A 144179-nucleotide genomic window follows, 5' to 3' on the forward strand; every position below is an offset into this window, starting at 1 on the left:
CTACATACGATGGCAACAGACTCCAGAGATGAAAATGAAAGAAATACTACTAAAGTTTCGGGTGTATGTGTTAGAACTGAGAATGAACTCAAGCTGTTGCCCTACCTACATTCAAGCTCAAAAATCCTTGGGTTGTGAGCATATAACCTTGGGCTGAAAGAAATTACCTTAGAAAGATGGGCAGTAAGAAAGCAGGTGTGGGCAGCCAGCTTCCTTAAGTTCCATTAAATAGCAAAGTCTGTTTAATGACACCGTTCATTACATGGAAGGAGTGGGAAATATGTCTGATGGGCAAATACAAATATTTTTGCAAGGCCAGTTTCCCTCTGGACAAGAAGGAGACACTGCATCATTTTCTGCACACTGAGCCCAAGCACAGCACTGCAGTGGCATCTGAATTCACACCTTACTTTCCTTCTTGCCACTCTGAATACCTCTACCTCTGAGATGCTTTTACACAGCTGATCCAACACTGCACCGAAAGACACTTCACAGGAGATCACTGCATGAGTCAGGACAAACCAGGCACAAATAATTCTGGGTTTTTTTGCAGAAGTTAGAATTTCAGTCAAATGAACACAAGCAATGGCAAACTGTAAAAAACAATGAGAGTAATGTATGTAAAACTTTGACAATGCAGAGTTCTACTGGTGCAGCAGAACCGAACCTATGCAATACACTACTTATGTACACACAGAGAGTATCAAACATGATGTATACATACACTCAGTAGACGGGGCCCAACACGTTTCAGCATATGACCAGATATAATTTCAGTTAATGTACAAATGTAACAAACAAGCCATTCACGTTAAAGCTTCCCACGATGGGCATTTGCTGGGGCTGGTTTTGATGTTACAAGACTGAGCTGAAACAGCTCGGTGTTTGTTTCCTTGTTTGGTTTGTTGAGAAGCTTCAGTGCCTCTGTACTGCAGACTTCGCTTTGAAGTTTGTCAGATAAGCCAATTTGTGATGTTCCTGAGAAAACCCATGCAAACTTGGTCTAGATATTCGCAGCTGGAAAAAAAATCCACCTCATTTGCTGAATTAGAGAGTTGTTGCATCCTCACAAACTTTGCAAATTACATTCACAGTGATTAAGTTCCAGGCCACAAAGAGAAGGGTCAAGTAGGGCATTTTCTGCACTTCCAGCCCTGCCAGTGGGCTAGCATTGGTCACCACACCTCCACGTAGTAAGACTGCCTCTCATGTTTCAGTGACCACCAGCTGGCACCAGGCAGTAAGAATATTGACAGGACAGGGGACAGTATGAAAACAGAGTCCTTCTGGCATATTTTTGTGTGCAACATCAGTATATATTATACATGCACATATATGCGTTCATATACAGTAAATAGTCCAAGAAATACATCACATCAGTTCTTTGACACAGCACTGATATCTCTCTTACTCATCTGAACTGGAACTTGCTCGCAGAAATGCTGTGGAGAGCTGATGTGACTCTTAGGTTTGACTCTCTCGACTCTGTCTTTGATGAGCTCAAAATGCTGAATTCAAATATTAACTTAGTGTGGATTCCAATCAAGTCATCATTCAGGCACTTGTACCTCTGAAACTTAGTAGTTACAGCAGATTAACCCATACAGACTTGAAAGAGTGAATACCTTCCTGTCAATCTCAAATAGTGGAGCAGTTACGCTTCTCTCAGCAAATCAGAGAATCGCTTTGATCTACTGTCCTCTCAAGAAGAGTTCTGTGTCCATCCATGCTGTCATGGATGTCTCTTGTCCAGCTGCCAGCTGCGCCCACAGGGCTTCCTGCCACAGGGGTGTCTGTGCTCACCAAGCTTCCCGTCCGAGACCGGTAAGGAGGAAGATCTGGCTGATTAGGAGACTCAGAACAGTAAGGTGGTGGAGGCAGGTCAAACCAAGGTGGTCTGCTGTAAGATACACAACACAGTAAGAGGTTACTGAAAACAGCTGTACAGGAGAAAGTATGTAGTTTTCCAAGTATGAAAATAACAAACACTGTTTCTTAGCTTTTCCATGACACCTATCAGATCATCTGAAACAGACATCCCTACATGACTGAGGTTGTTGCAAAGCATCCATGGCACAACTGGGCACCAAGGTTTCTGGTCAAGATGCAACATCACTAGTAACACTCTGCTTAACAATCTACACTCCGGTTTTCATGGGTGTGCACTTCCAACATATCTCAGCTTACCCTCAAAGAGGAGGTGAACACAACAAAGCACTAAGGAAACCTCCTTAAGTGACTGAGATTAATGGCTTACAGTCTACTAATAAAGAACTCAATTCTCCATGTAACAAATCACCATTGCTGCCATGATATCACATGCAGAGTAACTGCTATGTAGGCATAGAGGAAGGTGGTTTTGACAGTAAACAAGTAGAGGAACTGAAGGGTTTAGCAGATTGCTAACAGATTCTGGATGCAATTAGCTCTGAAATTGCTGATGGTTTGTATCAGCTCAGGTGAGAAGCGATTACAATGTGGACATCTGCTCATTTACTTCTCCCTACTAAATTAAATATTGTTCTGAATGTCAACATTCAGACAAGAGAGCTGCTGCCAAATCCAGCAGAAATTAGGAAGGTAAATACTTACACTATTGTTCTTAGATCCCAGGGTTTGTACTTAAAAATACTGACAGGGTGACAGTGGACTATCTGGATCATTAGAGTCGTTCCATGCCCTTTTTATGTACAGAAGTTAGTCTAGGAGTTTTGTTTGCAAAGACTTTACAACAGCAGTTATAACAAAGGTTAATTGTCTACAAATAAAGCCAGTGTCATAATTACAAAAACATCATACCCTGAACAACACCCACCCACCAAACTTCAAAGCACTTTCAATTATTTGAAATGAGAACAACACTTTGCATTTCAGAGCCCTGTTCTGTTCTTCTATGCAGAGCAGCGGGACTATACAGATTCTTTTCATAAGAATTGAAGACCTCTTACATTTATATTCTGATCACATATGACCAGAGTAATTTTTTAAAATAAATAATATTTTCTAAAACCTAGCTGGTTTTTTTGGCAAAACTCCAAATTCAGTTTTCATGTTTAGATTCCAGACTAGCACAGGCTATCATCATCTTTATATTCTCCTACCGTCCTCAAAATCTCTACTACCAATGACACATGTTAAGAGAGCATGACTTCAGTTTGTCTTAAGTTGCTTTAGTAACAGTAAGGGGACCTGAGGACCAAAAATTTTTCATACATAAGAGGAACTCACATCTGGCCCTACGCATGTGATACAACTGTAACACTGTCTAAAGCAGCAAGAAGGATAAAGGGTGAGCAGAAGAACAGATTAACAGACCTGCAACCAGCAGCACGAAACCTTGGCAAGCACAGAATTAGCTCCTGTACCTACCTTTGGTCAAGCACAGCCTCTGAATAGGATGGTGGAGAGTCCAGTTCCACTGGCCTGTGGTAGGACTGGTTGGACATGTACTGGATCCCATTGTTGACGTTGTAGGTGACGCTGCAGTGGTGTGGGTGATCGAGGACCACCAACCGCGACAGCAGAACAGGGTGCTGCAATCGGTGCACCGGCAGGGTCATGAGATTGTTGCGCTTCCGTTGGTGATGCAGGACTAGGGCAAGAAAGGCCACCACAAGTACGAAAATGACAGAGCTACCAATGATAGCGTAGGTAATGCTAGGGTAGTAAAGCAGCTGATTTTCTGAGGTCACGTAATCTTGGCCACTGCCTGCCTCTGCAAGACAAAAGGAAAAGGAAGCCTGAGATATGTTTCAGTACAGAACGGCTCTTAACCTCTGCTGCGTTTTCTGTTAACACACTGTGTGACAAGAGCAAATGTTCCTTTTTTCTTTGGGTTGTGGAAAGTTAGCTTATGTCCATAGGCATGCAAGTCAGAGATTGGCTGATTACCACTCAAGCCCATCCACACACAGAATAAGTGACAGCAGATAAACTACTAGGGAGAGACAAACTGAGAAAGAGGAAAATACACACCATAGGAGGAAGCATGTGCACTCTTATGGGACAATCTCCCCCCCATCCCTACCTATAGGTCACAAAGTTTTGCTTCCAGAGGTGAGACACCCAGTTCTGAGGCATAAGCATGATACCTCAGTAGTAGGTGGCAGAGCCGTGCACTAGAATCAGAGATGTGAAAGGCCTTACCCTTACTTTTAAGGATAACTTGCAGTGCAGTCCGTTTCCTAAATGCCATGTTCCCGGATCTAACAGCCCAAAGTAAGTGGGAGCAGGGGTGGTGGTGGTGAATATATTTAACTGCTCACTAAAGGGTGATTATTTGGATGTTTGTGATGACAAGACCTCCTGCTAGGAAAAAAATTAAAAAGTAGAAAGGCTGCTGCAATAGCAAAACCAGCAATGAAACCCTAGCAGGTGGGACACCAGCAAGAGATGTGAAAGTCTAAAGTTGGGGGGTTTTTTATTTAGCAAAATTTCTATTTCTGTGCAGGCTGTAACTCCTTATGGCCTAAAAAGAAAAATTCTGATAAAGGATAGTCATCTACCTCAAGAAAATCGAGGAGTTGAATAAAAAGCTGAAACAAACGCAACCCCTTGACCTCTAAAATCCACACAATTACATAAGGACTATCCATCCAAATTCTTCATTTCCTACTGCAGAAGGCTTGGACAGTAAATCTTAACATACAATCTTCCTATCTTCCACTTATCAACTAAAATGGCTTTTTGGTCCTGCTATTTACTCAAAAACTGCCACTCTTAAATATTCTGTTTTACTGACGATGCCACTGAAACCACAGAGCTATGCAGGCCAGCTGCAAGCCACACAGTTTTCTTGATGCTTTCCATCACACCTCAGCAAGGCTCCTTACTGATTTTATTTTGCCATACAACTGTGCTGGAGAGAACGCAGAAATCATTTTTACCAGTCAACACTGGGTCTCTGCTCACTCAAAGTGAGCAAAGTCTGCATGAAGAACGTAAATCAAAGCAGAAGGGAGGAAAGGGATTTGCATGCATTAGTAATTGTAATTACAGCTCATCACACATTGCTGTGGCTTCTTTAATACACTCCCTAAATTCACCAGCTGAGAAATGAATTCGTGTCGCATATCACAGACAAGGGCCTGAATAGGGAACGTAGTGACAAGCAGATCATCAACAAGTTTATTTGTGAGGAGTGATCTACAGATCAATACCACTACCTGCAATTCCTCAGTGCAAGGAAGGTAAATATGACATCCCACTAAAACTCCTATTCAACCTGGTTGACTGGTTACAGCACATTGGCATAAGAATGAGAGCAGGATGCCTTTGCAGGCCTGATGAGACCTAATTAGTTACCGGGGGATCATTGGGCAGCAGCACAGTCCCTTCTCTTTATAATCTCCATCTTATTAAAAGGGAAGAAAAATGAAAGAAGTGAATTACACAACAGCTTCTTTTCAAGACTTTTATCCATCTGTTTAGGATAGCATCTCCTAGGTCCTGCAGGAAAAGCTTCCATAAATCCAAACAGATCAACCAGAATGCTGAAGAAAAAATATTTTGTCAAAAGTCAGATGGGATCTGATGAATAGCTTTAGGAAAGCCTGAAACAAAGTATCTATTTTATCTGGTTTATGATCCTTTTCACACAACCACCACCCACAGATCTTGCAGAGATTTTAAGGTAAATTTGCAGTTAACATGCTAGTTTAGAGCTTTGGTATTACTGTGGCTAATGAAACGTCATTAGCAACTCAACCAGTAACTCTCTTTTCCTTTTCAGGCTTTTAGATCTGCTGCTTTTGTTCCCATTTAGCTCACTGTATCTCTGAGAACAAGAGCAATCTAAGGGCATGCTTACACTGGGGACTACTGGTCTCTAGGGATAGAATCATCAAGCTCGGAAAAGGCCTTCAAGATCATCAAATCCAGCCGTTAGCCCTACACCACCAAAGCACTAAACCATGGCCCAAAGCACTTCATCTACTTTTAAACACCCCCACAGCGACTCCACCACCTCTTGGGTCAGCCCGTTCCAATGCTTCACCACTCTCTCAATGAAGAGATTTTTCCTACTATCTGATCTGGTGCCACTTGAGACTATTACCTCCTGTACTATCGCTAGTCACTAGGGAGAAGAATCTCTGAGCCAGAAGCCATGAAGGCGCTGCTGTTGGCAGTGCTATCTGTGCAGCTTTTGAACCAGCCAACACAGCAGTATTGCTTTTGGGATTACAATTAGTATCCACATCGCCTCAACTAGTTCCAGCTTGCCTGTCTCTAATACAGAGCTGCACAGAGGACATAAATCCTGTAAAGAGGAAAGAATCTGCTCTATCTCTCAAGTGTTGTTTCTTGTGCCCTGGGCAATGCAAAAACAGTCTCTCCCTCCCCCCATGTAAAGAATCCAGCTCCCTAAGCACGCAGAGCCTTTATATCTTTACAAGAAAAGACAGAGAGAGCACCATACCTCCCAGATGGAGTTCTGCCTAGGAAGATTCAGCTATCATTGAAACAAAGCCTTCTTCCACCAGCACAACCACCTTATTCTCACAGCTGCGTTTTCCAGGCCAAGATGACACGACTCTCAGCAAAACACACAAGTGAAATCCAGTGGTATTCAACCTCTGCCGTATTGTTGTTTAAACCAAGAAAGACCAACATGCATCTAACTTCCCTTTTCTAGCAAAGTGATTCCGAACCAGCGAAAGATGGAAGTGACATTACCTGCTCATATCAGCACAGCTTGGCTTGTAGCCCTTGAGAGGACACTTCCCATTTAAGGAGAAGAAATGAACTGCTCTTAACCATCTTCCAAACAATGTTCCAGCAAGAAAGCTGCTCTACAGCACAGCTAAAAGTAGCAGAACTATGAGACAGTTTTGTATAAACCAGACTTTTTACATCATTTTTTACTATATATTTGTCCATGTTGAAACAAGTTACTTCTTGGTAACTGCTGGGTAACGTTCTGTTTTTTCTGGGAGCCAGGTGTGGAAGGGAAAGATGGGCACAAGCAGGTTAAAAAACTTCTGCCTGCTCTGCTACTAAATGTAAATTCACAAAATAGGTGAGATGGGTAAACTGATTTAGCTTAAATTCATAGAGTATTTATTCTTTTGTGTCCCGACCCTTAAGAAGATTTGTTTTCTAATCACAACACGTATAAACAGTTTATCAATGCCACTTCTATTACTGCATTAAACCTTATTACCTGGGAAATGCTGAATTTGCAAATTAGACATTTTTGGAGTATAAAAAGCTTTGTGAATAATTGAGGAAAAGACTGATAAAGGAAACATTAAGGGGTTATACTCAGAGAGCAACTGCATTAAGTCTGCCAGACAAAGGGATGAGGGACTATTATCTTTCACAATCCCGTGCTCAAACCTGGCTTTTCACAGTTCATCAGAGAAAAAGCTTTTGAAATACATAATCTGAGCAGACATCTGTAGCCTTAATGAGCACAAGTCACAAAGACACTACTGTAACAACACATTTAAATTCCAACTGGTTAAAGAGCAGAGCTGCAGCCTGGAAGGTTAAAGACAACAAAAATCAAATACAGACAGGCAGAGCTTCTGCACATTATGATTCTATGATTATTTACTTTTTATGCTAGGAGTTCCTAGGGCATCCAGATAAGTCTCCAAAAGCTCTCAAATTCCCCACGCTTGATGATTTTATGTCCCACTAAAACAAGTCTTATGTACATTTTGTGCACTGAACTTTCTGTGTATTCTTTACTCCAGTGCTGTGCTTGCTAGCCCAGTTATCTTTATTCCCTACTGCCCTTCTCCAGGCTACAAACATGATCTTTCCCTGACAGCACAGCACCTTGACTTCGTTACCATTTGCTCCCTTCCCCAAACAGCTTCATACTTCCCTTAGACATTTAAGACAAGGATTTGTTTTCAACTGCATTCAAAGGAGCATTCCTGCCCTGTTCTGGCTTTGTCTATTTCAGGCACAGGACAGATTTGTTAATAGGCTTGTTACACATACTGAACAGACCTTATCATGGGAACTGGCCAAAGTAATACAGTATGATACAATGTGATTACATCTTTGCTTACCAGGTACTTGGTAAGTGGATAAGATTTCTGGGAAAGCAGCAGGATGAAACCCCAAGCTCCTTCCAGGTACGTCTACAACAGTGATGGCCTCGTATACAGACAAGACCGATCTGTACAGATGTCCTGGCTTAAAATGCCACCAGGTTATTCTGTGTTTCACCCCATGCTAATCACAAGTGTCACTAATACCCATGGACCAGAACTACTAGCAGCCAGCAGAGCCCTCGAGCTAAGAAGCTGGAGCAGAGGGCGGCTCTATGGCAACAAAGCTGATGAAGGGTTTGGAGCACAAGTCCTGTGAGGAGCGGCTGAGGGAACTGGGGCTTTTTAGCCATAAGAAAAGAAGGCTGAGGGGAGACCTTATTGGTCTCTACAAGTACCTGCAAGGAGGGTGTAGAGAAGTGGGGGTCAGTCTCATCTCTCAGATAACATGAGATAGGACTAGAAGAAATGGTTTCAAATTGCACCAGGGGAGATTTAGGTTAGATATCGGGAAGAATCTCTTTACTGAAAGGTTAGTCAAGTATGGGAACAGGCTGCCCAGGGAAGTGGTGGAGTCACCATCCCTGGAGGTATTTTAAAAGGCATACAGATGTTGTGCTTGAGGACATGGTCTAGAAGTGGACTAGGCAGGGTTAGGCTGTGTGGTTGGAGTCAATCACTCAAGAGATTCTAGAATTCTATGATTCTATTCCAAGCTCCAGAAGTTGCCTGTCAGGTTATTTTCTCCACCTCTGCCTGACTCCTTGCCCTGCTATCCCACCTAAAAAACCCTAAATAATCATGTTCTCAAGCTCTCAGGACATTCTTCCAAGCTCTTCTGCACTGACAAGGACTACATTTTCCTCAAAATCATGTTTCAAATATTAATCATCAGTCTGGGTGCTTTGTCTTCCTATTTTTTTCAGATGACTGAAGAGATTGTTTAAACAGACAGAGTAGAGTAGGACATCTTGATATAGACAACTTCTTATCCATCCATATATTTTTACTTAATCATTATTGGTATTAATGTAGCACTGTGATGCTCTACTAATAGAATTTCTCTGCACAATGTACTGTACAGGCTCCGAGCAAGAGAATGGCTACTGATCCAAAGAAGTTAAAGCTAAGCATAAGTCTTGGAACATTATATATTTATAAGTCTATACAACTAGCCAGGAAGACACAGATAAACCTCAATACATTATTAGTCAGCAGAATTAGTAGTGGTCTCAGCACATCTCATTCAGAGTATCAGAATGAGTGTTATGTGTGCCTTCCTCCCCAGACATAAATCCCTCATCCTGACCACGTTTACATGAGCAGTGCTTTCAAATCTCTGCAGCTGCTGAAAGAGCAGCTGAGTCATCAGACTGAAGATCAAGAGCCTCACCTCTCACATGCCCTCTTTTTTATCTCCTGCGGGGAAGGATAAATATTCAGTGCACTTCAGACATTGTAGTTTAAATGTAAAAAAAGTGAAAAAGCCAAAAAAAAAAAAAAGCAAGCAGCAAACTGAGCAAATAAGTAGACAACTAAGAAATACTTAGCAGTAGCCATGGCAACCAAAGTTCTAAAATTAACTTGGCAGCAATGTAAAAACCTGCAAAGCCAAAATCTGCCATCAAGCACAGAAACAAAAGGTCCAGGCTTGGCAGCTGGATGAAAGCCAGGGAGGAAATTAAAGTGTTACTGAAACGCAATTCAGGAGCATTCTGACACTGATCTAAACAGCACTTCTTGGACACATGATAGACCAAAAGGCTAGTGGTATAATGTGATTAATTCACAGACACTACAGAAACTATGCCCAAAAGCAGGGGTAGAACATAAACAGGATGAACTTTCTCCTAATAAAGTCCTCCTCTCTAAATTGAGGGTTCAGTTACTTCCGTCTGTCTCCTCTTTCTCCTTTGAAAATGGAAGGTCACCATCAAGGAGCCTGCCAGGAAGTTAGTTACTACACACATAGCATTTTATGACAGGAAGATGCCTGTCAGCAAGAACGTGATGCACCACAAGTTCTAGGGCCTTCTACTACTATCGTCCTCCTCCCAGTCACCACATTAAACCTGTTCTGCAGAACAAAGATCTCAAATATCAGCAAGAATAAAAAGCTCTTTATTGGATAAAGCAAGAACATGCTTCAAAGAAAGAAAAAATATTGTTTTCATTGCATAAAATTGCTCTTGGTGCTCTTGTCAAGGCCTGTGACAATTATCAGTGTCCCAGGCTCTAGCTCCCGTGCAAGTACTGTGCGTAAATTGGAGGTAACAGCCATTGATGTTGTACCACAGCCTGCTCCTTCCCCCTCATCTCCCAAGAGATATTCCAGTCTCACCTTGTTCAAATCACAAACAATACTCCCCAACTGCAGGAAAAGTCTGGATTTTGTGTCTCCGGTTGCCGTGTAGTCCACTGTGTGCAATTAATGAGCAGCACTGTGCACTCTCTAAAGTTAAAACTTCCAAGGTAGTGGAAAAGTTAAGAGAAACATGAAATTCAACCATGAAGACCCAAGCAGAATTCAGCTTTACCTTCACTTCCTTAATTGTCATAAAATGTTATGAGAAGTCTAGAGTAACTAACTAACGGTATAACAGGTATATGTGCTACCAAACACCCTTGGGAAGACTAGCCAATTTGCATGTCAGCCCACCATCCTGTCTTCTGCAATGGTTAATTGGAATAACAGAGATCTGAGGTAGGCAAGATCCTGAACATTGTATCAGCTCCCTGCTAGCACAGAAGCATGCTCCATTGATCTACCTTGATTGATTTTGAAAGGTCTTAAGCAGTGTCAAGTCTAAAGTATGAAGAAAAAATGATTTGTCAAAGTCCACAGGTGGCTTTGCCTTTGCTATTCCAGTCTGACCCTGAGAGTTTACAATCCTAGTTTCCATGACATGCTCTGCTTGGAATCATTTTAATATCTTGGAGGAAAAAAAAAACACCCAACTCCAAACAAGAAGTAAACTAATTAAAATGAAAATCAGTGAATGAAGTGCTTGTGGTTTCATCATCTATCAACTATGAAACTACATACCACCACTCTGCAAAACCAATTTATCTTGGCTGATCTACATGCCTGCAAAAATGCATGTTATTTCAATAGAATCTCTGGAAAAAGCGGACCATGGGATGCTGGACAGGACGGACAGATGAACTGCATTTATTCTGGAGGCTGATGGGAAGAGACACATACTGTTTAGCTAGAATGTGCACATTAACTTCTCCCTAAATTCTGCCTTAGTGGTACAGACAAATGGCACAAAAAGCATAACAAGGCTTGAAAAGATGTGGTGGAGGGTTTACATAGCCTGCAGAGTCAGCTATACTTTGCAAAGGATACTGCTTAAGTGTGATTTTGATACGCTGTAAAGTAAAGTTTTAATCAGCTTTTAAATTCTGTTTAATCATTCAAGGAGTGTATTTTAATGGCTCTGCTTTTTGAAAAAGAGTCATCACAAATTCCACACCCTGCACTTTATATGTATTGATATTATTATTATTCCTTTTTTTTTTCCCTAGAGTTGTGAAGAGGAAGAGACATTTTAAGATACACAGTCCACACAGCTTCACTTGTTCAAAACAATATCCTAATATCCCAATGATTTCGAAACTATTAGCAGGTTGTGATCTTGAGTAAAAAAAGAATCAATCCAGAAAGCAGAGACCTAATCCCTTCACACCTACCCAATGCTCCTTCACTGACTGCTTCCAGGATGCAACAGAGGAAACAGGTGACAAATCCATCCTAGCAAGCACATCCTAGCAGCACTGGAGGCTGCCCTGTCCGCCTCTAGGAAGCAAAGGAAGACTGGAGAGGACAGCAAGACCACAGCGACTGAGAGGACTTGGATAGATTCAAACCAAGATGGAGCTCAGTGCTTGGTTCCATTGGAGAAAGCACCTGTGTGAAGTTCCATCATGAGATGTTGTGCTTCTTAATGTTATCCTGACTTTGCATTGCAATTGTTTGACATACAAACTAATGTTTCTGTCTGGCTACCAGTTCTGTAAACTCAGTGCAAACTAAAAGTCTTGCCAAACAGTAGCCTAAGTTACACCTTCAGGAAAGTCAAAGCAAACATCATACTCGCTTGAAAATCAAACTCTAAATCTTTAATACTGTAAAAAAAAAAATAAAGCATTAACCAAAGCAGCAAAGATGGCAACAAGTGGTTGTGAACGTAGCTACTGCACAGCCCTGTTTGGCCTTCCTGATCATGAGACACAGGGTATCTAATGCTGGAGAAAGGGTGGACAAATTAAAACAAAACCAAACCCCAAAACCCCAACAGTCAAGCAAGCAAAGGGAAGGGAAAAAAATAAATAAAAAAGACAACTCAAGCAGAAAGGAAAAACAGGGGAAAAAGCTGCACTTGAAAGCTGATGTCCCGTTTGTGTACACTGACGAGCATCTAGAAGGCATTAACACCAGGAAAAATATAAACCTGTGCTTTTCCTCCTCTGGTAAAAAAAAATAACCTCACTTGATCAGAAAATGAGACACTGAAAACAGGGAGTGGGAGGAAACCACTGAAATGCTGTGGCTGCCTGTGGTTCATTACCAAATGGAAAGGTTTTCAGGAAGCCCCAAAGGGCTCCGCTCGGAATCCGATACTATTCAGTAACTCCAGGAATGAGAGAGACAATAGTTTTCTTTTTCAGCTTGCTCTTAGGCAACAAAAGCATCCTGCTAGACAAGATTAAAATTAAAAATGACCAGAAAATAGCAGAGATGGTCAGGATCAGGTGTAGTCAGGTGTCAGCACAGAACAGGCTGTTAACTGGCAGTGAAAAACACAAGCCCAGTAGTACCTGTCCCTAGCAACGTGTCTGCTCAGGACACCACACATGAATCAGAGCATGGTGAAGAACATGAATTAGCAGATGTCCATAAGACACTACCTACTAAGAAAGGTTGTAAGAATCGGGTTGTTTAGGCTGAAGAAAACATTGCAAGGAAGCTTTTAATATTTTCAAATAGTTAAGTTTGAAATGAAAGAGAATCAAAACAATTCCTGCTCTAACAATATAAAATCAGTACTTAAAATCCTGCAGGGAAGTATACCAAACAACTAACATGAGAGATCACAGCTGTATTTCATACATCTAATTGATTAGAGCTGCTGCTTTTGAGTGACTGGTAGTAGCACCACATGGCTCTGCGCCTTTAGGATTCATGTTACCCTTCCTGCTCTGAAGGCTTTATCATAGGGACTATCATCTCTTCATGTCCTCATGAGAGTTTCCCAATTTTTTTTTGCAAAATATCAAAACTCCATCAAAATTTAAGTAAGTATTAGCCAGGTTAAATCTGAACCACTTACCCCCAAATCAATGCAACAACTTACTATCAACTTCCTATGCCATGTGTGAGGCTCTGGTATTAGATGCAGCTTGCCCAAGTGGGAAGGATAATGAAGCACTAAAATATATTGCCTCGAGCTAACAGTGGTCTGGATGCATCTTGGAGGTACCCTGAGGCCTCTGATAGTCCTGACTGTACATGCTGGCTTTGGGTTACTTCTCCAAGCGAGCTGAAAAACCTGCATCAGTTTCACCAAGCCTTTCTTCAGATGAACAGAAAAACACCCACCCCAAAACCATCCTCTAACAATGAGGATAGATTTCTTTTTCAAAGAATTTTATCTCAATCATTGCATGATCCCATCCTACTGCCAAGTTCAGTAGAAGTTCATACTTCACTGACAAATCTGTAGATTTTACAAGCCTTCAAAGCTAATCTTGCATTCATAAAGAAAGGAGCAGCTCATCTCCTCCTCTAATGTGTAAAGGAAACTTGGATAGCTTTCCTCTTTAGACAGACCCAGCATAAGATTTCAGACAGTAAATCAAGATATTACAGTACCTGGGCCTTTATCCAGAACCTTTTTGAAATATGCATTATAAAAATTTTGGTCTCACTTCAGCAAGTTTTCATATAAATAAATTAAGCAAAAAATATCTTTAATTACAGAACAAGGAAAATTGCTGCACTTGATGAAAGGTTGTTTATTCAGCACTGACAAATGCAGCCTAATGAACGTGAGTGCCAGATCGTTTTCTTGCTGAAGAGGTAGGCTTGCTTTTTGTTTCCACAGAGACTGTGGAAACACTTTCCCTTTGACTCTGGCTGAGTGACTGAACTGTGCAATTCTTTCTATGAAAAGCATGTATACAAGAAAAAAAATTAAAATTTGTAGTAAGATGCAAGAATCATAATTATTAATTGCTATGTCAAGATAATTACTGTATGCAAGGACAAATAAAGAGATTTTTTTGTAGCATACTTACAGTTCACATTCTGCACAGAATGACTGGAGGCAAATAATGATTAGTACAGCTAAGAATAGTTTAAAAGGCACTGAATTAGCTAATGTGTCACATCAAAATGAGCTTTTATTGACAGAATCTTGCTCTAATGCATACCAGTGGTAAAGAAGGTTAATAGAAAACTGGCTTATCACTAGCAAAGGATAACACATTGTTGCATGATTCTACAAAACCTCAATGAAACCACATTTGAACGCTGGCCTCCTATTTTGGCCAGCTTATTTGAAGATTGACAGAATAAGGTTGATGAGAGTACAGCATGAGAAACAAAGATGATAAATGGAGAAACGGGGCTTAACTATCAAGAGAGACAAAAAAGTAGGATTTATTTAGTCTTGTGAAAGTATGTGATTGAAATATTTGTAATAAGTATGGGTAATAAAAATTAAGCTCAGTGACTCATTTTTAGATTGGTAGGCCAATCAGAACTAAAGGGGACAAGGGTAAAAGGGAGCAGATGCAGGACAAATGTAATGATACACTTCACAGAAAGAAGACTGGAGAAGACTCCAGGGAGATCTTTCAGTGACCTTCCAGTACCTGAAGGGAGCCTACAAGCTGGGGAGGGACTTCTTAGAAGGGCATGGAGTGACAGGACAAGGGGAAATGGTTATATACAGGAAGGAGGTAGGTTTAGATTTAGATATTAGGAAGAAATTCTACACTATTAGGGTGGTGAGGCACTGGAACAGGTTGCCTAGGGAAGTGGTGGATGCCTCCTACTTGAAAGTGTTCAAGGCCAGGTTGGGTGGGGCCTTGAGCAGCCTGGTGTAGTGAGAAGTGTCCCTGCCCATGGCAGGGGGTTGGAACGTTATGATCTTTAAGGTCCTTTCCAGCCCTGATCATTCTATGATTCTAAGATAAAACAAATGAAGTGATGTTTTGTGACGATACTTAAACAAAAGCTGGGTGACCATACAGAATATGTGCTGTGGAATAACCGTACCATGTGGGAAAATCTTCTAGGGAGCATCTTTTGTAATAGCTGAGACATGTTTCCACATACACACACAAAGGCAGAAATTTTTAAAAACATTGTTAAAACAAAAGAAGGTTAAGAGTTTACCTAATTTCAAACAGGAAGAAAAAACCCCATTTACTAGTACTCCTTTATAGTACAGATGCACGTAACTATACTATTTCTTTTACAGTACTCTTATCATAGAACGCTTTGGGTCGGAAGACATCTCAAAGATGACCTAGTTCCAACCCCCTGCCATGGGCAGGGACACCCTCCAGTAGCCCAGGTTGCCCAAAGCCCCATCCAGCCTGGCCTTGTACTCTTCCAGGGATGGGGCTTTCACTGCCTCTCTGAGCAACCTGTGCCAGGGCCTCACTGCCCTCACAGTAAAGAATTTCTTCCTGCTATCTAATCTAAACCTCCCCTCTTTCAGTTTGAAGCCATTCCCCCTTGTCCTCTCACTACACTTCCTGGTGAACAGTCCCACTCCCACTTTCCTGTAGGCTGTAATTGGTCTCCCTGGAGCCTTCTCATCTCCCGGCTGAACAAGCCCAACTCTCTCAGCCTGTCTTCATAGGAGAGGTGCTCCAGATCCCGACCATCTTCATGGTCCTCGTCTGGATTCACTTCAACAGCTCTGGGTCTGCCCTGTACTGGGGACCCCAGAGCTGGACACAGTACTCCAAGTGGGGTCTCACAAGAGATCCTGAAAAGTAATTTTCACTCTCTCTGGGGTGTAACTAACCAGGCTTGGGAGTGTTACAGCAGTTTTGAAGGGATGAAAACAAAGAACAGCCTCCATAACTAAGCCAGCTAAAAGTTTAATTAAATAGAATTGCTTGCTGTGCTTACCTTCCCCAAACAACCTCATGCATATTCATTATTGTAATTACAGCAGTAAAAAAACTCCACAACTAATTATGCCACGCTTCTCATCTTCTATATGCCTGGAAATTTTTACATAATTACTACTGAAATTAATTGCAAGTTAGTTAATTTTGCACTTTGTCCTTTCAAGCTTAATTGAAAATTAAAATTTTTCAAACCAAGTCATTCTTGTAAGTGTGGTGCTTGTACCTCAGATGGTGCCGTACACCAAAATGTTCTTTTAATTGCTTTTAGTAACGTAGCATAGAGTACTAGCACAGAGAACCACTGTAAATTTTATCATTTAAAATAAAAGAGTGTTGCCCTAATACATATTTACTATGTGCTTGTTAGTTGTATATTCTTCAAAGAACATTCAACCTGCCTGCTGCCACTTGGCATCTCAGGCAGCACATTAGCATGTTGTCCCCTGAGACACAGGGTACTCCATCAGTGCCACAGTTAGCTTAGATCAAGCTCAAACCTGGAATTTTCTCTGACTGTAGTTCAAACGTGGTAGCTGATCTTTCAAGGGTGACTAATGATTTCAGATGTCCAGTTCTACAATGAATTTTGAAAAAAGTAACAAACATTTATTCTCTTGAGAGGTGGGGAAAGAGGAAGAATCAAACAGGAAAGCCAAATTTTAACTTGGCCTAGAAAAATAATTGCTTGAAAAATGTTGTCTTAGCCCAGATAAATAATTGCCCAGGAGTACATGCTGCGCACAGCAAACTTTTAAATCAACAAGTCAGTCTTTCCAGTCTATAAGCAAGCATTTAACAGGGTCTCCTCATTGGCTAAGGCAGTCTACTTCAATTGTACACATGATGTTTTATTGATTTGGGATACGCCTTTTATGAAAGATGATGCAAAAGATTGCTTTCTACTAAAAGGCATCCAAACACTACACTGTGACAGCAGACACAAGATGCAGAAGCCCAGGATGGGGGACCCAGCAATTTCCAGAATGCAACTGGTATTTGAACAGGACCAGTATTTTGTCTTGGGAAATCAAAGAATATTTCAGAGCCCCACACCAAAAAGTCCCACATAAATCAATCAGCTATTGAGGTTATTTTAATTTAAACCCACGTCCATAGTACCTTATAATATTTTGGCCCATTAAAATAATTCATTGATGTTTAAACCAAAACAAGAATAAAGTCAAATCATCTGTATTTCACGCGCCTTTTCTAGCTTAACTCAGAAGCTTCAATCTTGCTGGGTTCAATGAGACAAGTTTTTTCATCTGTCAAGAAATCTTGCAAATGTCTAATCAGCCACCAGATTTTCTGGATCAGAGAAGTTTGCAAACAGAACACTTGTTCCTTACTCCTCCACAGTGTCTATAGAGCCACTTTCCTAACTCAATGGGTAAATTTTCTCTTGTAATATTTCAAGGCTTCACCACAAGAACCAGAGAGAGCGAGCTGCAACACCAGAAGGCAGACAGTTGAGAGTCAGACTCCTTCAGGAAGCAATTTTCTTTGCTGGCTTTTACTTAGCAACCACCACGTGAGCAAGACATCACTATACAGACTGAATGAACTCAGTTTATCAATTCTTCAAAAATTCCTGCTGCTCTATGAGAGAAAAAGAACTATCCACAATAAGTTTGTCCCAAAGACACACAGTGCAGACTATCCTGCCAGGAAAGGAAACATTATGGCTAACTGTTCTTCCAGTTGTTTAGAGTGAAGACTGGTGTCCTCAAAAAGCGAAAGGCTGAAAAGGAACCCCTCAGGTATAGTACAACATCAAAGAACAAGAGTTTCAAGAAGACTAGTAAGAGCAACTACATCTGAAATATGTGCAGAATGTTTAAAAATCTTGTTGCAATGAAAATCAGACCCCAGAAACTTAACCCCATCACCTGCACTGGAAGCTGCTTACAAGACCATGAGACAACAGTGCTAAAGGCTTGAGCAATACAGAGCTGTACAACAGGGCACAGGGTTAAAGCTCTCTTGGACCATGTCTACAGATAGAAAGGGACATTCACCAAGTCAGGAGATCTACATCATGATCACCAGAGTAACTATCATTGGGAAGGTAAAAATTAATAGCCAAGAGGAATTCCTCATTTCAGAATCTCTGAGTGAAGAGGCAGCAGTCAGTTCCCAGGGTAGATGGGAAGTAATTAAAAAGGTAATTAAAAAGAAAAAGCATTGAAAGTCAAGAGCCCAAGAATGTCAAAAAAGCACTTTCAGCAAGTGTTGTAAAGATCTAGGATTAGTGATCCCTTACCAGTAAAGCAAATGAATACACTATTTGTTCTGCCTCAGTAGTCTAAGAGCTGTTGAACCTGTGAGCCACACGTGTATTATTAACGACGAACAAACTAGACTGGGACACTGTCAGAGAGAAATGATTTCTGGTTTACAGATAATCTGTAATTCAATGGGGAAAAAATACCTACTTGTTTACCATGTCCAATTTAAAAAGTGAAGCAAAATGTAAATTTATTTGCATACTTTCACAAACTGACTACAGTTAAATACTTCTAATTACACAAAATTGCAGAGCTCTTTGTAAACAAGTCTAAAATTTTAATGAAATTTAACAAAAGATTTTTTTTTATTCCACTAATGGCTAGGAACAGTATTACAGAGATAACACAAAAATACATGAATGGTTATGTGTGAAATTCTGCATCTTTCATCTGAGAGAAGTATTTTCTGCTCTTATGTAAAATTTGGAAATTTTCCGCTAAGAACATTCCAGGTGAGTGCATATTTCCTACAGATTTCTCCACATATACATACATATTATACTTAGAAACATTTTCAAAATCTATAAAGGAAAGAGAAAGGATAAAAGAGAAAAATCACATTATGTCAGTGTTGCAAATGGTTACTGTCATTTGTCTCAACTACCCCACCATAATATTTCTGCTTTAATTAAATATTAAATCGGTCAAGTAGGCATGCAGATTTAATTACTGCTGTGGTTTAAAATGAGCCTGTTTCCCCTTGAAATCAGTGAAGGTTAACAGAATGACTTCAGTCTAATGGAAAATCCTCAGTCTGCCAAGATGCTGGACATAGGAATTCATCCCTTATGGCACAGCATAAACAGCATTCTCAGTAACGCAGTGCTCAAAGAAGTACTGGTTTAACAAGTTTAACCCAAACACACCTGAAGTCTGTGGCAGCTGAACATTGATGAAAAGAAAAGAATTGGACCGTTATAGGGAAATGGCCTACTCAGTCTTAACTTTGTCAGCTCAGTAAGAGTGGACTTGATGTCAGAAGTCCCTAAACACCTTCAGGTTTGATTGGTATTCTTCTCCTCTGACTCATCACTCAGGCACCTTGGTACAGGAGTAAGGGTTCAGGTCACTTCAAGTGAAATGGTCAGAGCTCTCAGAGGCAGTACAGGAAAGGGGAAAGGAAGGAAGAACCCTAGGAAACACTTCTGAGGCAGAACTGAGAGTGGAGGTGGCTAAGTGACAGAAGAGCCCTTTAGGCCACACAGCATTGGTACAAAGTGTTTCCCATCAAACACTGAGAATGAGGGTTGTCACCTTGTGCAGAGACTCTGCAAAGCTTCCTCTCCACATCAAGAGTTTGGAAGAGACCAAGAATGATGACATGCTTGATACCCAACACAATGACATTAAGTTCTGTTCCCTCCTGAGGTATGCCCTAAAGGGACTTCTAGGCTAGTTGTCAACAATCTGAAACCCACCTCACCGATTTCCAGTCCTCCATGAAGGAAAAACCCGTGTACTTCTTCATTCTGTTTCTGCACTAAGATTTTGGACCGATAATCTCAAAAGGCTACAGGTCAGATTCTGGTTCTGGGCAAACCCCAAGTAATGAAAGCAATTACTTGCTTAATGATAATTGAGTAGCTGAACACAGGCCAAAACTGTTTAGTAGGAAGTAACTGCAGGCATTCGGATTTATTAAAAAAACATAAGTATTCAGTGAAAAGCAACTGGCAGCTGAGAAGATACTTAGTAATACAGTCTTCTTGCATTTAAAAATTGCAGATGTTCCAAAGTATCTTTATAACCCTAGTCTAATACTCTGTCTAGACAAAGAACTCATAGAATGTATAACACATGACACTTTGCACATCCTCTGTGGGGATTAACCAATAAATCAGGTTTGCAGACTCAGAGAAATTTTGAAAGTGACTTGCTAAATTTCAGTAAAGGAAAGGTTTTCTGCCCTTGGGAATAAAACCATGTTGCTTTAAGGATGAGTGGCAAGGGACCATACCCAGGAAAATAATTAAACTAGTATTAAGTAATAGAATATGTAGAGATGAAGGGGAAAACAACAATTTCTGTGCTGCACACCCTCTTGTCAATGCTGCATCTTACACAGAGACTCCAAACTTGACACTCATTGTGTAGAACAAATACTATGCATGTCCTTACCTTACCTGGTCAAGGCAGGCCAAATCTGTGTTATTTCCCCAGTTACTGAATCTACAAGGCTGTAGGCTGTGGCTTAGCAATTACAGAGTTCACTTGGGAAGCAGGAAATGGCACTTCTGATCTCTTCTCCGAGGACTTACACTTTTCTATACTGTACAATATATAAATACACAAGCCATATTTAAGGAGGAGAATGGAATACAGAGCTGCCTCCTCTAGTGCCATTTTTGAAACATCCTTCGTCTCTTCACCTTAATACAGCCCAAGGACTCTCAAATTCTCCCCTACAATGGGGAAAAAAACCCAAACCCAAACATAAGTGTTTCCACCCGAATAGCCTTTAGCTGTATAGTTTAAATGTTCTCTCTAAAGGCATTTTTGTTTTACTCACCTTGGGATGAGGGCAGCAACATGCTCCATACTCTTGGACAGGCTTTTAACTGTTATAATGGATGAAAGGGAAAAGCAGCTTATCCTGGATCTTTCTGAGTTAAGTGAAATGCTGCATTTCTGGTGGAATTTAATCCTCTTTATGCAGGTGAGTCCTCCACTTTTGGAATCTTTGGTAAAAGAACTCCTGCTTCAGTATCCCAAATCAGATAAAGGGGTGAAACCAAAGCCAAACTGCTTTGCCCTTCCCAAATGGAAACAGAGACAGAACACTTCAACTCCATTAAACTAGGTCTATTTTTTTGACCAACTACTTTCCACACCTCAATGGCATATATCTTTCAAACATGCATCTTTCTCATTCTTATTTCTCACTTCATTTGGAACTACACCATTATCATCGGTGTAGTTCCAAATTAGGGGGGGAACAATTAGCATCAAAATATCTTTCTGACTTTGTTTTTAGCATAGTTTCTTTGGTGAAACTCTAAACATAATTATTCACTTGCTTACTTGTTGCTTGCTGTTTCACTGCTAACTGGATGTAAAGCATTTCATTTAATGCACTGCACATCCTTGTTTGATGATCATTTATACTGCACTGTGTTTTTAGTAAAGTCTTCAGTGAAATAAAAAAAAAAAAAAAGACATTGCATTACTTTTTTAAATAAGGGAAGTTTCCCTTAATCTGAAGCCCAACAGCCCAACTTCATCTGCCCTGTTTATTTATACTTGATGAATGTCGGTCAAGACTGGATTAATTTTCACGTTTAATTGCTCTGGTCAAACAGTTAACCCACTTCGCTAATTTAACAAAACAAACAAACAACTTTCTCCCCTTCTAGTTAATACATAGTGTTTTCCCATCAACAAAAAAATACTCTTCTGTGGGATACCTAGACTTGTGTGTCCAGGTTTACCGTTCTGCCTTGGGGTTATACTGTGCATCTTAAATCATACAGCATTTAAGCTAAAATAATATTAAGTTTGTATTCCTGTTGGTGTCTAAAAAGCTAACCATATGTGCTACTTGCAGCAAACTGTAAGCCCAGAGGGAGGCATTTTAATTAATATAGTTCCTTCAAAGAAACCCAAATGCAATTCCCTCTCATCTGTCAGCCAGCTGTACTGCAACCTGAATGCAAGGAACACAGAACAATAAAGTAAGCCTATGAGAAAATCAGACAGAATTGGGACTTGAGAAAGAACAGTAAGAATATAAGCCAATTACACCAATATTAGGCAGGAAGATTTGAGTTTTGTAGCATCTACTTCTTAATAAATATAAATTTTTCACCACCTGTTCTGGTTTCAGGTTTAACTTTCTGAACAGAGACTAGCAGACAGTTTTGAAATGCTCTTCCCCAAGGAGAGCTCTTCAATTGTACTACATAGTACTCTAGGTCATGAGAGCTTGCAAATGCAGGCATGGATGAAAACCATGGTAGCAAATATGGGAAAGAACAAAGAAAGGAGTTTGCACAGCAGAATCAGCCATGAGCCCCTGAAGACATACCCACACCGATCACAGGCCCTAATCTGGTATTGATTTTAATCTCATTTACACCAGATCAATTACTACAATACCAGATGATTTACTACCCATTTAAGATAGAATATGTTATACTTAGATCAGTTCCTTACATTTTGACAATCCTCACATTGATTCCCCTAGGGCAACTAGGCTTGGAGAATTCATCTCAGCAACATCCACAGAGCAATTTAAACTACTTAGGCATTCCTTTCTTTTTTTTCTTTTTTTTTCTTTTTTTCTTTTTTCCTAAACAACAAAAAAAATCTCAAGACTGGTTGACAAGTTCTCACAACAAATACTGACACATGGATCAGTACTTGGTAACAGTTTTATTCTTCAGTATTAGCACTGAACTTCAAGCACTTGCCAAAGCTTGAAATAACAGGGACATTTCATTGTTTGGATGTATGCAAATGTAAGTTTATTAACATACTATGCTGTTGAAATAAGACAGCCTTCATATGAATGTGATACCAATCTTGTAGACTACAGATCAGCTAATACTTTCCAGTCGGGACATGAGGATGAGAACAGATATCCGTTGGCAAAAATTAATTTAGATAATGGAAGGGAAACAGTCTCTTCCCCTCCTACTGTGATCAAGTGATCCAAGAACTATCAACTGAATATTTAAGGCAAGGTATATGTGTGTGTGTGTGTATATATATATATGTATGGTTGAGTTTAGCTTACCATGCCAGTAGCAATGCATTACCAAGCATGTCTTCACACACACAAAACTGCATAGATCCATTTTCCTTCAGCTCCAGGCTCCATTTTGCCATGCCCAATACGTGTTTTTATCTTAAAATGATCAATATTTAATTTCAGAAAAAAAAAAAAAAAAAGAAAAAAATTCAACCAGTTATTCTCTATACTGTGTATAAAATTCACCTGGTCCAGGAGAGAAGTGATTGCTAGGGGGGTACCATCAAGATCCTTCCTCTTAGCACATTTTCCCTCAAAGAACAGGGACTGCTAGTGTGAGGGCTGCTTCTAATTCGGTTAAAAGAAAATGAAAATAAGTGGGTAATGACATGCACCACAGATCTACTTAAAAAGAAAACAATGCAAGATCTGGCATTTGTGAATTTTTAAATTATTCCCCCTCCTTCCCCTGCCACTGTTTCTGCCTCCCCCCACCCCTCTACAGGCACGAAACAAATCTAATCCATGCAAGTCCCAAAATCTTCTCTTGGTACAAAACTTTTCAACAATATACTATTTTTTTTTTGACCAAAAGGGCAGTTCCAAGACCACACAACCTAGAGGAACTCAGGATGCCATCTACCAGCACCCAACAAGGTAAGTGAAAAAATGCTGTTACTGCCAGCATCAGATCTTCTCCTTGGAGCTGATTACTGCATTGCCCCTTTTTTTTTTTTGCTTAGCTTAGTATCACAGAGCTACATACTACCTACCTCTGTGGCAAATCATAATCATTTCAAAGTGTGTCCACTGTGAGGAAATGCAGTAACAGATAACGGCTTTATTTTTCATTGACTACTATAAATTTTAACAATTGTTCCAGCCTCTATTCTTTTCACTTGGCCTCTTCCATTTGAAAAATCATACTCTTTAAGGCAGTGTTGTTTTCACCTCACACAATGGGAATGACTGTTGATGACCCCAATTTGCTGGATTTTCAGCTTGACTGGTGTCTTCGTTGAACTGATGATTTAAAGTGGTACAGACTGTATTTCCACCACATTTTTACATGAAAAAAATATTGATACCTTTTAAATTTGGTTATTTTGAAGACTGTTTCACTTCGTTATCTCAGGAAACTGAACAGAAGCAGCTTAATGGGTAGCACTGAATACAGACTTCACATCAGTGAACTGCATACCCCACATAATATTTTACAGTATGTGTTTTTCAATTAATTCTTTTCAGTATGTACAGAAACATATAAAATCAGAACTGTCATCAGAAGAGAATTTAAAATTTTTAATTTTATTTATTTATTTAGAACTATCCCTTCAGACTTTAACAACTTTTGGAAATGCCAAAATGAAACAGTGTCTTCTTACATACAGATTAGAAACAATTATTAAACAAGAGCTGTGCTTCGTTGAGTTGAGGTAGGAGGGACAGCTTTAGATCCTCACACAATCAAGAAACAATGAGCCTCTTATCCCTAGTACCTCCACCATGCCCCAAACTCAAAGAGGCTTGTACATTGTAACTTCAGGGGAACAGAATTTGGCATGGACACAAACCATGGGAACATGATCATTATGAAGATGCTAACAAAGAAATTACTTTACAAGCACAAATCCTCTGTAGAACACCAGATGCTTCTTCCTGCTGTTAATTAGTAACAGTGAAAATCCTCCCTTACCCCTATAATAAAACAAAAGCCATTTTACCAAATGAAAAAAACTCAGTGCCTTCTCTGCATGATGCCTCATGTTTAATTCATGTTTTGGCCTTCATCACTCATTTACAGCTAAAAATTCTATCTATCTTTATCACTAACTTTCAAGAAGAGCTGCCCTGAATGAGTGTAAGTTTAGCTCACTCTTAACTAACTGCATTATTTAACAGGTATGTTTCTCTGACTGATGAGTTACGGATTTGATTAATAAAGGCAGTCTTTCAAAGAATTGAAATCTGTCTAATACACACCAAGCTTAATGAAAAAGAACAACCCCACAGATTCACAAAGACTTAAATGGAAGCAGAGGATAACATACTGAGGCTCATTAGAAATATAAGCCAAGTCGCAGAAAAAGCCACCCAAGCCCTTTGTCTTCTCAAGAGAGACAAATGGATAAATTTGTCATCCATGTGAGCAAAAAAAACCCAACCCCAAAACAAATGACAACTGATAAAATTCCTTTCATCATTATTTACTTGCACAGCAGAAGAGTGACTCAGTCATCGGTGGCATGACTTCCTTCAGGCCACAACATCTACTGTCAGCCTCTCCACTGGACTTCAGCACTGTCCATACAGGGACTATTAAAGGGTGAGCAGGTTCTGCTGATCACTCCCTAACTCTCCAGTTGACAAATCAGGATAGTGAAGCTTCCAGTGAACATCTGCTCACCTGTGGGGCTTCAATACCCTTCCTAGATTAGGTGCACTGTCGAGCCGCTGAAGTTCCAGAGCCACAGACTGTAACCTGAAATCAAAAATACCTGAGCCACATTATGCAAAGTGCTAGTTTAGGATATGAAACTTATTAAAAACAAGTAAGTTACTGTGTGACAGGCATGATCTGTCCTCCTTCAGCTGACCTAAACTCAGTGTTGTGACTGTCAACAAAAACATTGGTCAAGCCCACACCACTGGTGAATACAACAACCCCCAGAATTAATGATTCGCAGTCTCAGACCAATCCTATACCCTGGCACAAGGCAGTTTGAAGGGTGACAGTATTGATCATCCATGCCTTATCCATGGGCATACAGTTTAATTCTTTGGGGCTGAAAAACAGGGTTTGTTTCTATGGCTGGATTAGATTTTCTTATTTTTACAGCTATTAGCGGCTACTTTTAGAAATTCTACTGTAGTTCAGAAGCAGTATTATCCCCTTCCATCAGGGAGCAAAAGAAACAGAAGGTACAGAAATAATCAGAGTCACAGGGTTTAATGGACAGTTATCTCAAAGTATGCAAAGAATTGATAGTGCCAAAGAAAGCAGACACAACAAGGGAAACATTAACCTGATGTGATGCCAAAAAACCCAAACAAACAAAAAAAAGGCTGAAAGTATTTGACAGTACATTCTCTGGATCATTAACAATGTCTAAAAAAATCCTTGGTCAGCAGGTTTCCTTGACACAAGCAATCCATTCATAAAGGCAAGTCAGCCTCCCACTAAATCCTGATCAATAAAAAAAAAATCTGTGATACAGAAAGACGTCCTGTTCTCCATTTCAGCAGCCACTGCTTCCAACAACTGACCACTGGAGCAGGGGGACCAACAGATAAAGTACCTGCCAGTTATGGAGGTGCACGACACGGAAGTGCAGATGACTGGAATTTGAAAGACCAGCACTCAAGCTGCGTGCCACAGCGCATCTCAAGGGCTCCATTTGCATAGCTGGTCTAAAAACTCAGGTAAAATACGTTTTTTCTTTTGAAAAAAGTTTCTACGTGGCATGCAAGAATCAATCACATGACTACATGTTCATAGACAGACAGAATGCTCTGAATGCATCTAATTACATTAATGGGAACCAGAAGGGAAAAAATATTATCCTCTGGAGTGACAGAGGCGATGACAAGTTACTCTGATAGGAAATCAAACTTGTTATTCCAGAGCTTTCTATATGCAGCTCAGAGAAAAATTATCTTCCCTTTGCTATAATAATTTTGAACACAAACCAAACTCAGCATTTACATGATACCGTTAAACAGAAACTACAAATAGAACGAGCATAATCCTGGCACGGCACAAACATATGAAAAGGTTGATAATTGCATGAGGGTGACTATAACACAGCAGAACAGCTCTGCTGCAACACAACCTAGAGCTGACTCCTTTATCTACACTAGGAGAGCACAGAAGCTGTTGAAACTGACACAAACTTACTCAGTAACAGCTCAAGACATTTCACTTTTCTCTGACAGAGGCCATGTGGTGGTTGTCATAGCAAATTATACACAATTCTGACATTCAGCTATGAAGTTTCTAATTTTAAAGGTTCGTCTTGAGAAAGATCTAGCTGAAATTTTATACATGAAAGTGTCTGAAATGGCCCATATTCAAGTCATAAAAATATGATGAAACAATCACATCCACGGCTCTGGGGCACAACAAGAACTGTTCCAAACATTTTTTCTGCTTTCCAAGCAAAGTCTGTATTGGACCAAGAGGAAAAAAAAAAGTTTAAAACTCTCAGTGGTGAGCTGCAACTACATCAATCAGATCATGAAAAATGAAACTGTATCACCAGCAATGATTCTCTGGATCTGCTGATGCTTGGAATGCACAGTCATGCCCATTGCAGAAGGTGGAAGGCATTACCACCAACCAAACACTCTAGCTGTAGCTAGCAAGTCTCCCCTGAGAGTAAGATGACAGTTGGTAAGATGCCTGTGAGAATTTGCTTCTTGAGAATTAAGCAGTATCTTCATCAGTATCTGGTCACAAAGACTACGACAAGAAAATGCAACTCATTTACCTTATTGGTGTGAGGATAAAGGAGGGTGAAGTATTAGTAAAAGTATTCACTGTACCATTGGACTACCAGGGTAGTGTTCATGCCAGACTGTGCTGTAAAGACACTGCAGAGCTTCTATTAAATAATCACCAAGTTACTGCTTTTCACCCTAAGCTTAAAGCCACATGAAAGTGACATATTTCCATATTAAAAAAAAAAAGTCTAGACTCACCTCTAGAAACACACATTGCTTACTGAATATTCTGCAACAATCGAACTCAAAGTTGAGCGGTGCTAAGCAGCTCTATTCTCCATGTTCTTGATAAACTTATCTATTCAACAGGGGAACCTCACCTCTATCCTCAGAAGTGTTTTTTTTTTTCTTTTTTCCAAAAAGAACAAGATTGGTAAAAGAGCACATCAACCATTGCAAGCTTTAAAGTCAGAATTCATGGACTAATACTTGCAACCTTTTAAGCTTAAAGACACAATAACTAATGCACTTTTAGGTATGATCTTCAATCATCTCCTGTTCAATCCCCTTCCCCACCAAGAAAAGCTAGAAGGAATTCATGTTCACCGGAGGGGACAAGTTTGTGTACATTATTTCAAAACAAATTTGACAGCATTCACAAAAGGTAATTTTGGCACCATGTACTGTGCATGGCAGCTTCACAGAAGTCAGTTCTGTCCGTGCAAATAAACCCTCCCATGCCCATCACCTGTCCTTCTTACAGCAAAACGAAACGCAGAGTGTAATTTGAACCAAGACTATTGCTGCTGAAGATGCCCATTGTACAGCCCTACCCCGTGCTGGTTAATGCTTATCTAAACAATGTATGTGATTGTCAGGACGTAGAGGCGTAACTGAAACACTGTCAGTCTGACCAACAAACCTTGAAGAACCGCTGAACACTGCCCAAGGAGTTAAAAACCAGGGAAAAGGTTATTCCAATGGGGGAGATCCTATGGACTACCCACCATAATTACACCATTGACTCAAAAGAAAGAATGAAGGTATTTCAACCAATCATATAATCATAAATAATACATACAGAATAGAAACATGAATATGTTAAGTGCCTAAATATGTATTGGTTTGAAGCTTTGGTGTGCTGTCTTGGGACAGACACCCATATCTGCAGTACTATGGAGTGAAATACCTCTGCCCTGTGCGTGTACTGGTGTGTTGCACACTAGGTAAATGAACCCCCAGATCTGGGACATCTCCACCAGCTCCTGCCTGTACACAACTACCACCCACAATACAGATTTTATGGAGGCTTCTCTTCTACTTTTTTGGTAGGTGAACTACCTGACATGATAAGTCCCAAAGCTGCCCTCCAGCCAGGACAGCTTCAGGAGTTGGGGTGCTCCATGGGATCTTCTCCTTTCCCTCATGCTGGTTAAGACATGTAATCAACAACAAATCTATCAGGCCTCCAGAAGCAACAGGAATATGGTTTTGTCAAATACCACCACTCCAAACACACATCCTGTGTTGTGCTAGACAGAATTGGTGATCCAATATATTTTATTTTTATTTTAACAAGATAGCCAGAAGCACTTGTTCTTACAGCATATTCCTCTCTACAGATTTTCAACAGAGGCACAGCTTCACACAACACACATCTTTTCCTTAGGAAAACCAGTAATTACACAGCAGTAATCCACCAAGTCTCAGCAAGACGCAGACAATGCAATGTGGGCCACTGTCTCATCTGGCAACCAGTGTCAAACAGTCAGATTTGTTTGTTTTATACTGTCAAGATGTTTTAGAGTCTTAAAGATTAATTATAAATCAAAGCAACATGACTCTCTTTCAACAGAACAGATAGCTCTGCCTAGGTTTTGCAGGATGGGTCCCATGCAGTACCCTAGACAGACACTTAATCTCACAGCAACTGCTCAAGTTAAAAAAAACCACATTTACATAATGAGATTGTGAGATTAACTCCTGGAAACCAAGAATTTCAAAGTTAACAGTCAGCTCTTTGTCAAGGCAAATGATATGCATACTTGTGTGTATGTGAGTGGGCAACAATCATCTGCAAAATGAAAAAACTGCATTAGCATTAAATTTTGAATTTTCTCTGTCTTGCTTGGGTTGCAGATTTAATTGCTTTTTAATACAGGCTTCTTGTCCATTTTCTAAAAAGGGAAAAAAAATAAAGGATTGTGAAAAACGAGACATATCCACAGAACTTTATTGCTTTAGCCAAATAATTATTTTTAAGCTGTTTTCATGTTTTGAAAGCTTTGTCTCAAGTAATTAAACACCGCTTTAAGAAAGCTGTTGATGATATTTATGAATGCAATTGCTACAGCAATTTATTCTCAAGCTATTAGGTCACTGGGTCTCGTGAGTCAAATACAGGATTAGGGTGAATGAGTTTCCCAGGATGCCTGTGACAGTGTAAAGAGGGGAAGAAAGGGAGGAAGAAAAGCTATTGCAAACAGCAGAAATTCAGCAAATCAAATGACCCCTTTTATCAGGAACACCACCACACCAGAGTGCTAGAAGATTATGCAAAATTCAAGGCTTCATCTCAGAACAAAAATCACAAAGTCCCAACTGAAATACAGTCCTGTATTTCAAGTTTCAATACCTGATCTGCAGTTTACTTGGCATTTTTTCCACAGGACTCAAATTACAATTTGCCTTAGCCTGTGCCCCACTGCCCTCAATGCAATTCCTCTGGAAAGGTACCTAAAACCAGAACAACCACCACCACATCTCTAAGCGTTCACAAAGAACAAAGCAGTTTCTCTGTGTAAGCTCTTAGGACTCCCACTGTGCCTTCTAGACTTCTCTGAACTTGTCTCCTCTAAGTAAGATCTGCAATTCATTCGTTTTTTACTAGTTTCCAAGGCAGAACTGGAGGTAAGATGCACCTAGCAACACAGACTGAACAACCTGAGCTCTGGAAGCCTACATGAAGCATTTTTAAAATGTATATTTATATGAAATGTGGCAGAAAGATGTAGTGATAGGCTGTATGAACTCTGTAGAGTGGGAAGTTTACTCTGTCCTGAGGAACACTAAGAACTCCTGTGGTGACAGCTCTCCTGCAATGAACCAAACCCACACTTCCTTTAAAGCACACTTGGGCAAAGCAGAGGTGGCACTGTAATTTATGATAGTAAATGCTTCTAAGTAACAGGCAGGAGTTTCATCCTTGTGAGGAATGCTCGTAACAGTACGTAACCAGAGCTAAGCACATCAAACACAAAAAGGTAGCAGTTTTCTCCAGGGCTGACAGAACATCTGGCTAAGATGCAGCATAAAATCAAGAGCAAAAAGACAGGTTGACACTCTCTTCTGAAAATTCATCCACTTGCACCTTGCAGGCATCCCTCACTCACACCTGCCTATCACAGAACAGCCCCTCCCTCCTCCCCTTAGACTGCACAGTGGTAAATGGCCACATCTCCCACGTACGTGGACTTCTCCACTTTTCCCACTATTGCTTCTCCACCAGCAGAACAAACAGTGTTTTACCTGCAGGCCATTGACCAACAGAGGTGGAAAACTGCCACAGGGAAGGGTGCCCCAGCCAGGGGACTGGTACAGCTACCAGTGAGTGAGCACAAGATGAGGATCATTTGAGAGGATGGGGCCAGACTCTTCTCAGTGGTGCCCAGGGACAGGACAAGGGGCTATGGGCACAAAATGTAACACAAGAAGTTCTGTCTGAACATGAGGAAAACCTTCTTTACTGTGAGGGTATCCAAGCACTGGCACAGGCTGCCCAGAGAGGTTGTAGCGTCTCCTTCTCTGAAGACATTCAAAACCCACCTGGACACCTGTGCTAGGTGATCCTGCTTTAGCAGGGGGGTTGGACTAGATGATCTCCAGAGGTCCCTTCCAATACCGACTATCTGTGATGCCATGGAGGAATGAACAGTAGAGTGAAAATAACTCTTAACAGGCAGCAGCAAGAAATGGAAGTTTAAAGAGATACTGGGGTGGGAGAAGAAGAAAAGAAGGGGACTCTCACAGATGTCACTATTTCTGCCAAAATAGATCTCCTTGTCACCTCGCTGAACTTCCTCTGACAGATTCTGATGCTACACACTGAGAGATGCAGATGTTTCTGCCTGATGTTCTGGCAGATTCTTCTAGCAATGGATTTTAATGAACAGAAACATGCCAGATGAACAGAAGATGAAGCAAAGCAGTGCAGAGAACTGAGGGATGAAGGGCACTGGCACAGCACCCCCAGTTGAGCTCTGATGGGACTTGTGCTGCTGTGCTTCTTCAAGCCACGTAAAGGGTGACACATGCAGTCCATCAACCTGCTCCAAGCCAGTAAAGCATATGTGCCTTCCTTCAAGCCTTCTTCACTCCCTCTTCCTGCAAAGGCTTGGCAATGGGGCATCACCACTTCTCAACACCTTCAAACCTGGCTTGTGGGTCTATCTGCAAAACCTCATCTCATCTGATGAGATGTCCTGAAACAAAAAAGATGTCAGCGGGCAGCTTACAGAGCTCTGGAGAATGTGACAGGCTGCTTGCACAGAGGAGCACTGCTTTGAAGTCTCACCATGGAAAACATCTTTAAAATATATTAAAGCACAAAACCTTTTCCAAGCTAATTAAGATACTTAACATTGTTCTTAAGCAGGATAAATACTTCGGAGCTGCACATAAATTGCTCTGCAAAAGGAGCTGCCAGAGAAAGCTCTGAAGAACAAGGTCATTCAAGCTGTATTACCCCATTTCTCTACCCTCATGCTAATAAATTTACATTAGTTACAGCCAGGTTTGAAATGAAAACCAACAAGTCAATAAGCAGATAGATTTAAGTACATGGTAAGCTATGAGAGGTCCTGTTTCAAAGCAGTAAAAAAAATACACAACAGCTACTTTCCTCTTTCTACTGTCCCAAGGAACGTCTCCTCCTAACCAGGTCTGTTTTATGAACTTCTCACACAATACTTGGCAAGTTAAACATGTTTCTGCTTCCTGATATAATTTTCATGCAGCTTGAAAAGGGCCTAAGAAAACAGATGCTGTCAAGCACTTGCTGTGGCTGCAGCAGAGCTGCCTTTCACCCACAGCATCCAGGCATCGGACCCAGTTTCTCCCCTGCTGATGGGCCAGGCTGGGGACAAGGGCCTAGACCCTGCTCCTCAGGGCATCTCCACACTGGCCTCCAGGAACCAGATGCTGCCCAAGAGACAAGCAAAACCCTCAAGCTTTTCCCCCCAGGCTCATAAGAAACACTTTCAGCCTGAAACTTTAAATGTAAACTATCTAGGGCAGGAGGAGTGTTTAGAAATTGAGACCCAGCAAAAAGAGAAATAGGTAATAAATTCAGCTGGACTGATGTGATTTACCAGTCACTGATTCAGTGAGAAACAACCTCATTCCCTTCCAACCATGGAGAGAAAAACCAGTCTCAAGAAAAATGAAAGAGAATCCTTATATGATTGTTGTTTTGAGTTCCAGAGATCCAAAAAAAGCTCAAACAATATAATAAAGTCATAACACCTGTACTCCTTTGAAATGAAGTACCTCTGCACACATGACTTGAGGTGGGGAGGGAGGAACCTGCAACAGATAAAATGCAGAGGACAGAAAGAGATCAGGGCAGGCTGAACCACACACAGACTGTTGACAGAAGGTCAGTATTTAAGAATGAAGCCACAGAGCAGCAGTTTAGTAAGTTCCTAATGACAGAACGGGTCCAAATTCAGCTTGATGTAAACACTGGTAAAGTACAAAGTCAGAAGACAAGCTCAGCACTATACAATCCTACATCAGGACAAGCAGAATCTTCTTGCAAGAGAAGAATCTTCTTGCAAGGCTCAGCAACTGCTCCACGAGATCTTTATTAAAAATGCAGACAGGATGGAGTGTTCGCTAACTGCAGGATGGACATTCACTGTATGGCTCACAGAAGGAGAAGCAGCAGCAGTCCAGTGCAGGCCAGAGCTCTCCAATGTCAACATCAGCTTTCACCCCCGAGAGCTGAAATACACACACTCCCCTGTTTGGGAAATCGAAGAACTACAAAGGCTTTCCTGCATGCAAAACAGAAAGGAAAGTTAAAACTCACAATAAGTGACCTGCACTGCAGGCTTGTAGAGGCCTAGAAACCACACAGGGAATTTAACACTTGGAGAGTTTTACTTGATTTTAGAGCAGAACTGAAGTTTGAACAGGAAAACCTGTTGTAATAACTGCAGGTTCAATAATTGCTCAGGAATGGTAACAAAATCCTCATGACCCGAGCCCTTGAAACCCACTGTACAAAGTACAACTGAGCAGTGCTGCACTGGACAAACCGAGTTGTCAAGCAATGGAGATAATCTTTTCAGCCTCAAGATCACAAAGTCTGTGTGATCATAGAAAATCCTGAGTTGGATGGGGCCCATAAGGATCATCAAGTCCAACTGTTTCCACACAGGGTCAGCCAAGTCTGAGCATGTGACTGATGGCACTGTCTCCAGATGCTCCTTGAACTCAGTCAAGCTCTGTGCTGTGACCACTTCCCTGGGGAGCCTGTTCCAGTGTCCGACCATCCTCTCAGCAAAGAGCCTCTTCCTAAGATCCAGCCTAAACCTCCCGTCACAGCTTCATGCCGTTCCCTCAGGTTCTATCACTGGTCACCAAAGAGAGATCAGTGCCTGCCCCTTCAGTCCCTCTCGTCAGGAAGCCATAGATGGCAATAAAGTCTCCCCTCAGCCTCCTTTTCCCCAGGCTTAACAACCCAAGAGACTTCAGCCTCTCCTCATAAACCTGTGATACATGCATAAGTTGGTGCTCTTGCATGCAGAGAAAAGTTTGCTTGCATTGTCTTCTTTGGTATTTCAATATTTATCTCATTTTAAAAAAAACCTGACTTTCTATAAAAAGGATGATCTTTTAAAATATGCCTAAGAGCACAGAATTTACTAAAAGTTGACTTTATTTATGTATCTGAACAGACACTTTTGGAAAAAAGTCTACTATCATAGTTCATGGCTTTCTTGGGACATAGCTGTAGTATACCAAAGCAAGACACACTCCTTTCTCAATGTGAAGGGGGCAGAGGTGTGCAGCACCCTCTTCATTTCCCTGTCACTCTCACTACTTCGCGTAGAAGAAAGGTATGGGAAAGAGAGAAAAAGGTAAAAGCTAGAGAAGCCCCTTCTAACTACTGGGAGAAGAGACAGCATATGTTGTGAATGCAATTCCAGAGGCAGCTGCTGTAAGAGTAGCTTAACAATTTCAGAGAGTCAGCCCTGTGGCACCTGGAAAAGAAGGTATTGAAAAGTCTATTTCCCACTCCACCCCATCAGTCAGCTCCCACAACTTAAAAACTTGGGGAAGAGCACTGCAGAGAACTCCACCCTGTTGCAAATGACAAAAACTTGTGGTTGAAAAAGCTCAAAAACCCCAGGGGGAGAATTCTTCTCTGAAGCACCATTCACAGATCTTGCAGCAGAGAGGAATGCTTCGAGACAACTGCTGATGGCAGCCTGCCCTCAACAAGGATGCAAAGCCTTCCTTTCCACCCACCAACCCTCCAATTTGAGCGGGCACACCAATTTGTGCTCTGCACACCAACTGCTGCAATGCGGCATTCGCTGCCCTGTGCTGTGCATGGCAGGGGGTGGACCAAATGGTTTCTCCCAGCTTAGAGTCCAGAAGTAGACTATTAACCCAGTTCCTGTGGAAACTTCATCCTCCAGCAGATGTTTAATGCAGTAACTTCTTTCAAGACACCCCCTCCCTTCCACTGAGAGGGCTTGGTTCTGGTGTCCCACGGGGACATGCTGCAGCCAACACACACACCTCATGTCAAAAGCATCAGGAGATTACTCCCACCTAAGCAAACCACAGGCAGGGTACTGCTAGCAGTGCCAGAGAAACTCACAACATAAACTGTAAATGAAGGCCATAAAACAAAGCCAGTACAAATCATGTGGTAAAATAGGTGGAAATACCAGCTCTAACAAGCTTTAGCACAACCCAAGCAGAAATTGACTCCTTTTCTCACCTGACTCTGACTTGCAAAAAGCATTAAACTTGTAATATTAAATCTCTAGTGAAATTGTAATCAAGAAACACACATTTCCTATGAATACTGCCAATTGGTAATGTATTGGAGAGGAGAGGTGTGCTCCATCTCAGACAACTGGATGGAATAGAAAGGAAGGCGCACCCAGTCTTCTCAAGATGTATGATGTCTCCTGCATGTGGGTTTTAGAGGGGTTTTGTTTGTGTGTGCTTTAAGACCACTGGACCACGTCCTGCCCCTCCAGGATAGCACTAAAATATGAGAACAATGATTGATGTGGAAAGATTTGCCTGAATAGGGCAACACAAAACTTGTAAGCTTTTTAAGTGGAGGTAGTGGAATGAAATCTGAATATGGCTTAAGGTATAGTTCCTCTTGTCTGATACCTCTAGAAAAGCCAAAACCAAACATGTGAATAAAGAACACGATACAAAAACTGAAGAAAGAAACCAGAAAGCAAATGAACAACAGGAACAAGTGAGGAAAAGCCCCTGATGGATTACAGCAAAGGCACCAATTAAAAAAACCAAACCAAACAGAAACCCCAACAAAAATAGAAATCAGGTGAAAGCACAAATTAGATTTAATTTATTTACAAACAAAAACTTAATAAATTGCTTGAAGAATTTTTCCAACAAATGAAAGTAGAAAATATGGTGAGGGTGAAACACTGAAGGTAAGAGCACAGGAACAGGTTCAGTGTACTTTCTCTGCTCTGTATTTACACTAGGCTTTCTGGAAAGACTGATCACATTACTGATAGGAAAGGCACAGACCAGAAGCATTCCTGTACCTTCCTGGGAAATTAATTACTCAAAGGTTAACTCATTTCACAGCATTTTTCCATGTTGCTTGGTTTCTACCTGAGATGGGCCATACAGCTTGCTAAGGCATTGCTCTGTGATCTCTCTCCAATACGCAACCTCGCAATACTCCTGCATGTTTCTTCAGGCACCTCCAGCTTGCGCTCCTTCACATATGGAATCTTGAATTACACCCAGCTTGGCCAGGGAAGGTACTCTCTGGATATTTTCTTGCAATTATTAGTCATGAGTAGAATCTGATCTCACATGTCTGCCAGCTAATCATCCACTCTGGGATTTATATATCAAGAGGTGGTGGAAAAGGCAGTCTGGAAAACAAGGGAGAGACCGACAGTGGCTTCAGCAAACAGTGATTCAATCATATTTGTTTGCGAGCTCAATGGAAAGAGCAAGAATTTGGGTGCTGGAATGTAAACCTTGGCAGCTGATTCATCACAAAGCTGATTATGTGTGCATAAGAGCAGAAGGTTACCACTGTCTCAGTCTTAATAATACAATCTGGCTCCCACACAATAGCAAATGACAAGACTGGCCAAGCAACCCTTTCATAAAACAAAATTTAGAAGAAAAAAAAAATTAAGTAGCAACATAGTTTAAGCCCTTATGTATTATCTCCATCCCCTAGTTGCAAGCCAGGCTCTGCTCTCTGTCACAATGTCTCAAAAAAACCAAACACCAAAACCCCACAAAAAAATCAGCCTGGAATTTGTTAGCTTTTGAACAGAACATACTGTCTTCTCATCCACTTTCTCCTGGTTAATGACAGTCATCCACTTAATGAACAAGGATATAACTTCCCCCATAGCACTGCTTTCCTGAAGTCACATGCTTATTGTTTTCTGCTTCTGGAGTGTGAAAAAAGAAAATTAAATTTGACAGCAAGTTAGTTACTTACCGTAAGGACATTCTTTCCCATGCAATATTCTTACAGCTATGAGTTCTTACAAACACCTTGCAGAGCTCCCATTTCATTGCACATAATAATACTTCTTCCTCAAGCCAAGTCAAAACCACCTCCTTGCAAACCAGTCAGAAGGCTCCAGCCACCACAGCATTCAAAGTTAACTGAAGCAATAGTTCAAGGTTTCATTCAGAAAACACTCAGCTCCAGAACTTGCTCTACAGGAGGACAGTTGTAAGTTTTCTCTGTAGAGGGTAAATCACGAGTACCACTTGCCACGGGAAAATTTGTCTCAAAAAAGTGAAACAGCATTTTCCTGGATAGCTAGCACTAAATGAGGTTGGTGTTTACAAGCTCTTCAGTATGTAGGAGGCAAAGAGAAATGACAGTCTAAGAATAAGCGACTGAACAAATGGAACGAGCCAGCTTTTAATTCCCACAGGTTTTACTGCAACACATTTAGTGTAACACATTTCCCAACCTCTTAACAAAAACACCAGATTCTCAAAATTACTTCCACTTAACAACTAGTTGGTAATCACTGCATTTACTGTGGTGTAATAATGCCATTAGAATAAATGAAAGCTTGAATCTTCTACTTTGATGCCTCAGAGGATGTGATGCAGCACCAATGCCCAGACCCCACAGTGACTGGTTGGTGTACTTCAAGTAGGAGATAATATTCAGAAATTATTCATGATATTTTCTTCAGACTACTTAATAAACACTCATAAAGCCTTTAAAGTTCTGAATTTGCATATTCTTCATCTGTACAACAGAGATCAGGCATATGACAGACATTAGCCAAAAACGCCCATGCTCACCACACCAACAGCTGGAAGCATCAGGCAGCTTTAGCTGCTGCCACCTCTGTGGCTCAGGACACATGGATCGGCACCCCCGTTGTCCCCACCTTCAGCCACAGTAGTGGAAACGCTACTTAACGGACAGGGCACAGGTATGAACCAGACTTCTGCATCCAAGGCTTCCCACTAACCAGTTTGTTACCTCCCTTAACAGCCAATACCTGCTTCAACATCTGATAGTTGGATATTTTATGGCACTTTATGTCCCTGTAACCTCCATACTCCGCCCCCTGCTTCTCCAGGTTTTACTGTTTGCATAGACTCTATACTACAAATAAACTGAAAATTAATTATTCAGCTTCTAATTCCCATTGCATGTTGATGTTTATATAATTGAAAACCATATAATTGTTTTATGTTTTTAATGTCCCTCATAAATATGGATATTTAACACAATCCTTTACAGCAAATTAGCACAGAATATCTGGTAATGTGAGATGAGAGCATGAGTTAGTTTGGCAGGCTTGGGGAACAGCCTGCTGTCTCTCACCACTTCATGATTTTCAGCAGGCAGAAGAAAATCTTCAGTGGTGCTCAGCTTTCTGGGGAAGCTTGATCAGACCATGGGATACAAGTTTTAATGCAAGAGCAAGCAAAAAAGGAAAGCTAGAATTCAAAAGCCTCATCCTTCATATATTTGCAGGTACTGAAGTGCTTGGCTGAGGATGAATCTCAGCTTAATCTAAAGCCTGGCAAGAAATTTTCTTTTTTTGTGGTAATCCATTTACTTACCAAGTTTCATTTGCTTGTTTTAGACTAGGCAGTATGAAATACTTTTCTGTGGAACCCTGGCTGGCAACTTGTTCCTGTTAAAAATAACACTGAAACAATTTACGGTCCACAATGAGCACAGCACACTGGCATAGGAACTTAAGCGTGACCTGCAATAAAGAAACAAATGCCATTTGCTTCAGCTGCAGAGTTAATGCTCCCACTGACCTGGGTTGGGAACATTTGGAAGGAGCCGGCACCGAGACACACTGAGGTCTGGCAAACACTATTTGAGGTTAGTACCAGCTCGGCTGTGAGGTATCCCCCAAATTCAGTTTTCCATACTCTTATTTTTCCTATAAGATGATATAATATCAGATTTTCTGTAAGGCAGAGTAAAATTGTAGCCATGCCATCACAGTGAAACCACTTAGAGAGAAAACCCAAATAAAATTTAAAACCCCCCACCCACGCAAAACCCCAAACCAACCAAACAACAAAATTATTCTAAGCAAGGATTTCTCAAAATAACACACAAACTGCCCAGACCTATCGAGGTCCCACACACATAGGGTTGCCTACATTTCTGAGGACAGTTCTGCATTTCTAGCTGCTCTCCTTCCAACGAGTCAAGTGCATTGCACCAGCACACTTTCTAGCCAGACGCACATCTGGCTGACCTGGAGTTGCTGCAGATGTCAGTAAAACTTTTCAACAGACCTTGGTAACCCTGCTCCAGGGGACTGCCTACACTGACAAGATGCTGCTTTAGGTCAATTACATAATTGATTATGTATTAAACTGCTAGAACATCTGAACAGAGACACTTTTACACCTGTTTGTGCTGGCTTTGCTTGTGGCTTTACATTTGAGTAAGAACACACGTACAAACTTTGACAGAGTTTTCATGTCTCAAATTCTTCCCAGATACCACTGAAGTTGTGAAAAGATGCAGATTTTAACCATGTGCAAAACTAGTTTCAGCTGGGGACAGAGTTGCAGCCTGACATTTTAGGAGTCACATCTTCCAAGTTTACTGCTGACAGCTGCAAGGGGAGAAAACACCCTCTTCAGCCCTTAACCCAGGAAACCTTTGCTGTGGCTCCTCCCTGACAAGCATTTTTTATGACAACTACACTTTTGCAACCAAAAAAACCCCAAAAAACCCAGGTTGTCCCAGTACTGAAATTGTCCTAACAAAAATTTAAGTTTTATTTTGAATACAAATGCTATAATCCTTTTCTACAATTACTGTAGAAAAAGCACTTGGTCACTTTACCTGGAATTGATTTTGTTTTACAGCAAGTCAAAGATTAACCCCGGGACTTACTTAGATTCCCTCTACTGACAACAGAAAGACAAGGGGCTGGTACCTGCAGTCCAGCAGCAACTACATGACATTGACATCTATGAAAAGTTAATGTGATTCAGCAGCCAGGACACGGCATCACTGGCAAATACATATAGTATATTTCAAAAACCTACATGCTGTTAAAATCTTGTGGAAAACGTACTTGAAAGTAATTATTTTTTTACTAATGAGAGCTCAAGAGAGAATTTAATCAGCTTCAAGAACAATGGGGAAGAAGAATGTCCTTTATTTTAAACTTGTCTTCTTTTTTATCACCTGGTTTTGAGGTTTTGAAGCACAGGCGAAGAAACTGCGTATTTATGTCATCACCTTTTTCTGGAGCTGTTAATTAGGCATAAATGCCACTAAGTGAAGGTAAAAATATCTGGACGCAACTGTCAAAGGCTCGTATTTCACTTCTGCACAGGTCAGGAAGAAAAACCCCATGCCATGGACAGTCCCCATTCCCAGCTCCACTCATCAGCCACTGGCTGGAAGGAAAGTAGCTGCTAAATGGTTACTACCTGCACATGCTGGTTTTGTAACCAGCATGAGAACTGTACAGTCAGCCCCAAATCTTCCCCCCAAAATATAGATCATGGGATTAAGTCAAGAGTCCCATAAGGCACTCCTATAAAAATGGCAATTCCATCATGGGAGTAAGCTGTGCCTTGAGGGAGGGTGACTATCAGCACCCTGAAGTATGCCTGTCTACAGAACAGGCATAATACGCGCTGGAGACGCAGTCACTTCTTCCCATCCTTGCTGTCTTCAAGGAATTTCTTTCACAGCAAGGTCATTGCTGCCAGAGAGTCTTTTTTTTCCTTCCTTTTTTTTTCCCCTGCTAGAGCTGTTGACAAACATGGTGAGCCCCCAGTGATACAACACCTTCTCTAAGATTTGAGCTCCATAATGAAAATTGGTTTTTATACTAGCCAAGTCATCATCTGTGGGTAACTGCTTTGAGCTTCAAGCTATCAGAAGTGGGTGAACAGGAGACCAGGTGAAGAGCATTGACACCCTCCAGATACACAAACACCCTTTGAAGTTTGTTGTCCACCTGAAGAGCTGAAGCCATTGCTTGTCTATTGCCACCTTACAGCTGCTTGTCTGGTATCCCAACATTTTGGCAGCATGTCTATTATTACTCTGCCAAAGCAGTAGACCAACGTGCCTGCAGAAGCAACGTGCTGATCTGTGAAACAGTGCTTCCTCAGGTACATGCACCTGCTCTGCAACAAAACCCCGGCATCTTCACAAGCTGAGGGAGCTGTGAGATGCAGCAACTCAAATCCACGCATAGCAGCTGCATTGACCTCACTCTGAGGTCTCCACATCTATTTTATATCACTTTAATTGCAAAGCCTCCACACACAGTGCAGTAAGAATTCCTTTCTCAGTCCCATTCAGGAATTACCATGCTCCTGGAATGAGTCTGGGACCATCTACAATAACACATCTGCTGTTATCTGCTGTTCAAAGTTATCAATAATTCATTTTACAGACAGACTGGCCTGGGAGGCAGCATGCTGTTAAAATAAGTGCACAGATGAGCTCATCGGTCATGAAATACCAGTACCAAGAAATAGAAACATCTGCCTACTGTGGCTCACCTTACCCTTTAGTCTCCATGCAGGTAGATTGATTTTTTGGACAAGATCCCTCTCAATCAATCTTATGAGGAGAGAAAACGGGGAAGAGGAAGAAGGCTGGGCTCAATCAGGGGATGAAGGAACAGAGGAAAGAAGGAATTCACAGCTGACAAAAACATTTCCATATACTATGTGTTATGGAACAGGGATATTGGAGAGCTAATTTCACTCAGGCAAAGCCTTCATTTAATAAAACGTTCAGTGGCATTTTATTTGTATCCTTAAAATTCTGCTTCAATTTAGTCTGCCTCCAAGTATTAAATTCCTGCTGAAGACTGAATCTGGGCTAAGCTGATGCACAATAATTGCAAGTTGAGCATCAGTTTGCAGACTGAGTCAATAATGAGTCAGAGAGAGACTCAATAAAAGGAAATGTATGCAGCCAGGATCAGACTACAAAGCTTTGGGACGTGTAAGTGATACCACAGCATTTGGGAATTTCAAAATTTCCATGTGCAACGTGCAAAGGGCTGGTTCAAGCTCCATACGGAGTCGGATGTTCTGGGAGCTATTTGTGTTTCATAAATTAGGTTTTGTGGTATTCACTGAAATTTAGAGTATGTCTGTTCCACTTGTCTGGCAGTTCTCAAACCCACTTTGCTTTGCAATCTAATTGTGTAAACACCACCAACGGACCATAGCAATCTACATAAATTATCAGCACAGAATTTATATGATCACTTAAAAATTAATTTTATTAAGTCAACCTTTTGAACTACTTTCCACTTGTTTGACACAGGGTCAAATTTTTCATTTTTAATATGCTGCCAATTTTTACACAAGCAATTTATACATGATACAGAAGAAAGAACAGCTACTTTGACAACTTCTTCTAAGTCTGTATATGCTTCTCAAGCTGTTTCAGAATATTGTGATAAATAAAAATCCTAACAGAAATTCAAAGAAAAAAATATGCTAAAAAAAAGTATCCACATGTGCAACAGTGGGCATTATCAAATACACTGCAGAAACACGGGGCAGGAATCAACTTCAGGACATTTGCAAAACATTTGGTTTGGAACTTGACCACAACAGTACTGTTTACTAACAACTGCAGAGCTGGAATTGTAGGAACATTACTGAAGCCAAGAAGCTCTCTCTACAGCACCAGAATGAATATAGACTCACACCAATAAAATACCCTTTCCTAGGCAACAGGATTAAAGCTAATAAAGGTATTTAGCAAACTTAGAAGGAAAGAAAAGAAGTGACCCGGAAGGGAGATTGAATTAAAATATCCAGTACGCTTTTGCTGGTGTTAAAGCTTTCTAGACTAAAAGTACAAAATGGAAGGGAAACTAAAGGAAGAGGTAGTGTGAAGATACACTTAGATAAAAAGCAATTATTAACATGGTTGTTTGAAGATACTAAAGAGAAGGAATTCCCTTCCAGTTGAGTGGATGGCTGTCACAGAGCAGCAAATCTCCCCAGCAACAGGCGGCCCAAGGAGTACACCTAGAGTAGCTGCCGTGAATGATGAGTACTGACAGCTCAGTTGAGGCATAGGGAGAGTTCTTAAAGTAATGAGAGGAAAAAAAAAAATGTATGAGGTATGATGAACTTTCTTGGATTAAAACCTATTAAATATAGACCTGGAGCAGAAATTTCCAATAGCTGCAAGCGTTAAAACTAGAGTAACACCCTAAAAAAAACCAATTTATACATATGACTCATGGATAATCCAAGAAATTATATCCTCCATCCAAACTCAACACTCAGGCACATTCTTTGATGAATACACTGCATTCTAGACTAAGGGAAATGTCTGGCCATACTCCTGCAATGCTGGACATGACCAAAATATAGCTAGGGTAGGATTACACAAACAGCTCTGAAGTTTACCATGGCATCTACAAGAACTACAAATGATTACTGTCAGCAATTAGAGCAGAATTATTTGACTTGCTTCTAAGTTAGTACAGTTAAGGTTTTTAAACTGACACTTCCCCCATGACATACAAACCTTTGTAAGATATGCACCACTCAGTTACAAGTGGTAAGGAGAAAGGAGGCAGGAACTTGTTCTCAAAAGTTTGACCCCGTTCCCATTTTCACAGCTAAATCCTGGGGCCTCTACCTCCCTCCCCTCAAATGAACCCACACACACCCTATGACGGAAATTAATCTTTATAAACCACGGCTTCAGGCACATGACAAAATGCAGCGTGGTAGCAAAGCTATTATTCATCAAGGATGGCACGTTTTGAAGTGTCCCATGTCAAAGCTGGGTTAGTATGTTTTTCAGCAAGGGGTCACATTCCTGCTTTCCTAGCCTGCAGAGTGACCCCTCTGACTGAAAAGATCTTTATGCAGGGAGGAGTATCTGACATAAACCGAACCCATATCCTACTGGAGCTTTCCCAAAATGACAGCAGGGTGAAGGAGGCCTTTGAAGTTCATGGAGGAGTAGGAAGAGGTGTTAATTTTAAAAAAAGCTTGTCAGTATACCCAGGAGCAGAAGGAGAGCAAAGTACCAATTAATATTTCACACTTCTATTCCACATGTTGTCATAGTATCTCAAAACAGTTTGCAAACATTGATTAAACCTCCCAACATTCCCCTGAAGCAGACGAGCACAGCTAAAGCTCTACTTCTACCAGGCAGGATGTCACTCTGGGAGCATTTCATTTAGCCTATCTATGCCCCCTCTTCCCTGACTGTTAAATGGTGATAATGACACTATCATACAGCAGTTCAGAGGCTTAGCAGTTGCTAAATCAACGCATTTTTAGATAGAAAAATAGCACACAAGGGCAATCTTGTATGTCAAACTACATTCAATTACACTGAACTAAAGCCACCACTTTGAACATAACATAGCTAGCGGGAAGAAAACCTTCTATTTTGATTTTATAATACCCTATGGATTTGCTTTGCTTTGTCCCTAAGAACTAGAACTGAAGCGCTCTGGGTAAAGACCAGGATTCTTGGGTACTGTGTTAACATGAAACTCATTGTAATTACAGTAATTGGATCTGCTGTGAAAGAACTGTGAGAAATGAAAGACTGTCCACAGTAGCCTCTAATTCTCAATTAACACAAAGTAGTTTGTGTATTTGGAAGCCAGGACAGACATACCCATAGCTGCAAGCTCCTGAGGGAATCATCATTTACATTCAGATGGGAAGTTAAGCACATTATACTGTTTAATCCTCACTTTGAAAGACAGGTACATGAGCGTTGCCCACTTACAGACAGCGAAATGGCAATTCAGGAAGGCTCTGAGCTGCCAAAGGGCACAGGCAATCACATATACTCCCAAAACCAGAACTTACTTCAGGAACTTCTCATTCCCAACCCTGTACTTGGATGTTTTGGGGTTTGTTTGGAGATTTTTGGGTGCTTTTATTTTTTGGTGGTGTTGGTTTTGGGTTTTATTTTTAAAATTACTATTAAAAAGCCCAAATCCTTCACTGCTCTGGTCCTAATGAGAAAAAGAGAGTTCCTTCTTCCTTGTTTGGGGCTCTTTCATGCATAGAATCAGAGAGAATTACTTTACTTAACCCTCTTACTAATCTGACATTTCCAGAAGGGCCAAAGATAAAGACAAAAGTAACCATGGAATACAGCTCTTTTCTTCTCCTGAGCCTGACAGACACTTCCAAAAGCAGATTGTCATGACAACAAACAACCTGGAGGCAATCCAGCCAATTAATCTGCAGAGGAAGCAGTCATCCCAACCTTGGAAAAGACAACTGCTGCTTTAAGCATCAAAAGCCAAAAAAACTCCAAACCCAACAAGAAACCTTGCCACACACATTAATCTTATTAGGCTGCCTTAGGCCTGTAGTAAAAAACAATTCAGCCTTCAGCAGAGGGGCAGCAGCACTGCTGCAGCAGCAATACACACGTGCTAGTGCCTCACTAGTTCCTCCTCACGCAGACAGAGGGTAGGGGAAACAAGGACACCCCCCCCACCCCCTTCTCCAAAGCACTGATCTGAGCAGACCTCTGTTCCCAGGCCGAAATGTCACCCAACAAGCAAGTTGCCAAGATTACCCCTTTCAGCCCTCACATGGAGCCAAAGGAAACAATGCACAGGTTATGCAGAGGAATGGCACAGAAGAGATTGTCACATACCACTGTTATATAGCCTGTTTAGTTGGCACTGCTGGAGTGTTTTCCCTCTTTCCCTGTGAGCTATTGAGAACACATATCATCATGTTAAGCTCAGAATTATTTTCTCTTCTGCAAGAGACTAAATCATCAGTGCAGCTAGATGCCAAAGTAATTCTTCAACTTCCCTGATTTCTTCTTCCTTCACACCCTCCTTTCTGTCTCTTCATCTGTTCTGCTTTCTATAGGACCAACCACATCACTCATATCTCCCCTGCAAATATCCAGCAGCTCCCATTTTTTGCCTACTCTGATCTCTCAGTAGTTACTCAGACATGAAATTTGTTAGCAGCTGGTACCCAAACACATTATTTGTTAACCAAAGTTCATTCATATGTACTTCACATTTTATAAAATATTATGGTACTGAGTTACAGAAGACAAGGTTGGGGAGCACTGGATGTAGACTTACAGTACAGCATAAGTAAAAGGAAAAAATATCACAGGCTGTGTTTGGAGATTCTCACAACCCTCAATATACAACAATTTTCAAACCATTTTCTTCCCTATCCTTATATTTTTCTCTAAACACAGGAAACAAGGAGGGGTAGGAATAAATTCTTTCACTGTAGAGTTGTCATCAGCGAAACATTCCTTAGAGAAAGCAACTGAGCAAGAAGGATCTAAAGCTTTAAGCTACACAGATTTACTCACGTCTGGTAAATAGACCACTGAACTACTCTGAAGTTTTATTATCGATCCCTCTGGGTCCAATTCGTCTGTCACAGAAGTCATTAAATGGATTCCCAGCAACTTCAGTGAGCCCTGGATCACAGATCATCTGCACTTCCTCCAAAAGTGCGTTTTTACTCATCAGGAAAAGAGACCACTCTTCTGAGTGCTGAAAATGAAGTGTATGCACACACACTGTACACATTTCACTCTGCCTGTAGAGTTGGGAAACCACAGCTCCAGCCAACACAGAGCAACCCAACAGAATTGTCTCCTCTGTTCTGCAGCCTGTGCTGCATTAGTTGCAGTTGGTGTAATACCGCGGAACAGAATACAACCCCTCTGCCTACCTTGAGGGCTTTCGCAGCTTTCTTCATCACTGTTGTCTTGACAGTTATTTTGACTGTCACACACAAAACTTTTATCAATGCAGAGACCATTTTTACAGTGGAATCGGGCAGTAGAGCAAAGCAAGGGATTTGCTGCTGCAAAAGAGAAAGTGAGATCTTTCGTTAGAAATCCCTTACCCAGGCAGTGAAACAGCCATTAAGCAACCACAACAGGTCAATTCACTGAATATGTGGGAGTAACTTGGCAAGCAAACCAACCTTGTCTCTCTAAACAGAGAGCGCTGAAATTTCTAATTCACACAGGATTCATTACAATTAGCAGAGATTTAGTCCACTCCCAGTTGAGATAAGCCTTCTGTTCCCTTTCATGACAGCCCCTAGCATGATCACTGTCCCGTGCTCAGCATTTGCTCACACTGAAGACATATGGAGGGTAGGACTGCCTACCATGACCACTGACTTGCTTCCCATTACAACAAACTCAGTTCAACTAAAGTTTCATATTATAAGCCAACAACCCTGGTTGAGAAATGCCAGGCAGCAGTTTATCTACCTCTGCTTCTCCTGCCTTTTTCCACCCTCCCCATTCTCCTCACAATTTTGAACTGATACAATGCAATGCTGACATTTCTCAGCTTCTCAGTAGTTTTAAGGGGTTGAATATGTGCATTACAGCAGCTCCCAGAAAATCTTTTCACATAATGCTCTGTGTGCAACACTGGGCCAAAACAGAATAGTATTTAAGGAGATTCTTTTTGGTGGAGCAGCCTCCTCACCCCACTGCAAACCTCCCAAGTATACTGTAAGATGCTCCGTCCAGTTTCATTTAAAACTTCAAGCATTGCAGTTTTCAGTACTTTTAGCAGGTTCAGAGCTTCAATGCACCTCACTGCCAATGAAGTTTCCTTGATACTCATCTTATTTTTTTCTAATTTCAGTAGTCTGCTCTTAGCTACAAGCCCAGTATACATAACTAGACAAACCCTCCTTGAAAACTGTTTGCACCATTCACATACAGCATATATAGCCATATCTCCCAACATAGTAATAGCTTAGCTGACATATGCATAATTTAGAAGTCTTTAACATCTCCTTCAAATCACCCTCTCTGTCCCTTAATCATTTTTGTCACTCTTCTCTGAACTCCTGTCAGATTTTGGTAACAAGGCAACTGAAACAGAACACAGCTTTTCAATTGAAAACCTTAAAAAAAGCTGCTTAGATGCCTTGTCTGCTTCAAAGTGTTTCTCTGCCATAATAACAAAGGGGATTACAGTTCCCAAATACTTACTGGCTTCTTATTTTTTATTCTTGAGGGCTGCTTTTTAAAAAAATCTTTAAAAAACCCATAAAACTTTAAAACCTGCCACGCCTATAACCTGCAGTACATATAATAAACAATCCAGTCCTGGTTTTGGCTGGTATAAGTTAATTTTTTTCCTCATAGCTGGTCCAGTGCTGTGTTTTGGATTTAGTATGAAAATAATGTTGATAACACACTAATGTCTAATTGTTGGTTAAGTGTATACAATGCTGAACACATTTCAGCGTCCCAGGTCCTGCTAGTGAGGAGACACCAGCCTTCCCCAGGAGGTGTCCAAGGAGCTGGAGGGGGCACAGCCAGGATGGCTGAGCCCAGCTAGCCAAAGCTCTGTATCATGTAATGTTATGCTCCATATATAAACTGGGGATGACTTTGCCAGGGAGGGCTGTGGTTTGGGAACAAGGTGGGCATCAGTCAGCAGGTGGTGTGGGGAGCAACTGTGCTGAGCATCACTTGTTTTGTATATTCTTGCATTATTATTATTAAACCACAACAACTCCACCAGCTCCTTAAAAGCACCTTTAACAAACATGGTAAATCTTTGGTCTGAAATTGCTTCACACTTGCATAGCATATTGATTTTCCAGGTTACTTTAAGGGCCTACAGTGTTGTTCCTCTATATAAGCAAAACAGTGACCAGATACTTGGATATGCAGAAAATACCAAGTGTGTGCTTAAATAGCATGGAGAGACAGGGGAATTAGCTGGATGTTATCAGCAGCAGGAAGGTCCCATTGGAGCTACATACTGGAAGCTCATGAGAAATTACGTCATTCATAACTAGCTCCAGGAGCTGGTGTGTTTTCAGCTGAGACCTGCCACTTGTCACTCTACGGCCTCAACTTCTTTCTAGTTCACTTATAAAAGCATAACCCAAAGTCTTTCCCTAGCTTCACTTGCTCTGCAGAGGTGCTGTCTGTATCACAGTCCTCCCCGGCCCAAACCAGTTGCTTTAGCCCACAACAGATGGGACCTCAAGAGACATTCATGCTGGGTAAAGGGCACAACAACAAAGGCAAATCCTCCCAGAAACAAACAGTGATGGATCACTCTAAAGAACACCCTTTTTATTATCTTGAAAACTAGTGTCTGTTGTCCTCCTCCTGACCTTTAGAAGTCATTAAGAGGTAAAACTCAGTGCTCCAACAAGACAATGAGCAAGTATATGCTCCAAGCTTCCGCCTACAGACCCCATGCTTTTACCAGCTCCTGATGATAGCAACAGAGCTGTGGGATCGAATGTAACTTTCCCTTATGCTCTGATAGACCCCTGCTAGACCTACAGATGCAAACAGATCTGTGCAGCCACACACAGGGTGTTTAGTTCAAGTCAAGTAGTACTTCAGATAGTCTCTCTGCTGCAAGGTCCCTGCAAAATGCTGAGCAGCCGCTCAAGCGTGTGCACTGGCAGGCTTATCTAACTTTGAGAACATCCTTCTCCTTCCCAGAACCTGTTTCAGTAAACATCCTTTTATTTGCATTTTTGTTGTTTGAGAACACGTATAAACAATGAAATCTACATGTGCTGATGAACAAACATGTCATATTCTTTAATCACAAAAAAAAGCTAAACAATTTGGAGTCACAATTAATATTTGCCCAATTTTATTTACATTTAAGTACAGAGAACCTGTCCAAAGCAAACATGCAGTTTAAGTCTCCTTTCAACGCTGAAAAGGGGCTTGAAGTATCACAGAGGCATTATATACAAACCAAGACTGAGTTGGACCTTAAAAAACCCCCCACAACAACCAACCCAGAAAGCCCAGTAAAGGAAAAGAGAGATTAGCATTTAAAAAGTGAGAACACAAGGATCGTCTGTGTTGTAAACGGGTGGGAGCTATTTGACTCAGAAACTAAAGGCTAACGAATGCTTCCTTTCTAACAAGTATTAATTAGTTGAAAGAAAAAGAAGTGCCCTCACTTGCAAGCAGGCTCACACTTACTGCAGTTTTCCTCATCGCTGCCGTCGGGACAGTCCTCAAAGCCGTTGCACCGGAAGCGACCGATGATGCAGTGGATCCCGCTAGCACAGGGGAAGAACGTGGCACCGCATTTGGACTTGGCTTTGGCTGGGAGAGGAGACAAACAGAAGAGTGTAAAGGTGAAGGAAACAATTTACAAAAGTTAGAGCTGATACTTTTGTAGCAGTACAGGTTTAGGTACCCTAGGCAGCACTGGTGGTACTAATGACCATGGCTTCCAAGCGCCCTGTTGCCTGCTTTCCACTGCCATACTACTTCGATTTCACTTGCTTGGGCTGACTTTTTCCCAGTTTGTACAATTATCAGAATGACTGAAACTTAAAACAAGTCAAATGGCCTTTCCAAACAAATTTAAATTTCTCAATGCTTTGGAGTTACAAGCTTGTAAATTGGACAACCAGGTACTTCTACCTATCCCTTAAAGACCCAAGTGAATTTGACCAACTTAGAAACACTGAAGAAAAAATATTAAAATAGAGGACATACTTCACAAGAAACTCAAGAGCAACTATCTCCTCTTTGCATGGAAGCCTATTGTAAATGTCATTGCCCCCAGCAAAATTCCAGCAGTCAGACACCTAGACAGGTCCTCATGTGACAAATGACTCTTGGAAGCAAAAGTCAAGTTGGACTGGTTGTCCAACCACAGCTACCCAACCCGTAGCTGTACACCATGCTGAGTCCACAGATACTAAATAGCAGCAAATGTCTACATTTTGTGTACCACCAAGTTTCTCTTGCTTGCTCAGAGAAGCCAAACAGTGACGACCCCAAGGGACAGAGGTAATGAATGTGGCAGCAAGTTCACAGAATTTGGGATCTGGAAGCAAACTTGGGCAAACACAAGTGTACAAAGAGTAAGGCAACATCTGGAGGAGAGGAGGACTACAGACATGTCAAGCAAGTTAGCATCTTTATGAGAACAACACAAGAACTTCATTAAAGTATTTTTCAGGCTGTAAACATCAAACTCAAAAAGCAAATGCTATAACTAGTACTCCCTTTATTAAGTACATTTTATGTAAAATTGGGTGCAAAAAGAACATGAATTATATGAATTGCATCTCTTGCTATACTTCTCTCCATCATCCATTATACAGCTCTTCAGGATGTAAACTACATTTATGTCATAGTACCAGCACAGTTATTTCATATAATACTAAATATTAGCTACAGCATCAAAATGTGTTAAACAAATGATTACAGAATCTCATTATGATCTCAAGTGCTTCACATTTTTTACTTCACTGCACAGCAGCTCTTCACGGTAAGTACAGAACACTGCCTTAAGCTAGACTGATGCAGATGCTCCCACCACGATGCTCAAGGCAAACACCAGTTAAGTCTTGTGGTATCACCAGCTTAGATCAAAGCAATTCCCAAAGTAAAAAAAAAATAATTCAACGAGATGTGTGGTTAGACTTTTTTCTCTCCCTTTTGCTTTTTCAAATTAGCACATGCCATGATGGAGCACATCACAGGATGCTGAACTCTTCAGAAAACCAATCACTGCAGGAAAAGCACGCTGGTAACTGCAAGAAGGTGTGTACAGCGCGATGTGAACATGCGCATGCACAGACCACTGATGGGAGGACACCAGAAAAAGAGGCCAGCTCCATAACCTGTGGGGTCTTTAGATATTTCCTACTCCTACACCAAACGTACAAGATGCATTTACAACTCTCAGGTTTTGAGATGTGACAGATCTGCAGATCAGAGTGACAGTCAGTCTTTTTATGTAGCCATATGGCATATCAATACTCCAAGCTGTGCAGTTTTATAAAGTCAGGACAAGGTCAGGGACAACTGAAGTACAGACAAAAAACCCCTATACTTCAATAGGGACAAACAGCTTCGGTATTAATTTGGAAGGAATCTTCCAGGGTTAAAAAACTAAGTGCAGTTGTAGCAAAGCCTTCTTCCATTGCTTAGCAGAATGCATATAAACTGTCTTAAACCACAGCTGCAGTAACTCTCACTTGATTTAACATTGTCAAAAAGCAACGTCCTGCAGTTCCTACATGCTTTTCTTTATTTACACCAGTAGTTTTCAGTTAGGAAGATAAAGTATAAGGCAGGATGTATCACCAAAATCCCATATTCAACTACCACTCTTTCTGAAGAATAACCAAGGTCTGCCTGGGGGGAGCCATTACTTTTTGGAAAAACCTGGAAAACAGGTGATAAATTACCCTGAAGTAGCTGCCGACCACCCGCAATGGAAAACCCTCAACCAAGACATCCAAGACCCCTGCAATTCTTCACACAATTTCAAAGGGAAACCCTGTGTTACATGTTGAGGCACAGTGATGTCAGCTTAAGTAACTCAGTGACCACAAGGTATGATGCAGTACCACAGCCCAGACTTTAAACAAAAGCAGCAAAACAAACACCTCAGGAGCAAATTCCTAGACCATCACCAAAGCAAGAAGGCTGAAGTAACGTTTTACCAATATTCTATGTGCTAACCAGCAAGCCAAGCTGCTGCTTGGGAGCACGTGGTAATCACACACATCTGCAAAGAGGCGCCCAATGCTTCACGTTATGGTTTTTGCTGTTTCTCTCCCCAAAAGCTAACATATTTTCAAAATTGTGCAGTGCATTTACATTCCCCAGACCAAATGATTGCCTCTGGAAAACTTCCTTTTTTGAGATGTATTTTGAGCCAGAACAGTTCCTAAGAGAGAATAGGGAGAAGAAATAAGGAAAGGAGAACTCAACTGTGATTTTGTCCCTGTTGACATTTACTGGATCTCAGTTCTTCAAGCAGGTTTACTTCAGCCTGGGGTCTGGATACAGAGGCTATCAACTTTCTGGCAAATCCATATTTAGATATGTCCTTTGCCATCTCTGAAAATCCTGCCAAATTAAGGCTCCAAGGTGATTTACTTTAAGATTTCTAATATGGACCATCTACTATAGCGTTACTCTTCCAGACAGACTTCAAACTGAGAATTATGCAAACCTGAGCGTCTCGTCTTCTGAAGAGCAGATTTCATGTGCCAGCACCTTCCTGACCAGAACTACAAGCTGTGGTGAATGCTGTAGGAACTCCATTTCAGGTATGACACACATTACAGCAACCTCACCTGTCCTGGTCACCACAGTAAGAAGGCCTCAAGCACACCTGCTGCAGTACCTTGAGCTAGCTCAGTAAAATCATAAGCAGTATTTAAAGTTTGACAACATCAGGAAGAAACAAAATATGCTGGAACAACATTTTCTTTCCACACCTTTTTCTACATCCACACCTCTTCCTGTGTCCACACCTTGGGTGCTGTGTTCAGTGTTGGGCCCCTAACTACAAGAAGGACATTTAAGTGCTGGAGCATGTCCAGACAAGGGCAACGAAGCTAGTAAAGGGTCTGGAGCACAGGTATTCTGAGGAGCGGTTGAGGGAGCTGGGGGTGTTTAGCCTGGAGAAGAAGAGGCTGAGGGAGAAGACCTTAGCACTTTGCACAACTACCTGAAAGGAGGTTGTAGTGATGTGCGAGTTGGTCACTTCTCCTAAGTAACTAGCAATAGGACAAGAGGAAATGGTCTCAAGTTGCCTTAGGAAAGGTGTACATTGGATATTCGAAAAATTTATTCACTGAAAGGATAGTCAGGCATTGGAACAGCCTGCCCAGAGAGTTGGTGAAGTCACCATCCCTGGGAAGTATCCAAACAGCATGTAGATATGGCACTCCAGGACATGGTTTAGTTGGCATGGTGGTATTGGACTGACAGTTGGACTTGATGATCGATCTCAGAGGTCTTTTCCAATGTTAAAGATTCTATGATTCTGTGATATCCTCCTCCCCTAGAAACAGCAGCCAGAGATGAGAAAATTGTTTTAGAATAACTGTTTATCATAACAGCACTTACTAGTAGTCCCAGACCAAAACCAAACAACAAACTAAACATCTTCAAATTACCTCTAAGTTTCCCTTTTACGTAGTCTACTTTTTGTTGTTGGCTTTTCTGTAAGCTTGAAGGAAGGAAAAAACAACAAACCCAAATGTAAATTCTCCGTATTTCCAACAGGCACGATATATACACAAACCAATTGCAATCCAAACTTACATTTATATGTGATAAAATAGGATTTCGAATGCTATAGTGATTCAGTAGTCTCACAGCTAGTGGTTTACTAGACACAAATCTCACACAACGGAACTCATTTTTTCAAGTTCTAATTCAAGACACAAAATGCATTTCTCATACACTGTGCATAAATGCAGGAAAACTGAGAAACCAGTAATGGCATAGTCCAAGCCATGCCCCTGACTTGGAAGAACTCAACTAGGAAATTTCTGCTTTATTTTTAATTTGACATCCTCCTTGTTCTCTGGCACAGTTTTCCCAAGGTTTTCAAGCAAGTTCTTGCTCATGGAGCTCCTATGCAAAGTATAACCATTTCTGTCTGAGCAGAAACACACTTTCCCATTCTGCAATGATCTCTGGAGATCCCTTAATTTGAAAAGTACATCTATTTCCTGCAGGTCTTCAGCACCCTCACAAGTAACATACATATATGGATCACGACTGCCTATAACAGATTCTAGGTACATGCTGCACTTTACACAGTACTCCTGCAATTTCTACTCTCATTACATGGCTTACAAAAAAGGTTTCTTCTCCTTTGCTCATCATTGTGTCTTCTGATGCACAGATAGCAAGTTTTCAGGCAGATCTGTATGTGAAAATCTTTATGTTTATTTAACAGTAGCTACCTGTTCGGCTCCTTCAGTGACTGGAGCCTTGACAAGCTTTCAAGGACAGCATTATCTTTGCAAACTATATCCTCCTGTTACACTTGGCAGAAACAGGCTCAGGGTAATAAAAAATTACCAGGATATCAGGAAATGACAAGTGAAAAAGGACACAGATGTGTGGCTCTCATGATCTAGAGGAAGGGAAAGGTTTTTTTCTTTTTCCAAAGAACTGGCAAGTCTTCCTAAGCCCAGGTCTCCAAATCCTGAGAAACTGAGACCACACATCGGAGGGGAAGGGGTAAGGACTGACACTTGAAATACAGCAAGAAATTGAACTGTAACTTACAAAACTGTGTCTAAAGAAAGGCTACTCAAATAGCAGATCCAGCCTGGATGCAATTGCAGAAATACAGCAAATACAAAATCCACCACTGGTGGCAGGGAACTGATGGCTGCTGCATAAGCTTGCCAACCATTACTCTCAAGTGGGTTTGCTTAAGTTCAAGAAAACTATTTTGGCAGTTGTACGTGTGAGTGTGTGAAGTCACTCCTTATGCTATGCAGAAATCAATCCTCCCACCCCCTTCCTTCAAGGCTCTAAAAAAATTTGTATCTTCCCATCAGGACTGGTTGTATATTCCACCAAAGAAGTAACAGTTTGCAGGCATGGCTTTACAGCATTAACAGATGAAAAACTGCTATCTTGAGGGTAGCTAGTGTGAAACAGCACTATTTTTCAAGAAGTGTAATCAATTTCACAGAATCACAGAATCACAGAATCTTAGGGGTTGGAAGGGACCTCAAGAGATCATTGGGTCCAACCCCCCTGCCAAAGCAGGCTCCCTATCTCACATTACACAGATAGGCATCCAGACGAGACTTGAATATCTCCAGAGAAGGAGACTCCACCACCTCCCTGGGCAGCCTATTCCACTGCTCCGTCACCCTCACTGTGAAAAAGTTCTTCCGCATGTTGGTGCAGAACTTCCTATGCTCCAGCTTACAGCCATTGCCCCTAGTCCTGTCCCCACAGACCACTGAAAACGGGCTGGCCAATTCCCCCTGCATCCCAAGTCTAAGATATTTATAAACACTAATTAGGTCCCCCCTAAGCCTTCTTTTCTCCAGGCTGAACAGACCCAGCTTATTTCTCAGCACAGATGAACAACAGCAGGGAAGAAAAAAGGCAGATTTGGCATATAACATGTAAAACCTTGTACTGTAATGTATATAGATACACCCTTGTATAAAAGCAGTTCTGACACTCTTGACTCGGCTACAAGGACTTAAAACAGAACTAAAAGGTTACAATAGATCCCCTATGCACAGGTCATTTTTCTTTCCACAGATAGAGCACCAAAGACATTAAATGTCTTCCCTAATTACCAGTGAGAGCAGTTGTGGTCTACAGATTTGACAAATACAGCCAGGACAAGATGGCATGGCCCAACTTCTTGGGGGGGGAAAAAACCAACCTGTCATATGAAACTAAGTAGATACTAAACTACTGTTTAGATACCACAGTAAAATTTTAGAGTTGTGCCCCACTATGACACAATGCTTCAAGAGAGGACATTATACATTTATAACAGGTTAAATTTATCTTACAGAAGTCAGTGCACAGTCCTGCTAACAAAACTTCAGGGAAGAAACTTTCTGACAGAGTCCTTACCCTTGAGCCAGCTAGCTAGTCCACACCTCCAGCATGTCACACCTCGTCACTGCTTACTCTGTCCAACAGAATCAAGGAGAGCACACAACAGGCACCTCTTGCATGATGCTGCCTCTAGGACAGGCACATTTCCTTCTTTTAACTCTACAAGCATTTCTATTTTGAAACGTTTCTCAGTTATTTTGCAATGTGGAGTGAGGGAAACAGGGTGTGGCAGCCTGGCAGCAGGCATTTTGTGACAACCTGCAGCTAGAAGTTAACTGCACTGTATTTAAGCATCAGCATCTCTGAATGCCAGTAGTTGCCTTAGAACCCCCCAGGTAGCAATCAGGCAAAATAACTTTATGCTGCTCCACACCCACATACCTCAATCCAACAACAGATGATGATTTATTCAGCTAATCAAAACTTGATTACTTGCATGCAACAACAGGTTTTACCTTCTATTCACAAAGAAAAGAAGGTTCAATTTTACTACACTACGTAACACAAGCAGTATGGCACCAGGATATGATCCCTTTCACGCCAAGAACTGATGTAAGTACTGACCCAGTTAATACAGTTATTTTGGCTTAGTTAATTGCTGTTTGGACCCTACAGTACTTTTTATCTAGTTGCAGGTGGGAAAGCCAGCACTACCTGCAGTCATTCAGCTGCTTCAGCACAGAGGGCAAAGGCATCCTTTGTTGGCTCACAGAGCTCCTACACAACCATCTTGCAGAACATCACGGCCATGTTTCACTCTTTCTCCTTGCTTTTTCCAATCTAGAAAGAAACCTAGCACCAGAGTACTATTCCCAGGATAAAATCCACCCAACATTCTACTACACCAGAAGTTCTCCAATTCCAGACAAAACAACTATTTAACTTACTGAGTTTTGATGCAAAACAGAGTCAACTTTAAAGCATTCTCCACACCTACAAAAAGCCCTTGGGTCACTCTTATCTTTGCTCCCTGTTTAAACACTCAGGTTAAAGGGTTGCTAAAAACCACTAATGTAAACTCAGAGAAAATAAGCTGGAAATCAGCTTTCTTAAAAAAAAAATGCTGCCTTTAAAAGTAGTGAAGTTAGGCCCATAGGAAACATCAGAGACTGCCTCCAGCATAGTAACCTATGCCTCACTTACGTGGGCAATATTTACACTATAGTTTACAGTAAGAGAGAAAGGTCAGTGCTGAAGTAAAAAAAGCCTGCTGCAGCTATGAAGAGTAAACTGCTTCCTTTGAAAAGGGGAAAAAAGAGAAAGTTGGACTGCTATGGGTCAGTGGCCTTTACTTCTTGTCAGACAGAAAGCCCTTAAAGTAATCTTCCAGAGGCTAGAAGTCTGTACATTTCAGTCCTTCAAAATCATTACAAAGCAGGAGAGGTGACAGAAGAAAGCACAAACAAAAAGCTTGTTTTTCAGATGTTCATTAAAGCAATTTCTCACTAAAAGAAGTGTTTAGATTTTAGCTACTCTTCATTAAACAACTTGAACAATAATATCATAGGAAAGTACAAACTCTAAATCAGCTGTTATACCATACAAGTTAAGCACAACTTCAGAGTTACTCAGGATGCATACAGGCAGGACAGAATGCTGCCCTTGCAGGGATAACCCTCCTCAGAGAACAACAGTGTTCCTGATGGGCTACGATCCCTCAACGCCATCCTGGGCTGTAGCTACCTGATCATTTTATTTCAACTGTGCCACTGACTCCATCCAACTGTTAAAGTTGTCTTAATTCCAAGTTCTAAATTGGGCTATTTACTGACCCCCATCTAGAGAAGACCATCAACAGGATTAAACAATTAGCACCACAAACCTTCTTGATCCCGCTTGCATAAAAAGCGATCACATGTAAGTAGTTATAGCACCAGTTCTTATGTGTAAAGTTCTGTAGTGAAGCTTCAAATGAAACATGATCACTTAATTATAAATCTTATCATAACTACTAAGCAGTTGGTCCCTTAATCATGGGCGAAAACAAGAGCTAATTCCAGTTTCACATATTCCAAGTTTGAGAACGATCTGAGTTACTGTCAAAAATCAGCAGCTGGCTTACAGCATCTTCCCAATTAACGTAGACACTCATTTCATGCACTATTTAATATTCAGCTTTGCTTAAGATTTCTGATGTTTGTCTACTGCAACTAGTATTCTGGGTCAACCAGGAGACAGCAGGAAGCAGTGAGAAAAAAACAGGGGCCATTAGTGATTATGAGTTGTGAACAGAAGTCCAGAGGTCTTCCAATAGGTATGTATGTACAACTACAACACACACAACTATTTTTATAGAGGAATTCCTATCTTTCTGCTATATTTTCTAGTTAGTTTCATTAGCCTTTTTCTAAAGAACACATTTTTACACAAATTATTATCAGATTATAAATAAGAAGAATGGGACCACTAAAGGTTCTTTTTGTACAGTTCTGTAAGATTGTGTGTTTGCACAACACACAGAAACCTGGGATCCTAGAACACAACAATCTTTAACATAAATACAAAAGACCTACTTTGACCACAACTTCTTATTGCCATGGTCCTTCCAGAGTGCTAGCTCTGGTTAAATGTTTCTCTTTTCCTCAGTCCTGGCCCTTTTCTCCTTCCATATATTAACACCACCCCATGCCATAATTAGTCAAAAAAAAAAAAAGCCTACTTTAGATTTCCTTACAGACTTGTGGTTTCTCTGTAGACATTTAAAATGCACTAGATGGAGATGTAGTGTAAGGTAGGGCATCACAAAGGTAGACTATTAGCCCTGTTTATAGGGAAAGCTAAATTCCCCAATCAATCATACTCATACAATAAATAAACTACAAGCCTCACACTTGTACCATTTCACACAGATTTTAGAAGGAATACATAGTTTAAAGTATCCAAGTTGTTGTAATTATACTAGTTATTTCAACATATTGCTTTCATATTTATCTCTGTGCTTTTATCTTGTTCCTTGGGCCTCTACTATCCTCCTTCATTCTCCTGGGGTTTCAGAGCACATTAAATCAGTCTTTGACAGCTAGCTCCCAGCTCAGTTATGTGTATCAACCATCCAGCTGTCTTTGGGCACATCCATTTGCAGCAGAAGCTTATCACCATCTCCAGAACTACACACAATGACTAAAGTTCACAGCCACCTAAGCTTCTGATGAGTGCCATGAGCCATGTCACAGCCACTTCAAACCTCCCCAAGGAGTGAATATGGATTTGAAGAGTACAAGGTCAGCTCTAATACTTTTGAATTATAGTAGAATAATCATACAAAAAAAATATCCTCTAATGTAACAAAGTGATTTACTTGTTTTTTTAAAAGACAGGATGCTGAAACACTTAGCTGCAAGTATTCATTACTTGCTTATTTATCTTTTCCAAATCCTGGTGAGCTTTGATACAATACATACTTCACAGCTATTTAGCTCCCACTACTCTAAGCTCTTAGCTAACAAGAAAGAAGCCAAACATCAGAAACCAGCACTGGAAACTTCTCAAAGCTGAAGTACAACAGATAAAATTACTTCACCTTTACACATGATGGGACAGTCCAAAAAAAAATCTGAACATGTGTACAGAAAATATCACCCTGCCCCTCACCTTCTACAGCATTAGCCTTAGTTAAGACCAGGCTTTAACTGATGCTTTAAGGATAATTTTTTTGGCCAACAATATATTAAATAACTCAGAGTCAGTAGTCTTTACAGATGGATAGGATTAGTCCTACCAGGGTCTTGGCCCACTACTGTAATTCCAGGTCTCAGATGGTCCAGACAATCCCTAGAGTTTACTGATGTTACTTCTGAACTGGGCAGACATTTCTTATTAACAAAACGCTGCATCTCATTCTTCAGTTCACTGAGCTCTGCTTACTGAGCCTAAAGCCTAGCATTTAAAAGGAGAGTGGCCAGAGTTATTTTGTGCCCTTTGTTCCTGTACAGGAAAGCCATTCATTAGTCTGACTCTGCTGAGTGGCTAAACCCAAGCAAAATATCTTCAGATGTAATAATTGTACTATCACAATAAGCAGTCATTAAATAGTTTACAGAGTCCACAGAACTCATTATGTGCATGAGACTTTTTCTCTATGTCTTTTAAAGTGGCTACTAGAATTTAGCAGTATGGAAGTCATGAATCTGATGAATTCACAGCAAAGCATAAGGAAAGGAGAGGACAAACACCCAAACCCAGACTGTCACCAGAATTATCTGGACTGGTAGTAATAACCATTTGTGAGGAAATTTTGTATTGTGCCTCCATTTTAATTTTGGGACTTAAAAAGGGAAGAGTATGGGTGTGCTTTACTATAAATCTTTACATATGCCTTACTGTAACTCCAGTTTCTGATCATCTTGTTGGGCAGATCCTAAGCACGCTCCTGATAGAGTGAAAACTCCATGGAAATTTTTATTCATTTATTTTTTAAAGCAGTAAACAGCAACAAATCTAAAGGCCTTCTGCTGAAATCTACCCCACATCAAAGAGTGCAGGACAAGGCAGTCTGACAGTCCCCATCTGAGGCTTCCACGCACATGGTTTGTTTGAAGCTGGTGCAGTCCCCAAGTCGATCCTCCTCCTTCCTACTGCAGCTGCACCAAGCAATCTAGGAGTTCTTGAGCCCAAGAGCTTCTCCAATGACAGCAATTTCCTCAGCTTTGAAACTTTGGTTTCAGTGGGTTTTTTGCTTTTTAAAATTATTTCCACCCCTCTGATGCTGTGAAGCTTTTAATACATCCAGTTACTCAAAAACTACTTCTTTTGTAGAAACTGGATATAATTAAGTCAGTCAAAATGTATCTGAAGTAACAGTCTGAATACAAAAATCTAACCAACGTGCTTTTGTTCTTTAAGAGATTAAGTTTCCCAACTGAAAGGTTTAGAGTACAGGAAAAGAGTCTTCACATAATGTAGGAAACTCAGACTGCTAATTGCAGAGTGTGGGTTTCATTTAGCATTCTGGTGAATAGACTCTTTATATTACTCATCCACAACTGTGTGTAGTTGTTTATTACGAATACTTATCCGCAGACTCTCCATTTCTGAACATATAGAGAGCAGTAAAACCGGTTTGCAAGTGAACACAAGAGGGAGCAGTAAACATTTGTCTAGTAGTCAGTTTTTAAACTTGAGATGGAATAATAAGGTATAGGAAACCTTGGGGAAACTTAAAAATTATCATCATCATGGGCTGTGTTTTCAAAATAAAATATACTACTAATCCAGTCGAATTCCCCACCAGTGCAGGGCGGATGAAAAGTAAGAGGAAGTGTGCAGATAAAAACACTTTGAATTTCCCACCCCCTCACTCCACCTCCTGGTGACACCAGAAGATTTTTTAAATCTTCTCAGGCTACAAAGCATTTATAGAAAACACTGTGTTCATTTCGATAGATTTCATGGAACTGATAGTATACCAAACACAGAAAAGATAGACCAGAATGGAATATGAAAAAATAGAGTATTTTTATTGTATATAAACACACAGTCCAAACTCTACAGGGTAAAACCAAGAACATGGTTAAGAGATAGAAAAAAGATTAAATCAAGAGCTAAGATGCCAACACATCAGCAAAGAACAATTACAGCACTCTCAAATATTATTCTGCTAACCTACCAAAACCAACAGAAGCATGGTCCCAGCCATAAAGACACAGATAGAAAACACTCCGAACTATGCTTTATTAAAACTCCCCCAAACACTTTAAGGAATTTGACATGAAAAGAAAATTTAAGTTTCCTCAGACCTCATCTTTGTACTACTGCATGTAGCCTACCAGATCTAGAAGTTCCTAGAGTACCTGTCATCAGGACCCTGGCTTCAGTATGGGTCCCAACGGCTTTAGTTCCCTAATAAAGAAACAGAAAGGCTCCCACCCGATCTGCTGGATGCCTGGATTAAATTGGTTTCTCAAGTACGAGTCACAGCCTTCAAGGCTATGAGAGTTAGCCTGTTGGTGCAGGACTCCAGAAAAGCTTCACTCACCAGACCATGCAGAGTGCAACCCACAACTGCAGTGTCCCTGCAAACACATGTGTCTCAGGCAGGAGACAAGGCTAGCCTTTAACACAGGACTGCTTGGCAGGTGGCTTCAGTACCTGCCTGGGGAATGCTAGTTAAAATTGATCATTTTCATGCAGCACTTCATTTAATGATGATGTTCTCCCCCATGGAGAAGACTTGCACATAAAGACTGTCTGAAGGACAATCTGAGCAAAGCCTGATGAAGACGGATTGCTGCTGACAAAATGAGCTTTTTACTACTGCAGTTCCAGATGTTCCTACAGAGACCAGCTCTCACTAGCCCTCACAGAGGTGTATTGGCAGCACATTCTTACGATCACAGATGATGGCCTGTTGTTCAGACATAGAACGCATTGGGTTGGAAGGGATCTTTAAAGGTCATCTAGTCCACTCCTCCTGCAGTAAGTGGGGACATCTTTAACTAGTTCATGTTGCTCAGAGCTTCATCAAGCCTGACCTTGAATGTGTCCAGGGATGCTCTACATGCTTCCATTGCACAGCCTTTAGCACTGACTCTAAAACCTGTTTTACCTTTGAGTGAGCAACTGTGGCAACTGGAAACAGAAATATGTCAGAACCAGAAGTTTCTAACACAAGAACACATCACCCCAAGGCTATTCTTGTGTAGGATTTTTTTTCTAGCCCACAGCCTACATTCTTTAGCCCTTGGACTAACACAGCTAGTCACTGTATTCACCGTGTGCCACTATTTGCTCACAGCTGAACACTAACTTGGCATGTAAGAAACAGCTCTTGGAAGAGCTACGAATAAAAATCTGGACTGCTGGGTATTTGGTATGACCCTAATTCTGGCGGCTGTCATGCCAGGCACTTAGCAGGGATGATGTGCCATGCTCTGAGTCTGCACCATCTGCTGCTCCTTAGCTGACAAAGGCAGCAACATGCCATCCCTCCACTAGCTGCTGCTCATTAGCTGACAAAAGCTGTTTTCAGTGTTCACATTGTTCTTTCTGTAATAATCTAATACAAAGACGTACAAAGAGCAAAGAAAAGACGAAACAAAGATGACAGAATAAATTATAAGCTTAACTAAGAACATTAGTACAGTCTTAAATCTCAAGGAGAGAATCCTTCCATCAGTGGGATGCAGGTCTGAGTCCCAAAGGAATACATCAGAAGGTATAAAGGTCAGCACTAAAGATGATCCATTTACCTCAAAATGCAAGCATACGTTTCTCAGTTCTTTCCATTCAGGGTCTTTGTTCTGTGCTATTTTGGATCTTCCCTATCTGATAATGGAGAACAGAGCAGCTGACAGTGGGCATCTCCCACCTCACCCAGTGCAAGCACTAACCCTAGGTATGTGTGTGTGCGGGTATGTGTACATGCATATGTCTGGTATACAACCAGAGCAGCATTTCAGAGCTACACAATCAACACCTCTGAACTCCACAGGAAAGTCCTGTTGATAAAGAATCTGCATTTGTCAAAAGGAGCCTCAGTTTCCATTATAAATCATCTACACAGCTAAAAAGTAGTAGTTAAAAGCCCACTAACATTGAAAGAAACCTGCATGGCACAGCAGACTACACAGGCTGATGAGCAACTCAACAGACAAGAACCAGCAGAGCCAGGGAGTGAAGCACACAAGGGTTCTGCATTTTGGGATGTGCACTGATGATGGCAGATTACTCAAACTATATGAAACTGAAAACGCTCACAAAACATTTATGTTGCTATGGTCAATTAAATCTTTTTCAAGCTCAATTAGTGGCTTGGAGGAAAAGCCAAAGAGATACTTCACTTCAAGGAAAAACAGTTCTTGTTTATGATAAAGAGAAGTCACTGTCTCAGCTTATTCCCTCCTCCTTAACACTCCTCCCCAGATAAAGTTTTTCTGACATCACGTCACGACAGCAAAAGGCAAGAGTACAAGAAATGTTCTGTGCATTGAACAGGATACAGGTAGTATTCCTTCCCAGTTTAACACTGGAAGTGCTAGGCTTTAACATGGGAAGTGTTAAACTGATCGCAAGTGTTAAATGGATCACAGCCAGGAAGCAAGAAAAAGCCCATAAGCAAAGTGACTGGTTAACAGAGATGGTCCTGCAAAACAGGGAACAGAAAAGGGGCAAAAGGAAGAGAGGGAAAGATAAAACAGGAATTGACAAGGTGCAGGTAATTCTGGTTTACATATTATTTCCTCCTCACACCCAGATCAGCACTTTTCACTTGCTGGCCACAGAAAATAAGAAACAGACCATGAGGTTTAAATTTTCCTGTTCGAACGGGGACAAATATGAGGAGATGCTACAGCAACAGAATTGATAAAATATTCCTTGACATCCACGCTCAACCATGAGGCAATCCAAAAGAGAAAGACTGTTGCCCATAATCACACACACGTGCATGAAACACCCAAATCCAGCATACTTGTCTTTACAGAAATACCACTTGGCAGTAACAAGTTAATCCTGCAACCAAACTCCTATTCACACACAAGAACTTTAAAACAAGGTTAAATTTTTTTCGATGTGAACTAGTTAGCCTATGAGGAATCACAGACAAAGCAGCTTAAAGCGTGGCTGAGAGTAGTAACACACTGGGAACTCAGCCATCTCACGCTGCTAATGCAACTCCTACAGCTTTGTCTTCATTATCAATAGCTCAGCTAACGCAAAGCAGCATCACAGCAGAAAACAAAGGATTTTGCTGCAGGTAGGGTCCTATTCTGACAGGGGAACAGGAACAAAGCTCAGTGTAAAATTATTTTAAAAATAGAAAAATTTATACCTATATTTATACACACGTGCTCCAACCCTTGTGATGCTAGCATAGCACCTTAAATACGGCTGTCCTCCCGGGAGTTGCCTGACAAAAGTAACAGAACACACTCTGGCACAATGACAAAACCAGACATGATGCACACACACTTTGAATGTCAACTGTTGTTACTTTCTAGATGCTGTTTCTGCAGTCAAAAACAATTCCTGGGCTTCTGTGGTCCCTCCGCACTCACTGAAGCCTGGGATTCAGTGTTAATTGTGCTGCACATCTTTCACAATTGTTTGGTTCTGTTTCTATGTCATCACTGGAAACTGATCGGGTACCAGGAAAAAAATAAATTCCCAGTGGGCATTCCCAAAACCCTGGAACAGGTGCCCAGTGGGGCTGTGGACTCTCCATCCTTGTACCTATGCAAAACTTGACCTGAGCAACCCCGATAAAAGTTAGTCCTGCTCTGAACAGGCAGCTGGACCAAACGACCTCTGCAATCCTTTCCAGCCTCAATTTAGGAGCCTATTTTTACAGATTGACACAAGCTGTAGACAAAAGAAGAGATTTTTCTTCTTCTTTGCCCTGCTCAGACAAGATTCTAGGGCTGACTTTCAATGCCTTAACTCTGCCTCAAACACCAGATCTGGATTGTATAAACCCATCCAAATTTTGATTACTTTCTGATGTAATCTGAGGGTACACCATAAGAATGGGACCGTTTTCAAATTTCATCAAAAAAGCAAACCAAACTTTTTTAGCTACACACACTGTATGTATATATCCACACATATTAAGTGACTGAATTGTCCCTCTGAAGATATCAGCAAGGCCAGGTGCTTAGCAGGATTCAAATGGGGATGTTTCATGCATTAGAAGGATCATCCATCCTTGAGACCATAAACCAACCCCGTGAATTCAGACATAAGCCAACAACTAATAATGCAAATTCCTTCCAGCCTTCTTACTAATGCTGTAATTTTCCCTCCCAGTGCCTCCTCTCACAACCCATGTCTTTGCCATGGTGCACTGACTGTAGCTACACAGAGTGGTGGTTTATTAGACATGCTTCTTGGGGCAGCACGCACAGAGTTTAAAACTGCCTACTAGAATGGAGAGGATGGGGATGCAGAGCAGGCAGCCTGAAGCTCTCTGGATGGATTACAGAACCTTGTTTGCATGAATATTAATTTTTGTTTGGATATTGAAATGAGCACTATCTCCATTCTGCTTTGGCTTATCTGACCTGTTAACAGCAGGCCAGCACTGGATATGAAACCCTTGCTCTCCCTGTTGCCTCTTTTCCATGCTAATTTTACATTTATGAATGTCTAATTATCTCCATTAATTTGTGCAGGATCAAAAGGATGGATGCTCATCCAGAAAACTGTGAACCAATCAAGTGGGATGGAAACATTTAAATAAAAAACCCAGAAGACAATTGTGTAGAATCATAAATTCATAGGTGCAACATAGCCTAGATTAGTGACACTTGAGTCTGCAGTCACAAGAACAACTTTTATGACCTGTCGCACTGCAGCTATGGACATTTTATTGTCAGTTACTATTTTCATTACTGCCTTCAATTCAGTAGATCCAACTGATTTTTGGTAAGTAAAATTTAGAACAGAGAGTCAGTGTTTTGTCCTGTTACTGATTCATAGTTAAATACCCAGCCCAGTCTTCATTAATGTTAATGAAAATCTTCATTAAGATTTTCTAACTGTAATAAGTGAAACAAAATTCATGGAAGGCAGATGATGACAAAAGTCTTAGGGATGGAGAACATCCTGATTATATACTATACAGAAGTGGCATCATTCAGCTTGTTTGAGGAGTAGAAACAGCACACCAAGAGTCATGTCAGCAGCATATTCATGAACCAGGTAACGAGGAACCTGAGAATCATACAGCTGTTGTCATGAAGAACATCTCACTGAAAGGTACAGGTTGAACTTCAGATGTTTTTTATTTTTGCCAAAGCTCCCACTAATATAAATTCTGGCAGGGTTTAAACAGACATGCATGATAACAACCAAACCTTAGAACAGGTCCATACTTTCCTAAAATGTTACAATCCAAGTAAGAGAAAAAATAAATTAACTGATCTTCAATGTTGCAACACAATCCTGATGCTTTAAAATGACTACAAAGTATCAGATGTTTTATAAAGATACTTTTAATGCCTTGGAAAGTGAGAGGAGCTCACCACCTTAGAGCAGTTATTTCGCATGTAGATTTCCACAGCAGAATTATTAAAGCCCCCTTATTTTAATAAGGGATGGATAGCTGGTGTTAAAAAAGCAGCATTGAGTGAAATGCAGAAGAGCATTTTTGCAAAACATGCTATTTCTCATCAGGTAATTTGGAAGAAGCTATACTTTCTTCCTTTGACTCTGTAAGTGAAGCTAATGATGTCTTCAAGTGTCCTGGGAAAGGTAAGCTTCTTATAATCCAGTTAAAGTTTAATGAAAACCTCCATAAAGTATATATGTAAAGGAGTAACATTTGTTAGATGAAAAGCAGTAACTTACTTCTCAGAAATGTCTCAGTCCTCTAGAAGCACGTGAAATTTGAGGGCTTTTTCACTCCCAACTGGATTTTATACTATTATGCTGTAGCATAATCTTGATGTCTGGGTAAAATGTGTGGGCTTGAAAGTTTCATACTAACTAATGGCTGAATAACATTAACTAAAACCTAACTAATGCTAAGAAAAAGATGCAAATCACAGAGGAAAACCAGATCAGACTTTTTTTAGCTCTCTAGAACTGCAGTTTCTGTAGGGAGGATTAAAGCAGGTAAACATCATTAGCCAATTCATGAGGTCTATTTTCTACGAAGTCAGTACAAAGTTTCAAAGGGTTAAGAATTGCATTTTGACAGGTGAGAACAAAAATAACCGGATACAACCAACAATTTTAAAATAAAAGGAACTAGGCTTGATGGTAGCGAAGGTCAATTTACAGCATGAGGCCAGTGTGCTGAAGCAGAATACACAGCATCCTTAAAACACAAAAAAAAAAAAAAAAAAAAACCAAGAAAAATGAATCACAGGGCATTGGTCTTCCACTGGAAGCATCTTAAGTCGTCTGTCTCAATTTATCCATCCGTGAGTAAGGGTTTAGGTACCTGCTACAAAGTGCTGTATTAAAACTGGACAATCATTAGAACCATGAAGATCTGAAATAATAAGAAAGGCTGTACATTTTTTTCTAACAATAGCTAAATTAAAAAACTGGCAGTAGCTTTCTTACCTAACAAATACTATAGAACACACCAGGAACACCACCTAGCCACCAAGCTTTGTGATACTAAGCATGTTAAGGTCATAGCAATGGTCACTTACGGCATTCCTTCTCGTCGCTGTCATCAAAGCAGTCTGGCAGCCCATCGCACTGCCAGGCCCCTGGGATACAGCGCCCGTTACTGCACATGAAGTTTCCAGGAATGTTGCATTCATTTGTGAAGTTATTCCCAGGCAGCAGTTGGCTCTCTGCAGCAAACAAAAGAGACACAAGTTCACCGGGGATTTTTAAAACAGGCTGCAGCAGCAGTCACTGAGCAAGCTGCTTATCAGTGGCTGAATGAGTGTGAAACAAATGGATCTTGACCCTGGTTGTTTTGTTATTATCCTATCAATATCTTGAGTATGGTACTGGGCAGCACTGTTTTTTTTAAATTAACATTTTACCTGTTCTCCATTTACACTTCCCATTTTACCAACTTCTTTCTTGCTATTTAATTTCTAGGAACATACATGCAGCATTCTAAGTATTCTCAGGTCAAAGCGAAGTTGGTCAAAAAAACCCCCTCTCTACTTCACAGTGTTGGTCTAAACATAAGTAAATACAGATGAGGCTACAAGACCTCAGCTCCATACTCCCATGCTTCTGTCAGATCACTACTTAGCTTGCAGGATATTTTGTCTGTGCTGTTGTTACTCAGGGGCTGAGAACTAGGTAACACGCTAATTCATACAAAGTTTTCAATTAAGTTTTAAACACACTGCTGCTGATCAAAGTTAGACTTGAGCTTCCAAGTATTCATGTAGTCTCCTGGTATATATGTGTCCACAGGCTAGTAAGGCAGTTGGCACATTAAAAGTCTGCAAAGTGGAGAGGTTTTAGTAGCAGGATACTGGAAATCAAGAGAACAGTGCAAGAGGGAAACCTAGAGATTTGCCTTCAAGGTTTAAAACTACAGTCATTCATTTTAATCTACTGCATTTCCCACTTTGTGCACTGTTTTTGGAACACAAATATCACAGAAACACCAACTTCAGTGAAGGAAGATAATGACACACAATGGTTTTAATAAGCAACAAAACTACATGTCATGTCAGTCTGGGAGAAAGCTGCAAAACAAGGCAGAGGATGAGAGAAAGAACATCCTTCTTCATCTTCTTCTGTCACATACCAGAATAGTTCCAGGCAACATGCACTTGACCAGCCACAAATCAGAAATACAAACCTTCCCACATAAGGATGGAGGTATCACTAAAATATGCTCCCACCTGCCACCTATCTTCATGGTTCAAAACCAGGAAGAACAATTTAAGATGATATGCTGCTTAATTTCCCTATCATTTACCCAGTTTGAGGACCAATGCATGATTTTTTGAACTCTGGGAGAGTGTCAGACCTACAGCCCACTTCCTCCATTGCCTATCCTACACCAGCCTGTTTCAAAGGACACATGATAGGAATGTTTCAGGGAGATGTTTATGCTTATGTCTGCCCCAAACAATGTATTTCCTCTCAAGTGTTATCTCTTGAAAATGGCTGACTCTCCTGGAAATGTTTTAAGAATCTGCCAGCACAGAGCTGATACCTTAATGGGAATTTGCCCTTAAGACAAGGTAATTCAGGAAAAGGTAGAATAAGGTCATCTAGGGCAGATGGGACAATCTCAGCCACTGGCCACACAGCCAGCACCAGCTGTAATTCTCCTGCTGTAGCACCTTAAAGAAAGAGACAGTCAGCAAAAAGCAATCCCAGGCTATGCAGCTGGCAATCTGATGTCTTTTGCTTTTAGCACTTTAATTCCCTGCATCACTGCTCTTCTGATCAAGAATGAATGGGTTTGCTCTCGACACTGCAGTGGGAAAAGGTTACAACCTAGAGCTCAACTCCAGCCTACTCCAGCACCACCATCACTACTTCCAGTAGCTTTCTGGGAAACACAGTACCCAACTGAAAGGCTGATTCTCTGTATCAGCAATATGCACAGTTTGTCCTTGGCTAATCCTGCCATGAAACACTGAGCAGATACAGTGCTGTCAATAACCACCCCTAGACTAGAGCAGTCTACAGCATCTCAGTGAAGTTCTACTGCTCTATGTTCAACCAGCAAGGGTTGTTTGGGGGGTTTTGTCATCATTTTTTGTGGTTTGTTTCTTGGTTGGGTTTTTTGCTTTAAACCAGTGATTGAACCATTCAGATAAGCCTTCATATCACCTGGTAAGCAACACCACACTCAAACAGCTACAAAAGAGGAAACTGTGAGCATTGCACAACCTGCTAACAGCACTTTTCCCTGCAATGACAAACTACTATATGCCACCACCAGATCAGAATACAAAAGAGAGGAGATACTCAGGTATTCTTTGCAATGTAAAGGTACAGCCAATATGCCATGTTCTAACTTTATTAAAAAGCATCCAAGAGCTTCAACAGCAGAACTCGTCTCCTTTATCCACATTCCTCCCAAAAAACAGCTTTCAGGGCAGTATGGTACCACTGGAAGACTTTCCTGGTAGTTATCCTGACTTATATTAGAGAGAATTTAGGAGTACTCAAATATTACCAAACTGAAATGTTGTGGCTAAGAATAAATCTTTGGTGTAAAACAAAAGTTATTTCAAGCTTGACAAGAGAACTAGGAATTAACGAGGCTTTTGCTCTCTGGCACCTTTTTGATGTTGCTGCCTAGGTTCTCATTCTCAAGACATCTTTGTTTCTCTGCAATACCTTCTTGTCCAAGCTCATACCCACATCTTTCATCCAACTTGCTCTACTTCCACATGGAAGCTTCACCTATTCAGAATGAAAAGTCTTGCTGTCAACACTTAAGTGAGTCCTCTTCTAGACTTAACCACGGTGCTAGCTAAGAACTGACACCAGGTCTCACAGCTACCTGCTCCAACCACAGAACTGCCTTCTCTCCCTAAGCATCATAGTGGTCCTGAGAAAAAAAAAATAACTTGATGCACTTCAAGCACTGTAACATCTCCTGTGCAGAATAACCAAAGTTCAGCTTCTGCCTGCTGCTGGTATCTTGCCTGGAAAGCTTTAGCCATAATCTCTACACTTTTTTAATGAGAAAATTTAGACCAAGCCAAATCATTGAAGAAACTTTCAGAGTTTCAAAAAACAAAACCCAAGAAACCATCTCCAAAAAAAGTTAGAGTTCCTTTACTTTCAACAACTCCTTTAAAGAAGTGCTGTATTTCTACCCTACTAAACTGAGGGAACATTCCAGGAACAGATACCAAAATTTTGTTACCAGCTAAGTTGTTTGTTTACAGGATTTCCTTTGTGATACAACAGATTTATCCTCAATGATCTTCTATAGCAAGGATGTATTACTAACCTTTTCACCCAAGAGGAAACAAAAGATACTGGCAGATCAAGTTACTTGTGGACAGCCCTTCGCAAACTTTGCTGGGGAATGGGCACACGGAACTCTGACTCAATCCAACCAAATTCAAAGCAACAGCTATTTCTTTTGAAACACGACTGCTAGAAGAGAGCTGCAGGTTACACACAGCAGTTTGAGAGTCACAGCAAGTTTCTAGAGGCATTGCCTGTGTGCATTACTGTATTTCCAAAAATCTATTGGTGGATAAAGAACTGTCAAAACAATTGCACATGTGGAACTGTTTTAAATCACATTGCTCCTTCGCTTCCTTCACTTTGCAAATTTCCTCTACTGGATGCAAAAACCCTCAAAAGCAATCCTCAATGCAGTCATCACCTCTCAACCCTCAGGAATGCAACGGTCCCGCCCACTCAGGGCACAGCCCCCTGCCTAACTCAGGGGGGCTCTGTGCACGCACGTGAAGCAGAGCAGCTTTACAGACACACACAAGACAGACATGGAAAGGAGCAGACCAGATCATCTTGTCCATTTTCCTAACAAGGTCTTAACTGATGCCAGGTTTTGTGCAGTCAACTTGGTATACTCCCTGTTGGCAGAGCAGAAACTCCTTCAGTCTGTCAGATCTGGCTTTCCAATAGTTGACACATTTACCCTGCAGCCTCTTTAATTTTGAATTCAACCCAAATATGAGCTACATGGATGTGTTCAGTTAAGTAAAGAAGGGAAGAAGGGGAAAGTAGTCCATTTTCACTGCAACACATTGCTCACTTTAAGAAGTATACCATATGGGTTGAATTAAAAAAAAAAAGAGAGAGAATCTTGTTTCACTTTGAAGGGGACCGAGTAAGGAATGTCAAAGTCTTTCAGCAGCCACTTCTAAAAATATTAGCATCTAAATATTTAATACTTGGTGAAAAAAAAAAAAAAGGAAAAAAATTAAAAGGACAAGTCATACTGAGCACTTCACATTGCATTAAGAAAGCAAGTCAAGGATACCTTTCACAAAAAAAGCCCTTTACCTGAAAGCACTCCAGATAACTACTCATTACAGAACAGATCAGTACTGACAACACTACTGCCTCTGTAGCAGAAAGTGTAATCAGTAAGAATAGGCAGTCGCCCTGGCAGAGCAGGTTTTGAGGAAGAAACACAAGACACTTATGTGTACAAAACACCCTTGTGAACAATGCCAGTAATTTCAGCCCCTTTGCAAAGAGGATCTATTGCCAAGGATAAAGCACCAAACCTTTGGCGTGTCTTTTGTGTGAATCACAGGATCTTCATTGGATACACTCAATGGACCACTCTGAAGTTTTTCAAATGTAAAGAGAATTATTTTATCCAGGCTTGTATGCAGCTGTGGGGCTGAAGAGTACTCAAGAAACTTTCCTATCACACAATGCACACAGTATGCTCCATACTTGAATGAATTTTTTCTTTCTGCCTATCCCCTTGCCATGTATAAACTCACATCAGGTTTGATTTCTGTACATCAGAAATCTGTTTTCACCCTCTTGAAATCTGCAACATGTTGTGAAAACAAAAGGATAGTGACTAAAACAAGTCAGTAGCTGGAATTTGCAGCAAGATGGCATCAAAAAGGCATACCTTCCATACCTGACAATATCTACTTACCAGCAAAACACATCACACTAAAGAAAAATAAGCAATAATAGACTTGAACAAACACGTTTTGATCTTCCACCATTCTCTTAAGAGACAGCAAATAAGCTCTGCAAAGTGCTCGGTGGGACATTAAAAAACTGGTTCCTCAAAGGCTGCAAAGCTATTTACAAATGCTTACATTCAGGTCCCCACACTTCTGTAAATTTAGCTGCTAAGGACAGATTCACATTATCATACTTCTTTATGTTGACATGAAGCATCTGACTCACTCCACATCTACTCTATAGCTATCTACTAATGCAGATGATGCATCCAGAAGCTGAACATACAGAAAACTCCAAACATTGTGCTTTGCCTATAACCTCCAGTTTAACATGTGCATGCATAAACTTCACTGGCAACAGAAGCACGTTGTCAGCAAGACAACACCAGTGGAATTAAGGTAGACTTAGCACTTACTGCACAGCAATAGAAGGCAGAGCCAATTTGTGCATATGCAGGACATAGTCAGGACTCCCACAGCCACACAGTCAGTGTGGCTCACTCAACCTCTTTACTACACTTTACCTATTGTTAAAATGGTTACAATTAAATTGTTAATATTGTTAAAATAAAAACAGGGCACTATTTTAAGAGGAAGGTCCCATACTCAGTTCAAGTTGGTAGGGAATAAAAGGATTGTCTATTAACAGCACCAATCAGATAAGGAAATGAGGACTAAGTTTCCTTTCCATCTCTTAAACACCTTTGATATCACCCAAAAAGTTGTTTGCAGCTGCATGCTCACAAGCATATCTTGCAAATCCCCATAAATGCTAGTCTTCAGCTTGATTTGCTTTCCTATGCATTACTGAAAAGGTGCCCTGCCAGAACAGAAGAAAGGCATCCCAGTGCACATTCAGGCTGTCTTTGGGACGCAAAGAATAAGACAAGCTCTCTTTCCCTCTGCCATGAAGCCTCTGACAACACCTAAGCCATCTGTCACAAGTAAAGGACACCTGCCAGTGATTATCTGACAACTTACATCCCTTTGAACAGTTTTAATCCCTATCCTCCCCTATCCTCATTTAAACTGCCTGATGATTACATTGCTTATGCAACATTAGAAGTTATGAGAGTTATTTGTAAAGACAGATTGACAGCCCCCCTGCAATATGTGTGCTCAAATAAGTTTCTTCACTGAAACAGCATCTAAATTAGTCATTATTCAAGGAACTGGTGGCTGTTAAGGTCCCCCTCCTTCGGTTTTCCAACTGTGATCCATGAGATGTGATGTATTCCATATCTAGCATTTTCAAGATTTAAAATGGATCACAGCTAGTATAAAAAGCAGAATCTCATATGGTTAGTTCCAATTAAACATTAAATACTACTGAGGCAAGTCCAAGTCAATGGAAAAGCCCTTTTTAGAACGTTAAAAAGGGTATCTTCTTTCTGTTTAGACAGAACTGCAGTGGCGGGAAGCACAGGCTACTAGTATTGGATGTCCATCCTTACCCATTAAATCCTCACTGAAAAAGATGCCTTTACTGCAGGCACACATCATGATCTCCACCATAAATAATACAGTATGTGTAGAATAAAAAATATTTTTTCAAATATCCTACTGTGATAGTTTAAGCAGTTGACACTATCCCTATAGGAGGCTGCTGTACTTCAGCACCTCGCCATGCAAGTGCCTGAATTAAACATAGTCTTCTGAATCTTTCCCTAATAAACATTTACTTTTTCCTTCCATCTCCATGTGCAGGAAGTAAGATAAGGTGAACAGGCTTAATTTAATCCTACAGCCTTTGTGGCTGGATTCTATACCTGGGGAACTGGGCATTTAAGTAGAGCCCCCACATTTGGTTGTCTCTAGTGCAGCTGCTTGAGTACACACGAAAAGCAAAGACACCTGCTAGCTCATGGGCTCTCAGCACAGTGAGTGTGATGGAAAAGAAACAGGCTATGGGTCATTAACAGTACAAAGTGAAGACACCTCCAAACCAGTACAAGCTTAAACAGAAAAAGAGAGGAGGATGAAATACTCATTTAGATTACTGAGCTGGGTGCACCCAGAAAGAGAAACATTCCCCAGCAACAAGGTCAAATGGATATTGTACTATTTTATGCAAACTAAAGCTACCCAAGAAGTGGCAGAGGTAAATACATCTCATTCTTAATACCTTCAAGGGATGTATTGCTATACCATCCTGAGGACATTATGTTTCTCTTCACAAAAAGAAAAGAGCAAAGGATTTATGCATGATAGCATAGAAGACCTACAACAGATTTCAGGATGGAATTTGGATTTCATGATCCCAGTTTGTGCTTTAGCAATATACTTTTAATTACTTGCCAACAGGAGTCAAACTGAAGCGTTTGTATCAAACGGCTGCACCTAAGAAATATTAAATGTGGAGTAGAGATAAAAGAGGAGATAACAGGCTTGAGTGTCTCATCTCCTGACAATCAGGCCAAGCTGACATTCTGACTGGAAAATACAGAGATTGTGCCTGAATGGTAACAGCAACAAGACTGAGTCTTATTCATTCACTTACAAATCTAAGCATTAAACTCCAAGGAGTGCATATGCTCCAGATAAGAACAAAGGAATTTTGGATCTGAGCTCTCTTCATCTCATGGTGAATAACATTTATGATTAAGGGGATGGTTGGACTAGATGATCTTTGAGGTCTTTTCCACCCTTAATGATTCTGTGATCCTTTATAAGGCAACGGAGCTTGCTGCGTGCTAGCACACAGCTACATTTCTTCCTAATTTTGGTTAGAGACTCCTGGATATTGATGGCAAAAGGGGCTAGTACAAAAAGGAGCCAGTACATGACCTCCAACTTCTTTCGAACTATAATGGCCACATGAGCAAATGGTTATCTTTACTGAACAGTTTCTCCAACCTGCTCACCCTCAGTCCCCCAAGATGTTACAGCAATCATCCAACCCAGACCACCCAACCCCTAGAGCAACAACAATACTCCAAATTTAGGATTGTTTTGTTAGCCCCAGACTCCTCTCAAGTTCCTCCCCACTCAGTGACTTTAAGCAAACTATGAAAGCTACTACTACGCAATGAATTGGAGCATGCACTTACACAGAACCCTTTAATAATTAACAACTTCTAGAATAGAAACATTTTACCTAATTATATGTTCCTTATATTCTCAGGAGAGGTTAGCTATTATCTCTAGGCACTTAAACAGAAAGTTAACACAGTCCAGAGTGAAATCTGAAATACAAAGAACAAATTCCACCAACTGTCATCATCAGGTATTGAACAGACACCTCATAATTTCACCTTACCCATGAGTTACTGCTACCTTTCTGATCTTCCAACAGAGCAGAAGACATTGTCACAAAATAATATTCCACAGCAGCACAGCTGAACAAAAGCAAGCATCCTCCCACCACCATACTCACTCCCTGGAAATGCCAACTCCAGACAGACCCTACTCTCTGACAGAGGACAGCTGAGCACTTACTGTCTCCACAGTGGCTCCACAGTCAGGTTTTTAACCACTTTAACTTCTGTGAAGCTCTAAAGCCAGGTATACATTTGTACATCTTGGTAAGGAGGATGAGGACAGAAAGAAAAGGGGGTTGCTGCACGAGTGTACAGCATATTCAATCTATTCAAGTACTATGTGTAGTCTTCAATGTTTTCAAGTAACTCATGTAGTCAGTAAAGAAAATTGAAAAGCTAAGACCTGCAGAGGATTCTTTTCGTTTCTGCTGCACTAGGAAAAGGTCTTGTTCTCGTACAGCAGTGAGCACAGTTATAGACCATTAGAGCTTTCAAACTGCAGTGATGACAACTGGTTTGTGCCTTTCAGTTCTCAGAAGATACCTCCTTCAGCACTTTGCTTTGGGTCACAGGGCAGAGGCAACCCTCCCTTGAAATCACTCCTAGCAATTTATCAGCTCTACTCCAAACACAGCACAGACATTAATAGGTCTGCTTGCCACTGCATGTCTTAGAAGGCACTGCTTCTGAAGGCACAGTCCTGGCATTCAGACAGATTATTCTGAATTTTACCTTCAGCATCAGAAAGCAATAGTCCTCTTCATCTGGGTGACAGACCTGCCCGTTTCTGAAACAGCTCTGCCTCACCTGTCCTGACTAGTGCCAACAAACTGACTTACACCCCTACAGAGTATCACAGCACTGTTTCCTGACAGCAATGCTGTTGCATGAAATGTTGCTTTGACTGCAACCAGGTTAGTGTCTGATGTATAATCCTTTTCCAGATGTTCTCTGGCTAGAAACACATAGGTTTTGAATTTAACTTCAAGCTTTAATTTGATGGAAGAACACAAGAGTACCGGTGGCAAAAAGATAAGCAATAGAAGTACATGTCAAAAAAATGCAACTGAGCATCTTGCTGGGGGTAGCAGCAAAACTAAAAAGAGCAAAAAAGAAAGATGCAATTTCTCTATTCAAATATGTGAAAAGCAAAGACAACTATTGATTTTATATCCTCCATACTCAGCAACCTTTAACACACTTAAAAAAAAACCAAAACCTGTAACAATGTGTGTAACACATTCATCACTATACACTGGCCACCCTACAATGAAGGGCAACAGCAAGTCACCCCAGAGAGCACAATACAAACTACAGACACCTACAGAGAACAGAAAAGATAAGTGTTTTTAGCATCTCCAAAAAGAGTTTTTCTCTTTTTTTTTTTGCTCAGCCCCTCTACCTTTGTGGTAAGATTTCTCCACAGCACCCTTATGGTAGTTTGCTATATTATCCTCCTCTTGGATAGATTCAAACCATGCTTGGAGGAGACAGTAACCGCAACTTGTATCAGATGAGTAGCAGTACAAGTACCTGACACAGCAAAGAACCTCAGATTAGTTATGACCTAAAAGCCTGAATTTTGAAAAAAGGAAGGAAGCCTAACTTTGTCTTGATGGCCAATAGAGTATCGTCTGCCTTCCCCCACACAACACTGCTGCACCTCACCAAACTAACAGCCACGCTATCTTCACCCAGTCTGCATTATCTGGTCATTTGGCGTTAGTCACCCTGAAAACACAGTTTAAATTACTCTCAACAGAGCATGGGCGTAAAGAGAGTAAGTAACTTCAGTCTTGTTTCTTGTGTCCCAAACTACCATCAATATCAAATCCTTTTATCAAACTCCTCCCTGTGCACGAATCCAGAAAATCTTCAGAATTGTACACCTCATGCTCAAATTACCACCCAGCATCATTTTGGAAAATAAAACCCACTTGATTTTCACAGCTTTTAAATGTCAGCTTACTTAAAGATATATATGAAATACTTTCTAAAGAAACAGGACTGCTGGGGGTTGCAACATCAGCTCTGCTGGTCTGACCCACCACAGGAACCAAATCCATCTTTATCAGGAAGGGCAGGTGGAGCTGACTGCAAAGTGAAATGATACAAATCACAGCCAAGGAATGTAAACAACTCTTCATGATGAAACTCTTCCTCCACCAGTCTCATCTCACAGCTCACTCTGCTGATAAGATAGGGTAAGAGAAATGTACTCATGGCCAACATCCACCTAGCGATAAGATTTCCAACCTGAATCTTTTTTCTTCAACAGGAACAAATCTTAGCACTAGTCTTGAATAGCCTATTGACAGGGAAGAAAGAAAAGTAGTATAAGTCTCATTGACAGATAAAACACCTTGAAAGTGGGAGGAGAACTGCTGCTAAGTTCTAGTTTTTCAGGTATCTTCCCTATGGATTCAACACAAATTTGCCTGTACATCACAAGCTGCAAAAAGTTACATTCCTTCTGCAAGACACAACAGAACAGGGAATCTTAAAGTGTTCTCGCAACACGGAACCTAATCAGTCACCCATAAATCTGGCCTTTAAACCTTTTAATATTTGTGAGAGATGAAACCACTCTGCTCCTTACAGATCTGTATATGGTTACTCTCTGTTGTCATGCCCAGATTTTGACTACTTGTTCTCTCAGCAAACACAGCCATCTGTCTAACGTTTTCCTTGGCAACGGGATACTGCGGACAGCATCACCAAGTATAAACCATAAGCTTGTGTAAACTAGTAAGGACAGATGGCAGAACTGGACAGTGAAGTCTTGTACAAAGTGAATGGCAAGATTAAAGGAAAATGTATCATCCCATTAAGTGACAGGAAATACAAGAAAAGGAATAAAGAACAATGAAGTCTGAACTGAAGTTGTATTTGAGATTTTGTGGTATGGCTGCAGAACCAATTAGAAATCCCATCAGTTTGGTTACACACATTTGAGGTGAGCAGGTAAAGAAACATTTGTCCAACCAATACTTAGCAAGCTGCTGGTCCAGAACAAGAGTGAACTCAGGTCAGCGCCAGCCAGCATCTGATTCCCAGGCACAGCTCACGCAACCCTCCCCCTGACAAGGTGGGGTGGAGAATGGGGAGGCAAAGGCAAACCTCCTGTGTTGGTGTAAGGACAGTTGACTGCACAGAGAGACGGAAAAAACAGCAACAGGACTGTTGTACAAAACTGCTGATGCACAATGGAGTTTCTCACCAACAACTGCACAACTTCGACCATATAGCTCAGACCCATCACAAAGTTGGACCATTTCCAATCTGGATGTCCTGGAGCCACACTGTGCCTCAGCTAGCCCCCTTTTATACTGAGCATGATGTCATAAGGTATGGAATGCCCCTTTGGTTAGTTTGGGTCACCTGTCCTACCTGAACTCAGGACAAGGTCTTACACCCAATTAAAGAAAAAGCCCTCAAGTGTTTTATGTGGAGAAACAACTGAATTCACTATTTCCCCACAGGCAAGTGCTACTTCAAGCTGTTCTGTTGTGCCATACAACAATGACTTAAAGGGTACACCAATGAAAAGTAATCACAAGCAGTTAACTGTGAGGCTGTAAATGTCAGTGTTAATTCTTTGCAGAAAAAAAAAGTTCTCTAACATGAGCTGCTCCAGGAGCATTTCACTACAGCGGTGGTTAAAGTACGCTGCCACTTACAGGCACAAAAATGCACTGATGTCCCTTGGAGTTGATTGCGGAAGTTGGAGTCGAAACACTGCCCCTTTCACCAACCCTATAATGCCCAAATTTGCAGTAATACAAAAACATGGAAAGGGAGGAGAGGATGGGAAAAGGCATTAACTATTGAAGAGAATGACAACCTCTTCCCTGCAGGATGATGCTAAGGAGGCGTTACATTACCTCTTCTCCAATGAGTAGTTAACAAGAATATTTATTATTTCTACAGTCTTCTGTCCACCACATAGATCACACAATCAACCTCTGCAAATAAATGCAGTTTTAGCTATAGGTACACATTACAGAAAAAAAAAAAAAATCTAGAAACAGCAATTTTTCTCACCCACTGAGAAAAAAAATAAATCAACAGCCAACAAAACACCAAATAAACAACCTCTGCACCTTCAGAGACCTTAGAGTCCAAGTACATAAGATGATGGTACAGAATGGTATTATTGGTCAATGACAGAAGCACTAACCAACTCAGATTAACTAACCATAGCTGCTCTCTGTACATACCTGTGACTAACTGAAGTTATATCTCCTCAACAGCTTCAGCTGTTCTAAATCAGAAATAATAGCCCCATCTTTCTCAAACCCCAGCTGTAAATTCTTGTCTTCTCTCTTAACTATCCAGTTGCATAAATTCCACCACAGGTAAGCTGTAAGTTCTTAAAAAGTTAACCTAAAAAGCCACCAAGTTTCAAGAGCATCTGCCATGTGAGAAGAGAGGGAGAACACCACACATACCCTGGAAGGAGGGTCATCCAAACACCTTACGCAGCTCTGGAAATGCACCCCTAGGTTAAAAGCAAAACAAAGACTGTAGCCTTTTGTAAACCAGATAACTATAAACCAAGATACTCCTGCCATTTTCAACTCTAGGAGTCTAATGAAATTGCTTGTTCTTAATAACTATGCCACAATTCTTTCTTTAAGCATTTAAGGACATTTTTTGAGAGCAGTAATGGTCTTGGTAGCTGCATATCAAAATCTTTTCCAGTTAAGGAGAGCTGCATGTTGCAAGCAGACGTGCCTTGCAAGCCTGTATGCAGTGAAGGCCAGCATCCCATGCTGACACCTCAGCATGAATAACCATCTGACAGGTGTGCCAGAGCCAGGCAGGATATGTAGGGCTCTGAACGTTAACTTACTGTGCAGCACAGGAGAGAAAGTGAAACAAGATGAAGTTATGATAATGATACCCTCCTGATGCTTTCAGAAGAGTAATTTATGCATTTAGGATCTGAATGCATGTCAGTACAGACCATCAGGAGGAGAAACTAAGCTGTGGTACGGGTAACAAGAAGAGAACTCCGGCTGTGCAAGTACATGAAAAAGCCACACCTAGGAAAGCCTGGAAGACACAGCTGGGATGTGAGGCTTTGCAGAGGGGCCAAGTCCAAGAAAGGCCAGGATACAGGCCAGAGTAACAAAACAAAAGATCAACAATGTCCTGACAATACAGAAAAAACTCATAACCTCTCACTCAACAACACTGAGCTAATTTCCAAGCGTGAGGAGACTGATGACAGATAATCACAATTTTAATCTACACAGAGAGAAACAGATCTGCAGACTTCCCTACCCTGGGAAGGCAACTCAGCTCCTGCTTTGAAGTCTTGCCCTAAGAACACAAAAAAATGAGACCAGAAACCTTTCTCTTGAGGCTTCTTAAAAAAAAAAAAAAAAAAAAGCTGGAAGAGGAACAAGAATGTTCTTCCAAACAATACACTGAAGCAACAGTTAAAGTTAGGGCAAGAACTTGCAGAAGACAATTGGAATGAACGAAAGGCAACAATTCAGGAGGAGAAAAGTGACTGTACTGTGTGCTAGTGACAGCACACTGCCAGAGATGATGGGGTAACACAGAATGACAGGGTTTGGAAGGGACCTCTGGAGATCACCTAGTCCAATCCCCTCTGCCAGAGCTGGTTTCGAATGTCTCCAGAGATGGAGATGCCACAACCTCTCTGGGTAGCCTGTTCCAGTGCTCTGCCACCATCAGAGTAAAGAACTCTTCAAATGTCATGTCCTAAGTCTATCTGGAGAGATGTTACCCTTACTTCAGCATTGAGAGGTTTCTCTTATAAAAGACGGTGTGCATTTGCCCTTTTCCCATATCTCTGGTCACACACCCTCCACTAAGCAAGCCTCAAAGAGAGGAAAGTGGGGGCAGAAGATGGGGCTCAGGAATGAGAGAGCTATACAACAACCAGTTATTTATTTGAAGTTGGGAATTTCCCATAATCACTACCAGAGATCTAGAAAATAATAACTTCAAGTGAAAAATAACAGCTTTTATAGCCACCTACCTAAAGCGTGACTTTCCTGCCATTCAGACTGAGCTCTCTGATATGCTTTACGCAGTAATAATAAAAACGTATGCAGAAGATAAAGTGACTCAGTATTTGCTGCATGGATTAGATTTCTGCTGCTTTCTGTAAGCAAATCAATAGCAGAAAAATAAATGGCATTTGCATTTTATCAATGGGAAACAGTGTTAGGAAGATACGTGGCAGCAGTTCTACTCAAGTGAGAGGATTTTCACAGGAATTTAGTTTCACTTAATCTATTCCCCTTATTCACTGTATCAGAAGCGCTAGCTAAGGGCAATGATGTTTTTCCATTGTAGAGGAATGTACAGCATCTGCCCCCCACACAGGACATTAATGTGAAGTGTGTAGTGTGGCCATGCAATCCTTCTGCAGGACACTAAGCAACCAATTCTTTCCAGCAAATACTGCCATGGCAAGATACCAACATACACCATGCATTACAAACTGCTTTCAAGCTGGCAGCAAAAAACAGGGGTTTGGTTGCAATACAGGCAATCTTGGCTTTTTCAGCAGTTGCCATGTTTAGCAGCACCATGAAGAACACTGGAAGGAAGACAGACAGAGGAAGGTACAATAAAAAGCAGAAAAAGTTCTGATGTGTGCATGAGATAAGTGATTGTTTCCCCACAAAAAAGATGCAACTGTGGTCAATGTTTCTGGAAAGGGCCACACAAGAAACAGTCCAGGATTTAGTCTATGTGGCATACCAGCTTGCTTGCTTTTCCCATTTTTTGCTGCTTCATTAAATCCCATCAATTCTATTTCCTTTGTTTCCTAAAATCCTCTGAACAGTTTCCAGCAAAGAAACCTATCACCTGCTTTTTAGATGTCTATCCTGGCCTCACAAGAAAAACAACAAAAAAGTAGTAAATCATGCCACCCTTCTCAAAGTGTCTGTAAGACAAAAAGTCTCAGAAGAGACACTTCCCAGTACACTCTACTTAAGAAAGAATATGCATGTGTATATTTCAGTCCCTAATCCAACTATTTTAGTTATCTCTCACTTGAGTCACTTGCAGCTTCCAAACCTGGATGTTTTATTATCAGATGGGTCAATCCACAGACACTCAGTTAACAAAAATTAGTAAGCTTCTGGTTAATTACAAAACTATTCTTGGCTTCTACGGCTTCATTCAACATTTTCTGCATCAGGTATTCTTCCACTGAGTCAAATCAAAACTCAGGAAATCTCTGAAACCTTGCTGTAACTCCAGGCATCATTTTGCTGGTTAAACAAACTCTAAAAGCTCTGCATTCCTCCTGGCATCAATCATATTTATGCATGCTACAAAACATACCTTCTGAAGAAGCCGGGGCAGACGTGTCCAGACAAAGCATGCCAACTGGCAAATACTGGGAGGGCTGCAGAGCAAACCTATGAGCCAGGGAGTCATCTACAGTTACCCAAATGGGAATCAGAAGGAACATGCAAGACCTCAGGAACTTTCCATGAAAACTGAAGTCCTTAATATCTCAGTGATCCAGAGAACTCAAGATGCCCAGGCAAAAGACATGGCTTCTACATACTCAACAATAAATTTTTTTACACTCAAAGTGCCCATCTACTTGGTTCCAAGGCAGGAGACATTTGTTTTACATAAAACCCAAACTGACACTTAGGATGGACTAAGTTCATAGACTTAGCAATCTTTATTTCAAGGTTGTAGGGAAAAAAGCATTATCACTTGCAGTAGCACTTGAGACTGGCCACGACAGATTCTCAAGAGCCTTGATGAATACAGAAATGAAACAACAGTTTCAGCATGTTGCCATTAATTTTGAGTCTCCCTGGCCTTGCTGGCCATTCCCATAAATACCAACCCAGCAGATATAATTGCAAAATAGGTACATATTGGCTCAAATCATTCTGCCAATTTAGCAGCAACTAATGTCTGAAAATTGCAGGGTGTAAGTGTAGCATAGTAGCTCTCTCACATTATGCTTTTTTACTGAGACTCCATTTGATTAATGAGAATTAAAGAAAGATATCACCCTTTGTGAAAACTTGTGTTTTTTCCCCTAATGTCTTGAAATAGAATTATCAGACTGTATTGACAACAATGACAAAGGCAGCGCAGCTCAGAAATGTGCATTTCTGAGTTTCAACAGTCATTTATTTCAGGTCAATGGGGACAGAACTGATAGAGACAAACAATGCCAAGACTTCTGCCAAGCAATTACCAAATCTGGGTAAGATCAGGCAAGGGTACAAAAAGGGCTACAAAGACAATGAGGGGACCCAGTACATCTCTTTTATGAAGATAGGCTGAGGGACTTGGGACGTTTTAGCCTAGAGAAGACTGAGGAGGGATCTTACCAATACTTATAAATACTTGAGGGGTGAGTGTAAGGAGGCCTCACGGGCAAGGTACAAAGCTCTCTGAAGTAACTCAGGTCCCTGCTATAACTTTGGAATATTAGTTAAACATTTCAGAAAGAGATCACATACTTCAGACAAGATAGAAAGGCGAATGGAAAAAAAATTAAGAAAGCAAAGACTTTCCTCCTACAAAAGAAGTGGAGGGGGCTTTCATTTAATACAACAATCTTCCCTAAGTCTTCACTTCCCAATATTGGCAAGTTACTGAAGTATATGGAGATCAGTACTTGAACACAAAAATCACTGGCTGAGAAGATGAGTCATGCACTTACATCATGCAGGCCATGAACTCAGGATGTTTTTTAATCTTGTTTTTATTACAAACAAAAAATATCACTATTCTTCAACATGCTTCCAAAAAATTGTGTTCCTCTTTATAAATACTAATGCTTAGTGACACCCTGTCACAGCAATTTAATAGGACAGCTATACCATCCTGCTAGCAGGACACATTATATGCCAACAGAAGACAATAAGCCATACTGTCTAGGACACAGGATAAGCACCATCACAAGAGACGTGTGATGTTACTGGATAACCTGCAACCTCATATCCTACATAATACATCCAGCTAGTTTGTTTTCAGAGACACCCATGCAGGGGCCTCCCAGACCAGTTCATTCCAGACCACCTCATTTGCCAGCACGTAAGAGGATTGTAACGTAAATTCCATGCATTCAAGAACTAGAAAAACTCAGTTTTGTGAAAGATACTGTCCACTCAGCTGCATTCTCCACCTCAAATCTTGAAGAAAACCTGTCTACATCTCACACTGCTTCATGTGGAATGAGACTCCTGTGACCCTGGCAACCAGCACAGAGGAAAGAGGATAGCCGACAGTCAGGAGTGGCTTCCTTCAGCAATGCTTCATCAATAATGTAACTCTTAATAGCCATGTGGTTGCAGGAGAAAAGAACTGTAGACTTGTCTGTTATATTGGAAGCATTTAAGCTGTCTTTGCTTTCTACTTCAGCAACAGGGCTTCTTTCTTGTTGAAGGGTTAGTCCCTTTTAACCAGGAAAAAGGTGTGAAGTTCGATTAATACATACAATTAATTTAGCTTAAATTTTTAATCACTCGTAAAAGGCTGAATGCGATTACTACAGGTCTTTTCCACTTTCCTAGCCTCATATGCAATTAATTCTCACATATTCAAACACAGTATAATCTCTAACATATAAAGATTTATGCACCCACTGCTTTGCTGCAAGCTATGGATATGAATATTTCTGATTCAGGAAATTAGCACAGAAATACTACTACTTTTGACAACGTACACTGATCCATATTCTGTGAAAGAGCTGAAAGTAAGAAAGGAGAAAATTAAGATACAGAAAATATAATGGAATGTTAAAACTTTCCCAGGACTCTACCCCCTGTACTTGGTTAACACAGGCCAGGCTCTAAGTGTCCTACACCATACTCATGCATTTCATACACAAAGCAGACGATGTGGCTCAACCAGCAGCACTTAAATTATCCACGAGCTCTTTGCACTATGGCTGTTTTCTCCAGATTTCCAAAGAAATAAGCTTCAAAGGAATACTTGAATTATCAACTGCATTATGGCTGATGACTGCACAAACTTATCTGAGGTGTTACCACCAGCAAAACATACAAGTTCATTCTGTGTGTAAACTTGAACACCTGAATCTGATACAATATCCCAAACACAGGTGTCCTTGAGCTGGCAATGAAAGTTACACAGTCACTAAGATTGCTGGAACAGCATCTCATCTATAACATGCCATATGCTGACTCCAAAGAGAAGATGGGAGAAACAGACAAGTAGCAGTGGCAGTACGTGTCCTTTCAGCTACCTGGAGGCTGTGCCAAAGAAATGAGCTCTCTGGGGAAAGTTAATTTCTTACTTCTTCTAAAGATCTACTGCCTATGGTACAGAGTAACTTCCAGCAGTCAGGAAGGTCCATCCTTCCCCAAACACTGCTACAAGCAAGGTAACTTTGCAGCTTCATTACTGCCATTACCGAGATGCCCACTAAGAATTTCCCAGTCTACAGAACGTGTACGTAGCACAGGCTTCGGGAACATTTCATGCTGCCGAACCTGCACAAGCATTAAATGGTTCAGGTTCTGTAAGATAAAGACAACGTCCCCAGTGGTAAGAAAGTGATCAGAAGATACTATGATTAAAGTTCTGCTGTGGTTATGTACCTTTGAACCTTCATCCAAAACAAAGCAGATTAAAGATGCTTAAATAGCCTCAGGGGATAAACTGTACAGATAAACCAGGAGTCCTTCCTCACCTCTTATTTCTACATATCTAAAGCTGTGACACTACGCTACTTCCTCATTTGTATTTTAGTTCATAACCTATGCAGAACAGAGACTATCCTATGAAACCACCACCACATTATTTTCCAGCACATTTTAAAAATCCCCTCTCTAGTGTCCAAATTTCTTTTTACTGCCATAAAAGAAATTTGCCATACTCCACCCCGGGAGACTCATTTGCAGTCAGGACACACTGGAATGAGAACCTGCCTAATTCCAGATCCTCACCTCTGATGGTACAATTTAAAGTACATCCACTCAACATAAAGAAAGCAAAATACAACTGCAACTCTCATCCCCTCCAGAACTACATATTCCCACTACAATAGAAAAGCATCAGAAATAGCTCACACATGCTTCAAAGTAGGGATATAAGAGGGACAACTGAATCAGTCTTCTCAGCCAAGCTTATAGACAACAGCATCAGACAAAACCAAAAAACCTTTAAGCACTTTGAACTCTCTACCTGAACAAGACAAATAGAAGTGACACATGATGACCGCGTATCATAGGTGCAGGACTGAGCCCTCCAACTCCAGCCTGTGATTCAGACTTTTTTAGAGATGCTGCTGATTGAAGAAGAAATCCACAACCCCATCTGAGGCTGTTTGCCCTATTCTTTTTATAAGCTTCTACTCCAGTTTTATTGTGGCCACAGGGCAAAACATCCATGAAAGAAGAGTGAAAAGGCATGTAGACAATTCCCACATGACACACGGGCAAAATCAGTGAAATGGAAGTGACAGGAGAAGCATACAAATTCCTAGCATCCTAGTTATCAAATCAATCAGAAATCAACTCTGGCAATTAAGTGATAATGAATAATTGATGACACCCACTTTGGGGAACTGAGCACTTAGCAACATTTATGAAACTAAAGAAAGTGAGGTGGGAAAGTGATATCCCCATTTTAAGTGAGGTATAAAGTGGGCAGCAGCAAACCATTTGCCTTGATGTGATGCACTGCCAAGGATTGTTGTTATATCTAGGACATTATCTTAGTTCTATTTGTACATAACCACACATCACCCCGATTTACGTCCCACTTTATTCATATGGAACATGTTCCCACTTGAGAGAAGCACAGTGTGCAAACGTCAGGAATTTCAGTCACCAGATTTTACTACCTTTTCACACGCAAAAAGAAAAAAAGACCGTGTTCAAAGCAAGGGGCAGCGAAATGGGAGCCAGGAAAAATCCACTTGAAAATGTAATCTGCAACATGTGTTCAGTGGCAGAATTTGCCACTGAGAAAAGAAGGTCTTCAAGCCCTACTATTTCAAGATATTTTACGTCTCTGTATAGCATGTCTTCAAGTCAGCCGACTTTTGTGCCAATGCAAATAAATTCAACTAGAAGCTCAGTAGAAAGCCAAGGTATTCAGTCTTGGATTTAAAACACTCTTGCCAGCCACTCAGCTGTCAATAATACCACACAGGCAGCACATTTCCTATCATTAATGCACAAAAGTAACCTAGGAAAGAGAACACAGTTTACTCTTACTGTACTTCACACCCGAGCTTTACACTAATATCATTATCTGTCTGTCCTATTAAAAACCAAACAGACACGGGAAGACATGAGCATTCATTGCACATTGTATCATCCCTCCTGCCCCTCCCCAGTTCTTCATCAAGCTTACCAGACAGCCCTACATACTGGCAACATGCATTTCAACATAAACTCTGACATCCCTACAACTTTCACCCTCAACAGCAGTTGCCAGAGTTGAGGCAGATACAGATTCCCCTTTACAAAGTGACACCCATATGCCATCCAACTGGTTTTAGACACCATGATGCTGCATTAAACAACACAATAGTGTAATGCTAGTGAGCCAACTCCCAGTCTACTCCCCAACAGGAATGTTGCCAATGTAAGCTTCAGGAGGAGGAAGATTAATGTCAGTACTTACGACATGGTCGAGCCTTGCAGACAGGTTCCCTTTTAGGAAAGGGCTGCTTTCTGGGTGGAATTTGAGAAGACTGGAGACAGGGTTCAGCCCTGCCACAGATGTCTTATATGATCATATTACTCTGCTTTCCTTGGCTTCAGTTTTCCTTATTTGTTAAGGATTACTAATGCTCTCCTATCCCATGGGAATCCTGCAAGGACCCATAATTTATTCTTCTGTCCTGCTGAAGAGACGGGTACCTGAAGATATATACTGATCAGTACTTTTCCAAATACAGAAGCTATTTTTAAGAACCATCATAAAAAATGCCAAGTATTAATATTAAAGCCCACAGGTATATTTTGAATAATTCATTCCTCAGTAGCAAACAGCCAAAATCATAACAAAACATTTTTGCACAGATATGCAGTTCATATTCAGACCAGGGATTCTGATGAAAGTATGGGTAAGTCCACCCTATACAAGTTGAAATGGCAACTTCCCAAACTACTGCCTGTGCAACTACCAGCAAGGCACAGTTCATACAGTGGCTCTCTATGGAGGTAAGCTGTCCTTGGACCTACAAAATTCCAGTTATTTTAGATACAGAAATTAACAGCCCTTTTTCTTATATGCATAGTGTCAATTTCTGTTTTTCTGTTGCATACATACATACCTATCTATCCCTTCTGTTTTGGGATGCTTGTTTAAAAGCCATTATAAACTTGCACATTTCAAGGTATTCTGAATGACTTAGCCCTGGAAATATGCAATGACTAGGTCTTGGTACAGCTGCTGGCACCTAGGGTTTCATTTTGACAGTTGATCTGACTCAAACTGTTGTCCAACCAAAACGTTTGCTACAGCATTTCAGCAACACATTTTTTTCCAAAACAACAGGCCAACACAGTCCTTCCAAACTGAAATAAACAAGACTGGAATATTTACTATATCTATGAAGAGTTAGTTTTCTTAAAGGGGTGTGCAAAAAATCCCCAAACACCCAAGTCATTCCACCTTCAAAGGCCAGACTGGCTAAAGCGAAGAGCGCCCCATTTCCCAAAAGTCACTGCCCCTTCAACATATCCCACAACAGACAGGTTTCCCATCCAAACCAGAGATGACCACAGAATCACTAGATTGGAAAAGACCTTTGAGATCATCGAATCCAACCATACCTGTCCTCCAGTAAACCATATCCCTAAGTACCTCATCTACCTGCCTTTTAAATACATCCAAGGTCTCTGACTCAACTGCCTCCCTGGGCAGCCTGTTCCAATGCCTGATAATATTTTAGAAGTTTAGGTCACATACGTTTAATTTTAACAGAATCTGACAGGCCCTACATAGGTCTGTGATACAGGCCCAAAGGAAGTTACATAAATTGCTTCTTAAATGGGAAAGAGGGTTCACAAAAGTGGGCTGGCTAATTTTGCTACTGTTGATGAGCAAACAAAGGAGGCACCAAAACTGCAGGGGAAAATTAGATAAACTTTGTTTTACAGGCTGAACAGACTTTCCCACAGGACTACTTAACAAGAAGCAGTGACAGTCAGCAGGCCAGCAACCCTGGATTCAACATCAGTTAGGACAAGAATATCCTGCTAGTCATCAAAACTGCTTTTTGTATTTTCAGATTTCATTTGACTCAGCTAATTGGCCATTAAGCTCCAATAAGGTGGACATTTATCTATAGATAACACAAGGAAATTGTAAAGTAAGCAGCCTGAGGCTACCCTGAAGGTTTAACCAAATAGCAGGGCAGAGCTCCATTAAAACAATTCATCCAAAACCCAATATAGTTCCTTGGCAGATTTTCAAGGATCCCATTAGAAATTTTAAGGATAACCAATCTAATTAGACACTGAAGTCTAACCCATGTAGAAGTCATTAATAAGTAGAGAACCTTTAACTTTGAAAGCCTTTCAAAGCTACTACAGGAGACAACACTGAGCATTTCTGCTATAACTGATAACCATAGTTTTGCATAAGAATGGCAAAAGCTTTGGGAGTGCTCGAGTTGTGGAAACTCACCAAGCAGCTAGACCTGAATCTCCTCTGCAGGTGGGAACTGGCTTGCTGCACACCAGGTAATGAATCTGCATTTTGGACAGCAGTGCAAATAGGAAATTGTGCTGTAAAACATTTGTATCTACATTTTATGAAAACTGGAAGGAAGAAGAAAAATGGTTAATTGTGCTCTTCTCCTTAATGTACACATAATTCAAGTATGAAAAAGGTCACAAACTATTCTGAACTCTTTTTTGGAAGAGAAAAGTTGCAATGAAAAAAATGTTTAAAAACGTGATGCTGTCAGCAGTCCTAATAGAAAACAAGAAAGCTGACAACATCGCTCTACCTCAAACTTGCAATTTAGAAGCTCTTCATGGATGATTTTTAGGGTACAACCGGTACTGACAATTGGTATTGTTTATAAATGCTCTCAGGAACTCTACTATCAACATCCTTTTTACTTTACAGGTAATCTATTGATGTTCTAGTCAGATCACTTTGATCTTTGGTCAGAAGTATACACTGGGTTTATTCATTGCACATGGTGGCTCCTTTCTCAAAGAAGCAAAAAAGAATTTGTTCCTGAAATGCACACTGCTTGCAGATTTAAGGTGAAGTCCTCCATCTGAGTGTAAAAGAGTAATAGAGTGTAATACAGTTTACAGACTGAAACATTACAAGGCTTCACTTTTCTCTTAACTTTGCACTAGCTGATATTTAAAACAAGCACATTCACAAGATTGAAAATGCCTAGATGTCACCTTCTAAGAAAGGGCTGGCAAGCAAATTTTTCTTAGAGAATGTAAATCAGAATTCCAACAGAAATGAATTTAATAAAAGAACCTCAATCACATGGTGAAGTGAATGATCTGTGCATTAAAAGTTCACAATGCTGTGGTTTATTTCGGGTTTAGTTTGTTTGCCTTTTACAATTCTACCTGAACTCCATTCAGGCATTTATTTCACTCACAAACAGGTATGTGAAACCCAGCCAGTACTTTATTAAGAGATGTGACTAATATCAGCCACATAGATTTTTTTGCTTCCTCTCCACCTTCTTTCCACCTTTCAAAAATCCTGTCTTAAAAGAAAAGAATAAAAGCCTTTTAAAGTTTGTATAGACAGCAATCACCACAAACACATTGCTGTTGCTTGTTAGCCAATTTTGAATTATGCCTAATTAGTTTAATGACTTAAGTCTTTTAAAACTGATTGAGTAGCAAGTAGTTCTTCCAGACTCCAGGATTTCACAAGTGCAGTTTGCATTCTGCTGGCCCAAGCGCATCTTGATCTCAGTGTCTGCATCATGTCTTTCCAGTTACCCCAACAAGCAAAGCTGTACACTGTTTTACACTAATGTCAAGTCCTCCATACGACATATTTCTTACTGTTGTTCAGATCACGGAAGATTTAATCCCCCAACACAAGATTACCCACCCAAGAACAGCATCAGAACCCCAAATTCTTCTGGTAGACAGCCATTCTCCTCAAGACAAAACACCTGCACTTCAACTTCCAGTTAGACCATGTACTCATTTTAGTAGTGTGCAGTTCCACTCAGCTCTTAAGATTGCACAGTTTTGGTCTTAGTCACAACAGCGACTTGTGCCATTGACTGGCAGGCTGGTTAGCAAGTTAGAGGAGTTCTTTTGCTTTTGAAGTTCATTAACTGCAGTATGTTTCATTTGGAGGTCATACATTCTGACTCTATCAATTTATCTCTTCATGAAGAATTGATGTGTTTTGGCAAGTGAAGCAAAGTAGAGCTACTGGGCGTATTTAACGACACAAGGAACTGCTCTAGCATGCTTTATATCAATCTCTCTAACAGTGTCCACATTCATAAATTATTTAGCCATTTATACATGCACAACTTGCATTGTGTATCAAGTAAATATTAATTGCACTTAATAAATTATCCCTGATGAATTGAGTAATCTGCTCAAGATGCACAAATCACTTGTAAAACTGTACCAAGAACCCAGGGAGACCAACTCTCAAGCAGTCTGCTCTAAAGAAATATGACCATCCAAACTCAGCTACATCAGAAGTTCCACATAGTCAGTTCCAGGCCTTCACACACAGCACAACTAAACAACGGATAGGGACAAGGACAGGTAGAAGGGAGGCAGCAGCCTAATATCATCCTATGCATTAAAGTTTCCTGGATCAGGGATTTTGTATTCATAGAATCACACAACAGTTTGGGTTGGAAGGGACCTCAAAGATCATCTAGTTCCAACCCCCTGCCATGGGCAGGGACACCCTCCACTAGCCCAGGTTGCCCAAATCCTCATCCAACCTGGCCTTGAACACTTCCAAAGAATATAAGATCCAAATCAAGAAGAAAGATGAAGTGTACCACGATGTGTGAAGAATCTTACTGACTTTACTATAACAACAAAATGAACACGATGCAAAAATAGGAATACTTGAGAAAATTTAATCATATCAAGAAAAATCTACTTATCTTACATCCTACCCCTACTAGCAAGAGAGAACAGTTCTTCAAGGCAAAGAGGTATTTTGAACTGTAGAAAGATAGACCAGTTGTTATATGCAGTGTATAGCTTGACTAAAATTAGCGTAGTTCTAATGGCATAAAAGAAAGATGGGAAGAAAGAGTTAGTGTCCAAAAAAACCCTTATAAAACAGGTAAAGAGGGGAGTGAGTACACTGAGGGGAAAAAAAAATAGATCTTGCCCAAAGTCATTGTGCTGATCAGCAATACAACCTGGAGTAGAACCTGCAGCACTAAGAACCTCCACAACGTTGCCCAGCTGACTGGAGACCTTCAGCTCACACAGATAGGCTGGCAACTGCATTTAGTCTGGAGCAGTAACCATCATCTGACTCGTTAACAACTGAAGTGATAAATTTGTGCAAAATATATAAAGCAAGAGAAAGGTCTCCAAGGAATGAAGGCTCTGAACACAAAGTGATACCTAGTAGCCAGAATTCACATCTTAATGTTTAATGGGACCACAACCTACTTGCTACAGTGGCATTACCGCATTTTATCAAAAGCAGAGATAAATCCCCACAGGGAAACGTTACTTAAATTGAACTTCTCATCCAATGCACGCAGCTGCTTCAACAGAGACAGACATAGACTACCTACTATGATGTAATTGGTTTCTATCTAAAATCTTCTACAAAAGAACACCAAAACTAGGAATCGCTCCCATCATGTTCCCCGGGACCCATGTGGAATATATCTGTAAGTGGATGAAAGGTAACAAACATTCCAGACACCCATAGCGAGGTGTGGCGCTTGGGAATTTTCCTTTCATTTAAAAGGATACCAACTAAATGAAAAACAAAACCCACCCCCAGACCCTAGTCCGAAATACATCACTAAAAAAACAAAACCAACCAACCCATAACCCAAAAACCCCCAGTATTTTTTGCCCTACTGAAATAAACTATTTCCTAACACAACAGCACACTTCAACCATATCCAACTTACAGACTTGCCAACCTTTGATAAACTCAGCCTCACAGGTTCACTGAGAGATACTAAACCCATTTAAAAACAAACTTCCCAGCTCAGAGGATACAATATCAGGATCTCCCTAGACCTGCTATGAGTCCACCAGCCCCTGGTCCTAAATCAACCCACACAGAGGGTATACACAGACCTCGTTCTTATGGTACGGAGATCATTTTAGCAGAGTTCTACCTTCCACTCATTAACTCAGCTCCCTGCTCACCCCAACGTCACGCACTGGGCATATCAACTTACAAAACTGTTTAACTCACACAAAAGGCAACTTTGCTTGACATGTTTTGTGTGCATGTTCACAGTTGCTCAGGCCATGGCAGGAAGAAGGCTTAAGGATCACAGGGGAGAAAGTTCTCATTAGCCACCCTGCTGCAAACTGCTTCCATTTCGATTTCGTGCATCTGGGCCCTTTTGTTTATCCACCCACGATTCTCCGTCCTTCAGCACATTTCTCACACTAACAGGAGCTACCTATTATTTCTCTTGAGCTTTCAAATAGGATGTATTTCAATAAGCTGGGGCTAAATCAGGTACCTGATTCCACAAGCTCCTTTGCAACCAAAATGTGGGCATCTGTGCAAGGAACCAAAACCAAGAATGAGCAGACACACCAACAGCTCCATTTAGAGATCTTCTTAACATTTCCCACATGCAAATTAAAACACAAACACACCAAAACCAATTATAGCATCTTCTCCCTTAAAAGGGCTTTTCTGCCTTGATACCCAATACTGCATACACTGTATGTTTGGCCTAAACTGTCAGAGTTTTTTATGCAGCCTCTTGTGTTAATACAACACCAAACCAAAAACACAACACTCAAATGCATGATCAAGTTACTGCAATTTAACTAGTTTCTGCATGTCAAATAAGCAAGTATCTGGATACATACTCAGTCCACAGCAAATGTAAAGCTCCACTGATCATGTAAGTTAGAAGTTTCATTATCAGAGATACTAATTTAGTTAAATGCTTTCTGCAGGGCTGCTTGCCAAGTTTAGGGTTTTTTTCCTTAAGCTATTTAAGTTTTCATCTTTGTTGTGTTGGGTTTGGGTTTTTTTAAACACATATGAAACAAAAATTCTTCAGCAGCCAGTAAATTTTTGATAAACTGATTATACTAATGGCTCACTATGCAATTACGTCCAGCCATGATCTACTTATGTTTGAGGCAAAGAGCAGATTGTCAATTCAATGTTTCACTTCAGAGATATCTTAAAATACATCATTAGAACTGGTTGCACTTGAAATGTTCCATTTTGCATCTTAGCATATCCTGTTAGGAGATCTTGCCAAAGCAGAAGAGTTTTGCTTTAATACTTGAAATAAGAAAAACACCCAAACCCAAGAATTAACTCCCGAGATGCAAAATCTTTCTCCCTCCTCATCTACAAAACCTACCTGCTGATAATGAAACCTTTTTCAAGTTCAAACTTGAAAATGCCACTCTAAGTACTCAGCGCAGTGCCATCTACCAAAGGACATACACATGCTCAGTCTGCAGCAGGTACGACAACTGTACAGAGACAGCCTACAAGGCATCCTTATAAGGCATCCTATCAATTCGTAAAATTAATCATTAGCTTCCACAACAAAACAGATACCGGAATGGAGAACACTGCTGCCATCACAGCAGATCTTACACTACAGATTTTTCAGCCTTGCTCCATTACTGCATTTTTGCTTACACAGACAGGAAGAGCAACCACAGGGCAGGACGTAACACAGAAACTATTCTGGTAAGATTTACCAGTTTGGAAAAAAAAAAAAAACCAAAACAACAAACACTGTGTGTCCCCAGGTGATAAATTAATTTTGCATCAGGCCTTCCTGTAGTACTGTCCTGAAACAGAGATGCTTGAACCTCAGCTCATTTCATCATTGCCACCTAACAATGCATCATCTCTTTGTTACAGTCTGCCAGATTTACAGCAAAGAGATCCATTTTATGCCTCACCTGGTAGATAGATAATCAGCATCCAAATGGAAGTAGGATGCAAGTTACTGTTGTCACAACAAACATACTGTAGTGTCACCAGGATATTTTTTCATTCATAGAAGTATGGAGCTTGCTACTCTTCCAGTGTATCAGGCACTGCAGACTGACTGTAAGCTTAGCAAGTTTTATTTCACATTTGTACCAAATGGTGCAGTTTTACCCCCTGTTTTATAGTTAACAACCTCCCCTTCCTATCACAACATGTGACTGCAACATCACAAGCAAGCTTTCACCCTCATGGTCCTTGGCAACTGCAGGCTACTGTTGTGGCACAGTTACCTATCCCAAGTGAGATGGGATGGCTGGAAGCTCCTGGGCCCTGCAACTCTCCACACTTGAGGACAAACAGGAACCTATAGAAATCTAGCCAAAGGCACACACTTTTCACTTCAAAATCCCTGACATTCACACAATACCCACAAAATCATCATCTGCTTACATCAGTTCCCGCATCAAAAAGGTACTTGCAAGAGTCAAGTGTGACAACAGCCACACAAATCAAACATCCAACAACCAGAAACTAAGAGAACCTATTTGTGTGTGCTGGCTACTGCAACAAATCACATACATTCTTCCCAGCATGGATGCAGAGCTTTGTACTAGGTTTAGTACTCCTCAGCCACTCTCATCACAACTGTCAGACTTACACAATAAGCACTGGCTATTTGCTGAAGATGTATCACCTATTTCTCCTATTACTTTGCCAGGTTGGAAGTTTCTCGGCTTGCCAAAACTACTACAAGAATCCTTGTCCATCTCTAACATACTGAGGCCACAGCTGCTTGTGTATCGAGACAGACAAACACTGGTTATGAGGCATCAGACCCAGTGTAAGAGTTTTAAAGAGGACTGCATCAAAAATAGCAAACAGGTATACTGTATACACAAGACAGACATGAGTTCCAACTAGAGAGCAGTCATCTTGCTTTCACTACTTACACAGCAGTGGAGCAGGACAGTATTTAGCAGTGCTCTTCTCATGCAACACACAGAGCTTTTCAGCAAAGAAATTTGACTAAAAGCAACACCTTTGAACATCAGTACAAAGTTCTACATGGAAGTAGCAGTTGCATGTGGAAGTTTTCAGCTAGCTATTACACAACATAGGTTAACGTAGTAACATTATTCTTTAAGCAGCTCCTACCCCTGCTTGAGTTGGGGATGTTCTGGTTTTTTCCAAGCTTTTAAGATGTAACTGCAAACTGTGATGAAAGCACACATGTAGCTCCGTATGTTTATGCTGTCTGTAGAACCAGGTTCCAATTCCAACAGTCTCAGACCAAAAGACTAGAGGGAACAAGATACAAAAGCCTCTCTTCCCTTAACACAAAGCAGGTCAAGTGTTATTTTAAGAGCTGTAATATCTGCGTTATATATTTGGTTTATGTATCAGAAAGGTCCTTACACTGAACTGTGACATCTTGGGGGCACCCTCAGGAATTCCAGCTGTGCACTGCATTCTGACTCTCCAGAGAGCTGACCAGCATTTTTAAGAACTACTTTATGGCTAAAACAGCAAGGTTTCGTAGCTGTCAGAAAAAGTAATCTTCCTTTTCCACTCACTTTGTAATCATACTTTTTAAAAGCATTTCATTTAGCTAAATATTTGTGACTCCTGCCATCACCTCTCTCAATGGACAATATACAGGTTGAAGAAAAAAAATTATGTAAATCTATGTTCAAAATGTATTTGCTAGAGTTAGGTTTCTTTGAATAAAACAATGTTTCGTCCTAAAGATACACCACAGCAGGAGTCAGGATTACAGATTTCATTTTTCTTTTATGTGCTGTTTACATTTTATTGGTTTATTCGGCTGTAACATACATGCAATCCTCTGAAGCAATCCTTTCCTAAACTCACCATAACTCTGTGTAGCTCAGTTTCTATTACTTAAGTAATCCAAACTGTGAAAGAAGATAAATACAGATGCTTGTTTTCTAACCAACAAACCTTCGACATTAGCTTAACCCGATAATGTTGTTACATTCTAAGTTGGTAACTGGAATCCTTGCAGTACCTAACCCACATCCTGGAACTCCTGGGCTGACGCTGAGCCAAAGTAAAGTGCTGGGAACTGGGTCAGACCATGGCACACGCAGGGCAGCAGGAGGGGATCAGAGCTGAGCACGACCTGCTTATACTGGCGAGAGCACAGAGAGATGAAAGAGGCTGGGTGTGCATGTGTGTGCATGTGCCTGAGAGCTTGATGAGACTTGAAAAGCGGCAAGGGCTGGAAAAGCAAAGCAAGGGAATCGCGGGGGCTCCCGGGCGGAGAACGGGGCTTAAAGCTTCAGATCAATAGCCTCTTTCTGATCAATTACCAGTTGTGATTCCAAAAAGAAATTAAACCAGACTAGCATACATTCACACTGTGTATCAAAACAAGACAAAACCTTTCCCATGCAGATAAGGCCTTTCAGGATCAAAAGCACTATTTGATCCAACTATAATATTAAGAATAAAGATGCAAATAAAAGATCAAACTTTGCCTTGCAAATTTTCACTGACTTAATCCAAGCCAACAGCTTCTGTGCACTAACAGAATGACTGTTTAGACAGAGATACTATACAATGTTTATATTCTCTTAACTGAAATTGATCCCCAGGGTTTCAAGGTTTCCCATCAGTACCCAAAAAAAGATTGAATAGTTACCAAAACTAAAATTCAAAACAGAGTGAAGGCCAGGCAGAGACAAACTAGATCTCCCTATGGGAAGCTTGCAGGGGTGCCAAAACATCTAGAGGAAGCAACATTTAAAAAGCAAATCTCCGAAGACCACATGCTTTATTCTTCAAAAGAAAAACATGACATGTTAAAAAAAAATATTCAGAAAGCACTTTGAATCTGTCCCAAAGTAATCCAGAGCCTCTGGTTAAATAACTGAAGGGTAACTGTTGTGCAAGAACAGCAGTTTGCAGTTGAAAAGCTGAAGTATCAACTTCCATAGGAGAAACAGCACTTCTTGGCCACTATCCCCAGGCCAAGGTGGAGCAGGAATACAGGGTGTGGATGACTGGGAAATCTTCGTACATAAAGATCAGTATCTTGTAGGATGGAACCCTCTGTGTTAATCTAAGGGTGATATTACAAGCAAATATATTCATCATATACCCTTCTATGAATAATTAGGTGAATTTTTGGCATCATTATTGCAGCGAAATGGAAATTAATAAGGAAAAAGGCAACACAATCTAAACAAACCTGAGCTTTGCCTGAAGCTTTCCAAAAAAGGGAACTGCTGGAATAGTTTTGCAAAGACACCCAAACCTACACAAGACTTACGAATGTTGCAGCAGAAGTTTGCAGTTATGTAACTTCAACCGTGCAAGTCCTATTGCACTTCTCCCCCTTCCTACCCATCTACCCCAAACTCAAACCACGCTTTTATCACGGAAGATGTGAAACTCAGAAGTTCTTCGTGACAACAAATACTCTTAATAATAATAATAATAACGAACTGAATTTTATACTCTGAGCTTTACACCCTGTGTGTCATCACTTCATCGCCAAGGAGCGCTTGAGGAACAGACACAGCAGCACGCAGCCAGGCTACTTACATCGTCTGGAAAAGCGCCCGCTCAGATCATGTTGCAGAAATAATTCACACCTGCAGCAAAGCTGCACAAAACATCATCAGCTCGCGGGCTCCGGCAGACATATGCCGACCGCGGGGGTACAAAGTTTTTAGAAAGGCGGCTCTGACCGAGAAGCAGAAAATCCCTTCCCACACTGCAAGTGACGCCAGGCAGGACCCCGAGCGCTCCACCTGGGCGCACGGCCCCGGCGCTGAACGGCCACAGCTGCCTGCCCATGGGCGGGGGGAATGCTGCACCCGCGACAGCCGCCTCCACCCCGGGGAGGCTTCGGAAGGGAGAAGAGAGCCCCTTCGTCCCGGCGGCGGCTTCGACGCCCGGGTCGGCATAGGGGCGCCTGACCCGGAACCATCCCGGCCCCGCTAACTCCTCCGAGCGCCTCGCCCCATCCGACCCCACACAGCCCCCGGCGGGGAAGCCGGGAGCACCCCGCACACGCCCGAGGGGAGGGAGGGAAGGGACGAAGACGCGCGCACGCCCCCGCCGCGGGCATCCCCGCCCGGCACGGCCCACCCAGCGAGCCGTGGGGCAGGCCGAGGGAGGGGAAAAGACCCGAGAGGAGGGGGGGGACCGGCGGCGCCCCCGGCCCAGCCCGCAACGAGCCGCCGAGAGGAGGCGGGAGGAGGCCCTGGCGCCCTCCTCCACCGAGCCGAGCACGCCCCCTCGCTCCCGGGCAGCGCGCCGGGACGCCGCCGCCGCCCGCACTCACCCGCCGAGCCCAGCAGCAGCCACAGCAGCCACATGGCCCCGCCGCCGACCACTCCGCAAACTTCGGGGCTGCTCCGCCAGACCGGCCCCGACGGAGCCTGCGGCCGGGGGCGGTGGGGCGGAGGGAAGGCGGGACGAGGACCCGAGGGCGGTGCCCGCTGCCGCCCCGCCCCGCCGGACGGTCGTGACCACCCGCTGCCGCCGCCCGGCCCGCTGGCAGCTTACCGCACCCCCGCCCGGGCGGGGCCTGGGCCCGGAGCGCCGCTGAGGGACCGGAGCGGGGCCACGCCCCTAGCCCAGGAACCGGGCGGGAAGTCTTGCGGGAAGTTTTGCTGGGGGCTGCAGGCCTACGGACATCGCTGCCCGCCATCGCTCCGGGGAAAGCCCAGCCGGGCCTCCTCCCCCTCGGTGAGCGGGGCGTTGCCGGCAGCCCGCCCCGCAGGGTCATGCCGCTCGGGAGAGCGGGCAGCGCGGCTCGGCCTGGCGCCGAGTATGACAGCCCTGGAGGTCGGCACGGTGACCCGGCCTCTTGCTCCACGGTGAGCCTGGCTCTGCTTCAGGATAGCCGATGTCAGTGGGACGCTGTTGCTGGTGACCGCCTGCGAGGTGCCTCTATCGCATCGCAGCAGCGCACCTGGCCACTGAGATCCAACTCATCTTTCTCAAATCTGCTGCCCATCCGACACCTGCAGGCGGTTTTGAGGCCCGTGGCGGGTTGTGGTGGCATTAGTGTGTCACACAAGGAGGCCTGCACTTGCTTTGCAGCAGAAGGCAGGAGCCCTTCAGTCAAGCGTTTGGGTCAGAGCCCCTTCTGCAGTAATGAAGGGGTACTTGGCCCTCAGAAAGCCTCCCTTTCCTCCTCTCATCTTTGTTCCCTAACTGCAAGACATGAGACGTTTTCATCAATCAGAGCTAGCCTGTGGGATTTAATATCCCCATAAAGCTCTGAAACCCGGCATTTAGAAAACATAAATTACATTTTCAGTCTAGAGACCCAATCCTGATCCTACTTGACTTTAGTGGGAGGAGGAATAGGCCTTGTTTTAAGGAACATTATCTTTCAGTATACAATGACCAGAAGTGAAGAAACCCACATTAGCATGTAAGCCATTCTGCTTTTATGGGAAAATTGCTGCCTGTTCATTAAAAGGTACCTTTTGGTTGTAAAGTATTCCCGTGTGTGTGTGTCAAGTACATAAGTAGATCTGCATGTGTATAGAATAAAGTTTAACTGTCTAAAAAGCTTGCAGCATGTTCTTAATAGCTGAAGAGGAAAGCTTAGTGCAGAAGGTATTTTAGCTAAGAATTAAATCCAGTTTATAACAGTAAAAAGCTGCCAAATGATTTCTAAAACTGCTCAGCTAATCTGCACAAAATACCGTTTCAGGCAGAATTCTTACAATTCGTGTTTAATATAGTCAGAGAAGCTTGAGGAGACTTACTGATAAGGATTCCACATTATTTGGGGTAATGATTTAATTTTTTATTTAAAGTAAGACTTTTTTTTTAACATGTAGATAGCTTCTGTTATTTCTTTAATGGCATTTTAAGCCCTGATAGCAAATTCCCATACGGAATTCAGCTTGGGAACTAGTTTCCAGAATGGGGGTTGAAATGGAGGAGTGGCTTCTGACCCCTGAGGGCTGTGGCAATTTCCTCTGCCTGCCAGAAGGCTGCCCTTCCTGCCTGGGCCCCCAGTGTGATGACACAGCGTGTCCCATGTCACTACTCAGCGGGCTCCAACCAACTCCCCCCAACTACATGCAGAAATAGGGGTTATGAGGTAGAGAAAGGTGGATGGGTGCCTCCTTGGCAGTAATCAAAAAGCAAGATCTTCTGGTTTGCCAAGAAATTAAGTGGGAAACTCTCAGGATGTAAAAGCATTTTACTCACTTCAGCTTCGTAGACATCACAGAATAAAGTGTCCAGTGTGATTCTTCATTACCTTGATTAAAAGTGCATCCCCTGTAAACACAAAAATGCAGCAAGAACAAAGTCAGAGAAACATCAGTAACCTCATCAGGGAAAATGAAGCACACAACAGTGACTGCTCCCAGGCACAACACTGAATCATAGAGTCACAGAACGATAGGGGTTGGAAGGGATCTCTGGAGGTCATTCAAAAAAAATGCAACCTTTCCATCTTACATATTTACAAATGCACATATAAATTAGGCAGTGCTATAGTTGCAGTTCTCCAGACACAAAGCCAAACAGAATCCTTGTTGACAAGCTCCTCACCCCACGCCACTTACCCACTCAGGTCACAGGTTTATTATACTTCACTTCCTCACAGACGTGCAGAATGGTCAGGGTTGGAAGGGATCTCTGGAGATCAGCTAGTCCAACCTCTCTGCCAGAGCAGGATGACATAAAGCACGTTGCACAGGACAGCATCCAGGTGGGTTTTGAATGTCTCCAGCAAAAGAGACTCCATGACCTCTCTGGGAAGCTGTTCCAGGGTTCTGTCACCCTCAGAGTAAACAAATTTTTCCTCGTGATGGAACTTCCTGTGTCACAGTTTGTGCCTGTTGCCCCTTGTCCTGTCCCTGGGCACCACTGAGAATTCTGAGTCTGGCCCCTTCCTCTAGATACCCACCCTTTAGATGTTTATAAGTGTTGTTCAGATTCCCTCTCAGTCTTCTCTTCTCCAGGCTAAACAGACCCATGTCTCTCAGCCTTTCCTCATACGAGAGATGGTCCTGTCCCCTCATCATCTTTGTAGCTCTCTGCTGGACTTGCTCCAGTAGTTCTCTGTTTTTCTTGAACTGGGGAGCCCAGAATTGGTCACAGCACTCCAGCTATGGCCACACCAAGGCAAAGTAGAGGTGGAGGATGACTTCCCTTGACCTGCTGGCCATGCTCTTCTTAATGCACCCCAGGATACCATTGGTCTTCTTGGCCATGAGGGCACATCAGAGAAAACTGATTGGACTTTGTTACCTGGTATGAAACTTGGCAAGATAAGTCAACCAAGAAGCAGTCTCCCAGATGCCTTGCACTAAAGTTCATTATTGCCTCTGGCATAAGACACATTGAGGGATGCTCTGGGAACAGTTTTTGGATATGTGCCAGACACAACTATGCAATGTTTAGGGCAAGGTCCAAAGGAGAGGAAAGAGAAGGTTTGAGGTGGATCAAGGAGGAAAAAAAAACATGAGAAAATATAGGGAAAAGGGGATGAAAGAGGCTGCCCAAGTTTATCTGAGCCCTGTGTTTTATTCAATATTCTGGTTAATCCTTTGTCTTAAGTGCAGATGCACTGTTGGGTTTATGTGAATACTAACAAACTTCAAACTAGATTTGCCAGCAAACAAAAGATCTAAGTATCTGTAACTGTGTGTGACCACAAACCTTAGGCCAACAATATACACTCTGATTCACTTTACCCTCCTATGAACTACCTTTGCACCACCAGGATGGATTTCTGGTTTTGTACCTGGAAGGATGATGAGATCACAGCTCTGTTGCAGGCTTTGTGTGGCCTTGAGCAAGTCACTCTTGCTCAAAACCCCTGTTTGCCTCTTGATTAAATAATAGGCCATCCACACCACAAAGATACTGCAAGAACGAATCAGTAATTTCAGGTTGCTCAGAATGTGGTTAGATTCTGAATGGCTACTGATAATGCAGGCCACAAGCTGATGATCAGAACAAACAAGGAATATACACACAAAAATATTATTTTCATGCTTCTGTTAGGTTCATAGTAAATTATGGTGGAGTAATGAAGAGCTGTGCTTGGCCTCATCTTGGCAGGATGCATGGCTAAGGGCTAGAATGGGAAATTATCTTCAGAGCCATGCTTGTCAGAGAAGGTTTATTTATATTAGCACAATTGCTACTAGCCAAAGTTTCTGACACTTCTTTCACTGCTCTGAAAGATGGGAGATTTTGCTGATGGATTTTAATTTCCAGATGCAGCTTCACCTTCTGCCCTATCCTGAAATGAAATCATCAGTCCTCTAATTTATAAACATCCCAAGCCCCGGACATCAAACAGCATTTAATAAAACTGCATGATGGCAGTGTCCACATGGCTTGTGTGCAGTTGCACTCTTCCAGAGGTTGCAAGTGACTTCAAGGAAGCTGAAGTAGGAAGAGATGTAATGGAAGCACTAAGGAGGCTGGAAGTGTCCCGCAGGAGTACTGTCTTTTGCGGGTCCCAAATTAGGCATAAGACACAAACAGTCTCTGTCTCCATCTACATCTTGGCTGTATTCTTTCCTGCTTAGAAATGTATTTGTGGTAAATCACTGAATAAACTGGAGATGTTCTTTCAGAAATCTGTATGTCAAAGTTTTGGTGTCTGATGATAGCAGAATAGATCTGAGGACATCTGGCTTTGGCATAAAGTTCTCTCTCCAAGTTACTATGTTGCCAAGGGGCAGGCATTTACTCTTTGTAGTGCAAACCTGCCACCAGGATTGTAGGATTTAACCCCTTTCTGGTTTCGTATTCTTTTGAGATGCCCAAATAAAAGATAACCAATAGCATAAGGGATTTCCTACAGAGAGCAAAATTTGTACTCCAGATGTTTATTGAAACTAGTATTTGCCAATTACTAACCTATAGTGTCCTTTTTAGGTTATTGTACATGATGGGAGTTCTTCAACTGATATTGGCAGACCTGACAGTTCTTACTCTGAGGGGCAAAGGATTATTCGTAAATACCTTGCAGAAGATCTGCATATCCAGGAGAACCTGACCTCTCTAGGAGGTACCAATGCTCAGCATGCTGCAAGATGAAGCTCAGATTTTTCATTTCTCATTTCTAATCAGCTCAGTATACACGTCATATTTAATTTCACAATGATTCTTATAAGCTAGGAGTTGACTTTTTAGGGAGTTCACCCTGGTTTGAGGCAAAAGAGCAAAATGCAATAAAGTCTCTAGATGCAATCTAAATTTTTTGCTTCAGTCAGGAATACTAGTCTGAGAGAAATGAATTCTAGTCATTTTTATGTGTCATGCCCAGTGATAGGATTGATGATGATGAAAAGTCAGGACTGTGTTAATTAAGGATAAAAATCTGTAATAATATATTGCAATATTTTGTATATGACTGAACTGCCACTTAGCAAGCCAGGAAGTTTGGACCTGTGCTTAGCCACAGCCTTTTGATGGATTCAAAATATTAATAATCCTAGTTTTAATATATTGCAGCAAACTGTTAAATATAGATCCAAATACATTTACAAATTTGTCATCATCATTAACATCTATCAAGTTAAACAGGTATATTAGCATATCAGTCTATATCCATTTATCCATTAGAATTCATCTCCATTATGGCTTTGCGTTGCTTTGATCTTTAGCCTTGCCTCAAGCTTGAAGCTCTCCTGAATGTCACAACATTATTCTCTTTAGAAAACACAGTCAGAGATCAGTTTTCAAAGGAGGAGTCATAATAGGCATTCAGATTCCCTCACATCAGCCATAACAACTTAACATGTAAAGGGTTATTGACTGTATGCGTTCATGTGGTCCTCATCACTATGCCAGTTGAAAACATAAGGATCAAATCAAAAGTAAGGAACAGTTCTCAGACATGTCCAATTACATTGGCAGCCTTCTAATTAAAAAAAAAAAGGCAAATGGAACTATGATTGAGCTGAAAGAGTGAGACAAACCTCCCCCATACGCTGCATACCATGGGCTCCAGAGCCTGCAGCAACAGGGGGTACTGGGGCAAAGAAATGTACCTTTCCTTGAGCTCCAGAAATGCCAGACTTGGATTCAGGTACCCCCTCAGCTCCCCTGGCCTTCCTCAGTGTCCCCAGGTGCTCACCCTTCCCACCTGCCCGAGGAACACAAATGTTTAGTACTAGGACTGGTCTCTGCAGATTCATGCTACACTAACACCCCCTCAGTTTTCTGTGCAAAAAGAGTTTTAATGAGCATCCAGAAAAGGTGTGTTATAACAGACCCAGTCCAGGATGTTCTGCTAGTACTTATTATGCTAGCTTAAGTGTTAAAACCTCTCCCTCCTCTCCTGCCAGGCTGTGGGCTCAGCATGTCAGAAAATGTGCAGAAACTCTTTGCTCTACAATAGCCACTGGCTTTTCTGTCTTAGTGCTATGGACAGGCAAGGCCCTGAAGCTCTGTCCCATTCATTTTCGTTTTCTTCTTCCCACAGTCTATAAAGAGCTCCCTGCTGCGCAGCTCCCGTTTGGCCTGAGCTGCAGCTGTAACAGCATTCTCTGTTTGGGACTCAGAAACCACAAAAGGAAATGGCTGGCAAGGTCAATTTGTCCATAACCTGTGCAGTGTGGGACCATTCTCTATCACACAGGAAGTCTTTATGTCCCCTGCCTAGGTCCCTCTTTCTGACCCACAGTGAAGAAGAGCTGCCACACTGTGCTCCAGGAGGCTGCCCCAGAGCCTGGGAGCATGTATAGTCCCTCATCCACTCTCTCTGGCTTATCACTGCTTGCCTTCCCTCATCTAACTCCTATCTAACCATTGTTGTGATTTTGGGACTGTGGGTGGGGAGGCGGGGGGTAAAAATCCTTCTCTTTTTTTTTTTTGTACCACAGGCATAATCTTTAGCTTCACTATTTCTGTCCTGCTCTCCTCTTCCTTAGCACAGATTGCAGTAGCAGTGGTACATGATTGCTCTACCGTTAGCACAACAGGATGCACTTGATTTTGGGCTCTCCCTTACTGCAAAAGCAATGGCAGGAGGCTGTAATGCCATGGAGGTAGCAGCATGTCACCCTCAGAGTAAACAAGTTTTCCCTCATGATGGAACTTCCTGTGTCAGAGTTTGTGCCTGTTGCCCCTTGTCCTGTCCCTGGGCACCACTGAGAATTCGGAGTCTGGCCCCTTCCTCTAGATACCCACCCTTTAGATGTTTATAAGTGTTGTTCAGATTCCCTCTCAGTCTTCTCTTCTCCAGGCTAAACAGACCCATGTCTCTCAGCCTTTCCTCATACGAGAGATGGTCCTGTCGCCTCATCATCTTTGTAGCTCTCTGCTGGACTCGCTCCAGTAGTTCTCTGTTTTTCTTGAACTGTGGAGCCCAGAATTGGTCACAGCACTCCAGCTATGGCCACACCAAGGCAAAGTAGAGGTGGAGGATGACTTCTCTTGACCTGCTGGCCGTGCTCTTCTTAATGCACCCCAGGATACCATTGGTCTTCTTGGCCATGAGGGCACACTGCTGGCTTATGGAGAGCTTGATGTCCACCAGGATGCTGAGGTCCTAACCTGTACTGCTGCCTGGGCTTATGCCTCCCCAGGTGCAGGACCCTACACTCACCCTTATTGAACTTCATCTGGTTCATCTTTGCCCAATTCTCTAGGCTGTCAAGTTTTCGCTGAATGGCAGTGCAGCCTTCTGGTGTATCAGCCAGGCCTCCCAGGCTTGTATCATCAGCAAATTTGCTGAGGGCACGGTCTGTCCCCTCATCCAGGTCAATGATGAATATGTTGTACTTGTGTTTTCTGGAGGGGAGCCTTAAAAATCCATTGCATTTGCAGGGTTGTTTTTTTCTAATTCAAGAAGTAATTTTGTTTCTTTAATGTGAGTTTTATTGATAACCTAACATGTCAATATTTTCATCCAATGATTTCAAACTAAGCAATCATAGACAGCATGTAGAACAGCAAGATGATTATGTTGTCTCCAGGTCTTCCAATCACCTCCTGGACAATTAGTATATCGATACTTTCCATTAATGTAATGGGCAGTATGTCCAATTTTCAGTCTGCTTCCAGAATCTAAAGTAGATAAAGCAAGCAGAGAGGATTATTTGGCAGCAAAGTAGACAATCAATTAATGCCCATATCAATACATATTCTCTAGCAGGACCACAGCAGTTTAGCTCCAGCTGTCCCCTATAGAGGGTGTAACAAATAAATAACAAAAGTCAAATTGATAAATCTTGATGATGAAAATTCACTGTAATTTTCAGGAAAATGCTATAAAACTACACTATGCGTGTAAATCCCCAGCCAAAGTAAAATGTGACACCATGTATGGTGTCTATGCCACCCAAAGGCCTGAGAGTTTAACTCATGCCTCTGGTTTAACACCCATTTTAAAAGTAGAGTGCCTCTCTTTTGCTTCAGGTCATGAAAAAGCACATCATGAAAGCCTCCTTTTATGTGCCTATGTGGGATTTTTAAATATATATGTGTTTACAAAATATTTGCTGCTATCTCACACTGATGCCTTTGTATACCTAGTAGAGGAAATGTAACAAGAAGCAGGCAAGTGTTAAAAACACAAGGTGAGAGGGAATGGAGCAGCTGTGATCCTAAAACATTAATAAGAAAATAAGACCTAAGTTAAAACTGAAGTTTATGAATGACAGATCTTACATCAATTCTTTTGGAATTGAACCCTGAGGTCCTTAATCAGACACCTCTGAAAATGGTCTTGAATAGAAAATAATTTTGTGATTGGGTAAGAGATGCAGAAAGGAACCCATCTTATCTATTCTAAGCCCTCCCAAAATGCAAAGCAACAAGATGTCAAGAGAAGATAGTGTATATGGTGTTTGCAGTTCCTAACTGGGAACCTGGCTGGTATTTGAAAAACTGAAAATTAAGTAATTTTGTGTTTGCTAAGAAGGGTAAACTGTATATTTGCTTGCATTAAAATGTTTGTTTAAAATGTTGTATTTTTAAAATGTAATCTGGAATTTGGAGTTTGTCCAAAATTCAGTCTTTTCAATGGCTAATGTTCCTCAAGCTGTTCAAGGATAAAGTCCTCCTAGAAAGCACTTGTAAAATGTCTACTTCAGGATGAGCTAACACACCCCACCCCTATTTCTCTCCATCAGATATGAAAGAAGTCCACAGTGTCTGGCTCCAGTGTAAACCACTGCATTGGAAATGTCTGGAGCTAAGGAGACATGAATCCCCCTCACAGTGTGACAGCTTATACATTTACAGGCATGAGACTGGTTGTGCCTTGAGTGAAGCACATCCTCTTTACAGACCCAGAACCAGTACCCTGTGAGCTACAGCCCCCCTGGGGCAAGAGCAGGTGCTCTAACTGAGGCTCACATCACTTCTCCTTCCCCTGAAGTACAACCATTAGCAGTGAGTGTAGCAAGAAGTTTGCACACTGGGAAGCACAGGAGGCTCACTAGAAATTTATGACCCACCCAGGAACTTGTCCAGGTTTCTCTAGTTCTCAGAAATGTGAAGAACTCACTGGTTATTGCAAGGACCCCTCAATGACATATTATTTAGGTGAATGGGTAAAAGGCAAAACTTCAGTATTTGCAACATTGAAAACTTCAGTATTTGCAACATTGTTAGTATGGTGGCTCTGGCAGCCCTGATTTAAGGAAAGCACATCTCCCACTTCCTTGGCACGATTTCTGAACACTCTGAGACTTTCTAACTGAGAAATGTACTGGTTAAACTATGTTTGATATATAAGGTCACAGCACAGGCTTGTATGGCCAGAGGTCTGATGCAGAGACCAGAAATACTGCCTCTATTTCCTATTGCCTAAGAGAGGGAGAGGAGCAACAGCTAAATGAGTCTGGCCCACCAGCTCAATTGTCTCAGCTGGGCTCCACACAGTATGGACATAGATGTAATATGACAGTAGATAAGGACTATGCTTCACTTATCTTTTTTTGTATTTGCAGTTTGATTGTGATTGATGTAGGGAGTTGGAAGGGAGTAAGACCCCAAGTCATAACACAGAGTTGTTCTTATTTTACACAGGAGAGCAATGGCATATTGAAACACTCACTTTGATGGTTTCCCTGGTCTGCAGGGAGTGCTCAGTAAAAGCTTTCTGCTACGTCTGGATCGACATAACTGGGATTGTTGGTCCCACATGAATTGAGCCAGGAAGTACTGCAGTACAGAGATGGTCCAGATAGGAAAACAAATGTCACTGACAGGCAAGATCTAATTTCAGTGTTAAGCTAACGATGTGACTGATGCTGAGCCAGTAGGAAATTATTATGGGGTAGATTAGATTACACATGCAATGTCAGGAGAGCCCTTCTCCACCCCTGTGTGCATCCTTGCCCTTCCCTACCACACTCCAGAGAGCAGCGGGCCCCTTGCCTCTTTTCCATTACACTTCTGTTGATACAGATAGGTTAGAAAGCTGTATAAACAATCACAAGTACCATAATAATGGAGCCACATTCTCTCACCCTCTTCTGAAAGTTCATTAAAGAAAAAATACCTATCTGTATGGAAATCCAAAGTGACCTCTCTTACACATGCATTGGTATTTGTTGCACCTGCCAGAAACACAGAGGGTCTTTCAGGTCCAGAGGCTGCTGGGACCATCAACAAAGCCAACAGCAAAATGAATGTCTGTGCTACAAACCAGAATGGGAATTTGAACCCCAGCAACTCCAGTTGAATCTGAAACTCCCCAGCCAGCAGATCCCTCTGGCCCAACACTGGCCAGCATGTCTCAAAAAGCTCTCCTTTCTCTGTCCAACACAAGGAACAGGTTTGGGCTACAGTAAGGAACAACTAACGTGTGTGAAATGTCTCACTGAATTGGAGAGAAGGCATCTTTTCTCATCAGCCAGAGTTAACAGAGCATTGTGCAAAGCCACAAGCCCACACATGGTGGGACACCAAGATGAAGCTCATGTTACAGAAGGGAGTAGCAAGGTATTAGGTAAAGGACTGTCCCAGTGACGTCAAGAGACAAAGTAAAGCCTTCATGGATATAGGGAAACACCATGGAATCACTACTAGAGAAGCTATTTCTGTCATGTAGACTTACAACTAAACTTCAGCACAAGCTAAGTCAAGATGAAAGGTGTAAGGTTAACAGTAGGTGTAGGAGCAGAAACAATAAAAAAAAGCAGCAGGGATCCCAATTTCTTTGCATATGGCTGCATAACAGGGGCTGCGAAGAAAGTGAAGACCCTGCATGACAGAAGGTTTGGGTTTCCCTTCTCAGCAGCATGTACTGAGATCCCTGAGAATCACCCTACGGGATCTCAGGTAGATGTGGGTCAGCTCTGGTGACAAGTGTCTCACATGTGTGAGTCAGACTTGAACTGAAAACAAAAGACAGTTTTTACTGGCTTGGAATTTATATGAAATCTGTGCAATATGGATCTGAAAACAAAATGTCCCCAAAGTCCAACAGATTAGTTTTTTAGAAAATGGTGCTAACACCCATAAAATAGCTTCATTCCTGTTTGTGTTACACTTACAGTTTTGCATGAGATGTTGCACAAATACCTAGCACGGGCTTACACAAATACTTAACATGGCCACTGGGTTCACTGATTTGGGTTATTTGATAACAGCTGAGTGTTCATTTATCCATTGTATATTTAGAAGCCTCTTAAGACTGACTAGAGTGCTGCACAGGCATTAATTTGGGCTAACTTGTAAAAAATTAGTGATATAAACAGGTAGTGCTCCACTGAGCTTGCAGATGTTAGCAGAATTCAGAGCTGCTGGAAGTGCTGGCAGCTGGACTTGCTGGGATGGCGTGAAAATGGGATTTATCTTTGTTAAACCTCTTTTCAAGGCTTTATTTTTAAGTCAGCCAGTTCTTTCAAAGTTTGACCTTGTTAATGCCTGAACTGCAATTAGCAATGATGAGCAAGTCAGATTAAGTTGGCCTGAAACCAGCTGAGAGGTGTTGTTTAAAAGATACCTGCCCTTACTCTTAATTTCTCTGTGAGACAATAGCTCCATGCCTTAGGACTACATTTGAGTATAATTTTCTGTCCTATACGGCCAGTGAAGATGGTAAAGCATAGAAAATGCATAAGTAAAGAAAAATAAAATCAGGAGAATCCTACAGCAAGCAGAGTCGAAGACTCTCAAAGATCAAAACAAGTTGTGAAAGTATCTTTTCCAACAGTGAGAGTGATCCTAGCGATAGCATTACTTCACCAGGACAAGTTTCCTGTCTTCATCACTAAGGCAGAAGGGGACTTTTTTTCCTGTTCTGTGCAGAGGAAGGAGTTAATGAATTGATACCACATCGGGTCAATTAAGATACTCTAAAGCAAACAGGAAGCTACACAACAGGAACACTAAGAACTGGCTATTAAAATCAGGCAATCTGAAATCACTAGGTCAAGACAACTTCTGTCTGTCATGGTATTACAGACTGTTACCTTGCATCAATCCTGACCTGAATGAAACATGAAGAGTTAAAACAATGTTTAGGGTCTGCCCTATTGTTCTGAAGCAGGAACTAGATTTTCTAAATCATCTGTACCAGAGATGTATGGCCTAAATGCAAAGACTTACCAAAGGTACTTAAGAGCTTCCAGTAAGTCCTTCCAGGAGAAGGATACTCTCAAAGGCATGCAACACTACATTAACAAAATTCTTCCCTGAAGCACGTAGGATTTAACAGACTTCTGCTATGATATTGCTTTTCACCCTTAACTCTTACCCCCTCCACCTCCTTTTGGTAGTGATATCAGGGCTTCATGACATCTGTGATTCCTATTTGACAGTCTGTCTTTGCAAGTATTGATGTAGGGAATTGCTGAGGACTACCCCTACAGGAAATATCAGAGAAATGCAAAAGCAGGCACCTGGGAAAAAAACAAGGTGGCTATTAAAAACAGAACACATCTTTGAATTTGACCTGCATCCAGAAGAGAGAATGGGGACTTATTCCCAGAATGGGAAAATAATTTCACACTGTAGGACTGGCCCAGAAAGTCTTTGTCTTGGCAGAGTACTGGCATGCTAGCGTCCTTTCCCAGCATAAGCTTTAATTAGTTGACCAAGAGGATATCTACTCCATCAATTTTCTCTTTTGTGAGCCAGTCCTACTATTCCTTTGAGATTATTTCCCCTCTATTTTTCACCTGTTTGGATGACAGTTCTCCAATGTGCTAGCCCTGTGCTAAGCTTGAGGAAGACCTTGCCCATGACCGTGACCTCCGCACAATGCAGCTATAATAAACGTGTTTGTTAGTGCACTGCAGTGTCTCGCTATTTGTCTTAGGTGATGAGATGACCTCTCTGCTTTTGTGGAGGCAGACAGCTACCTTCTTGCTGCAGCTGGGTGATGTTTAGAGTGAGGTCTCAGATTGCCAAAGCCTACAAACATGGTAGAGATCTGTCCCTCCCTGAGGAACAAAAGGGACCAAAGTGAACAGGCTCTGGGAAGCGCCCAAGCTCTAGTTTTGCTAGGCCAGGCTAAGTACCTGCATCTAGTACCCATTCAGGGCCTCCTTCCCTAGCGCTGGAGAACTAAAGCAGAGAAACCTGTGCTGGTGCCAGGTGGTAGCTTGCTGGGGCTTCTTGTCACACTGCAGGGGGGTGGGGTGTCACGACTCAACCCGAATAACCCAGGGAGCCATAGTGGTTTCATGATTTCCCTGGGCTAAATTAAGGTGAAACAACATTAAACAATTGAGTAAATGTTTTATTTACAGTAGAAGCAATCTGACCTGGGAAAACATAATGATAATGTGGCTTGTTATTGAAACGATTATAAGAAAAGGGAAGAAGGAAAGCAATGAGAGATATAGCAATCCTTCAGTGATGGGTGGGTACCTGGCTCCTCAGGTTTGTGTCTTTTATGGTCTAGTCCCTGCCCCTTGATCATGCCAGTCACACTCCTTGATGAGTTACATGGTTCTGGTTCCACAAAGTTTTTGGTATCCTGCCCCAATGGCAGACACCACTAGGAAGGGTGTCTCAAGGGATCTTTCCAGTGGCCATGAGCTCTTTCCTCAAATGAACCCTGCAGGTTCTTCAGCCACACCTGGTGACCAGAACACGGAGCTTCATGTCCTCTGACATGCCTCCCCCACTCTGTGCCAAACTCTGTGGCTCCCCATTGCTACGCAGACCATAACTGTTTCCCACCACAGCGTTTGAGACATCAACACACATTAACCCATTCAGCCCATTACAGGGTCCCATCAGATCACACTTGTCCTGCTTTGATCTTCTTTCACAGATGAGAGGCTCCATCACAGTCCCCTAGGCTTCCCCATCCATGCTGTGGTTGGCAGTGCTGAGCAGCCTGACACACATTAGCTTGATGCTGTAATATGCTTATACATTAAAAATGCCATAATGTGAGGTAGCTGCTTCCAAGCAAAAGAACCTCATGGCTCACTGCCTGCCCCCAGCACTGCTGGTACCCACTAATAATAGGTCATGGGAGCAGTGAAATGCTCCATCCATCTGAGGCTTTATCTTCCCATTTGGTGTACCCTGGGGAGAGGGGAAGGGCAGATGGAGGAGACCGGAGTGGCCCCCAAGTCCTGCTGGGCCCTGTGGTAGCCTCCCCCCAGGCAGTGGGCAGGATGGAGATGACAGCAGCAGACACCAGGCCTGCCTGCACTTAGCCTCACAGGACTTAATACCCTTCTCAGCTTGATGTGTCTACATACAAAGCATTGCCCATCCTCCTCTAACAGACATTATATTATTACAACCATTTATCAAAGGCACTGAGGACTTAGACACTGCAATTAGAGGGCATTTAAGGTCAGACAAGTGATTAGTTAACAGTAGTTCTCTGACTCAGCTTACGTGCCTTGTTCATCTTCACTCAAAACAATTAAGTTCACTGACAGTCATATAATTTTCTGCTAGGTAATCCTGAATGTGTTTGGCCACGAAGTCTTTCCCAAAATTACCAGAAAGAGAAGGCTGAGTTACTGTCTTCCAGGAGAACATTTCCCCTGACCTGCCGGCACTGAGCTTGGTGTCTTGGTCCTTTCTCATGCCATACTGTGCCCACACACACACACAGCCTTTTGTGTATTTTCTAAAGTTCTGCTAATTAATATAGTCAAGACAAGAACTTCTATCATACTGCTTATTTCAGGCATTTTTATTCTGCATGCATTTCGCTTTGACTCACAGATATGTGTTTATTTGACAGGTCCCATCCTTGGCAGGAATTTCGGATTCGTTTGTGTAGACTGAAACATGCAAAGTTACACATGAGAAGACAGGGCAATAGCGATCTGGATTGCCCAAGCCTAGCATCCTGCACAACCATCAGTCATTTTCAATGTCAGACTGAGGATTTTACACTCATTTTGACTATGTTAGGAGGACAATGTCTCCTTATCCCAGCACTCTACTAGTAAAAATAAATGCCCATAGCAAAGAGGAAAAACATTGTCCTTGATTTCATATCCCATCCAAGGTAATTATTTTCTTTTCATCTTAATGCTCTTGTTTCTTTGTATGCCCTTCTTTTTTTCCCTATTAGCCTTTTCCAGCAAACAATAGAGGGCTTGCAAGGTTAGCAGAGATTTTTTTAACATTTTCATTTTTTTTTTAACTTTATGAAGGGCACATCAGCACACTGACTCACCAGGCACATACATACCCGTAGCTGCTCAGAACACTGCGCTGACAGCACCAACAGCAGGCAACCCAGCATGCTCCCTGGCAGAGGCACTGCCCACCAGCACCCAGGGAATATGTTCCAAAACTTTACGCAGATGATCAGGGCAACTGTAACAGCCTTCTCTGGCCTTAAAATCAGCAAAGCTTTAAGTAAGGGAAATGAGCCTTTTGCAGTAGAAAGGCTATTATCGCCTAATGCAGCTCACACCATTGGAAAGCAACTTAACAGAGAGTACTTGGATTATTACATGACTAATACTTCCACTTCTAAAAGTCAGATCAAAAACTACACCAAAAAAACCATGCTAAAATATAGTTAGAATACTAAATCCACTTATAGAGCTGTGCTTGCTTTTTCTCCTCTTTCATTGCACCATCCTGCTTTTCCTTCCTCTGGCAAGTTTATCATCTGCTGGTTGCAAGAAATGTGCCTCAAAGGACCCCTGTTCTGCAGACACCTTCCTGGGGCAGGAGCTGGAGCCCTGCAAACATCTACTGGCAACCACCACAGAGAAGTTACTGTGTCCGCACTGAACTACACATTTGAAGAGGACAGTCATCCCTCCAGCCGGTGAAAAGCAATCGTAACAGCTAAATTATGGGACTTCAAAGCTTTCACTGCATTGCAAATCCTCAGTACAGCAGCTGCCGGGTATTGTCCTGGTGAGCAAAACGGATCAGTCTCATTTAATCACGTCACACTTCATTTGTGCCACAAGTGTCAGGAAGCTGGTCAAAACAAGGTTAACGGGCTACAGTGCGTCACAAACCAATAATCAGATTAAGCGGGCAGTTGCCCAGTTACTGGCCATGATTATATTCATCCTACAATATTGCTTTTAACTATTTGTGACTGGGTTGCCAATCTGGCATTAGAGGCAGGAAGGACAAGGCTAAGAACCCAGGGGAAATTGGTTATTTCTAGAGATTAAATGGGGCTCCTGCAAGGTGCAAAATAAACACTGACAAGAAAGACATAGAGGAATTTACATTTTTACATACTCTGTTTTTTTTATATTGTGAGGGGGCATTAGTATAAGCACAGTCATTTTTAAACTCTCTTTATACACACATATATTTACCTCAGCAGCAACCCATTAAGTAATCTATTAAAAATAAAACTCAGAAAAATGAATGAGGCCTTTTCCTTGTATTTTATAGGTCATAATAAAACAGGACCTTTCCTTCGACACTTTCTTGATTATTCAGCTTGAAATGCATTTTTCACAGCTCTCAGATTTCATTGCTTCATCACCAGCTCAGTGGGGACAGAGCATAAACTGTACAGTCTCAGTGTGGCTCCAGGTCAGGTTACAAGTCTGTGGGGTCCTACAGAGTGAGTACGCGGAGAAAGGGACCTCATTTGAAAAGAGACACAGGTCAGCACGTGCTAACGTCCCCAGCTGCGTGGCATCTGGAGCTAACATCCCTGCTGCTAGGGCTTCATGTAGAGTTGACATGGGAAATAGCAATGTAGGAGAGAAAAAGGTTAAAAACTCAGTGTTTTAAAACCTGTGAATATGAAATAAAGACAAAATATATAAAGACAAAAACACCTCCTCCTCACTCTCCCTTCAGTTTTAAGGGGGAGACTGTGAGGAGTTGCAACTTTGCTGAAGACAGTGGGGCAAGCGTGGTCGGGGGGACCCGGTGTGGTGGTGCCCCTCAACCTACCTCCTGGCATTGCTATTTCTTTACATGGATGAAACAGACAGACACAAGAAACAGAGCTAACCACCCACCTTATATCATGAAGTACTACCCTTTTGCCAAAATGTTAATTTAAAAGAGAATAAAACCAGTCCCAAGCTTGCACAGAAATATATTATTAATTGAAGCGTGTCAGATTTTTTTGTTGTTATTTTGGGATCCTGACCTTTTTTACCCTGAGATGCATGTTCTCTGCAAAGACCCCTGTTTCTCTTCTATGACTTGGTTTCACTGTCTGTAACATGTATTTGATCCTATTATGATACAAAGCCTTACTAGGCAAACAATCAAAGCAACTCCGAGATTCCCAAAAAAAGCCCTGATTTTCCTTCAAGTGCAGCTTTGCCAACAGGTAGAGGACCTCCAGTACAGAGTTTCTGCCTCATGAAATTAAAACATTTAACACATACAGGAAAGAAGTATTGCTCTATGCACTTTGCTCCACTGTTGGAACAGAGCCACAGAACAAAGGACAGAGCCAAGAGAAGCACAATGCCAAAATACTTGGAGATGTGGGCAGTGTGGGCTTTGCACCCTATGCCCTGGCCAGTGGCATAGGTTTGCTCTCAGCCTTGCCCATCATGGGGGCTACTAAATCAGTGAGGCTAAAACACACCGCTGGAAATTATCTTTAAAGCAGAAAAGTCAAGGAACCTCCTGAACCCAGATGGATTTGAAACAGGCACAGCTGCTGGAGCATACGCTCCTGGGTGAAGTCAGGCCATAGGCACTTTGCATTGCGAGGCTGTCAGCACATCCTTCACTGTCACATCCCCTCCATCTGGCATACACCTGTGTCTTGCTCTTGGCGGCGCAGATGCCCGAGTACAGAAGAAGCCTTTCTTTCAGCAGGTTCAGAGAGGATGACAAATTGATTTCTTCCCTAAATTCCAAGTCAGAGCACCCCCTAATCCATTTTAGGCAAAATGACCTGGATTAAGTTAAACAATGTGAGTAGATGTGAGTTATTCTGGTTGTTTTTGCCTGGAGTGGAACTCTGACTGCTCACCTGAACCAGTTTGCCAGGACAGCTGATGAATGGTGGTTGATGCAGCAGAAGGAAGAGGTACCACCTCTGGCTGGCACAGCTGGATCAGGGGTAGGACTCATGACCATGGTCCTTTGCCTGGCAGGAGAAAATTCACTTCTTTTCCCTTCCTAATACAGAAGGTAGATTTTTATCCCTGGAGGTGTGTGGCAGAGGCCTGGTAAATCTGCACAGTGCAGCACAGTTTCAGCACAGTGGTTGCTTTAATGTGCAGTTGGACCAAAAGGAAATACAGCTGAATGAGAGGTACTCCCTGAGGCTCGGTGTTGGCCAGGGAGGGTGGTACTGGCCTGTGGGGATTGAAAGCTGATAATGGGAAAGCTTGCAAAATCCAAACTTAATCTCATGCGCTGTAGAGAACTAATCCTGACACATGACGTTAATCTTTTCAATGGAGATATAATGTCCTTATCTTCCATGTTGCTCATTGAGCCAGAAAGCAGTGCCTATGGATAGGGAGCTGCAGAAATCCTTACATTGGCATCATCTTCCTGCTAGCTCTTCTTCAGATTCCAATATTGACTGGGCTCTCTTTCATGCCTCTGCTCTTTTTTAAGAAACACACATGTAGTCTTGATGCAGCCTCTTCTCTTGAAATAAGAATCACAGAATCACAGAATGTGTTAGGTTGGAAGGGACCTTTAGAGGTCATCTAGTCCCCCTGCAGTAAGCAGGGCCACCTTTAACTAGGTCAGGTTGCTCAGAGCTTCATCATGACCTTGAATGTCTCCAGGAAAGGGGCCTCACCACCTCTCCGGGAAACCTGTGCCAGTGTCTCCCTACCCTCAGAGTGAAGAACTTCTTCTCAGTGTCTAAGATCTCCCCAGAGCCTTCTGCTCTCCAGGCTGAACAAGCCTAACTCTCTCAGCCCGTCTTCACAGGAGAGGTGCTATGGATCAATAGCAAGAGGCTATGGCAAGTAAGACTGTAACAACATGCTACTCATGGCACCTCACTGGAAGATCTCCAGATTTGGAGCTGGCTGGCAGCAGGCATGACTCTAGTCTCTTCTGTGGCTTTAGATGCAGCATCATCTGGAGGGTCCTCACAGTCTGGGTTTGCTGTCACAAAACCAATATTTATGTTGTAAATGATGGCAGCCTGATTAGACTGGAGTAAAAGCATTCTTTTCTCACTGGAGCAGAGGCCATACAGTTTGCAATGCTTGAGCCAAAGCCCACTGAATTTTCCAGTTTTCTGGGCCAAGCCTTTACGTTCACCCACTTCTAACTCTTTCTGACCCACAGACAGGCCTTTGTGGATATTTTTGATGTCTCCCTTTCCCCTCCTTACTTGTGTTTTTGTTGCTCTTGCTTTTGTCTCATTAAAGAGAAAGGCTTTAGATGAACACAACACATTCATAGAATCTTTAAGATTGGAAAGATGTCTAAGGTCATCAGGTCCAACTGTCTGTCCAATACCACCATGTCAAATAAACCATGTCCTGCAATGCTATAACTATATGTTGTTTGAACACCTCCAGGGATGGTGACTCCACCCTCTCGCTGGGCAGCCTGTTCCAATGTATGACCATCGCACAAGACCTTATGCTTGAGGTGGGCATATTTAGATACTCACCCAGCATCTCCTTAAGCTGCATGATAACATGTTGGTTTCTATAGAATCAGGAAATGTTGAACTTCACTGTTTGAGATAAAACTCAAAGGGTATCATCCTTCATTCATCAGCAGCCATGCTATGGCAGAGCAGCCCAGCCTGTCCAGAGTCTAAAAGAAAACCGTGAAACAAATCTGTGTATATGTGTCTCGATACACATTAATTGAAACTAGAATTAGATTTCCTTGGACTGCCAAAACTATAAACACAGTCAAAATCTTCGGAGTTTCCAGATAGCTCTAGGATTTGTGAATAACAGAGAAGCAGGCAGTACAAAGGGAAATAATCGAAGCTCCTATATATTATATTGATTAAAATACAAGGACTGCCCTTCAAGGAGGAACTTTGTGTCAGGAAGGAATAGATTGGCTGCACTTGTAAACTGCTTCCAGCTCTCCCAGCAGTGATTCAAGACATGTGACTATGTTGTCATAGATAAAAACAAATCCGCATTTTCAGCCTCTCTACAGTAAAGAAATAGCCCAGGAAGGATACACGTCTTAATTAAACCCATGGGAACAGAAGACAAAAGCAAATAACAAACAGAATACTGGGCAGATGGAAAGCATTTTGGCAATGAATCTCTTCAAGTCAGATGAATTTTTTGTTTGTTTTCATGCAAAAGAAAAAAAATCACCTCTGTCTGGCAACCTAACAAAAGGTCACACAACAGTGGAGCCCTGTCAGAATCCAATTTTGAAGACCCAAATGAGACACTGTGGATTTCACCTACTGACTCTTGCTCTTCTGTCGGCAGGAATTCCAGCTGTGTGTGGGTTGCTGCTTCACTACACAGAATACAGGAGCAGAAGTGAAGCATGACAAAGTTGACACCACTGTTTCCTTTTGAGCAACAGATGCCCACATTTGACATCACTTGGACCTCTCTCAAACAGTGAGAGCAAATGGGCCTATATAAAGTTTGCACAAACAGGTCTTTGTTGCCCTGCTGCTATACACAAACACTCAGAAAGCACAATAAAACCAAGAAGAAGACAAAATGGTTTCTTCCTTTGCAGCCCAAGCACAGGACACCAGTGACAGGGGGCAAAGAGTAGAGGGGGAGGAATAAAGAACAGTTTGTACTATGCTGATGTGGATGAGTGACGCTCTGCTTTTTCCCGAGACACTTCTCACAAGTGTAAGAGCCCAGAGTCTGAGCAGATCCTAGCAGACACCAAGATGGCAAAAGTCTCTCACATATTTCATGAAAATAGAATTTTCTTTTTCCATGATATTTTCTAGCTGATTTTCTACAGAACAGAAATAAAAGCCCTGTTCTTGGTGAGGGATGACTTGGCCTTAAAAGATCTTGGCAGGGATGCTCAGCTCATGTCACGAGAGTGTCTTATCCATCAATACCTGGATAGCACTCAAGGGCCAAGGAAGCTGCCAGTGTCACACAGGAAGGCTACAACCCAGTCAGAAAGATGATGTTGCTCAGAAAAACTCCAGGCAGGCATCCACTCTGGCTGTTTTCTTCCCCACTTGGGAACAGCAGCAGTGCCTGCACAGGGAGGCCACCTCGGTCAATTTTCCCCATCAAAAGATGGAGTTGAGTGCATGTTGTACTCAGTAATGAAATTGTACTTTTAACATTGCCCTAAACATGTATTGGAAATAACCCCCAGGAAGATAAAGGTTACAGTCCTTGTGCCAGCCACTTGCCCTCTGGGCTGAGGGCGTTCCTCACCCCGCCATTTTTCAGTCCCTGCCCCTGCAGTCGGATGAAGCCTGGCTAAGCTCCTGCTCAGCATGAAGCCTACACACTGCTGGAAAAAGCTGGCTATCTTCTCGCAGCAGGGAAAATGCCCTATACCCATCACAGAGAGGCAGGTGTCATCAGCTTGTAAATGTGTCCCAAAATTGGTTGCGTCATCAGGCAAGAAATGTAAATGCCGTGATCATACACAGGCAGAGGAAGACACTGCATTAGCTCCAATGCCTGGTTACAAGAAGCAGCACTTGAAGATTGTTTCTTCCTCTGTCACCTTCTCATTCCCTCTCAGATCTAAGTAGGATCCCTCACCCATACTACCTACCAAAATCACATTCATACCTTTGCTTCCCACAAGCAGAGACTCTTTCAGGTGGAAAAAGACATGGCGGACAATGACATTACGTCTGACAGTTGGGCAGGGGCTGACAATTGGCAGGGATGCAAGATGCACCTAAACCAAATCTTTAACTTCATTTAAGTTCCCTTGGCTGGAGATGATCCTTGTCTTCATGAAGCTTCTGCTAGCACCGCTGTCCCAGTGGCACGTACTCACTGGACATGCAGTGACCAAGGGCAGGAGAAGCTGAGGACTTGCCGATCCCTTGTTGCATGACACATCTTCAGCAAACACTGGGTGGGCACACTGATGTGCCTGCACTTTCTGAAACAGCACAACTTCTAAGATCTCCCCTACCACTACTTTCTACCCCATATTCTTGACTGGTTAGCCTGTAAATCTGAAAGGACATTTTGAAAATCCCTATAACCACCTTTGACCTACCCACTTTGGCCTAACCCAACTAAAGGATATTTTTTTGGAGATTTATTTAATATCTTTCAAATGCTAGTGTTGGCAAAGGCTTCCCTGAGTATCTTTTCTAATAAGCCATCACCTCACTCTTTTTCTTAGCAGGACTGCCTCCAAAGGCTGCAGTACTCTGGTTACGTGCCCTCTGCAAAAACAGTGAGGAGAAACTTATGGTCTTCCTATTTGGAAGCAGAGGTGTCAGAACAGAATAAAAACCTAGAGCCAAGACTGTGATTTTAGTGAAACAGATGGAAACACTGAAGCACTCCTATAAGGAAAAGGGAACTGTCAACATGTCACCGGAGAAGAGAATCCAGCCCAAAGACAGGAAAGTTGGGGCCAGATGGTTCGCTATGGTGGTTTGCTGGCTTCCACTACAGCACCTCCTACTTCTGCAAGCCCCAGCAGCCACAGGGAGTTGTGAGCTGCACCATATCAGCCCTGCAGATTTAAGCCTTCATTTTGAGAGGCACTGAACACCCAGAACCCTAAAACATCATGAATACAGCACACCGAGGGACATAGGGGCACTGAAAGCAACTATTTACCACAGCAAGCCTCAGCTGTGCCCAGGGAGATGGCAGTACTTGCCCACTATGCCTCAAAGTCACTGTCCTCAACCTCAACAAGTTGCTGTCCAGTATCGGTGTATCACTACTGGTTTTCAGTTGTATTTGAAACTGTGAGTTAAGAGATGAAGTGTCCAGCATGTTCTCAAACTCCTTAAAAAGAGCAGTCTCCTGAAAATGTCTTGTTGCATTGCCTCCAGTGCAATATTCCCTTCTGTTTGTTTGTCTTATTGCTATGCCTGTCACTTTTGAGTTTGCTGCCCCACAGTTAGCAGGGACCTGGCTTTTTCATGTTTCCACAGCACAGTGACTCAGGGATGACAAATGTTGGAAATAAATTATGGATCAACCCAACCTTCCACTGTCCAGAGCCTGAACTTTGGAGAGCCCAAGGAGAGTGCTGGAAGCCAGGGCAGCACTTGGCAGCACCATGGGTCACAAGGCAGACATACAGTGGCACCCGGCAGAGTGCACAGCACCCCAGAAAAGCAGTGCAGGGTTGGCTGTATGTTTGGCCAGCTGTGTCCTGTGTTAACAAAATCACTTTTGCCAAGCAGCAGCAGCAGCAAGGAGACAAAGCTAAAGTTCTCTCCACAAAAGACACCTCATTCATGTCAGACTCAAGAAACTACATGCTTGCTCTCTAAATCCTGCCTCTTGCTGGTGCATCCATCTTTCCCCAACTCAAGCTCCTGTGCTGCCAGGGATTTACCCAGGCACATACATGCACATCCACAGAAGCAGGCTTTGATATGCCTGGAGGCAGCCCAGACCATGTACAGAGCAATAGTGAGGGACTGGAGCCACACAGGCAAGTCTGGGATGCTCACCCTGTCTGGCTGTTCAGCTAACAGCCTCACCACCCAAACATCTTTTTGGTTCAAGTGCAGGTTGATTCACTGTCCAAATTACCCGAAACACCAGACCACGCAGCGGTCAGTGTTAGCTGATGACACTTGGGCTCAGAAGCTTCCGAGGTCAAGGTCATCTGGTCACTAATGCTTTCATTTGGACTGCTGTCATTGGGAAGTGCCTGCCAAAGCTTGTCACCATTTTATCACTCACAGAGGAAACACAGCGACTGGGGATGTGCTGACACCGGGAGTTTTCCTTGTTGCCAGCCCTTCAAGAAGCGGGCTGGTGAGGGGCAGCAGGACAAAGCTCAGCATGGAAATGTCTACAACCTGCTGGCCAGAGAGAGCAGCCAAAGGTCCTATCCTGGGACCTCAGGGTAGGAACATGCACATCATACACAATTTTCTTTCCAGAAAGAAAGCTTTCCTTTCTCCACCTATGTTTTCATTCAGAGAGCAGCAACATAAAGGGGAATAAGATCAGTTCACACTTGCAAATAAGAGCAATTCTGAGAAGCTGTCCCAGAATCAATCTGAATGAGCTGAGTATTAAGGAGCCAAGATACAGCCCAGTCACAGGGGCTGAAGGATGTTTGCACATACACATAGGTACAGACTACCTCCTCCTTTCCCCTTTCCTTTTCCACTTTCTGAAGTTGCCTCCAGAGCCTCCCTTGCCAAAGCTGCTGATTGAGGAAGCAATGCTTTTCTCCTCTTTTACCATAGTGGGGCTCTTTGCAGTAGCAGCAGCTGCTTCCTAAGTGAGGTGTAAAACAGAGGATCACCACTCCTCATTAAAGTTCCCAGGACACATTTCCACTGGGGTGTTTTTAATTTGTGATTCTGGATCAAAATTTTCTCTATTATATTAGTGATGCAGACTTTCTTGGGAAAATGCTTCCCTTTCTGTCCTGAAGATCCATCTCCCCAGTACGCCCAATAAATGCCAATATGCATATTGAGAAATTTATACCTCTTGGAAAGGAATCAAACCTCCTTTGAATCACACAACAGAAAACAAGGTTTTCTGAAAGGAAATTCACATTCACATAAGGAAGCAAATTGCAGCTCTGCATTAAATATTGTGAACTCCTTGGACAGCAAAGAAAACTGCCAGGGTCACCTCAGGAAGCAGCATTAGGACCCTGGGAGGGAGATGCTTCAAAGTAGGTGGCCGACTGCCCTGGGGTGTGCTGGTGTTCCTGCAGGCTGAACACTCTGCTGCCACTTAGTCACTGTCTTCTTTGCATCACTGAAGCTAATTAACAGCAAGCACAGTGGTGCAATGCTTTCTGCATTGACATATGGTCACCAGAAGCAATCCAGAGCTGTGAGCTCACCGTGCGCTGCCAGTGGAGTGGTGAGCTAACAGCAAGAGCTTTCATTGACGCCAGTCCTCGTCTGGCTCAACGGAGCAGTGCTGTTTCCCCACGGAGCTCCCATGAGTTGTCTTCTTATCTGACTTTCATTCTTTTATACTGTTGCTGAACGAGGCACTTGAAGCCAACAAAGTCTCAGTGTCTGGGCAGTCTTCTACTCTAAATAACAGCAGACTCCTTTGGTAAGATGCCATCAGCACAGCTCTTCAACAAGTGATACTGGCAGGTGGGCTGTTAGTTGGTCTGTGGAGGATGCAAAATTGTACCTAATGTCTCTCCCCAGCCCAGGACAATCCTGGAGGAATACCCTGTGCTATCTGATTTCATTAAGTTTTCCTCTCCTGCACTGCACAGTCCATAAGGTCGGTTGACCATGCAAGACCGAAACTGGTAATAAATATGTCATGTTCAGCAAATAGGACACAAATGAGTCAGCAAATAGGATTGGAAGGAGTAAGGAACCTCCGTGGCACTGGGACTGCTGAGGAGCCTTTGCAAGGCTGTTCATTGTGACAGCAAGACCCTGCAAATTGCACAGGTAGTGCAAAGGCAGATATACAGCATCTAAAATGCTGTTTCTGAATTTCCCCATGAATCTTAAATCCTTGAGCTCTGTCTCTTATACACACACCCACACCCACACAGAGGGCAGTTCAGATCATTTCAATGAGAGAAGAAATATTATGCATAACAAGACAGCAAACGTAAGCAGAAAAAGTAAATGCTATGATAGTAAGCTGCTGTTTAGGCCAATAAGAATTTGAGACTGATCAAGGACATGTTGTATAAATGCTGTACACAGTCAGCTCTTCTATATCTCTAGACACACACACCTACTTTCTTCAGCTCAATAGCTGTGAGATGTCGTGTTACATCCCCACACTGAATTCCTCAAGTCAAACTGCAGCTCATATGTCAATCAGGTTTCTGGGGCTTTATCCCCCTTTTCCACACTCTATTTTGGGTTTCGACTTGACTTGTGTCACTTCACCACCTAACACAGCCCTGGCAAAAGTCACAAGACTAGATTAACCTTCTCTAAGCTCTCAAGAAAAGGAGACAGTTTCCTTTGATTTCCTCTCCTACTTCAACCAATGGTAGCCCTCCATTTGGTGAAATAGGCTTACCTAATAATACCATGTTGCATACAATAACAGGAATAGACCCCAAACACTCTCATTTTGCAAGCTCTTAGTGTTTCCTCAGCTGGTTTTATACCAAACAGATCCACCATCAGCAGTTGTTACTGGATCAGAATAAAGTTACCTTTCCTTCTCCAGTTACTCCCTAGGAAAAGACAAAAGATTCGAAGGAAAATGAAAGGGAAGAAAGTGTGTGCGGGCAAGTGACAAGTGTGATTGGAGTAAGGAGGAGCTGTGCTCCTTGTTTCATAAAATTCACCATATGTTGTGTGGCTTCTCACACAACATATTCTCTTTTTCCTCTCCATACCGAAAGTCTTGTGTATTTTTCCTTGCCACGCTGCAGATGCTACTAGTGTCAAAAAATATTAGATGCTAATGAGTAACAGTAGCTCCATCCCTAACGTGGTGCCCTTTTACAAGGGCACAGAGCAGTGCAGTAGTGCTATAAGATGGCACTGCAAAATGACAGGGAAAAGCTGGTGAAGAAAAGCTGTATCTGGACAAGCTGCAATCTACACCAAGAGACCATTTACCCTTGAGATTTGGGGTTTTTTTAAGCTGAATTTCAGATGAATATGCAGAAAATGCATTAAACACGACAGTCTTTCACTGGAAGGCATGTGTGTGCACACAGAGTGTGCCTGGAAGCAGAGAACATGCAAATAAGAAAACCTCCCATGATAGACAGAAAAGCATGAGGAGCTGGGATGCAGCCACAGTGGCCCAGTGTGTGCTGCGGTGCTCTTTGCTCACCAGCTGCTTCTGAGGAAACGCGGGAGGCTCTAAAGGGCTCCACACCAAGAGGACCACACACATCTCAGGGAACTGTGTGCAGGGGAGAGAGCGAGCCGTGGCCGTGGTTACTTGACAGTGCAGAGAAAGAAGTCGGGGAGAGTTCTCTGTCAGGGAGGTGTTGACAGGCAAAGGGAAAGATGAAGGAGCCAAGTGACGCAGAAAGAGCTGTTGATTACACACATGCGTGTGCAGAAAGATTGAGAGGGAAAAAAGAGAGAGAAAAAGATGAATAAGTAATAAAATGCTGGGAAAATATCTGTCAAGGCTCACAAACTGAAAACCAATCTCACTTAACTTCCCGCCTTCCCTCTTCTCACTCATTCACAGGACGGCGCTTCAGCAGGAGCGGTGGTGTGCAACTAACACACTCATGTAGCCATCTTGCCAGAAATACAACCAGCCACCGCAGGGGAGCCGCAGCAGCGCTGAGCTTAACAAGGCTCACAACTCTTGCAAAGTGAAATCCAAAAATGGGTTATGTTTTTTCCCTTAAGGCAGCAGGGATATTGTCTGCTCCGGTTTTCCAATCACACCACTCACCTGAAGGACGAAAGGATCTAGGCAACAGAGTCTTGAACTGTATTAATGACAATTAATTTCCAGAAACAATGGAAGGCAGAATTTTAATTAAAAAGTTTGAAGATGGCAAAGGTGGAGGGAGAGAGATTTACGACCTGGTTTCTGTTTTTCAGAGGAACAGAGCGTCTGCAGCAGCTGCTAAAACTAGTGGGATTCATGGGTGCCCAGCACCTGTGAAAACTAGGCTATATTTGTTGTCTGCTCTGGAGATGGGGAAGGAGCCATGGAAATACACTTTTAACTTGGAAGTCTTTCTTGTGGGAATTGCAGTCGCCTTACATATTATTTCTCTCTCTGCAGATACTCCCACAAGATCCAGCAGAGGCAGGCACCGGGAGGGTTTACTCTGCATCCTCTAGGATTGCCAGTGATCTCTCTTGCCCTCTTGGAAGCTGATGGGTTGTGCTGCCAGGCTCTTCTGCCCACAGGAGGCAGGGGTTAGCTTGGCCGGACCCTCCTTTCACCCCTGCTTCACTCCCACCTATCAGGGACATGTTTTTTGTTGTACATATGCCTTGGCAGGTCCTTAGTATCCTTGTAACTGCCCATTGTTCACCCTGGTCTTACAGAACCACACAATCTCCTTAAACTGTAAACTTAAGCTCTCCCACCCTGGGTGCAGTGAGGGTTTGCAGGCAGTGTTACCCCAATATGTGCCAAACCCCACTCTCCCAGAAACACTGGGAAAGCCACTGGAGCAGCACAAAGACTAGACAGGTGATGGGAGCACACTGGTATTTCAGTGGATTAAATGTATGTTAGTGAGGAAGCCCAGATTCGGTCATGTGCCTTAGCAAAGGTGACACTTGTGGCAACAACAAAATTGTCACCCAAGCCCACCCTTGAGATTCAGAAACACTTGCTGCCTCTTTCTTGGAACTCAGCAGAAGGCAGCTGTAAGATATGGGTCCTCTGCTCTGTGCAGGCCAAGCTGCAATAAAAAAATACAGCCTGAGGAACCAGCTTGCTGAGTCCCTTCCTCAGGCTTGTTCCTGACCTTCTGCAAACACCACCCCCTCAGGGTGGGCACTTAAAATGCCACCTGGGACATCCCTCTACTCCAACTCTGAGTGTAGCCATTACCAAAGCCTGTCACCAGTTCGAGCACTTTTGATTTTTAGGGGCCAGAGAATGACAGTGAGAGGTCCCAAAGGTGACAGGTACATCCAGCTCCCCAGACCCCACTTCTCCCAAGACTGCTCCCTCTGCAGCTGCCATGCTGGTCAAGGAGGGTTTACGCTAACACAGGGAGGATACAAGCTTTCATTAACTTCAATTATTTGAAAATGCTGTATATTTATGAATAAAAGAACACAAGTGTTGTCAGTGGCTGTGACCTGTCTCTATGGCTGTGAAGAACCAGGCAGCAGTAAACACAGATGCTGGAAACCTGCTGGCATGAAGTGGCTCCCTAAATGAATATATTTTCTTGGGTTTTGCTTTCAGTGTATTTAATATACTTTACTGCTGACAAGGGTATTAAAAACAAAATAGAAAGGAAATTAATTTTATGATTTGCTCTGTCTCCAAAAAGACTGAGACCAGTTACTGCTGGTCTTCCTGCTAGGAGAGGGGACACAATATTTACAGAGTGCAGTGCTAAGTAACAGGCTACTCCTGGCCACAACATGAGTGTCACGTGCTTCTTTTTGGCACTGGCATGTGATAAATGCAGCTGCAAGACCCCCACCAGAGCAGCCTTGAAAGGCAAGCTGAACCCAACAGGAGGTACCTGCCAGCCCCCCTTCTTCCCCACACACTCAGCCAGCCACCAGCGGGATTTATGGCTTTGAGATTTTGCCACCCCATCCCTGTGACACTACCTACAACAAATGAGAGTGGCATGGCATTTCCCACCAGGAAGAACCATCTGTGGCACCTTTTCTGCTGCCTCACTTCTATTTAAAGTGGGAGAGAAATTAACAGGAACACAAGAAATGGGCAGATACGGGACCCTGGTGCCTCAAAAAGCAATCCTCAACCCTGGAGGAGCCAAAGGATTGAGTGGTTTTCCACTGGAGAAGGCAAGTGCTCAGGCATACTTTCTGCATTTCCCTTTTCTCAGGGTCTTGCCTGTGAGACTGACAGAGACACCAGCATGACAACAGGGAGCAATGTGGGGAAGGATGTCCCTGCGGTTCATGCTTGGTGTTGGCTCTCAACTCCTCCTCCACCACGCTGCATGCATGTGGAGAGGATCCAGTCTCTGCACAGCAACCAGCAAAGAGGTCACAGTGGACTTGGGGCCACATCTGGGCCTGAGGACTAAACCCAGACTCTTCCCATGTGCTGCGTACCCAAACTGCCCGCAGCGAGAACCCAGGCACAGGGCGCTGGCGGTGCTGCTTCCCCCCAGCCTGCGCCTGCACATGGCTGTGCTCCCTGTCTCCTTGCCAGTGGGTGCAGAGTATTTATTTCCCACGCTTCTGCAGTGGCTGCTGCTTTGTGCCTCAGTTTCCTCACGTAGAAACCCAGAGGGATTTTCTGCCTCCTCTGGGATGTTTTGCCTCCGTGCCGCGTGACTCTTGGGGACGGGAACCATCTGCTGGTGTGTCTCTCCAGGGCCACACACAGTGGTGCTCCACAGGACCTGTCTGCTAACATTAAACAGAGCTTTGGATCTGGTTCAGACTACAAATTCACATTAGCACCAGGGCAAGACTCTGCATGGCAGACAGGGCTGCAGCGGCCCCAGGTGCTCACCCTTGCTTTCCCAGCCATGGCACTACTTGGCAGTATGAGCAGGTGGCTCCATAGCCCCCAGCCCTGCATGAACCACCGCAGCAGCCCTCACCTCTGCCACAGAGGGGTTTGGGCTGGCGTCCCCCTTAGCCAGGCTGCTTTGCTTTTACCCCCTTATTCCTTGCCATAAACCCTCTGCCACAAGGATCCAGACCTGCCCTAAAGACGCTGCCTTTTCTAAAGCTGGAAGACAAAGCCCTTCTCTTCAGTATACCTCAACAGGGAGGAATTAATAACTTTCAATTTCTTTGGATTTTCACATCAGGGGGCTTGTTGTTTTTTTTCTTCCTCAAACATCGTGGGTGGCTTTTCTGCAACAAGTCAGGGGCGGGGGGAAGGCCCTTATTTATTTACTTCCCTATGGAAAGACTTCAGCTGGTCTCAGTTAAGAATGTGATTTTGCAGCAGGGAGATAATATTCTGAGAGGAAACTCTCTCTCAATGGAATCTGCTCATGGAGGGAGTTTACACTCCCCAGAGCTGCTGAATAGAGAAGCAGCAAGAAGAAGCCATGACTCCTCACAGCCTTTTCATGTACTGTACAGAGATAAATATTTTTGCCTGCAGTTCTGACATTTGCTGGTACAGAAAAGATGAAGCCACCCACTGCGTACAAGGTCTGCTCAGCACTGCTGCTCTTTTAAACCTGATTTTTCTTTTCTTATTGTTGTTTAAGCTCAATCAGACCACTGAAGCACCATAAGGGCTTTGAAGAGCAACATTAAAATTTGGACTTTCCCAAAGTATATGGGAATTTAAGGTTTTAAAGCAGCATTTAATTTCCATTTAAACACTGCTGAGTCCGGGCTGAAAGGGCTGAGATCTCTTTTGCTGTGCTCTGCAGAGCCTCCTGACACACTGCTGGGACCCCTCCCACACCCTCCCCCTGCCATGCTACAGAGGAAAAGGTGACCACAGACAGGTGCCTTTCACCACTCCTTGCAATATGGTAATGATCAAATTGCAGGATGGGATACACCCTTATAACTCCATGTGGTCTAATCCCAAGTCCAGCAAGGCACATTCCTGTGTTTCTTTGAACTTGGTTTTGTTTCTGTTGTATCCCATTATGACCGTTTCCCATTCAGAGGTCTGACACAATCTTTTCAAGTCTCAGCCCACAGAGGATTAAATACTTGGGAACAGCGGGAGCTGGGTGGGCTTGCATGTGATCCCCGGCAGGATCCTAACCCTGCTTCCGCGCAGCTTCAGTGGGTGTTTTAGCAGCTGGTTGAGTGCCTAAACCAGGCTAAGACCCTGAATTTCTGTTCTGGAGTTGAAACACATTGCTTCATCCAATTGGGCTGTATCCAATCTCTGGATCCATTGGAGATAACTATTAACAGGTACACAGGTTTGTAGGGAAAGAAACAAAACGAATCACCAAACCACAGTTTGGACTACAACTGCAAAAAGACTAAGGGTAGCAGATCTGAACATAATGACTTAGTTCCTCCAGAAATGCATGGCCTGACCCAAAACAGAGTGCACAGAGTGGAGCACAGAGTTTCAGCAGCTGCACTGAAACATCCCATGGTGTTCTGCTGGCAGTGTTTGTCTTACAGGTGAGCAGGTCAGACCCTCTGAAGCAGTGGAGGAAGCTCACCTCAATCCAGGCCTGCCCCAGGAGAGGGACCATAGCAGAAGCATTAGACAGAAAAGAGAAGTCACACCACCAGTACACGCTCCTCTGTTTTGCAGGAAGTCCCACCATGAATGATTGCACCATAGATCCTGCAGACCTACCCATGCACCACAGGGCTCACACAAGACCTCATGGACTTCACTGGTTTGGGTACTGTAAAAAACTAGCTGCTTAGAAAGCCTCCCAGCTGAAATGAGAAAGCCTGCTTTAGGCACCTCAGGAGCATGGCAGCCACCAAGTGCTGATGTTATAGACCAAAGGTTTTCCTTCAGAAACCTCTCCTGTTACCACATCCTTTTTTTGTTGTGGATAGAAAACTCATTTCAACTTTTGAAGAGTAGGACCTGCTATTTAATATTGCCTTAACTCGCTCCCCTCTCGCGCCCTCCTCTTTATCAACTCTGCAGAAGCAATTATTAAACTTCTGTTTAGTCTCAGGGAACCACTGTGAATTTATCGACCAAGGAGACATGCATGCAGTGCACCCTGGCTTTTGCTGAATTACAGTCACAACACAGGCCGCTGCCTGTCTTTGGAGAGCTTCCAGAGGCACCTGGCATCCTTCAGGTGCAGCTTGAACACGTCCTGGGAAACAGATACCCCACAAAAGCCAGACCCCAGTCAAGCTCCACCTCTTCTCTCCACCACTGGTTGGAGAGTCACTAGAGCATATTACAATTTAACCCCTCTAACAGAAGTTATGTTTAATAAAGAAGTTGTGAGCTCACTGTACTGTGGTTAGAAGCTATTCTAACACAGGCACAATGCTACTGATGCAAGGGGAGGATTGTATTAAAACATAAACACCTGTAGCACAGAAGTGCTTATGAACTGGATGTCTGGGTGCCAAAAGGACAGGTGAAGAGATGCCTGCCCTTCCCTTGGCTGCAAATTCAGGCAAAAGAGTACAGACTTGGAGGACTAATTACAGTCCTTGTGAGCCAGCTATTAAAGGCAGGTATTTATACTAGCTTTCTTGCTGTTGGCTTGTGGAAATATAGCTGCTAGGAGAGAAGTGGTCAGCTTTCTCTATTACTTTTTTGCTTCTATCCCTGATGGGCAGTTAAGGCTACAGAAAGCAAAAATTTCTTTTCAGAAGGTGTGTTTGTTTATACTATCACTATATTTATCCTTCAGAGGAACAGATAATCCCCTTTTTTTATCTTTGTCAGCTTTGTAAGCTGTAGAAATACATGACCTAACAGCCCTTAGAAAACCATGTTCAGGGCTTAGTTTACAGGTCTTTCCAAGAGAAACAATCACATACCTGTAATGGGAATAGGCTGAGAAAGCATGTTCCTCTGGTTTTCTTCATCAGCTACTACTGGTCTGGCCTGCTTCTTTCTAGGATCAAACTGAAGCCTTATTTTAAGCCTAAGAAGGCTGTAAAGAGAAATAAGAACTTCAGATTTTTTTCCTTCTTTTTTTTTTTAAAGACAACTTTGAAGAAAAATAAAGTACTTGAGTAATCATAGCCTAAGAAAAACTTTCCCCAGCTGGCCTCTCACTCTCTCTTTAAGAAAGCTTCACTTTACAGACCTACCTGCCTCAGGTGCATAAAGTTTGTTTTCAGGTACTCCTGCTTGCCTGATGGAGGGAGAGCACTGTGTGGTAGCAGCTGTGTGGGAATGGACATGGCTGTGAGCTATTCTGTGGGTTGAGGTTTTCTTTCCCTTTGAAAACATAACTCTGTTAGCTCTGATCATGTGTCAGCTTCCATTTAATTCCTCTCATGTGAAAGCAAAGCACAGAACAACTGATGCAAAGTTGCCATAGAGGCTTATCTTCATGTGCTTGTGTCCTGTCCCGCCAGAGGCAGCACACAGTGTTGGCAGATATTGTCCTGTGATGGTTTAGTGGCCCTCTGTAGTTTCTTTTTTTTCTGTCTGCCTAAGGGGAAGGAGCATGTTTCTCTTCCTTCTTGGCTGTAACAGAAGCACAGGCAAGGATAACCCTTCTGCCTGGCATTGTTCTCCTGTGCAGCATCCTGTGATCAGCTCTCTGCCTGGCTCAAGAACAGCAGATGTGAAGGGAGCTACTGCCTAGCTGCATGAGAGGCACTGGAGACACTAGAGACACAGGTTGAGTATCGCTGTAGCAGATGATTTCTGTGACCTGTGAGAGCCATCAGATATTAGGGAGGTAAAGCGTGCAAGGTGATTCAGAACAGCATCTGTAGCAGCTCAGCCAGCTGAGATAAAATAGGGTTCATCAGCTCTCCGGTTTCAGGGCTTCAAGCTGACCACAAGTCAGAGGCAGGAAAAATGTCCCCTTGAGGAAACTGCATCTTCTTTCAAAGCCACTAGAGCTGCAGGTCCTGCTGACAGGATGCTGCCCCATTGCTCTGCTCAGGACAGATGTTGGGCTCTGATGAGATGGGAAGCAAAACCATCCCTGTCTCCTGCTACACAGCAAAGGGTTGATGTCAGGGGAAGATGAGTCCCATACCACCCTCTGAGTGGGCTAAGCACAATGGGAAGGTATCTGCTGAGCCACTACCTGAGCTTCATCTCCTAGTTCCTCTGGCACACCAGGGTACAAACAGAGCTCAGCTGTGCTGCTGCTTTTGGGTAAAGAGTTGTCTTGGTTTTTGGCATCTTTTCGCAACTTTACACTTCTTCATCAGCCCATGTTCCCCCCTCAGAGAAAAGTATTTCACAGAATCACAGAACTGTAGCAGTTGGAAGGGACCTCTGGAGATCATCTAGTCCAACCGCCATGCTAAAGCAGGATCACATAGAGCAGGTTGCACAGGATTGTTTCAGCTTTCCTTATGCATAGTTATTTTTGGGCAATTCCAGCAAAGCTAAACACTGAGGCAAAACTAAACACCTTAGGGGAGAAGATAGGGGCAAAAAAATCACAGCCTTGGAAACCCAACTATCTTCACTGCAAACACATGGAAAGCCACGATGGCGCCAAGAAAGGAGCCACCCTGGTAGCTCCCTCTGCAGCACCCGGTGCGTGAGGCATCACCATAGCACAGTGCTCACTGACAAGCAGCAGCAAATGGGGCATTACACGTGCACGTGTCTGTTCCAATTATCTCCCTGCTTTGAGTCCAATTTTATGCATAAAGGCTAGAGAGGGATCAAGTGATAAGTAGCACCTTAGTTTTGTATAATTAAATCAGCTTCCCCAGAAAGTTGCCTGACAAAATGTGTTCTAAGGAAAGGGGAAATAAGGAATGCTGCACATCCTTAAACCACTTTGTTTTGCCAAAAGATTTCATTATTTGAGGCTTAGCGAAAGAAGGGGGTGAAGGCGCTCTGCCAGGGGAGCCCTCTTGGCCTGTGTACAGCTTCCAGTGCCTTAAAGAGATTTGATGTGGCCATTGGGAGAGTGTCAGCTCCTATTGCTGTTATGCCCAAAGCTTGGCAAGGAGGGGAAGGAGAGGAGGGGAGGCAGATGAGAGCCTGGGAGCAGAAGTACAGGCTCAAGGGAGTGCTGCAGCACTAGAAGTTCAGGACCCAGAGCTTCAGTCACAGGCACTGAAGTAAAGGGAAACTCCTCACATGCTCTCCACACAAGTACACCGAGGTGCAAGCAAGAACCCCTCTTCCTCTGCTATAGGAAAGAAGGTATGAAGTCGATGTACAACATGTTCCTTTTTTGCATTCCTATAAAACTGATGATTAAGGACCATCAGGTTAAGATAAATCTCTTGACCTCTCAGAGGCTCATGTCTACACCTAGACTGCAAGAGCAAAAGCCCTCTTTTTGGCTGTGATGGGGGCACATTTAATCCACACCAAAAGCTTGTTACTGGTTCTCTTCAAGCAGTATTTCTCCCTGTTTCTACCTCTGCCATTAAGCCTGATCACTGGCATGCCTCATTCATTGCCTCACTGTACGTATGAGTCTTGGACTTTTGCACTAATGTCAGAGAGCACTAGAGTTCAGAGAGCAAAGCAAACTGACAGCTGGCACAGCTGGACAACCAGTCTGCAGCCACCAGCAGGATGCAGTTTCTCAATGCAGAGCCAGAACACAAAAAACACGTCAACAACAAAAAGCCCCAGGATTTGCAGGTTTAAGTAATCTCTATGAAAAAGTTTGTTTTACCCTCAGGAGTCTGTAATAAAGCTGATGTTGCTAATACTTTGGTCTCATGGGCCCTTTACATCCTTCTGAAAACACAGACTGAAGTGACACAGTACCGTTTATCATCTGGACATGCAGCTCATCAGATGTTTTATAAATCTGTGTTATGAAGTAGAAGCTCAGTGCAAACAAAGCCAGTAACTATCATCAGGGTTGAGGTAGTGGTGGTGGTAGTGGTGTCTGATTGCTTTGAAAGAGAAACAAGGCTGTCTTTCCTTTCCAAGCCAGAGGAATGGCAAGTGTTAAAAACACATGATTCTTCAAGATACCAAAAGGACCTAAACACACACAGAGGAATACCTGTAGTGTCAGGCAGAATTACCTCTCTGATATTGGTTAGTTGGCAACTCGGGCACAGGGGTTTAAAAAAAAAAAAAAAAAAAGAATTACATCACCCTCTTGGAAAAGAAATTAAATACCCTGGTCTCTATTTACTTAAGATTCCTGGGAATCTTCCTGGTCTTTCTTCGGGAAATGTTCCGTGATAACTTTAACCAAGAAAGGACTGAGTAAAATGAGATGTGACATGAGAATCTGGTCTTTCATCCTGAAATTGGATCTACCTCCTTTAGTGCCATGTGTAACACTTGGCAGCAGGAGAGGTCTGCTTAAGGGCAGCCGTCTGTCTGCTCCGGGCAACTATAGTGCAGGAACTGCAATCATCAACATTTGCATTCTCCAAATTCCTTTGCTGATCTCCACTGGGATAATACTATAGTTATTCTTTGTTTGCAAATATAGATACTTTACCAGACTAATTAGTTGGGAATTACTTTAAACTGAAGCCACATGACATAATCTGAGTGTTTTTTTTAACAGTGATGTTATGAAAAAGTGACCTTCGCTCTGTAAACCATGGGCATGAATGATTTGTGTCCAACAGATGGAATGATGAAATAAGGTTAAATGCAAAATCCAAAAGCTTACAGTGAGTAACATGGGTTACTGTGAAACCAATTTCCTAAAGAGCCCCATATGCTCTTGGTTCCATAGTACAGATGGAGACACGGGGGCTCACAGAGATCAATGCTGGAATTAACTCCAATTACCTGGAATTAACTTCACGGCCATGAAGGCCAGTGCTCATTCTAAAAAGTGGCCAAAACATTTTAAAACCTTCTACAAGTACTATACTGTGTCCTTCATGTGCGAATTTCCTAGCATCCCAGATGCTGCTTAGATGTGACTGCTTTCCCGTGCAACTTGTGTGATTAAGAACTGAGCAAGGACGGGTTTCAGTGGGGGAATTTTTAAATAAAGCCCTGAAGTAACTGAGTAATTTTTAAGTCAGTGGGACTTGAGATCATGTGCTACTCTAAGTACCTTCTTAAGCACACAGCTGAAGTAGAACTTGGCCAAGACTGATTGAGCCATGCCATGCCCAAACTGCACAGAGCATCTGCATCTGGTGATGCTGAAATTGGAGATGTGCAGCCTACTGCTAATAATTGATATTTGCTCAAAAGGGTGGTTTCATCCCACCTGAGGGGTACCATATTGCATTGCTGTTTCCTGAGACTGACAGGCTGCCAGTGGAAGAGACGCACAGTCACTCAGGAACAATTAATTGATGACACTAGCAATTATGTCCTGGATTGATCACCTTGCTTTTCAGGTTCATTCAGAGGTAAGCAATAATGATATCACATCACGCTCTCCAGTTATGGCAGGACTTGATTTGTGGTCTTTGTAGAAACTAATATGAGTTCAACTCAACAGTCTCAGAAGCTAAATGATCAGAGGATCATAATTTCTGCACAGAGGTGGTGAAAATCTCCATTGCAGCGATTTTGTTCCATGCATGTTTGCAAGTTGAAAGTGTTTTGTTTTTTTTTTAATGGCAATATTTAGGAGAAATACAGTATACATAGCTTTATTCTGCAGGTATGAAGGTATGAAGTCATGAAGTACAACGTGTTTCTTTTTTGCATTCCAATAAAACTGATCATTAAGGACCATCAGGCTAAGACAAATCTCTTGACCTTGCAGAGGCTCGTGTCTACACCTAGACTGCAAGAGCAACGGTATTATGGGATGGTTAATATCTGTATGCCTACACGAAGTTGTATGGGGGCATCTCTGGGCCAGAAGTACCGCACACAAATAGCGACCAAGCTCCCCGTTGCCAAGTATGAATCAGAGGGTATAGTCAGCTTCATTTAAAAAGTGGCATCGCTGTTTTTCTTTCAGACTCCCCTTTCTGGCATTCTATATACTAACATATATATGTTATAAGCCTAACACAGGAGTGAAGAAATCTGGAAAGGAGATCAGTGGCTGCTTTGCTGAGCGAGCACCGCTGCACTGAGCTCAGACCAAGAACCAGAGTCAGCAATCAGCTCTGTCCTGTACTTGCACACCTCCAGCTCATCAGAACTGGGGTTAAGGAGAAGGTTTCCATGCTCCTATGATAACAGCAATAACCTTAAGAATAAAACCTGATTGCTGGGCCTGAGAATAGCCACTTGAGGCTACTACCTGCCTCCCCAATAAAGGCTTAATCGGTATTTCAGCAAGCAGCACAATGCAGGCTGGGTCAAAGAAAGATGTCATTCAGTCCAAGTCTGAGTAACACCCCAGCACCTCAGCTGCAGCACTAAGAACAAAATGGAAACGGTGTGATTTGCATCCTCAAAGGCTAGGATGGCACCGTGTAACCTATAGGTACCTGCTGTAGCAATCAGGGGAAACATAATGGGATTTAAATTGATAAAATGAGTAAACCAGAAACCCTGGCCTCCTCTGTATAAGCCATTGTGCTGTATTTAATGTACTTGCTGCTTCTAGTTTATCAGGTGTCCTAGACAGTATCAAAGTATAAAAGAAGACCAGAAACTCACACTAAGGGTACTGTGCTTACTGGTTTTTACAGAGTTTGCAGATTGTAGGCTTTAGTGTTGGGCAGATTTTTATTTAGAAGAAGCTGAGATGTTTGATTGTTGATGAAAATCATTGTTTTCTTTGAAAATTATTATATCACAAAGCAAAAGCTAACAACAAGAAGAAAATAAATGAAAATCAGGCAGATGACCCAGCAAATGCTACAGTACACCTAACAGCCTGTAACTGAGTGGGGCACTGCAAGGAGAGAGGCTAAGATTCTAAAAAATCCAGGACTCAGTTTTCCTCCTCCTGCCCATCACTGATCTTATTGATCTCACTGTGAGTGGCTGTAGCTGTCTCCCATCCACCTTCCCATATAATTTCAGGCTATCCTAGAAACTGAAACAAGAAACAGAAGTATAGAAAGTTGTTCAGCTGCACGTTATATGCAAACCAACTGACCACTCATGTAGGATCTCTTCATGACTTCAAAGAATGGCCAGAGGGCTTAGCTCCTCTCATCCATCCTTGTCAATGGAAAGTCAGGGCTATAAGCAAAGGATACAAGGAGCCTTGCAAAATAAATGGGAGAAAGCCTGAATGATTTCCATGTGTATAATCATCACTACAGACTCAGGGCAGAAAATTTCACACAATACATGCATTCCAACTGGAATATACATCTGCAGTGTAACTCACCCACCTCACATACAGACGGGAAATGAGGTTTTTCCAGTGTCTGAGTGTAACAAGATAAAGCAGCTCAGTTTAACCCTATAAACCCCAGCACTTGAGCAGAAAGAAAGAAGCCCAAAGGACTGTTCACATGCTTACAGCATCTTGTTGAATCAAGGCCTTAATCTAGTTGGCAGATATTTTTACCTTTTGGCAGGGGAATAAAATGGCTGGTCCGGGGCCAGCTTCTGATTGGGGCATGGTTATTATCTTCTGAGATTCTTCACACAGGATGACAGCCTCATTGTTACCAGGGAAGGCAGCTCTATATATAGAGGGGACACACGGACATGGGGGCAAAGAGCATCTCAGATCCAGCCCACACACCACTGTGAGCAGAGTCCCCACCAGCAGCCAGCCCAGGGCATGGAGGACCTGTCTGGGCCACTCAGGTCTGCTGTCGCACACCACATGCAGCTCTTTTGGGGCTATTCAAGTTCGAAACAGCAGAAACACAAGAACCCTCAGGACTATGACTGAGGAGACTTTATAACATATTTTGGCCACGAAGAGGGAGGCAGGTCATACTGTACAGGTACCTAACCAGCTGACAAGAGGCAGAAACCACAGCCTGGATTCACAGACACAGGGACAAACCTCTGTACAGAACATCACTAATGGAATGCCACATGTCTTATGTCTAGCATCATGACACACCAAGTTCCTGGAGGCCAAAAAAACAAACCACCCAAAAATTGATGGAAATTTCCCAAGTCCTTGTCCCTTAGTGAGCACTTTGGATTTCCAGTTTGCTTCATACCCCTGAATGAACGCATCCCTGTGGGGGACCAGGGGAGTGTCATATTTTCAGAGGACACCACCAAAACAGAGCTATTCTGTAGTTGGAGGGAAGATTATAAACCTGCCTTCTAGCCCCAGCTTAGCATTGCTTGGTCTCATGCCTTTAATGAGGAATATGTCAGGTTTAGTCTTTGCATAATAAAGAGGAAATTTCTCATCAAAGGTATCCATGATGCTGAAAGGGACACCCAACAAACTGTCCTGACAAGTGGCTCTGCTGGCTAGACAGAGCTAATCCTTTCAAATAATTTTACTGAGCCAAAACACATAAACAGCTTCTATGCCAGGAGAGTTCCTGTGTGAGTGGGGCATGATGAGAATTAAGGGGTGCAACCTGAAAATGTTCTTTGGCACAGCACTTACAAAGATAGTGAGGTCATAAATCCCATGGGAGGACACATAGGAAGCTGCCTGTTTACAGTGTTTGCAAGTAAGATTTGCAGGACTAGACTAATGATATATGCATCCCTTAAATGTCAAAGCCATTCTGACACCCTAAAACGTGTTCAATATGTGTGCAAGTTAGCCTGGAACCTCCTAAGGCTTCTGGAAAATGATGGAAGATAAAAATGATGATGACCATTGCACCTACCCATAGCTCTGTGCCTGGAGAGGACTCCCTCTAGCAACCCTCTGTTGTAGGACACAGGAGGTGGGCATGCTTTGGTTCTTCCTGCAGCCTGATGTATCCCCGCTCTGCTGCTCCCCATTCAGAAACAACAGTAATGCAAAGTGTCTCACTGCAGACAGGGCAGGAACAAGCACCAGGGTTGGGATTTCCAGGCTTTTTGGTGTCTTCACTGATGGGTCCCTTCCCTTTGAATAATCCTCACTGATGATGGAAGTCCCTCCTTTTATAAAATGGTCTCAGAAATTATGCAACTCTGCTGAGCTATTATACAGTAATTTTGGCACCATTTTTAAGTATATACTAAATTAAATTGTTAACTATACTCCTGAAATACTTCTTTTTGAAAGACCATTTCTACCTCATACCATTTATTAATCTCAGCTGCACTGAATTATTAAACCAAAGTCCTCAATTACTCCAATCACTAAAAATACCAGTGTGGCTTTCAGACCCATATTTCTACTTTCTACAGTAATGCATTCTTCATTTTTATTACTGGCACCATATTTTGAAAGACCAATGCCTTATCTTTGTAGGATGTTTGTCTACCTAAAAAAAAGGTTGACGAGAATAAAACATTAAGTGTGACAATGTTATGGTTCAGCCCCAGACGGCAGCTGAGCACCACGTGGATGCTCACTCCCCACTTCCGTGGCGGGATGGGGAGGAGAATGAGGAGACAAAGGTAAAACTTGTGGGTTTGGGTAAGGACACTTTATTGGGAGAGCACAAGGGGAGGGAAACAACCACAGGACTTAGAATATACAAGACTTCTGATACACAATGCAGTTTCTCACCAACAACCACACAACTTCGATCATACTGCTCAGACCCATCACGAAGCCACATTGTCCCTGAGCCACACAACCTGGATCCATGCCACCCCTTGCCAACAAGCCCCCTTTTATGCTGAACATAACGTCATATGGTACAGAATAACCCTTTGGTTAGTTTGGGTCACCCATCCTGGCTGTGTTCCCTCCCAGCTTCTGCTGACAACTCTATCCCAGCTGAACCCAGGGCAGACAAGCACTGCCCTGACAAACATGGGAAACAAAAGACAAATCAAAGTGAAGTAACAGGAGGAAACATCAGCTGCTTCTCCTGCTGCAGGCCTGCCTTGCTCATGACACCTCTCTGGTGTTCATTACCACAAGGGGACTGAACAGAAATTTTTCTGTGAAGGGAAAAGAAATCCTTTGCAAGCAAAGAGTACATTTGTGGACTAAAAGGGTAACAAGGGTTCCCCAGCTAAAATTCCTAAATGAAGATCGCTTCTGATCAAAACCACAAAAGACACCCAAACAGCAACCTCAGCCCAAAGTAAGCCTTGTCTGGCCGATGGCTCCTAACCATAAACTACTGCAGGCCTCTGATTGCCATGACTTTTTCTGATCAAAGAGGAGATATTTTGTCATGAAAATCCCATCCTCAGGTCTGTCAATGACCTAGCTGGTGGAGGCCCACCATACAAACTCCTCTGTGCCAGCATACAGGAATGATAACCAACTCAGGAATGATAGGAGTGTGTCTTCTGTGTGACCCAACCCATTTCTGAGCACTCCACTGACCTGCCAGCTGGTCAGGGCAACTAACAAGGTCTCTTTAGGAAAGCAAAGGGTTGGTTGTGACATGGGGCTGCCAGCTGTGGTAGCTTTTCTCTGACCAGAAGAGAGATTTTAAAAAAAGACAGCACACAGTGGTGAAGGGTCCAGTAAAAATATA

At 42.3% G+C, this 144179-nt stretch overlaps 1 protein-coding gene across 1 annotated transcript; it reads right to left on the minus strand.

Moving 5' to 3' along the window:
• Positions 1–1665: 1665 nt before the first annotated feature.
• LDLRAD3 (low density lipoprotein receptor class A domain containing 3) lies at positions 1666–101475 on the minus strand (the record flags this gene model as incomplete). Its single annotated transcript, XM_084264231.1, has 6 exons — positions 1666–1900; positions 3370–3715; positions 47067–47201; positions 50338–50463; positions 68829–68975; positions 101442–101475. The coding sequence occupies 6 exons, from the start codon at positions 101473–101475 to the stop codon at positions 1666–1668; spliced, it is 1023 nt and encodes a 340-aa protein (XP_084120357.1).
• Between the last annotated feature and the right edge of the window lie 42704 nt (positions 101476–144179).

Source organism: Gallinula chloropus (assembly GCF_964237585.1).
Source record: "Gallinula chloropus genome assembly, chromosome: 4".
NCBI classification, from domain to species: Eukaryota; Metazoa; Chordata; class Aves; order Gruiformes; family Rallidae; genus Gallinula; species Gallinula chloropus.